Source organism: Melopsittacus undulatus, chromosome 1 (genome assembly GCF_012275295.1).
Source record: "Melopsittacus undulatus isolate bMelUnd1 chromosome 1, bMelUnd1.mat.Z, whole genome shotgun sequence".
NCBI classification, from domain to species: domain Eukaryota; kingdom Metazoa; phylum Chordata; class Aves; order Psittaciformes; family Psittaculidae; genus Melopsittacus; species Melopsittacus undulatus.
In genome coordinates this window covers 151,617,239-151,735,157 of record NC_047527.1, presented here as the reverse complement: position 1 = coordinate 151,735,157, position 117,919 = coordinate 151,617,239, and the positions used below count along the sequence as shown (strand labels likewise).

Here is a 117,919-nt window from a genome sequence, read left to right as displayed (position 1 = left end):
CTTGCCCAGAGGGTGCTCAGGCATTGGAACAGGCTGCCCAGGGCAGGGCTGCAGTCACCGTCCCTGCAAGTGTTCACACAGCTGGAGACGAGGCCTCAGTGCCATGGGTTAGTGGTGGCCTTGGCAGTGCTGGGAATGGTTGGACTGGATGAGCTTAAAGGGCTTTTCCAGCCTGGTTGATTCTATGGCTCTATGCATTTAGGCATGAGAGCAGCTATCAGTTTTGCAGAGGTGAAAGCAGCAGCAAACATTAGAAGTGTATTGACATTACTAAGAGTTTATGACATAGAATAGCAGGATACCTCATAGCAGCACCAAGGTGGATTTCACTTCCCAGACAGGATGATGTGTTGTGTTGGCTGAGGCTGAGAGAGGTCATTTCACCTGAACAAAAGTTCCCCTTTATTCTCTCCTCTCCCTTGCCAAACTCTGTCTACAATTACTGCTGCACTTCGGAGTGATTCTGGGTTATCTGAAGTGTACACTGAAATTAATCTCTTGGAAAGGCAATCAGAACAGTAATCCTTGACTCACTGGGCTGGCTCGGCTGAGCCCTTGGCAGGGGAGAGATTTCTACCTCTCTCCTTCCTTGTGGGGAACACCTGGGGATATTCCTATCTCTGCCTGGATGCCATTGTGATGACCATTCCTCTGCCCAGTATGAAGAGAGACTTAACCTTTCACTGGAAAGCCTTACTGGGCACAATGCCATGCAGCTCATTTCCCTGCCTCTGACATAGGGGAAGGTAAGAACAACCTGTTGGCTTCAAGGTTGCTTTTGAACATCACAGTTGCTGTGGTGCTGGAGACCTCATGGCTTCTGTTTCCAGTGTTTGATCACTTGTTTTCCCTTGTATTAGATGGAAATTTCACCTGTTCCAAACTTGCTGCCTCTTGTCATATCCCAATGCACCATATGCACCTGTCATATCCCAATGCACTTGGGCTCCATCCTCTCCACACCCTCGAGCAAATGGTTAAGGACCATAACAAGATCTTTTTCTTAAGGCTTTGTTTTTCCCCAGTGTTGTACCTTGGTTGCTCTCTTTCTGGCCTGTAAATACACTGAATTTAGGTGAAACACAGAGAATCAGTTTCCCTTCTCATCTCTTTACTCCCACATCTGCCTACCCACTAGAGGAGGGGAGTGTGGATGTACACAGCTACCCACAGCAGGTAAAACTGCCTGGTCAGAGGCAGAGGGTGAGGCAAACCCCATCCCATGGTTAGCCATAATAGAAGGTTGATTACTCAGAGGACTATGGGGTTGGTTGTCCCTCTTCTTCCTCTTCATGGGGTTTGCCAGAGGGGTGATGGGAAAGCAAAGTGCTTCACTGATAGGAATCCTCTTGGATCATTTACCCCATTGCCCCAGTAAAGCTGGAGACCTTTGCCACAAGTGGGGCTAAGTGAGGCCAAACTCCTGAACCTCTGTGGCTTCCCACATCCATTTCTGTCTGCTTTGAGGTGGATCCCACTATGGATGGAAAGGTGATGGGTTAGGAAGGTATGATCACTATGGGCTTAGGGAAAACCTGGTTTCCCAACCCTGGGCACTTGTAAGAGTCAAGATGTGCCTGTGATCTCCTCCCTTGGTGTCTTCACATCAAGTATATGGTACATGGGGGCTAGGGAGGTGGCTGCAGCAGCTAAAGCTATGGGTGTGGGGGGAGACAGAATGGTGAAGGCTCTTTAGGCAAAGCTGTGCCCCTTCTTCAGGCTGAGGCTGTTGCATAGCTTGTCCGGTTGTCTAAGGAGGGGGATCTTGAGAACCTCGTCTGGCCTTGGAGGCCCTGGAAGAGACAGTCTTGTTGCTGTTAATGCTGGAACAGAGAGCTCTCAGTGAGTGTGCAGGATCAGGCATGAAGCTCCTCAGCTCTATTGCCTTGCAGAGGACCCCACTCTGTCCTCACTGCAGCACTAAGGTATGTCAGGGTAGGTGCTGAGCACCACAGTGGTATCAGCCCACAGCTGATGGCTCCTGGACCAAACACATCACCAGCATGAGCATCTTCAGTGTTTGTCTCTAGCAGGGCTGAATCTGACCCTTTTCCATAGATCTAGCAATGAGTGAAGGGCATCTCACTGCATTGCTTGTGCACCACATTGTGAGCAGGAGAGCTCTCTGGAGTGTGGCTTCTGGCATGGCACCTGCTGTGTCTTGTTCTGGCACTTCTCAGCTTGTAGTTTGGCTTTGTTTGCTTGGCTTTGTTTGTTTGGCTTTGTTTGTTAGGCTCAGCTGTGTAGTTTGGACATGCCAGGGTCATGCTCTGTTCAGGGCTGTTTCCTCCCTTCTGTTTCCTTCTGTGATTCCACAGAATCATAAAATCCCAGGCTCATTTGGGTGGGAAAGGACCTTACACTCATCCAGTTCCAACCCCTGCCATGGGCAGGGACACCTCACACCAGACCAGGTTGCTCCAAGCCCCTGTGTCCAACCTGGCCTTGAACACTGCCAGGGATGGGGCAGCCACAGCTTCTCTGGGCACCCTGTGCCAGCACCTCAGCACCCTCACAGGGAACAGCTTCTGCCTTAGATCTAACCTGAACTTCCCCTGTTTCACTTTGAACCCATCACCCCTTGTCCTATCACTGCAGTCCCTGATGAAGAGCCCCTCATCTTCACATGGTACCAGCTGTAATTCAGCTTCAAAAGCCCACACTGTTGAGTGCTGCTCCAAAGTGCCCGTGAGCCACTGAGTGTGAATGAGTGCTCAGTGCAATACATGGGGTTTTCCCTTTGGTGCTACAGCTGCTTGTGCTGCTCCACACCAGCTGTGTTGTGTTGCTGTTTGCATGGGCACAGGGATGTGAATGGTCTTTGCTAGAGCCCTGCAGCTTCCCTGCCCATTGGCCACTGCCTCTGTCACTACGAGAGCCTCCAAATTCATCTCTTCCACGAGCAGATCCTTCCCCATGTGCTGAAGCCTGGAGGAGCACAGTGATTATCACTGTACATGTGCCTGACAGGAGGATGGAGTGAGGTGGGGTCGGTCTCTGCTCCCAAGGAACAAGGCACAGGACAAGAGGAAACGGCCTCAAGCTGCCCCAGGGCAGGTTTAGATGGAGCTGAGGAACAATTCCTTGCCCAGAGGGTGCTCAGGCATTGGAACAGGCTGCCCAGGGCAGGGCTGCAGTCACTGTCCCTGCAAGTGTTCACACAGCTGGAGACGAGGCCTCAGTGCCATGGGTTAGTGGTGGCCTTGGCAGTGCTGGGAATGGTTGGACTGGATGAGCTTGAAGGGCTTTTCCAACCTCATTGGTTCTAATGTGATGGTCACAGTGGATGTGAATGGTGGTAGCTCATCCGATGACCCACATCTCCGGCCACAGAGGGAGGGTTACAGGCAGAGCTGAATGATTGTTTCAGGCTTCAGCTGCTCTGACTGTTCACGTCAGAGGCTGTGGGACTTCCCTGGGTGGTGCAGGAGGAAGGGAGCTGCTGCCCAGGGCTGTGCCTTGCACAGTCTATTGAGCTTCTCTAACTGACAGTGAGACCGGAGCTGGGAGCTTTGCTTTGCTTTGTCTTTGTCACCTGTGACAAGGCAAAGCCGCCCTGGCTGGGTGTGAAGATGCACCACCTGTGCTGACAGCAGAGCAGCCATCCGAGACCTACAGGGAAATTAAAGGGGCTTTTGACGAGGGCATGCAATGATGGACAAGGGGGAATGGCTTTAAGGTGAATGGACATTTAGATTTGACCTTTTTAGGTGCCCAGAGAAGCTGTGGCTGCCCCATCCCTGGCAGTGTTCAAGGCCAGGTTGGACACAGGGGCTTGGAGCAACCTGGTCTGGTGTGAGGTGTCCCTGCCCATAGCAGGGGTTGGAACTGGATGAGCTTTAAGGTCCTTTCCAACCCAAACCATTCCATGGTTCTATGATTTTCCTAGAGCAGGGCAATGATGCTCTGCTGCATGTGGCTGTGCTCTGGCTGGTACAGCACCCAATGGAGTGATGGCTGTTGGAGGGGACATGGTGCTGTGCTGTGCCACCCTCACCAGCCTGCTCATGACCACATTCCCAGCTAATTCCATACGCTCCATACATGGACCTGCTAACACTTATTCGCTTGCTGACTTGCCAAGTCACACTGGTGGCATCTTTCCTGGCACATGGGCTATGGTGTGGTGGCACTGACAGCCTCGGAGGGAGCTGCTCTGAGTCAGTATTGGTGGTAATCACAGCCATGGGCTTATCAGCCGCTGTTCCCCTTCACACCCTGTGGCTGTGGAGCTTTCCCAGTTCAGGGAATGCTGAAAGTAAACTGTGGAAGGTGCCTGTGCATCAGTAGTTTTCCATAAGAGGAGTCATCCCGAAATAGAAAAGCAATCAGACACAGAAGGCAGCTGATGTTTCTGCTCTGCTGTTCCTGGTTTTCCTCTTGACATGGCTCCATGCCTGCCCTATAGGGCTGTGGAGCCCTCCATCAGTTTCCCATCAGTTGCATAAACCTTTTAACTTGCTGTTTGTACCTGAGGCCTGTAATTCCCAGTTAAACCTGATGTTATGCACTGTAAGGTCACTGTGCTTTCCTTTAAACTCCTCACCACGATGGGGTTTTGATCACCATTCCTGCTGTGTGTAGGACCAACTCCAACTGTATCCATATTCAAACACATCCCTCTCCCCACTTCACTTGTGAATTGCTTTTAATGGTTGGTAAATGGAGTTTCTCAAGCAACGTTTTTCTTCACAGCTGTAGGTGATGCTGACTCCCATCTGTGCTGTGTAATGGACCAGATCATGGGTACCCACACATCAGTTCGGGCTGAATGCGTCTATGTTTGTGTGCTGACACAGTGCCTGTGTCAGGCATCACCATGTCTAAGGTACTGACTTCTTCTCTCTGGCCACACATCTTGTTTTGCTTGGACGTTTTAGTCACAATCCTCATTGAGAAGCATTCTAACGATGCCTGTAAATGTGTGCATCACACTGGTGATATCACTTGTTTGCTCTGGGCTTGCCAGGTTGTCTTCTTGTAACCACAGAGAGTGAGTCACTGTTGTGGCATGTGCAGAGAACCTAGGGACGCATTTCTGACAGCCTCTGTATCAGAACCTGTCAGGTTTATCAGGACTGGCAGACCTGTGCTGTGTCCAGCAGGAGCGTAAGCATAGATGTGGGGTGGAAATGCCACTGCAGTTGGGTTTGTGCCTTTTCCTTTGCATCAGAAAGATCCTGATCAGAAGGTCACTGTCCCTGGAAGAGCCCAGGAGCTGTTTGCTCCGTGTCTCCTGCTTCAGGAGACCATCCTAGCTCATCACATCCAGCAGCCATGTACCAAGAGGTACATGGCACAAAGCCTTTGCCTCTCTGCTCCATGTGTTCATAGTCTTCTCCTCCAAAGAGAGGAGCTGCAGGTGTGGTGGGGAAGAGGGCAGAGAGCTTTTGTCCTTACCAACATGGGTCTTTGCACTTGGGAGCTTTTTGGGTAGCAGCAGTAATAGAGCAGGACATCTCTCTGCTCCCAAGGAACAAGGGACAGGACAAGAGGAAACAGCCTCAAGCTGCCCCAGGGCAGGTTTAGATGGAGCTGAGGACATCAGATCTCCTTAGGCCATTGTATATGATGGAGAAATAATGGAGGCTGCAAGCCTGATTTGTTTGCTCTTGTTATTAACTCTCAGCCAGCAGTAAGCTGTGGTTGCCTTCATATGAACAGCAGGAAAATGACCCAGACTCCCCTTTCTGGTTAACTTGGCTATTGCTCTTCCTCCTCCTCCTCCCAAGCCTTTTGGAAAGGTTTTTAACATGGGCTCTCTCAACACTGCTATTTATTACAGTCATTGCTGGAGATCAAGGTCTAGGAGATGTCTGCACACATGCAAGAAGTGTTGGCAGCTGTTTACTCTGTGATGCTCACTTTGAAGGTGGAAGAACCTACTCTGGTGCTGTAAATACACTGTTGTAGATACTGGAAGGTGGGAATGGGATTGAGTTTCCTCCAAGTCCTCCTGGAGGAAAAGATTGCCAAGCAGAGTGTGGGTTTTGGCAGCATCTCTCTCCTGTATGTGTGTACACACAGGGTTCTAGCACATCTGTCAGTGTTGCTTGTCAGCAAGAAGGTAGTGATTGCTGTATGGCTGTGTGGCATGCTTCATGGGTTTGTGTGTGGCCATCCCAAACACAGCTGGAGGTGATCTCATAAAGGGGTGATAGCATTTACAAAACACCCTTTTGCCTGCACACCTCTTGGGTGCTGGTTGTAAGGAACCTTTCCTGCACCATCCCCTTCTTCTGAAACACAACCCTAATGTCTCACCATCTTGTTCAGCCTGGAGAAGAGAAGCTGCATGGAGACCTCAGAGCAGCTTCCAGTGTCTGAAGGGGGCTACAAGGATGCTGGAGAGGGACTCTTCATCAGGGACTGCAGTGATAGGACAAGGGGTGATGGGTTCAAAGTGAAACAGGGGAAGTTCAGGTTAGATCTAAGGCAGAAGCTCTTCCCTGTGAGGGTGCTGAGGCGCTGGCACAGGGTGCCCAGAGAAGCTGTGGCTGCCCCATCCCTGGCAGTGTTCAAGGCCAGGTTGGACACAGGGGCTTGGAGCAACCTGGTCTGGTGTGAGGTGTCCCTGCCTGTGGCAGGGGTTGGAACTGGATGAGCTTTAAGGTCCTTTCCAACCCAATTCCATGGTTCTATGATTTTCCTTGAGCAGAGCTATCCCCTGTCACACTTCAAGCAGTACAAGAGCAGCCCTGTTCAGTGCAGGTTAACACCAACACTCACAATGTCACTCATGGTGTATTCTTGAATTAATGGTGGGAAACATTTGACATATCTGTTGCATAAACAAGGCCCAAGAGCATTATATTCTAAGGTAAATAATACCTTGGATGCCTTTACAAAGAACAAAGCCGAATGAAACGGGAGTTGCAGTTGAACCTTAAAGCTCAGTTTGATTAGATAAGGAACTGTGCATAAAACGTGAGAAATGCCCCTGCTGTCAGTGACAAGGGGCAACTGAAACCTGGAGGATTGGCCACACCAGACATCAATATAACTTGAAGGCTGATGTGTTTGCTTGGGTGTTAAATAGTAGAAGTAGATGCAATAGATAAGATCAGTGGCTTGTTCTGCCAAGCTTGGTTATTTGCAGCTTTCAAGGCATTTGATTCAGTGCCCTGTGTTGACCCTTCAGAGACCTTAAATACTGATCCTATTGCAAGGGTGTCACACACTTAATTCCACTAAAACATTGCAAGTGGTGGGGTGTTTCTGAAGAAGGAAGTCATTCGTGGTGACTCAACACACCAAATGTGTGGTACTGTGGCCCTGACCTTGGCTGGCACAATAACAACACGAAGTTATGAGCAAATGGACTAATCCTGATGTGTTCATAGTACCAGCACTCCTTTTCACTCTGTTTCATCAGAGAAAACTCTGCAGTGACCTCAAGTCAGTGGTAAAAGCCTTTCCAGGAAAGCCATGAGTTTGCCCCTAGAGAACCCATCATGTTTGAAAGGAAAGGGTTGCAAGAACACAGTGTTTCTGAAACTGTGGTCCTGAGGAAGGAATGAAGTGTTTCAGACTGTAAAGCATCAGGCGGAAGATGGTTGTTGGGTTAGGTGTTTCTTTGCCCTCTCTGAGACAAGGCTGGTTCTCAGTACTTGAACACCCAAAAGGAGTTTAGTGACTTGCCTCTAGTATCTGAAATGGGGTCTTGGTTCATGGGCAGAGTGGAGAGTGTGTCCATATGGGTTGGCAGGGGCAGTCCTGGTGATGTCCTCAGGGACCTGATGTAGTCAGTGTAGTACCTAGGGTGTTGTTTCCAGTGCTGGACCCCACTTTCCAGTTCAGAAGGGGTGTTGGGAATGGATACCAAGTAGGAGCATACAAGGAGAGGCTGAGGGATGTGGACTTGTTGGAGATGGGGAGGTTCAGGCTAACATGATAGTAATCCAGAAAGGAGATGTAGTGTGACCATCACATTAGAACCAACCAGGTTGGAAAACCCCTTCAAGCCCCTCCAGTCCAACCATTCCCAGCACTGCCAAGGCCACCACTAACCCATGGCACTGAGGCCTCGTCTCCAGCTGTGTGAGCACTTGCAGGGACGGTGCCTGCAGCCCTGCCCTGGGCAGCCTGTTCCAATGCCTGAGCACCCTCTGGGCAAGGAATTGTTCCTCAGCTCCATCTAAACCTGCCCTGGGGCAGCTTGAGGCCATTTCCTCTTGTCCTGTGCCTTGTTCCTTGGGAGCAGAGACCGACCCCACCTCACTCCATCCTCCTGTCAGGCACTTGTAGGGAGCATTTTGTGCAGCACAGGTTCCCAGCAGAGCTATGCCTGTTGTTGCCTAACTTGGGAGTGTCCTGAGGAGTCATTCAACATACCTCCTCTCTGGATGAGGAAGCAGTGCTTGGCAGCAGCACATGTGCCATTTGTAAGGTCTGATCCTTCCCTGGGGCAGTGCTCATTGCTCCCTGAGCGTTGCTTTAACTCACCAAAAACCATTAGGTTCAAAGCCCTGGCTGATGTTCCTGCCCTGCACATGTATGGAGAGCAGGCCAGGTGCCAGGCTGGCAGCACTGTTTGGCTCTGAGCTCTCACTGCAGAAGCAGAGATGACAGAGGTTGGTACTGGGTGATCTTAAGGTCCTTTCCCATACAAACCCTTCTATGAGTCTATACTCGCTGTGCCAGGGGAGGACATGAGCTGTTCCCATGGCCCAGCACCATCCCCAGCTCATAGTGAACTGAGCCGAGTGAGGTTAAGTGATGGGTTCAAATCATGTCCTTCCCAAAAGTGATGGCACCATCTCCCCCCCCCCACTTACCACTGCCCTTCCCTCCCACTTGTATCCTTTGTCATGGCTTTATCCCTGCAGCATGAGATGGAGCCTCAGCACCATGCAAGACCATGAGCAGCGTGTGCAATCATCTCCCTACAGCAAATGGAGGCACTAAGCCAGCAAGCCCTAAGGACTTCAAGGGAATGCAATAGCCTGAGGAGCTTCTTAGGAAGTCTTGGCAATGACTGGAGTATTCACAAGCACACAATGCCTTAAACCCTGAGGGGAAATTGGAACAGGTAAGACTGTTATTGAGCAGTCAGGAACCAATAAGTGTCCTTAGAGAGCAAGCAGAGTGGTTGGTTGTTTGCTCAGCAGGGCAAAAAGTGGCCTGTGTATGCCAAGTGCTGCTGCTGGGCATGGGTTGCTTCAGTGCTGCTTGCAGCTATGGGATGGAGCACTGCAAGGTCCATGTTTCCCAGTGCTTTGGTTGGAGATGCAGCTGGGCTGTGTTAACCTCCTCTACCAGCACAGGTTCAAATGGGCAAATCAGTTCCTAGAACCATAGAATCCCAGCCTGGTTTGGGTTGGAAAGGACCTTAAAGCCCATCCAAAGCCCTTGCACCCTCTGTGCCTTGGGTCTGGTCCCATACAGTGCAATGGTCGTATCCCCAGTCCTGTGTGGGACCAGCTTCTTCCTGCAATTCCTCCTGGTTCTCCCCACCATGCAATGACTTCAGCCGTGCTCTGGATGCTGGGATGTGACAAGGCATGTCCTGACCTGTATGCTGTGTATATGGGTACATGTATAAACATGCAGACCCCTATGGGCAGATGGGTGAAGCTGTTCTACCACCCCTGCAGAACAAAGTGTTACTGAAGACACTGGCAAGTGAGCTTCTGTTTTCTCACTTAGACATGTGCAACCAAATACATATCCTGGAGGTGGGAAAGTATTCTGTCAGTATTTTCCTTGTTCTCGGAGGCTGCTTTTTAATACACGGATAAACTGTTTTATCCCTGATTCAATATTTGCACTATTGATTTCCTTGCCCTTACCATTTAGCTCTTTTTGCAGCCCTCTTCTGCTTTATTTTTCCCCGTACCTTCTCATATTGTTTGCTTTAGGTGTAGTCTATGGCTATGTGTTCACACTGCAGTCAGTGTGGTCAGACATGCACACTCCAAGCTAGTGCATGGGTCAGTGGCAGGAGGGTGGATACAGCCCTGGAGTAACTGCACCCACTGGAGCCTTTCCAAGCACACACACTGCAGGCTATGGGATTGCACAGCCGATGGAAGGTCCTTCTCCCCATCTCGGGTCTCTCAGTGGGGTGGGAGGCTCACACACAAAGGAGATGGTGGTGTTTTGTAATGGGAAAACCATGGGTTGCATGGAGAAAGTTCAGCTGTGATGGCTGTTGGTGGCTTCAAAGCCAGAGGAGCTTCCTCCTCCCCACAGTGTGTCATTGAGCTGGGGCACTCCTACCCACAGGAAGCAGCAGAAGTGGTGCCTTGCTCGGGTTCAGAAAGGGAGCAAGTGCATGAAAACCCGGAGCTGATAACAGGAAGCAGTGACACGATGGAGATCTCTCTTTCGTTATTTCCAGTACGAAACATGCTGAAAAGCAGAAGTGTCTTATCCTGAGTCATAGATTCATAGAGCAGTTTGGAAGTGACCTTTTGATGCTCGTCTAGTCCATGACCCCTGCAATGAGCAGGAACATCTTCAACTACATCACTGTAGTTCAATGCCTGACTTAATCCTCTCAGCACTGGAACATGCTTATATTGGTGTTTCCAGTGCCACAGTTATACCAAAGTTGAGGGCCATAGTGTCTGCTTCATTGATAGAATCCCAAGTTCAGCCTCCACACATGGTTGCTCCCTATATTTAGGTTGATTTTGCAGTTTTGCCTTTTGTACCTCAGCCAAGGAAGAGGAAAGGAATATTGAAAAACAACCAGAAAAGGTATTTTAACATGATAGCTTTTTGATTTACTGTTATCTTTCCTACGTGGTTTGGCCTAAAACCTCAGTTTCCTCTGATGGCCAAAGGACTTCTCTTCCAGTGCTACACTAGTGCTTTGCCTGAGTAGCCACAAGTCTATCTATGGTATATGTGTAGTTGTGGTCTCTGTCTTATCTCTGCCTTCTTTGGGAGCAGACTGCCTGCATGGCACTGGGTTAGGCACAGATGATCCAGTATTCATTCCTTATAGAGGTAAATGCCCAAATCTAGTCACCTACATCCTGAACTTCAGGTCCAAATTCCCTCTTTCAAGACTCAGTGAGAAGGAAACAATGGAATTTCCGTGATAGTTTTGTTGGCACCAATCACTTCTCTGGTATGTTCCTATGAGAAACTCATTACCAGGTTTTGGTCAGAGGACATGGAATCAGTTAAGATCTGGGCTTGGCCATCTTGCATCAATCCCTGACATCCAACTGCCTGCCACAAGTTGGCTCATGTAAGATGAGAAGAGAATCTGCCTGCTGGTAACATGGGATGCCCTTGGGGTGTAGCTGACAGGTCACTGTCATGGCCCATAGATGGTGATCATGGGTGAGAAGTGATCGAATCAACTCTCCTTTGAGAGTAACAGCAGCACGAGCATGTCAGGATCATTACGTAGGTGAGATGTGTCTCACTACTGGGAAATTCCTAAGGACTGAGGTGCAAGCCTTGTTGGAGCAAGTCCAGAGGAGGCCACGAGGATGCTCAGGGGCTGGAGCACCTCCTGTATGGAGACAGGCTGAGAACATTGGGGCTGTTCAGCCTGGAGAAGAGAAGCTGTGTGGAGACCTCAGAGCAGCTTCCAGTGTCTGAAGGGGCTACAAGGATGCTGGAGAGGGGCTCTTCATCAGGGACTGTAGCAGTAGGACAAGGGGTGATGGGTTCAAACTGAAACAGGGGAAGTTCAGGTTAGATATAAGAAAGAAGTTGTTCCCTGTGAGGGTGCTGAGGCGCTGGCACAGGGTGCCCAGAGAAGCTGTGGCTGCCCCATCCCTGGCAGTGTTCAAGGCCAGGTTGGACACAGGGGCTTGGAGCAACCTGGTCTAGTGTGAGGTGTCCCTGCCCATTGCAGGGGGTTGGAACTGGATGATCTTAAGGTCCTTTCCCACCCAAACCAGTCTGGGATTCTATGATCCTAAACCTAATGAAATGGGGAGGGGAAACCTTCAGAGCACCTCAAATAAGGTCCAGCTCAAAAGAAAGGGACCAGATCCTCAGCTGTTCTCCATCTGTGTGGATTTTTGCTCTTTTTATCCCCCACAACATTCCTCATCACTTATCATTTCCCAGGCTGTGACTCAGGAAGGACTTAACACATACTGGATGTGGGACACAGGCCTGCTGTGGTCAATGGAAGGCACCTTCTTGCTTTAGTGCCCCTAAGGACCCATTCATGGGCTGTATGCATGTAAGTCAGCAGATGCACCTCAGGGTAACTCCATGGGGAGGACGGGAGGATGAGTTCACCTTTCCAGAATGCCCATAAGGAAAACTGTGGTGCTTTTGATCTGTGTCCTATTTTGACTGTAAACTCTGACTGGACAAAGGGGAAAAGAAGACAAAACAGAAGCAACCTGAAACCTCAGATAGCGATAAAACATGTAATCCTATACACGGCTGTTACAAAAGGCATGACTAGACATGGGATTGCAAGTGAATAAAACCATAAAGCTAAGGATTGGGTTACAATTAATATCCTTCCCACCTGGCATTGATACCTGTAGTCATGCTGTGGTAGTTTGACTTGTTCTTGTCATTTTTGATACACAGGCTAAACAGAACCTGAGACAAAGGGCAAGCTTGTAAACAGGGGAGCAGCCACTGATCTTATTTGTGTTTTAATACCAGCTAATAAGGTGACTTGCTTTGCAACAGATAGGTGCAGATAAGGCTGATAGCCTCTGGGGTTTGATTTTGCAAGCTGGGAAGTGAGCTGCTGAAGTTCCTGGTAATAGGCTGGAGATTGCTTGTGAAAAGGATCTGGTCTCCTGCTTGTGTTCAGTGGGATAATATACTTTTGTGGGATAGATGGAAGTGATTGACTGGTGGAAATGGGGGGGAAGTGCCAAAGTGCTGCTGTTTCTCCTATCTTCACCAAGGAGAAGGAAACAAAGCCATGCTGCTGAACCACAGCCAGCAGCTCACAGCAGCAGCAGTGATAGTAGGAGATTTGCCTATGGGAAGGACAGGCTGCAAACATGAAGTGAGCTGCAACCATGGCTTTGAAAGGAGTTCCTGCAGGTTCAGTTGATACCCTTGTTCTCAGAGCTTGCCAACAGCTGCCTCGGAGGGTATCACAGTTCAATGGCCTTTCTTGACAGGGCAAGCTTGTACGAGCCAGGGGAGGAATCTCATGTAGGAGCGTTGTGTTGTATGCCAAGTGTAGTGCTGTAGCATTGAGATGCTGCCAGGCTGAAGAAGATAATGGGAGCAGGCAAGACCAGCAGCTGCACAACGTGCAAGGAGAACTGAAGACTCAGTGTTGTCCAATGGCATAACCCAAGGGGTCTTGTAGACAGTGGAAAGGCCACAACCACTCTCCAAGGTGCAGTAAGTTCATGGCAGGGCAGAACCCACACACATTGCACTTGTACATCTTTCCTCGAACTCTGAGGTTCAGGTCGTGGGTCAGAACATGCACACTGTTGAAATCAGCCTTTTGCAATATCCTATAGTGCTGGAAATGGGATTGTCCTGGGTGAACACATGCCCTGACCCCACCACTGACCCTCCACCACACACCTAACAGAGCGATCTTAGGAGGGGGGTGTTGCCAACATGAACCAGTTCCTGTTGGCAGAAATACATGGGTTTTGCTGTAGGGCTACTGTGTCAACACTGTTTAAGCTGCCTTCAAACAAGCATGGAGTTATATAGATTTATTTATACCTATAACAAGTTGAGACTGGGGTAGAAAGCTACTGTCAGTGTTGAGATGAAGTGGATTACACTGTTGCTACAACTAAGTGGAATCCAGAACATCATAAACGTTCAGATTACATATACTACTGGTTGTTATTGTACTGACATTCCATGTATGCTTTACCTCATCCCATGCTGTTTCTAAACAGAACTCTTTCACCTTGCAGGAGGAGACAAAAGCAGAGTAAAAGCAACGCTGAGAGGTGAATTGGGGCTGTAGTGGGTATTTGCAATAGTGAACTATGTGATTGCCAGCACATTGTCTGGTGCTGAATGGTGAGTGATGCTTTGTCTCCTGAGAACGCAGCAGTTCAGATGCCCATGGAGATGTCCTGTGAGATTGCATCTGTGTACTGATCCCCGGATGCCCTGTGATGCACTAGTCATGCTCTCAGGTAAGGACACCCAACATACACCCAATGTACAGTCGCCAGCAAGCACTGACATGCTCCAAGGGTGGGATGTGCTAACTCAGCACCCCGCTTGCACTGACATCAAGGCACCAAATGGAACAGTCAAAGTAAACACCTGAACTGATGGAGAAATGTTGGTGCCTTTGAAGGCTTCCACAGTGAGGTCTTGGTTAGGAAGATCCTACATTTAGATGCATGAGCCTCACAGACTGATCCTACCTTGGTGGACCAGACTGAGCATCTGCTGCCATGGAGAGAGGCATCAGGGGACTGAGGCTGCTCCCATGGCTGAGACAGCTCTACACTTTAGTGTATTTGGGGTGTATTTGGTCCTGTGTGCCACCAGCTCTCCCCTCTGTGGGGCAGACTCATCTCTCCATCATCGACCATCCTGAGGACCATTGGCACATGGGATACAGCCCCCTCCTGGGCAGAGACCTTTGGTGCAGCTGTAGCAAAGAGCAGCCAGGAAACAGCTCCTGATCCACCACATTTCTTGCTCCTCCTGCACATGGTCTGTTTCTCCTCTTTCCCATCCAGTGGGCAATCTCCCTTGGTGTCTGTTTGACCCCAGGATGTGGTGGCCAGTGCCAGGATCCTTGGGCTTTCCATCTCACACATGTAAATGCTGCCTTCCAGTGTCTGAAGGGGGCTACAAGGATGCTGGAGAGGGGCTCTTCATCAGGGACTGTAGTGATAGGACAAGGGGTGATGGGTTCAAAGTGAAACAGGGGAAGTTCAGGTTAGATCTAAGGCAGAAGCTGTTCCCTGTGAGGGTGCTGAGGCGCTGGCACAGGGTGCCCAGAGAAGCTGTGGCTGCCCCATCCCTGGCAGTGTTCAAGGCCAGGTTGGACACAGGTCTTGGAGCAACCTGGTCTGGTGTGAGGTGTCCCTGCCCATGGCAGGGGGTTGGAAGTGGATGATGTTAAGGTCCTTTCCAACCCAAACCATTCTGTGCCTTTAACCCACAGCTTCAAGTGTTTGTGTCCTAAATGCAATGAAAAAAGTCTCACTATCATCAAAGAATTAAGACTGGTCCCAATGGGGAGCTTTGTTTTCCTATGGATTAAGTGTTTGTGGGCTTCCTTGTAAAGTTAGCCCTCCTGTTGCAGCCCCAGTAACCTGGATGCTGGGGCATAGGTGTATTCCTGTTACTCATCTAGCCCATGCTTTTACACTTTGTCAGGGAAGGGTCTGTCCACTTGTCATCTGATTGTGCAAACCAGCCTTCCATGTGAGTCGGGATTTGGGTTTCACTGTTTTCCAGGCTCTGACTATGTGCACAGGGAGTTGCAGTCATGGTTTTTTTTCCATAGGCACTTCCTTTCTCTAAACACCTCCCCTTGGCAGTGGCCCTGCTGACACCTCAGAGCAAGACACTGATAAAAGGGCAGCCTGCCTTCCTCCTCCACACTCAGCAGCCAGTGGCACAGGCTACTCAGGAGCTCAGGAGCAGCATCACAGGCATCTCGGGTCGGAACACTGACAAGAACCATGAACAGCAACGGTGAGTTTCACTGCTCCATACCCCTGTGTTAGATGTGCTCTTTGGCAGGTCTCCATTGGGCAGTCCCAGTGGAGGTGGAGAGTTCTCACCCCTCTGACTGCCATGGGGAACACGTTATCAGTGGTATTCCATAGTGCAGGAAGTTGTTTCAATGCCACCGCTGCTCAAAGGGGGTGGGTTTGCTGTGGCTGTGCCAGTTCTGATTTTAGAGCTATAGAATCCACTAGGCTGGAACAGAGCTTTGCACCTGGACAGGTCAGTAAACCAGCTGTGAAGTGCAGCTCACATCTTAACATCTGGTTCTATCAGTGGTAATGGACAATTAATGCAGCTTCTTTCAACTTGTCCTGTGTCAAAGTGAAAGGAACTCCTTTTATTCAGGCTACTTAAACGTGGAGATTATTACTCTTCAGTGATGACTGATACCATCTAACAGATGTTTTAGAGTAACTGGAAAGAGGATCTATTTGGATGTGAGCCTATTGTCAGCACATCCCACACCTACCTAGAGAGGTGCCTGAGTCACTCCTTTAGCACTGCAGAGCTACCACCACTGGCTGTGCTCCTGGAGCCAGACCCAGGATGCTCAGAACCCCACATGTGGGGAGCCAGGAGCAGGTCTCTGCAGCATCAGTAGGGGAATGATGTCCTGGCACTGCTCTGATCCCCTCTGGTTCATGCTTTAGTACTCTGGGTGTGAATGAGCTGAAGTTCCCTAGGAACTCTTGGGCAGCAGCATCTCTGGGATGTGATTTCATATCACTGGGATTTGTGAGAGGGTTTGTTCTCATCCCACTTCCATCCTGTTCTCCCTTATTCCCACTGAATCCAGCTGTAAGTGCTCTGCTCCACATTACTTTTTCTAAACCACATCACCTCATCCTCATGTTAAAAAGGCTTCAGGTTCTTACCAGTGCAAAGTCCTCATGTTTTGTCCTGGGTGATCACTCTTATTGCTTGTAGCTCTGAACTTCTTCCCAAGCAGGTAGCAATGCGATGGGGCCAGTAGGGCAGTGCAGAAAGGAGCTCCATAAGGGTAAATTATGGAATGAGGAGATGACAATAAAATCACTGCCTTGGAATTCCTGCTTCAAGAAAGGAAACAAAACCATGTGAGAACCCCTGAGGTTTGGGTTTGCTTCTGGCTTGTCCTAGAAGTGAGAACAGCCTCTTTCAACATGAAGCTCAGCACCATGAGCGTGTTCCAGGCAGGAGGCAGGGCAGGAAGGGGCACACAGGGGTTGCTTGGGGAGCTTGGCTGCTGCCCAGCCCCTTGGATCACCGGGTACCACGTGCGTGTTTGTGCAGGAATCAGTGCAGTGTGAATGGGGACAGGTCTTTGGCACTGCCTCTGTGCTCTCAGGGCATGGAAGCATAGAATGGAATCATAGCATCAGCCAGGTTGGAAAAGACCTTGGAGATCAAGCCCAGTCATTACTCCAGGACTGCTATATCACCACTACACCATAGAATGATTCGAGTTGGAAAGGATCTTAATGTTCCTTGTGTTCCTTGTGTCTCTGTTGTTAATCTGTGCATCCTCAACACTGGGAATGTCCAGAAACAGGGGATGGAAATGAAGTCCCTAAGTTAGGAAATGCTGTAAGGACAGATTCCCCAGAGCCCTTTCCCACAGCCACCCTATGCATTCAGCTCCCACATTCCTCCATAGCCCTTTCCCATCACCAGAGCTGGTTTTGGTAGCTTCTCATCCTGGCACCAGTGTTTCCATAGAGAGCACTCTTGAGCAGCTTTAATGCTGAGGAAGAGGCACTTCCCCTTCATCCTTCTCAAGAAGGTTAAGCAATTATTTCAGTCTATATTCTTGACATTAATACAGATATAGATGCCCCCGCACACTTTGTCTTGCACAACATCAGCCAGAGGTTGGCATCTGGCAGGCAGCAAGCACTCAGAAATGAAATCACTTACAAGGTGATGGCCAGTTTTCAGTCTGTATTTGCTGTACCACTGATAACTGTTAAGTAATGGAGAGAAATCCGGTTTATATAGTTCCTAAGAAGAAATACACTGAGGTAGTCATCTAGTGGGGGTCCATTGGTTTGCTTTACCCAAGGCTGCTGCCTTCCAGGTGTCAGTGGCTTCCCTATGGATGGCTCTGGTTGAGCTCAGCCTAGCAGGGCTGCCTGATGCCGTGTGAATCTGCCAAGGCATTTGTTGAATTAATCCCTTCCACCATTATGCCTTTGATTTGCTAATTTATGGGTTAACGTAAGTGGGGTTGAATTTCCTGACTCTCCCATATCTGCATCTGAATCACTCCTGAGCCAATTGCTTATGCGGTATTGTTCTGTTCACACGACATTTATCCTTTAAGGGTGTTTGATGGGCAGGTACAAGACAGGTCAGACACTCCCGAAGAAATACGGTTCAGCCACGTTCCGGCATGCTCCGGCTTTCCCTGTCACACCTCCCAAAGCCTGAGGCACTGCCCCACATCCCATCGGCACTGAAAGCTTTCTCTGTGCTCCAGTATAGCACCAGGTTGTGCCTCTCGCAGCCCCACTCCTATGACACAGCCCTGAGCCCTGGGCATGAGAGGTTGGAGGAGAAACCAAGTTGCAAAGATCCATGTATTCAGACTTCCATGAGAGGTTGGTCAGTGACTGTTGTTATATGACTTGGGGCTAATTTTGGGGTGGAAATGTAAAACATCAGCCTCAGTGTCTTGAAGAGACCCATTCTCCAGCCCTTTGGCATCCTGAGACATTGGGGATCTCAGCAGTTGAGGGCAGCTGAATTTTGGAACCTTCAGTTTACTCCCAGCTTGAGTCTATGATGTGCTGTGTTTTGTAAGGAGCAACTAAAGCTACCGTTAGCTATTATTTGATAATCATAAATGATACATTCAGCACTGCCATAAGGATTACACTGAGATCAAAGTCCCAACAGTGAGGTTTAATTTTTAAGCTGCCCTCTGCTAACTGAGGGCTGCTTGGGAGCATCACCTCTGAATGTGCGTTGGCAAGCAGTGCTTTCTCCATATCTCTCTACTACTATTACTACTACAACTACTACTACTTGTTTTAGTACCTGCAATAGCAAAGAATCACTTGTAACACTCAGAAACCTGATGCTCCATGCGTTCAGCACAGCACAGACATGCAGCAAACAGAAGTTGTTGTCACAGTCCTGACTTTGACAAGGTGCCACCAGCAAAGCAGCTGAATAGGTGAAGGAGAGAGCTCAGGGACGTGTCAGGACCATGGGCACAGGACCTTTGGTGGTGTGAGATGCTGGGGGATGCAGCTGCAGTGGTGGGATGCAGATGTGCCTTCCCTGCTCTGGTTTTGAGGGAGAAGCAAGACTTTGACAGCAGCAAGACTTCCAGTATCACAACAGAATGAGCTGTCATGCGTCTGGCTGCAGGCAGTGTGCAAGGGTAGGCAGTGGGACAGCAGACATGGGATGCCAAACTAGCGCAGAGGTCAGGCATCCCTCAATCCAGGCAGATTGCTGCAGGACTCTCTCCACTGCCTGCCTCTGTAAGCAGTCCCAGCAACACAACTGTCTCTGTGTTGAAGTATGTTGGTTATGAAGTACTTGGTTATGTTATGTTATGTGTTATATATTATGTTATCAGTTATACAAAATGATATGATGGCAAGAGAATCATATCATTTGGGTTGGAAAGGACCTTAATGATCATCTAGTCTTACTCCTCACCTGCCATGGGCAGGGACACCTCCCACTAAGCCAGGCTATTCAAAGCCTTATATTACAATGTATTATATTACATGGTATGTTACATATATGTACACATCATATTACATCATAGATTACATATATGTAATACATCATGTTACATCGTAGATTACATACATGTAATACATCATGTTACATTGTAGATTACATATATGTAATACATCATATTATATCATATATTACATTTTATTTTATCTTACCACATTAGATCCTATCATATTAGTACAGTGTAGCATAGCATTGCATAGTATAGTACATTGTGATGTAGTATAGTACATCAGAGCATAGCATACAATATCATACTATACTCTTTATGTATATATATATATAAACAGTTGTACCATTTAAATGTCCCTTGACACTTAGATGTTTTGGCACCTCATGGGGCTCCATTGAGGAGAAGAAAACTGTCTTTGCTGAGCAATTCACCATCAGTCTCTTTCCTTTCCCCTCTCCCTTCCTGCTGAAGGCTTCCCAGGGAGCGACCTGAATGTCACTGGGCTTGACTTCGTCAAGAGCCAGAACTGCCGCCTGCACCACACGGATGGTTACACCATCAGCAACCTGGTGGTGCGGCGTGGGCAGCCCTTCCAGCTGCTGCTCACCTTCAGCAGGGACCTGCAGGCTTCCGACAAGCTCTCGCTGCACTTCAGCATCGGTGAGTGCTCCTCTGTGGCCATCAGGATGATGTAGCCATCACTGCAGACCTGTGCAGCCCTCCTGCATCCTGCATTGGGTTTGTTTCCAGGTGAAAACCCCATGAGATCCAGGGGCACACTGATGTCGCTGAACCCAAGGAGAGAGGAGGATCTCAGCAGGTGGCAGATCTCCATCATCAAGAGCAGTGGCAAAGAGGTAGAGTCCATGGGATGCTTGTAATGCCAAGCCTGCTGGGAGCTACAGAGCAAACCCTCCTCTCCCTGCCCTGCTTTCCCTTACCCTTATCACTGTGGGTGGGCAGCAGCTTTGCCTTGTTTAATCCTGTATAACCCATTGCTCCTACACTGCACATGCAGGATGCACCCATCCCATCCTTCCCCTCTCTCCTTGCCCAGGTGCCCTTGGCTGCCAGCTTTGTCCCTTCTGCTGATCCTGTAGCATGGTGCTTGTGCCTGTGGCTGTGATGGAGGGTCCATCATGCTGTCTCTTTTGTTGCCTCCCCAGTGCCTAATGTCTGTCACCAGCTCACCATTGGCCCCAGTGGGAAAATACACCCTGACAGTAAAGACTGCAAATAACATTTACAAGCCCCAGAACGGTGAAATCTACCTTTTGTTCAATCCTTGGTGTGCAGGTGAGTGGTCCTGCAACCACAGTGATAATCACTGCTCCCTAAGGAGCTTTTCCTCATGTTTTTTCCTGTTCTCTTTCCCAAATACACTCCTTTTTCCCCATAAAACACCACAAGCAGCATCCTCATGGAGCCAGCAGGAAGCTGGGTGATAGCAATGACACAGCTCCTCACTGGGGAGTCCTCAGGGCTGGATTAAAGGACATCTCTGTCAGCCCTGTCTCTTTCCCTGGGTCAGCACTATGGTTAACTGGGATTCTTTGAGCCTGGAGAAGAGAAGGCTCCTGAAGGGGAGACCTGAGAGCAGCTCCAGTGCCTGAAGGGGCTGCAGGAAACCTGGAGAGGGGCTTGGGACAAGGGCCTGTAGGGGCAGGACAAGGGGAATGGCTTGAACCTGCCCGAGGGGAGACTGAGCTGAGCTCTTAGGCAGAAGCTGTTCCCTGTGAGGGTGCTGAGGCGCTGGCACAGGGTGCCCAGAGAAGCTGTGGCTGCCCCATCCCTGGCAGTGCTCAAGGCCAGGTTGGACACAGGGGCTTGGAGCAGCTGCTCCAGTGGAAGGAGTCCCTGCCTGTGGGAGGGGTTGGAGCTGGATGGGCTTTAAGGTCCCTTCTAACCCAAACCAGGCTGGGATTCCATGATTCTATGATTGCATTGGCTTAAAATCCAGATGATAAAGTAATGGGACAAAAATGTGTGCTGCTGATTGACATCAGCCCCCAAGGTCTCTGCTGCCAGCAGGAAAGCTTTGACTACTGCATGCAAACCACCTAACACTGAGGCTTCTTTTGCTCCAGATGATGTTGTTTTCATGGCTGATGAGGCACAGAGGAAGGAGTACGTGCTCAATGACACAGGCTACATCTATGTTGGGTCTGCATACAAGATTTACAATAAACCATGGAACTTCGGGCAGGTAAAGCAGCACTTGTTGGTGTTATTATCCTTATATGCGCTTTCTGCCTTAGGCATTTAGTTCAATGAATCAGAGCTATAAACAGTTTAATCCCATTAGTAGCTCAAAGTGTTTGAAGAGCCCTGCCAGCTTCACCTGCTTGGAGTAACCTGTGTGCTCCAGTGTTTTCCCCATCCACAGCTGGAGAACGGGATTCAATGGCATGGTAATAATCAGAACAGAGGATGTGCAAACAGAGCATTTCTGGTTGAAACGATTCCCAGAAGGAGTCCTCCCCTCTCCCATGCAACACAGGAGCTGTTGGGAACCAGCTCATGAGACACAATGAGGGGAAACAAATCTGGTTATTTACTTGTTGCATCATGATGGGGAAAGACCAGGGGGAAAAGCAGTGGCAGAGGTTGTCATCCTTCAAATGCTGCCTTCCCACACCTCAAGGTGAGCAGTTGGATGCAGGACACAAGCATCCTGCCCTCCCAGGAAGGGTGTTCCTCAGGCTGCCTCTGAGATAACTCCATTGAGTACAATGGCAAATGCAGGTAGAGATAAGAGGGAGATGCCAGAGCAGGTTTATTTGCACGCCATAGGAAACACACAGGCACCCAAAGGGAGCATCCTACATTCTATCCACACAGAATTCCCACCCCACAACGTTGGGATCTGTTTGCTCGTGATTTGTATATGTTTGTAGTTATTTTACACTGTTTTGTAAGTCTGATTTCAAGCTGCAGGATACAGACAGCCCAGCAAAAGTGCTCACATTGCCTTTTCCACCAAGGGCCAAAGGGCACTGGCCACACTGCACTTCCTATCCCAATATTTATTCTGCTGTTAAGCAATGGGAATTAATATGGATACAGAGACTGATATCCTGCTGAGCTTCATTGGATTAGATGTTTGACATCTCTATGACTTGAACCTCAAGGAGCTTTATCAGCAATTGCTAGTTAGGAATCTTTTGCTATAATAATCTCAATTTCTGTATCTGTTTCTCCTCTCCCTGGGTTCATTGCATACCTGTGTCAATAGGCTGAAAATACATAGTGCTCTTTAAACTTCCATTACTCTTGTGAGTAAGCTGCAGGGAGATGACGTTGGTGACATAGGGCTGCTCACAGGAGTAAGGATTGCTGGGTCAGGCTCCAACTGTGTTTGCAAGACACATGAGGCTTTTGTCTTCTGGGGCATGAGTGGGTCATTTAAGCTCCCCTTTGGAGAGAGGACCTTTTGGGAGCCCTATAGGCTTGGGAATTCCATACCATAAAGGACGTTTAGAACTGGTCAATTCAATCCAAGTGCTTGAATAAACTTGAGCAAATCCTGGTTTAGAGCAGTGTATAAACATGTCTCTGTTTTCTCTCCAAAACAGTTTGAGGAGTTCGTCTTGGATGCCTGCATGTATCTGCTGGACAAAAGCAAGCTCAAGATGAGCAATAGAAGAGATCCTATATTGGTGTCCAGAGCCATGTCTGCTTTGGTAAGCCTCTCTTGTGCTTTGCCCCTCCAGCTTTCCCTCCTACTTCTCTCTTGCTCTTCTTCCCCTGGAGCCTTGAACACCATCTGGGATGGGTTCCTTTGGGAAACTGCAATGAGAAAGCCATTTTGGGTGAGGGGAAGAGGTGAGTGATATACAGCATCTCCCCATGACCACAGATACAGCTTGCTGCTGCCCCAAGTGGTTATCCCTCCTCAGGGAGGGCCAATACAAAGGGTGGGTTTTGGGGGGTTACTGCTCTCTATGGGGGGACCCTTCTTGGAGCTTTAGGGTTTCAGATGCAAGACATAGAGTTCATTTTGGCTTCCCTGAGCAGTGGTGGCACCTCTCCCTATATAATCCAGTTGGAGGGTTTCCAACCAGCCCTGCTGCCTGTCACAGGGCTGTGGAGACAGAGACCCTGGGTTTAAGCCTCATTCAGCATCATTCTCTTTTGCACAGGTTAATGCCAATGATGACAACGGTGTCCTGCTGGGGAACTGGTCAGGGAATTACAACAAAGGGACATCCCCTCTGGACTGGATCGGGAGTGTCTCTATCCTGCAGCAGTATTACAAAACAAAGCAGCCGGTCCTTTATGGTCAATGTTGGGTCTTCGCAGGAGTCCTCACTACAGGTAAATGGTGACCTGTCTCCCTTCTCTAACCACTGTCCCTCTGAACACCAGGGGTGCAAGAGTCACCATAGAATCCCAGTGTGATTTGTGTTGGAAAGGACCTTAAGGCTCATCCAGTTCCAACCCATGCCATGGGCATGGACACCTCACACCAGCCTGGGTGATTTGGTGACGCTGTGTTCTGTCTGTGCTGCAGTGATGCGCTGCTTGGGGATCCCATCCCGCTGCGTGAGTAACTTCAACTCGGCACACGACACGGAGGAGAACCTGAGAGTGGACATTTACCTGAATGAACTGGGAGAAAAGCTGAACGGGATGTCCCTCGACTCTGTCTGGTACTGACTAAAGGGGCTGATGCTTAACACCCCCCCCCCCAGCACCACCATCCCAAAGCACCTCATTCCCCAGCCTTAGCAACTCCTTCAGGAACACATAGATCCCCATTAAACCCGCTCTTACTTAAGACTTAAGGGAGAAGACTGTGGGTTTTCCATCTCACTCCTTTCCTTTCCACCCCAAATGCACACAGGAACTTCCACGTGTGGAACGATGTCTGGATGAAGCGGACAGACCTGCCAGCAGGGTTTGATGGCTGGCAGGCAATCGATGCAACCCCTCAGGAGCAAAGCCAAGGTAGGATTTGCATAGAAAGGCTCGTCAGTAACTCACAGAGGAGGCAGGGACAGGAAAACCATGGCTCACAGGTAGCAAAGCACGTGCTCACCATGCACATCCTCATGTATTAGGGCAGCAACATCCTAAAGCTGGAGGTCTCACTCCTCTTGTTCAGCCTGGCACAGGAGGAGCAGCGTCTCAATAGGCAGAAAAGCAACCTTGTAGGAAGCTGGAGAATGTAGGAGCTGTAGGAGAATGTTAATTCAGAAGTGAGAGCACACACATACAGAGCTAACAGAGGTTAGCTGGATAATCAGAGCTGATGTCTCTTTCCATCATCCTCTGATGGGTGAAGTCGAGGACTCAAAGCGATCTGTAGTAGGAGGTGACACAGCTTTCCCCATTAAAGATGCTTTCTGTAGAGCTCTCCTGTGGAAGTCATGAGTTACTTCATTGGTAAATGAAAGGGGCCAGTGCCAAAATCAGTGACTACCCTCCCTGCACAGACAGAGGGAATTTGGAGGTGGGAAGGAAAACATGAATCCTCAAGGCTGTGCAGAAAGGGGTATTGCCAGATCAAACACAAGTGGCTAGACTCAATGGACTCATCGCCAAGCCATGACTTTCAAACCTTAAACTTGCTTATTTAAGTGGGGGGAAACATATAAAAGCTCTTACTAGACCTTGGTCACCTATAAAAAAGCCCAAAGAGCTAAGGGATACATGGGGGCTTTTGGAGCTCATGACTGAATTGGAGGAGTATTTACTACTAAGAGCCATGGCCAAAGATTCCAGTTTGAGTGGGTCTGATGGTTGGGACAAGAACTGGAGGCTTTGCTCGTATTTGGAAGAGTAAGTGTTGTTGAATGTGCTTTCCAGGCATTTTCCAGTGTGGTCCCTGCCCGCTGAAGGCTATCCGAGAAGGGGATGTCTATCTGCCCTTCGACAGCAAGTTTGTGTATGCAGAAGTGAATGCTGACAAAGTCTACTGGGTGGTCAGGAAGGTGAACGGCAAGAATAAGTACATCAGGATTAACACAGAGACCCAAGGCATCGGCATGAACATCAGCACAAAAGCTGTGGGGCAGGACAAGCGGGAAGACATCACCTGGCAGTACAAGTTCCCTGAAGGTAACTGCCCCATCACCTAAAATAGAACCATAGAACCAACCAGGCTGGAAAAGCCCTTTAAGCCCATCCAGTCCAACCATTCCCAGCCCTGCCAAGGCCACCACTAACCCATGGCACTGAGGCCTCGTCTCCAGCTGTGTGAACACTTGCAGGGACGGTGCCTGCAGCCCTGCCCTGGGCAGCCTGTTCCAATGCCTGAGCACCCTCTGGGCAAGGAATTGTTCCTGAGTGACCACCCTAGTGGTTGGACTCACCTCTGCTTCATTTCTTCATTCTTCTTGTCTTTCCATTCCCCAGACCATACTGGAAACACAAAACCACACATTCCCTCCCCATGGTTCTCAGATCCAGCCATGTTGGGTTAGACTGTTAAACCCTTCCTAGTGAGAAGCAGGAAAACCCTAGGCTGAAAAGTTTAAGAGCATCCATCCTTGAAAAGCATCTCCTTTAGGACACTCTTCCATTCCAAAATGCTACAGTTAGATCTGGTGGTACCATAAATCAAGAGGGTCTTTGAGCAGGAGATGCCTTGACATCCTCCCTGCTCAGAAGCAGAAGCATAAGTAAAGAGAAGGTGGTTTTGTATTAGGAGACTGAGATATAGAAATCCACTCTGGTTTGGGTTGGAAAGGACCTTAAGCTCACCCAGTTCCAACCCCCTGCCATGGGCAGGGACACCTCACACCAGACCAGGTTGCTCCAAGCCCCTGTGTCCAACCTGGCCTTGAGCACTGCCAGGGATGGGGCAGCCACAGCTTCTCTGGGCACCCTGTGCCAGTGCCTCAGCACCCTCACAGGGAACAGCTTCTCCCTTAGATCTAACCTGAACTTCCCCTGTTTCACTTTGAACCCATCACCCCTTGTCCTATCACTACATCCCCTGATGGAGTCCCTCTTTGGCACCCAAATATAGCTGTTACCCATCTTTTTTCTTCATCCAGGCTCTGAAGACGAGAGGAAATCCATGCAGAAAGCTTCCTCCTTCATCCGCCCTTCAGGAATGGTACCTCGTGCACGCTTCGCTTCGTCTGGGGGCCATGTGAACCCCAAGCCTGCAGTCCTGCAGGAGACAGTCTCTGAGTCTGGGCTCCAGCTTGAGATAAGCAGTAAAGCACCTCTGTATCCTGGCAATCCCTTTGAACTGGTCATCCTTGTGAAGACCTCGACTCCTGGTAGCCGGACCATCAACCTCGCCAGCTCCTGCCAGCTGCAGTCCTATACTGGGAAAGTCGAGGCCAGCCTTGGACATGTCAAGGAGACCGTCAAGCTTGAAGGCAAATCTGGTAGGCACAGAGAGCTTGCTGTGTTCTATGGACCCTTTACTGTGGCAGGCTGGGGTTCCACTCGAGCTCATTCATAATAGCTTCACTATTTGAGCAGAGCAGGGCACAAAGAGCAGGAATTGCCACCTAGGTCTCTTATTCCTGCATTTAGGAGCCTCAGTTATAGCCTGGGATCCCACCATAGCAGGCACCAAACCATGAAGGCCCTGTCTGAATCCTTCACCCAGGAAAATGTCAACCTCCTGGCTGATCCCAAGGGCTGTTTGCTGTTCCTTGTGGATCTTTGAGTGACCTCTGTTGTATTCCTGATTCCCAGCACTGCGATTAAGATCTGCTAAACAGGAGGCTAATGAGTGGGAATAGTTAAAAGCAGTTGGTCATTTCAAGTGTGAGTCACTCATAAAAAGAAGTCTTTGCTACTGGTGGCTGCTGAGTGTTCTCATGCATACATAGGACAAGGAGTAATGGGCTTAAACTTAAAACAGGGGAGATTTAGAATCATAGAATCAGCCAGGCTGGAAAAGACCTTTAAGATCAAGTCCAACCATTACACCAGGACTAGTGTGAGGTGTCCCTGCCCATGGCAGGGGCTTGGAACTGGATGATCTTAAGGTCCTTTCCAACCCAACCCAGTCTATGATTCTATGAATACATCTCATTCCATACCCACACCAGAGCTGACTTTGCCACTCGATCCCTGTGTGTGATGAAGCCACTGAGTTGTGTTTTCTTCTCTGCAGAGGTGCAGGTCCCTCTGAACATTGCAGCTGACGCATACATGAAGACACTGGCATCAGTGGAAGATGAAGTCCTCATCCACGTCACTGCCATTGCTGAGGTCCAAGGGACAGATGACAAACTCACCAAGGAGATGACAATGAACTTTGAGTACCCCCCCATCACTGTCCAGGTGAGGCAGAACCCCACAGCCATTAGGGTTGGAAGGGATCTCTGAAGATCATATAGGGTCTAAGCCCCTGACAGGGCAGGTCACATAGGAATGGGTCCAGGTGGGTTTGGAATGTCTCCAGAGGGGAGCAGCCACCAGTGAGTGGTTGTCCTCCACCATGCTGGTGGTGAGGAGCAATCCTACATCAGCTCCAGCATCCTTATTACCCCTCTCATCCCTGGTATTTGGGGTTGTTTATTTCCTCCTCTGCCAGATGCCAGAAACAGCCAAACTGAACAAGGAATTCACCTGTGCCTTCATCTTCAAGAACAAGCTGAACGTGCCCTTGGACAACTGCAAGCTGCTGGTGGAGGGCTTGGGCATATTTAAGATGGCAACGTTTGATCAGGGGTAAGGAGATGACTCTGGTATGAAATGAGCATGGCAGGACTCTGTTTCTTCTTCCTTTTACATCTCCTTTGAAGAAGCAGTTGGGGGATTTGGAGTAACCAGCCCCTTTGCAACCTGCATTTGAATCTGAACCACATTTGGGTGCAGTAGAAAGACCCACACATGGGTTGATGTGCTCAGTGCATTTGGGTACAATGGGGCTCACCCTGTGTTCCTGCTGTGATGCTGGGTGCTGCCCAGCCACTGGGAACACAGCTGCTTCCTTCAGAAGCCCTAAATTGGGTCTCTGGGAGCTCTGGGGAAGATCCCCAGCATCACTGGGACCAACAGGCAGCACCACTGTGCTGAGAGCCTCTTGCTGCACCTTGGTGCTGGGAGAAGGGAAACAGCTTGAACACAGGCAGCAGCTGGTTCTTTAAGAGAAATGATTTGAAAGCAGTAAATAAGAACCATAACTCATAGAGACACAGAATCCCAGAGTGGTTTGGGTTGGAGAGGACCTTAAGAGCACCAATTTCCAACCCCCTGCCATGACCAGGGATGTATCACACCAGGCCAGGTTGCTCCAAGCCCCTGTGTCCAACCTGGCCTTGAACACTGCCAGGGATGGGGCAGCCACAGCTTCTCTGGGCACCCTGTGCCAGCGCCTCAGCACCCTCACAGGGAACAGCTTCTGCCTTAGATCTAACCTGAACTTCCCCTGTTTCACTTTGAACCCATCACCCCTTGTCCTGTCGCTGCAGTCCCTGATGAAGAACCCTCTCCAGCATCCTTGTAGCCCCCTTCAGACACGTTGGGATGACTTATTTCTCTCTGTCCTTAGGGATGTGAAGCCTGGCAGGATCATTAAGTCTGAAGTAATCTGCACTCCAACCAGACTAGGAGAGAAGAAAATAGTAGCCAAGCTCACCTCCAACCAGATCAAAGAGATCTCCACAGAGAAAGCCATCACCATTGTCGAGTAGGATGGGTACATCAGTGGGGCAGCCTCACTAAAGGCCTTTTGTAACCAAGTTGCATGTATCAGACACTTCCTGCCTCCTTCCTTGCTGGATAGTACTGTTAAAGTAAAAAGCACAAATCCCATGAAGAGAACTAAACTGATTGAAAGGGCACAGTTGTGTTGATTGCAGTTGTGATTCAATAAAGATGTTAAAATCAATGGCGTGATTGGGTCCTATGGTTCCCACTTCAGGCCAGGGATTGGAGCTCATGGAGGTGCCAGCTTCAGCCCAGGGGTGTTCTATAGCCACTTGGCTGTGGTCCTACATGGGGACCAGGGACCTCACTGCACCATGGGCAGCTCAAATAGGCTTTAAGCAGATCCCTCCTGTGTGATTCCCTCTCACTGCCAGCTGGGCACGCACTGGCATGCACCTCTTCTGTCTTTAGATAACAAAAAGAACAAACCTGGCACAGTCTCTCCAAAGCCCATTTCTTGTTTATCCTCTTCCTGTCCCACCCATTTCCTTTGGGGGGGGGAGTTGGAGCATGTTTTGGAAGCAGTAGGATCTGCAGCAGCATTCCCAGTACTAGAAATGTGTCATCAGAGAAACACAGAATCAAGCTCATCCAGTCCAACCATTGCCCAGCACTGCCAAGGCCACCATTAACCCATGGCACTGAGGCCTCGTCTACACAGTGTGTGAACACTTGCAGGGATGCTCAGTCATTTTATGTGCCAGCTCATACAAAGGGAGGAGGAGAAGAAAAAGGAGGAGGAAAGAGGCAAAAGAAGGGATTTGACCCTCTCTTGTGTTTCAAAGACTTGGGAAGCCCCCAGAGGAAGGTGGTCAGGCTGCCTCGGCCCCCATACCCATGGCATCCTTGGTCCCTGCAGGGCCACCTCCTGCAGTGGCATGTTGGTGAGTGGTGCAGGGCTCATGTGTGTGGTGCCTGTGGGAAAGGGAAGAGCAGCAGGCCCTTGGCAGTTGAAGTATTAGATCTTTAATCAGTACAAGAGCGACCGGAGGCATAAAAAGGAGTTACAAACATCAATGCATCTCTATTTTCAAGAGATGTAAATTCTTTACTTGCACAGAAAACCCCTGTAGAAGACACCAGATAAAAAGCACAAGGTCTGCCACAACCCTGTCCATCACCTATTAACATCTCACACCAGAACAGGGATCTCCAGCAGATGATGTTACACTGAGCAGCATGGGGAGCATCCTCTCCTGCTCCCCACATTGGTGGCACTGCCAGCATGATCTCAAGGAATACCTTCCCCAGGGCTCAGTGAGCCTGCCAGGACCACAGCAGCATGGCCAGAAGAACTGACTTGGTGGATGTAGGAAGTCACCCCTTCAGGTCTGGGTACCAGAGTCAGGGCTGCCCATGGCTCTGCAATAAGGCACATGGCTATGTCTCCATCTCAGACTATAGCTATGATGTTGGAGGAGGGAAAAGAGTTCTTGTGGCTTTCACCCTCATCTTCACACTGCTTTTCTCTTTGAGCTATTAAGAATCCAAACCCTGAAATGCCAGCACCTGAGGAAGAACATGAGAGATGGGAAACAGAAGTGAAGGAACCCTGGTCTCCTGAGGAGGTGAAGCCGGTTTGAAAGTGGAGGAGGAAATGTGCTGCCTTCATCCATGCCTACCCAAAGCCACGTAAGTGGGATCTGCATCCTGAGAAGCATCACCAAAATACACACCCCAACAAGAGAACAGTAGCCAAGCTGACCTAGAACCAGATCAAAGGGGTCTCCACAGAGAAGGCCATCACCATCATCAAGCTGATGTCCCCATGTGCCTGCCTCAAGGTGAGCATCAGTCATTCCCCAGTTTCTCTCCCCAGGACCCTGAGGCACCATTCCCACTGCAGACACACACTGGAGGCAGGGAAGTTAACTGGATGCAAAGCCAGAATTAGAAAACATGAGCTAAAAAGGATACTCTTCCTTTTTCCTCCTTCAACATCCTTATTGCTCTGTGTAGGAAATTCCTTAAAGATCTATGTCCCTGATGTCCCTTTCCTGTGGGATGCTGACAGGGAGGAAGAAGTAGGTGCAGAAGTAGGAGAGCATCTTCCCTCACTATCATACTGCTGCACAGAGCAAAGACATTCAAGACCTCAGGTCCGAACAACACCTCAGTTCCCCCCAGATGCAGTGTTTCCCTTTATAAAGGTTTTTATAAATACACAATTCCTAATGACTTTTTCTAAGTCTATTTTGCATTGACAAAGAGGAGACATCCAGAGGGGACAGGGAATGGGACAACTGGAAACACCCCTTGGGTTTTCGCCAAGCTGTGATGCTAACAGTCACAGCATCCTGCTTGTTCTCAGTTCCTTTGCTAGAAGGAAGGGATGGATTGCTGTGGCAGATGACAAAGCCAGGAATGAATCTCACCCCTGAACAGTAGCCTTGAATGATATAGAACCACAGAATGGTTTGGGTTGGAAAGGACCTTAAGAACATCCAGTTCCAACCCCCTGCTATGGGCAGGGACACCTCACACTAAACCATGTCACCCAAGGCCCTGTCCAACCCATCCATTAATAGATTTTAAGATGCTTTTTGGAAAGGGAGAAAGGGATTAGAAAAGAATCTTGCACAGATCCCATTTGGTGTGGCTTTGGTTAGTAGTAAGACCTTCATGTAGGTACCAAGCCCTCATCCCCCTGACTCCATTCCCTTACGTTCAAGAGGAAGAATTATCTTTGGTCCACGTTGCAGGGGAGGGGGAGATGGATGTCCTGTGGGGGGAAAACCAGGATCACATTTCTAATACCCTGCAGACTGTACTGACAATGATGCTAAGGGAGACAGCAAACTGAAAGTGAAGAACAGTCTCAATTAAAGCTGCATTGACACCTGGAGCACACCAAGTGCTTGTAGCTTGGTTTGGATGCTGAGGCTGGTGTCACCTCTGCATGATTCTGCTGCAAATATTGCCACCTTCCTTGAGCAACACATGTTCAGTCCATGGGTTTACCAATGGTCACCAGGAGCTGACTGTAAAATTAGTGTTAAGGAAACCCTGCTGGCAAATACCAACAGGACAAGGTTAAACACCAGTAAGGTTAAGAGGCAATATTCAATCTCAACTAAGTGGCTACCAAGAAATGAAACAAACTAAATTAGACAAGTCAAATGGAGAGAGCCAGTACCCCCAGCAGCAGGATGCCCACATCTCCCTCTTCTCTTTGACCATAGAAATGGTCCTGGTGCATGGCCTAGACCATCTGCTTGCCTTCTGGTCTGATCCCATTCCATGTATCCCATGTGCTAATGAACCACAGCCCTAGGATGGAAGCTTCCCCCCCACCAGCACCTAAATAACTCAGCCAGTATTTGCCCACTCTTGGCTGCATGGGCAAACATTCCTGCTTCCCTGGACCACCACCACTGACTGCTCAGGCATCACCAACCAGCCTTGGGCAGCCCACAAGCACAGAGGGTTAGAATTCATCCCTGGAGATATTCCAGAGCCCAAAGGAATTATACCCAGTGAGAGGTCACCATCTGCTGCAACCACAATCCCATATCCCACCTCTGCTAAAACCTGAGCACCAGCGGTTTTCATAATCCAGAGGCAGCATCCATGGGATGAGCTAAAAAGGATGTGTTTTTCAGGAAAACCTTTGGAGCTGCATTAATCTGGCCATTGAGAATGTGGCTAATCCTGGCAAATGATAAACAGAGCTTATCATTTAGCTGTCCAAAAGGCTGTGAGAACAAAGATTAACCAGACTCCTCTGGGAGCTGGGACCAACAATGACACACTTCCCTTACAGGCCAAGTAAGAAAAGATCAGTAAGGGAGCTGATGCAGGTCTGGGAAGGAGCTCACTGCGAATGCTGTACCTGGCTTCCAGAGAAATACCCTGACCTTAATGCACCAAAAGTCCATTAAAAACCCCAAACCTTTGAATCTCCATCACAAGCAGTTACTGAACCAGAAACCACCCAGAAGCTGCTCCTGACACAGTGGAGGATGCTTTGCTTATTCATGTAACACCTGGATGGCAACGTCCCGAGCCAGAAACTGCTCGATTTCTTCTTGGGTCATTATTGCAGATGCAGGAGCTGCTGCCACTGCTTCAGCTGGTGCTGGGCTCTTGCAGTTCATGCTTGAAAAGGGGTTGAACCAACCCAAGGAGAAGGCACCACCGAACGCCAGCTTCATCCCTTCCCAGCCGCTGGTCCTCTCCCAGGTTGGCTTCTGGTTCTTGAGACGCTCAATACCCTGCAAGAAGAGAAGAGGTTTTGGGTTGTTTCACATTTATAGCAGGTATTTGGGCATCAACTGCTGTAGCAGGTGTAAAAATGTCTATATGTGTATATTCCTAACTATCTTATCTCTAGCCAGGATGTCATTCTAGTTAACAGTGAAGACACACATCCTATGTAACTGAGTTTCATCATAGAATCCCAGAGTGCTTTGGGTTGGAAAGGAACTTAAAGCTCATCCAGTTCCAATCCCTGCCACAGGCAGGGACACCTCACACCAGACCAGGTTGCTCCAAGCCCCTGTGTCCAACCTGGCCTTGAACACTGCCAGGGATGGGGCAGCCACAGCTTCTCTGGGCACCCTGTGCCAGCGCCTCAGCACCCTCACAGGGAAGAGCTTCTGCCTTAGATCTAACCTGAACTTCCCCTGTTTCACTTTGAACCCATCACCTCTTGTCCTATCACTACAGTCCCTGATGAAGAGCCCCTCTCCAGCATCCTTGTAGGCCCCAACTTTAACAACAAAACCCCAAACCGAGACCAGATTCATGGACAATCTGAATCACGGTGACCTTGGTATCAGTGGCTATTGATTTTTATGGTAAAGAGATAGCTTCTTAAAAGCCATCCTTCTAGGAGAATGGATTTTGTATTCCTCCAAGGAGTAATAAAATACAATTATAACTCAACATTTCACCTTCTCTGGGTATTTTTACAATGGTTCAGATACAGGCAAAACCCTGGGATATTTTCCAGTATTCAGGGATTTATCACAGCCATATCTAAGCCTGTCCCTAGAAGCTGCCATAGGAACAAGTGATGCAGTGTGCCAATTCAGAGCCAGTATTTAAGAACACGATTTCCACTTAAATTGTCAAAGACAAATCACAACAGAGGCTGGACACCCTCTGGTAGGTGAGCAAGTCTGTATGGGGGGAAGTGGAGCTGTCAAACTGAGAGCAGAGCCTTGAACAGTCAATATTCTGACTCATTCTCCCTCCAAGAACATCACTTTCAGTACAGCAAACACTGTGATTGTGTTTAAGTAACAGGCCCATCAAATTTGGGCAGTGACAGGTTTTTCTGGTTGCTTTCTCCATGTAGAAATAAGGAACTAAGAAATTGTCTCTATTTTTTAAGGCAACTGCTATGGGCAGTATGCCCATCATCTGTATCATGTAAGAGGGGAGTCAAATCTACATAAGTTATGATGATATGCAAATGATCACATAGAAACACTGTTCTTAGAGAAGCAAGAACACTGGATCCAAGTCTTGAGACACTCAAGGAAAGTTAAAAAGGAGGAAAATCAGTTAAAACCATTTAAAGGAGCAGCTTTAGAAGAGCTGGATGAGAAATACACTTCCGATGTTCTATTTCTGCCTTTTTTCCCCAACAACCCACAGAACATTCCAAAGCTTCACAGAGACGGGATATGAATACATGCAGCAGCTCAGTGGCATCACAGCAGGCCTTAGAAATAACACATTTCAAGGGAGCAGCAGCTTGGGTTTGCAAAAACATGGAGTCAGCATGAGCAGCCCTGGGAGGAAACACAGCATCAATGTAAGGACTTGCATGCAAAGCCTTTGTGAGCTCCATTCATGCCCCATGTGCTGACTTAGGAGAACTTTAGAATCCCAGACTGGTTTGGGTTGGAAAGGAACTTAAAGCTCATCCAGTTCCAACCCCTGCCATGGGCAGGGACACCTCACTCCAGACCAGGTTGCTCCAAGTCCCTGTGTCCAACCTGGCCATCCCAAAGGACAAACATGCATCTTGCACCAGTAAGCATAGGCACGTGTCTGTGCTTGGCTTGGCTCTGCTCCCAAGCTCACAAATGTGCAGTTCCCACTGGGAACATCTCTTGCAGCCCTTCAGGATGCAATGCTTGGTGCACAGCAGAGCCTTGACAAAGGGTTTTAGCACTACCATGTGTTTTCCCTTCAGGATACTCCGCCTCCAGCACCCTGCAGCTTTGCAACCAGGAGGGAGATGCTTTTGCAGCTCGAAGCAGGAGACCACCTTTGGCTGTCAGCTGTTCCTTAGTGAACTGCAGAGGTTTCTAATGGGTTAGTAACAACCCGGCACGGCGGCTGCAGCCTTTATGGTGTGAGTATCTATAGAGAGAAGGAAAACAAGCAGCACAGGGCAGGAGGAGAAACAGACACCAACCACTTCAACCCTTCCCCAGCAGCACAAGCTTTAACTCTGCTGTCAGTCAGGTGTGTAACCCATTTCAATGCACGCTGGTGTCTAGATTGGGAATAAGGATTTTAGGGACTTCTGGACAGCAATCCCATTCTTCCCTCCCAACACAACCATCATTCACCTGCTCCAAAGAGCATTTACTAGGTCAGGCTAAGGTTACACTAATGCAGGATTAGGCAGGGACATACTTTCTCTCTCCCAGCCTGACCTCACTAATCCCTTCACAGCACACATTAAAACCAAGCAGAAGTATTCAAAGTTGCTTCCTGATCTCGTTTCGGCTGCTTGCCCCACGGTCAGTAGGGCGTGAGGTTTTGCCTTAAATATAAGTCAAAGGGGGGGTGGAAGGAAGGCACAACCGCTGCAGGCATTTCGTGACTGTTTAATGGAAGCCTTTTTTCTTTCTTAAAATACATATACACAAAATCTCTCACCATTATTTTAGAAAGTGAGAATTTTGTGTTTCAAATGAAAGTGACACTTTTTTTCTGCTTTCCATGATGCAGCTTTTCATTTAAAAAAGCTCAGAAATCACAGAATCATAGAATGGTTTAGGTTGGAAAGGACCTTAAGATCATCCAGTTCCAACCCCTGCCATGAGCAGGGATGTATCACATCAGACCAGGTTGCTCCAAGCCCCTGTGTCCAACCTGGCCTTGAACACTGCCAGGGATGGGGCAGCCACAGCTTCTCTGGGCACCCTGTGCCAGCGCCTCAGCACCCTCACAGGGAAGAGCTTCTGCCTTAGATCTAACCTGAACTTCCCCTGTTTCAGTTTGAACCCATCACCCCTTGTCCTATCATCTTTCACTCTTCCCAATTACATATTTTTGAACAAATACTAAAAACAGAAGACATACATCAAGAAATATAAAACACTAAACACTCCCATTTCAGTAACAGACACATCATTGCAACCATGGGGACAGTAGGACAAGATTGACCTGTTACCAGTGATGCTGTTGTATAGACCCTGCTTCTCCCACTAGTGCCCTCTGTATCAGCTCCTGCAGTGGCAGAGGAGGAAGCTGGGCTGCACGGCCTGCCCCGAAGCGATCTGCAGAACAGCTCTTGCATGTTAGAAGAGATGTGTTATCTTGTTTTAAGAGAAAAATCAACAGGAAAGAGCAAACAGAAAAGGCAAAGCACAGTAACAATCTGTTAAGGGGAAGAAACAAGCAGCATTGCTAGCAGGAATCATGGTTAAGGCAGACTGTTCCTACAGCAGTTCCCTGTACTCTCTTCTGCTTGAAGCATCACTTAGCTTTGCAAAACAAGTGCCTTGCCTCTGATTGAGTTTGTCCTTCAATTTTTAGCCATGTTAAATCAGAACTAGCACCTGAAATTAGGGAGCCCTGCCCAAGGAAAAGCTTTCCATGAGCAGATGTGTAAGTCTGCCTTGCTCATAGTAATACTTGCACTTAGTATCATTCAAATTCCATCAGCTTGTACCACCAAGTCATACAGTGCAAGCAAAACTGAGGACCCCCAGTCACTCACACACACACCAGTTACCAATGGACATTTCTGCAAGCTGGGATGATGCTTCACTTAAAATGAAAGCAGTTTGACTGCAAATATCCATACTATAGAATGCTGTTTAAGAATCTGCAGCTGTTTGAAGCAAGAAAAACTGAGTAATTACATACTTTTTCACAAGTCAAAATGCCAGAACAACCAATCTTCCCCTGGACTACACAGTGAATGAGGGTGATTAAAACAAACCAAAACTGGAATGTGCACCAGTGGAATTCATAATCAAAACAAGATTTAAAGCAATGATCTGTACAGAGATGCAGTCACTTGTAATGGCCTGGGTGATTAAAGCCTTGATTTTACGTCAAGACAGCTTTAGGGCTGGACTCTATCAGTTCAAGCTGCCACCTGCATGTCTTTCAGTCAACAAGATTAAACTTAAACTCTTCCTGAACTTCTCTTTGTGAAGGGAACATGTATGAGAAGCCACATTTCCTTCACGTGGCTCTTCCCACCAAGGTGCAGCCTGTGGTTCCTTCCATGCAGTCCTTCAGCAGACATGACAACCTATTCCTGATGCCGTACCCTGAGCAAGCAGGACTGTAGGAACAGCCCTCTTACACAGCAGAGCAGTTGCTAACAGCCTCTTCCAAGTGCTGAAATAAAGCCACCGATTAATAGATCAATGTACTATTGATGAACCCATATTTAAACATAAAAGTTACTACTCAGTTAACCTTTACGTGCCTGCTTGTGTACAGAAGTGAAAGCTCAGAGGATCACAACAGACTTTTGCCAACACCTGAAGTGAAGAAAAAGTAAGAACAAGCAAACAAGTTTTTGGAAAAGTTTTATTGCATTTGTTTTCCATATGGAAGCATTGACAGATTGAAAAGATGCAGCATTCACATTACTTCCAAAATGAGACATCCATTCCATTCCTCCTTCCCTGATTTCCCTCCCTTCCCCCATGGCTTTGAAGCAGTCTAAAACAAAAATCCCATTTCATCTTAAACCAAGGAAAAGCAAAGATTCCTTGGAAGTCATGGACACAGCTGAGTTGGTTTTCCTTTGCTTGCAATGCATTTGATGAGCCCACAGGAATCACGATCCAAAAACATAATAAAGCTCCTGCCTGAACACAAACTGTCAGTTGTAGTTAAGAATGGGTTAGTTCTGCCTGGTTTTGGAATGCCTTCTGTCCCTCCCACTTCCATCACCACACAGCTCATAAGGATATACATGCTCCTTACCATAACTATTTCCCAATTTAAAAGGCTCACACATACATGTGTGTGTTTACACACCTACACATGTATGCACAAGTATGAGAAAAGGTTTATAAAGCTCTAAACCAGGGCAATGCTGAGAATATAGAATCCATCACCCCAGCACACCTACACATCCCATCAGTATCAGTCTTTATAGTAATCTGGGCATTCAGGTCAGTTTTTCACGTTAACACTGTTTAGCAGGCATTGCTCTAACAAGTCATTACCAAGACAAACACACACAAACAAGATGATTCTGCTATTCTAAACACTTGAAAATTAGATTTCTTTCTTTCCTGCAAAGTGTAAGGCATTTAATAATCCAAAGAGTCTTCTAAATCTGCCACCATTATCCTAAGAGGGCAACAATTTCCTGCACACCAGGGAGGGAACAGACAAAACAATGCAGAAAGATGGAATCAGTTCTGTGCCTGGAAGGAAAAAGGAGGGTGGGGTAGGAACTGGTGTTGGCAACATGTAAGTACTGTATGTGATCACCAGGTCAACTGGCCCTCTTGCAGTGCTGAGTTCTTGTCTTGCACCTTTTGGTAAGTGAAGTGTCTGCTGCCCCGATCAAGTTCAGTTATGAAAGAGCAATGTGCTCCTTCAAGAAGTCCAAAGGTATCTGTGAAGGGCTGTTGGCACTCATATGTCTTCCAAAGAGCTCATCACAGTCAGGAGGACAGCATGAGAATCGACTCAGAAGAGGTGGGGCACAACAGAGAAAGAGGATCCCCTTCACATTAGTTATGCCATACAGAAAGCAGAGAGAAACAAATGCCAGGGAAGTTAACAAAATTATAATATTAAAAAAATAAAGAAATAAGGGAAAAAAAAGAGAGAAAGAAAAAGAAAGGTGGAGGGGAATAAGAAAAGCAGCAGCACTTTCAGCCAGAGATCTCGAATTGATATTGTGAAATACAGGGCCTTTTCTTTTTGACTCTGCAATTATCAGCCATTGAATAGACATAAAAAAGTTTGTTTTGCTTTCTGTTTGAAACATTCATGGAAAATTTGTAGCAGTAGTGCTGTAATATGTTTCTATTTTAGTGGAAATGCTGGTCAGGAATTCCTCAGACCACATACTGGTACGGGTCTGCTTTTCCTTGGTCTGGTGTTGCGAATGGGCTAAGCCATGCTATAGAGAACGGATGGCCAAATACTGCTTTCATGTTCATCCATTTTGTTTTTTTAGCCCATCTTCTCTCTTCCTTTTTCAACTGTTCTATTCCCTGAAAACAGAAATATCACATTTTCAGTCAAACACTCAGATTTTGGTAGTTCTGGATTTGGGGAAAGGTCTATTCTCAGTTACCCCTTATCCAAAGGCTGGAGTAAGTAAAAGAAAACATCTATCCTGCGTTTCCTTTTCTTCTCATTGTTTTATACTAAAAAATTGTAAGGATAGAAAGTATTCCTCAGAAATAAAATTACTTCCATCTTGTTCAGGCTTAGCTATTTCATAAACCTTTCAAGACCTGCCATCCAATTGCCCCTCATGTCAATTTAAAAGACCCCACCACCTAAACTCAACCAGAAAGTGTGTGCTTTAATGGCTGAACATCGTGTACTAACCAGATGGAAAGGTTTGAGAGGAAACCATCATAAGCTTGCAGACAAAAAATACCAAACCCAAAGATGATCTTTGTAATGCTCCCAGATTCACCAAGCAAGTTCAGGAAGTGCCCATGGCTCAGTGTAGCTGAATCTGCCTGGTGCCTCTTAATGCTTCATTAGAGCCACTGCGACAACATGCATGGGCTGACAGCCGGGAGAAGAGGTTAAATAAGATACTGATTTGAGAGAAATCATTGGCATTGTTTAGTAAAGGTTAGAGGGAGAACAAAAACCATGAAGCAGCCAGCTGAAACATATAAGAGTTACCTGTATTGTGTCTAAAAACCATAACCGAGGTTGGTCTTTCAGAGAAGCTATGCCTGGCTGCCACAGAAGCACAATGAATGCAGTCACTGAAGAGCATTACTCTTCCACGGACAGCAGCACCAGGCAGGTCACTCTGTTCCTTAACTGCAGATCTTTTGCAAGGTAAGCTTCTCCTGACCTATGTGTCTCTCCCCTGCTACAGATTAATGCACTGTAATACATCTGTGCGTCTCAAATTACTGATTCCGGGAGCTCTGTGGAATACAACAAGGGTCAACTGCAAGTTGTGCTCATCCCTGGTAAATGTCACCTCTAGAGACAGCAGGGAAATAGGTGGTTCTGGGTCCTTTCAGGCAGAAAGGAACCATCCCTGTGGGTAAGCATACATAAGATGGGGAAAATAAAGGTGAGGAAGGGCAAGACACAGCACTGGCTCTAAAATGTGAAGCAAAACACTGCAAGAGACAACACCAAAAAGAATTTCACCTGGAAATAGTCCTCTGCTTAAAACAGATTGCTTGCCAGACACAGCTAGCTCAATGCTAGCAAATTGACAATAACACATTCCACAGAGCAAAATCGCTGGCATATACTGAAACCAAAATTGAAACCCCACAACCCAACGGGGGCAGACCATTTTCATTTCTATTTTAGAATGTGGTGGTGCTCCTTTAACATCTGTGAGTTCCAGGATTTGAGGGGAAGGTGAAAAATCAAGGGACTTCCTGCCCAGCTGTAGGAAGCAGCTTCTGAAAGTTGTCAAGAGGTTTCAAAGGCTAAGAAAATCCAATGATGATTTCACAGGCAGCATTGCTCATTTACACACTTATTGATAAACTCAAGCTTGGTAGATCTTGTTGTTCTGTATGACACTACACTTCTTCCTGGGGCTCTCCCCAGTCTTTCTTGTTCTGAAGTCTTCCTCTGAACACACAAAAGCCACAGTGTGAACATCAGCCTCTTGCAGAAGCCAAGCATTAAGAAAAGCACTGCAAAAAAGACTTGGGAGTGATGGGTTCCTGCAGTCTATAATGCCAGTCATATCTCTCCACTGGCAGCAAAAATACCTATCCTAGCTTCAACTGGCCATGGGCAACCAAGTGAAGGGGAAAGAACACTGAAGGAGGCAGGGGAGGAAGAGTTGTCACTCTTTTAACCACTTCTCTTCAACCACTGCAGGTGCCTGAGCATGCTTGGTGAAGGCTGGCAGTATCCACAAGAGCAGGCGCATCTCCAGGAGTCACCAGCTCCATCTTTATGGAAGTGGGCAAATGCAGGGATATACAATGGACTGCAACACTGCTATGTCACCTCTACTGTGCCACCTCAGGACTGGGAATGACAGCAAACCGTACTCACCAGGCTTCCATGAGCCTACTCCACTCCCCTTCTTCTTCACTCTGGTAAGTGTTTTTCAACTGCTTAACATGGAAAGAAATGGTACCCTTCTGGACTAAAAGAAGTGTGTGTATGGGGGTGTGTGTGTGCATATATGTGTGTGTGTATTTATATATATATGTATATACACACACACATACCCATATATATATATATATATCACTCTCCCACCTACTTATCTTGGCTTTCCAGCACATAAAGCTGTAAATAGTGACACCAGTGAAAACACAGCTGAATTTCAGACAACACCAATGGAAAAGAGTGTATTTAAAGGAAAAAGGTTCTTGAATCCACAGGGACAAATACTATCTACAGAGTAATCCCAGCTACCAGTGCTGGCCTTGTCAGAGGTAGTGTCAACACAGCATCCCAGCCAGTACACAGGTGTACACTGCTTCTCACAGCAACCTTTACAGAGCATGATCCAGCAGTATGCCAGCTCAGTTTATTACACTGGATCTTTCCTCAAAGGGTACACATCCATTAACTCCTTGTGCAACAAAGTAGAATCATAACATCATTAAGGTTGGAAAAGACCTTTAAGATCATCAAATCCAACAGTTGCTCAGCACTGCCAAGTCCACCACTAAACCATGTCACTGAGGGCCTCATCTACATGTTTTAGCCCTTCACTGTTTCTACAAATTGTGAGAGATAGGGTAAAGGAGTGTGTGAGACACCCACCGTTTCATCAGTGCAGATGGAGTGTACTTGGGTCCCAAACATAACCGAGGTGAAGATGAGGAACAGGAGAGCCTCAAAACACAAGAGGATGAGAAGAATCACTGTAGTTGGTGGAGAGAAGGAACTGCATTCTGTGAAGACAAAGCAACAGAGTTGGAAGGGAAGAGGTCAGGTAATGCAGCAGCTTCAAAACACATGCTAAATCATGAGTTTTCCATACTCAAACTGTCAAAATGAATGATATGACCACTACTCTCAGAAAGGTGCATGGGAAAGCTCTGATATTCTTCAGGATATTCAACACTGAAATCATCACTCCTGCAAGTTCAGAAAGAAAACAAAACCAACAAAACAACCTTGCAGCACTTTCAAGAATGCAGCTTCTTTTCCCTTCAAGTGTTTGCCCCAGCACACTTGCCAGGACTCAAGCCTACTCCATTTCACATGTAGCTTCTCTCTTAAAAACCTTAATCTTCATGGATTTTCCATGGTGATAAAGTCCATTAAAAATTTCCAGCTGGTGGTCAGGACACAAGGGTAATTATTTCTGTTAGCACCAACATAAACCCAGAGCGCACTTCCTTCTGTAACTGCTCTGTCGTAGCCTAAAGAAGGGCAAACTAAGGCAAATTCTTATTTTTCTTCATTCTCTATAGTGCAAACTAAAGTAAGAGATGCAAAAATATCTGAGAAAGTGGCTATAAAAGAGGAACAGAAGAGAGGAAGGGGAAGGAATGTCAGAACATCTCTGAAATCCAAGAATGAGTATCACCAAACTCCCCTGTTTTTCTCATGTTAAGCTTTAACAGATACACCAGAATCAGGGGCCAATATAACCAGCACAAATCCAAGGCAGCTGGAACAGCAGATCCATCTCTCATAACAGCTTTGTTCTGCCCCCTAAACTTGGACCAGGTGGGAAAGTGCTTCCCTCATAGATACAAGCTCTGGGAAAGCAGGCAAAGGCAATTATCCTTTGATGTATCCTTCCCCTGCAGCCACTGTAGTCAAATCCAGATGTTCTCAGTGACAGCTGGCAGCTGTTTTACCAAGTTCTGAACTACAGAACCACCTTGTCACATTCAGTTCCTGTGTGTAAATGTACCCATCCTCTCCAGTATGATAAACCAAAAGCAGTCATTAGTCTGAATGACACAACTGAAATTCCAAGAAAAACAAAGCTAATGCTTTTCCAAACCAATCCACAATACAGCTGCACACATATTCTTTGACAGCCTCCTGTTTCATTCAGCATTACCTAGATGATTTCCTACATCCATTTGTGTTTTTCAACACACATCTTAACTGGCTTTGTGAACATTTACTCACTGCCTGCTCCAGAGAGAGGGTTGGGATTTTTGTTTGTCTGTGCCATTTTTATTCAGTTGTTTTGTTTGTTCTTTTAATTCTCCTTTTTCTTACGGAAAGGAATTGTTTGTTCTTACAAGCATGGATTTTGGATCTGAGCTAGCATGTTTTTCTGGCAGTCTTGTAAGAATGATTCATATTCCCCTTGCAAAAAAGCAGACACATTCTTCTTATCTTCTGCTAGCATTCATAAAATCAGTGCTGAGTTCATGACATGGGTGATTTTTGGACATTGTCAGGAACTGACACAGGTTGCCCAAAGAAGTGGGAAATGCCCCATTCCAGGCAGTGTTCAAGGCCAGGTTGGATGGGGCTTGGAGCAACCTGCTCTAGTGGAAGGTGTCCCTGCCCGTGGCAGGGGGTTGGAACTGGATGATCTTAAGGTCCTTTCCAACCCAAACCATTCTTCTGAAACCAGCATAAAAAGGGGTTGCCTTACAAGCAAACTCCATTGTAAGGTCTTATTCATGGGCTAATCTGGTATTTTGATGAGGTGTTTTGTTAGTACTCACTTGTCCAGTCTTCTTCAAAGCAATACAAGAAGTGAAATCCCACCATGATTAGAGCATGCAGGGAAATCAGTGCTATATACATCTGAAAAACAAAGGATGTAATACAGGCATCAGGTAAGTTTAAAGACTAAAATGCTAAATCTTGCAAACACTTTAAACAAAAGTGTTACTATTTTAAAACACCCCAAACCCCACCAAGCCCTCCCATCTCCCCTAAACATCCTGAAGCTGGCCAAGACTACAGACTCATTCTGTCTTTACTAACAGCCTTAAAACAGTAACAGGAGGGAGACTGCTTAACTCCAAGCCAGCTGGACACAAACCCAGTTCCTGCACCCCAGCACAGCCTCTGCACAGGTAACTTGTCTTTATCTCTGCTGAGCACAGCTTTTAGAAGAAAGCAACACTGACATCAAGGCATCATGCTGTCAGAGCTTACATCTTTATCCTTGAGAGCACTATAGTTGCCCAGAGAAACAACAGCTAATCTGTTTTAACCACAAAATGCCACTTTAAGCACTTTATCTATTTTCCAGCATGAGTTTCAGAATTTTGCCTCTTTATTTTAGTATCTTCCCCTGAGGCAGACACTGGCATGAAGAGTTTCTTTCAAGCTTTAATACTTTGCATTTAACCCTTTCTGGTTTAAATTAGGTCTTAGCTTTGTAACAAAAAAGATTTAAACTATATTCAGTGCTAAACATACACTATAATTTACCAAGACAGGGCTAAAAAGGTGACTCTCCTGAACCTACAGACTCAGACAAAGGCCACCAGATATTAGATGTGAGGGAGATCTTGTTACAAGAAACCCCTGAGGAAGCAGTAAAAGGTGCTAGGAAAGCATTTTGTTTTACCTTGCAGATTGAATATGCTGCCATTCTTTCACCTCCTCAGGTCTCACAAACAAGAACAAAACCAGCAACCTTTGTTTTGTTTCTCTCAACTACATGAAGTGTTTAATACAGCCTGCTTAAAAGTAGATGTCAGTTTTAGCAGGAACTGGAATCCTTTTGATAGGACTGAAACACCTAGCTGATTCCTCAGGGTGAGAAAAGGCTTTGTTCAAGGGAAAGAAACAGGATTTGTTTTGTTCTGCAACTCACATCCTAACAAAGCACACCACAGAACAGTAAACCTTTCCATTTAACTGTAAATCTTCCCCTAGTACTTGGTAATACAAAACACTCCTCCTCAAACCTACAGATGTCTCAAAAGACTTATTAATATAGCAGAGCATCACTGAAACCCAGACTTGTAATGTTCACACTACACCCACAGGGTATCTGCAGTTCACTTTGATGAAACAGATTTCAACCCCTCCAGATATATGTAGTACTCAAGTCTGCACTCCTCTCTTTTTACTCGTGATGCCACAGATATAGTACAAAAAGTCAAACATGTCCTTGGTTTTCAAGTATTAAAATAAATCACTTGCAAGTAAAAGGTGGATAATTCTTGCCAAGGAGATTGCAGACTTCCCACTCCTTGCTTAAGATGTGGCAACAGCTCTTATTGTATGATCCCACACAGGTACTCATCCAGCTACAACAGTTAGGAACTCTGCCTATGGCCTGGGACCCTACCAGGCACAACACATTTTACAAGCAGAGCCCACACCTCAAAGAGCTCAAGGCCACAATAAGCTACTCACGTTCAAAAGAGGTGCTGAACAACTGTCAACAAACACCTTGCAACACCCTGGCAAGTATTTCCTGTGATGCCTTTTTCCCCTTGTTGTGTATGTTCCCTTGTTACTGAAGCCAAAGTCTGCAGCAGATCCCTGTAAGTCCAACCTTGGGGGAAGAAATCCAACCCTGGGAGCTGCTTCAGAGACCACACACAGCCTTTCAGCACTGCCCACTGGCCAACCACAAACACCACTGGCAAAATACTTACTGTAAACAGTACAAAGTACTTCTGGTTATTCTCTCCTACACAGTTATTGACCCACGGGCAGTGATGGTCCATTTTCCGAATACACCTCTTGCAAACACTGAAAGAATACAGGTCTTTAGTTATAGCACATTTCATTCCAGGAACACAAGATTTCACAGGGCTTTGGGGCACACAGAGATTAAAGGAAAGAATCAGAGGTGAAATCTGAACTTTAATCACATTCATCTTTCTGGTTTGCTCACTTGACTATGTCTGTTTAAAATGAACCATACAATACCAAGTTACCACATAAATGCCAAGTAAACCACCTTAACATAATATTCACATCAGTACTTCTGCCACAACATGCTTTCAACAATGCATTCAGGCAGAGGGAAGAAAAAATACCTGTGATTTAGTTTAGTTTTAACCTATTTGGTCTGTGAATAGGTGCATAGATTAAAACCAAAACAAGAACCAGAAAGACAGGACAAGCCATAACAAATAGAGATCTTTTTCAGGGTTGCTAATAACACACTAAGGTTTATTTACCAACATTAGCCCTTTGCAGGAACTTGCCAAAAGGAAAGTTAAATAAAGAATTAGGAAAGATTCTTGACACCAAGGTAAGCCACATACTAGCAACAAACAGCTGTGGCAGCTAGTCAGGAAGCCAGTATCACAATATACATTCAAGGTAAAATGTGGTGTTAAAGCCCTTGACAAAACCAGGCTAATAACATCTAAATTCAAACTCTTGCCAAAATGCACACTGTGGCTCCAAATCAAAGAGTTCAAAGGTTATGACTCTGAACATCATCCCCTTGCTTAGTCAGTAACTGCTTTAACTCCTGTAATAAAGGAAGTCTTTTTCTCTGCTGCTTTCTCATATGATAGGAGACAAAAGGCAGTCTCCTGATACCACATTGCACAAACAGGCACAGAAATCAAATATGAAAACACCACAAAACCCCAAACCAAGAAAGGAAACAGCCATTCCAGAACAATTCTGGCAGCACTCAAACAGTCTCAGCATTAAGCTCTGCTAATGTTGGTTTTATTCTTATAACAAAAAATATTTTGATCTTAATATAACCAATAAACTTCAACAGCCAAAAGCTTAAGGGAAACAGACAAAAACATAAACATGTTCTTATGAGTGCATATGAATAAATAATAAAAAGCTCTCTGAACAGCTCTGCACTTGCAGCCTTGCACTTGCTCTGTGAGGCAGGAGGGCTAATCCCCAAGGATACAGCCATGCCTGACAAACAAATGAGTTGCTATAGCCCTTATAAAAGAAAAGGCTGGAGAGGCAGATCCCAGCCTCCCAGTGTAGGGCCAGGTCAGGAGCTGCTTCTCCTCAGGCAGACTGGATACCCTACTACCTTCCAGCCTCAGGTGAGGTGGAAAACAGGACAAGCCTGGTTTTGCTAGGATAAGAAGCCTGGAATTATTTTCAAGCTACGTGGGGACTGAAATCATCTGGCACAGTAAAAACAATTCATCTGTCAGATAATGTCATACTTCATAAGACAAAGATCAATTCCTCATTTAAAAACACAAAAAGAAGGAAGGACAGGGCAGGTGCTATAAAGCAGGAAGATGCAGAAGGAAGCAGGAGGATGCCTCCCTGTGGTCTAATTTACTGTGTGCAGATGTGCAGACTCTTCCCATGAGTTCTGAACCATGGAAATACCCAAACAACCCCTTCAATTGCTCCTAGTTCCCCACTGGGACAACCTGAAGCAGTGGAGGCAAAGAAGACCTCCATGAAGGAGGTAGCTAAGGCTGAGAGGTTTTATTCCATCTGTCCATACCAACAGCAGTTGGATGACAGACAAAATATGAAAGTAACTGGGTGAAAAGGAGACACAGAAACAAAGACTGAAAATTATAAGCAACTAAAACTATACTCAAGACACTCTCCCCCAACACAACCAGCCAGCTTCCAAATGCTGTCAGGAGTAGTCAGAGGGACTCAGTACAGCACATGGATCAAAAAGCACCCTGGCCCCTGAGGCATACAGCTAGCAGGATCTCCTGCGGATGTATATGCACAACTCTGATGTGTGAAAAAACAATAAACCCCCCTACTCCACAAAGAAAATGTCTGATTCTCAACAGCACCAGAGCTCAGTGGATCAGTTTCTCAAATCTTAATGTCTACAAAGTTCTCTTAAAACATATTAAAAAGGACCATGGAGATGAGGTTTTGTGCTTGTGTTAGGCTGCAAGGCGTCAGCAAGCCAGCATTTTAGATGCAAAGTTTCATTCATAATTGAACAAGTGGCAGAGGGGATTTTACAGCAGCATTAATAAGTGATAGGCACGATTGTATTGCTCCTGCTGAAGAACCAACTCCTGATTTCGACTAAAAAATAACCACCAAAAAAAACCCCATTCGCAAGCTAAAGCTCTGAAAATAAACATGACAAATGCAAACAGTATTACATGTTTGTTCAGCTCAGTACCATGTATTCGCCTCCTCAGAGGACACCTGCACAAATGAGCAGTAAACCTGATAGCTCTGTCAGCATGTATTGGGTTTGGAGGAGGCAAGGAAAAGACATCAGTGCAAACTCACTGACTGCTTACTGGAACGCAGGTTCACTGGCTTTAAAAGCAGAAGAGAATTCTAGGAAGTAGTTCTTTTTGTTCGCTGCCTTTACTAGTAAAAAGCTTATTACCAGTTACTCTCTTCAGGGAAGTTTATCCTACCAGTAAAAGAAAGGACATGATACATCAGTAGCTACTAATCTATTCCAAAGCACAATGTAACAGTACTCAATAGAAATGTGTAAGTCAGAACACTTAAGAGATACACCATTACATGAACTTTAGTTTAGTTACCTGAACTTTAACTTCACTCCTAAACAGAATCTACAGTTAAATAGGTGAATAAAAACAAACATAGAAAGGACACTGACCTTAAGAGACATTACATTTTATGAGTTTCTATGCATTCTGGTATAGAATATCTCTTTTTAAGTCACCTTTACATGTAAATGTATGGAATGTCAATTACAGGTCTGGAGTCAAGGCAGCATTTGAGTGCTTCTCACTTTGCAAGAACTGGCCCCAGGCTGCTCTAGATGAAAACTTGTCAGAGAAGGCCTGAGAATTCTTCCAGTGTCTGGCATTATAGGCAACAGAATCTGGATGCCAATCCCTCAATTCAGTAACTGCAGTCTCAGACTCCAAAAACAATTAAGATCAAGGCCCACGGGATAATTCCTGAGGTTTTGATAAATGAGCAGTCCTCAGAAAAGCCTTTACCTGCAATGATGTGCTCTGTCAGGTTTGATGCTACAACACTTTGGGCACTTGTAAACCACCTGTCCTGGCTTTAGCTGTAAACTCTCAATGAACTCCTTTGTGGCATTACCTTTGGGTACAGCACCCTGCAGAACAAAAAGAAACAGAACAAACCAGAAGATTAGCCTGTGGCCATTGTAAGTGCTGTGAACAAAAGGATAACTTAAAACTATGGGAGGAGACAGAAAAGGAAGGAAAAAACCTTCCCTAAGATCAACAGAGCTTCAAGAAGAGCAAGAATATTCAGAAAAGAAATTAAAATGAGGTCCTAATTCATGAAACCACATAATTCAATATAGCTTTGGTTTAAACATCAGTAAATCCTCACTTAAGCAATTAGTCTTTTGCAACCCTTAAAATATTTAAGCATCCTTATGCCTCTCTTCACATCCATCAATAAATCCATCATGCCAGTGCTTCATATCACAAATTGGAAACTGCAGGTATTTTATTCCAGTAGAAACAGCTACTTCTGAAGTATCATTACATACACTAAGAGTTGCTGGTAAACATCTTATGTATTTATAGCTATGCTTCCATGGGGTATTTGTTATTTAAATGAGGGTTTAACATTCAAGCAGTGAACATTAAGAACCCTCCCACCTGAATAAGACTAGGTAAAACATTCTCAGGCTGTGCAATTCCCACTTTAAATATCTGTGTCTTTTAACAGGTTATGCATTGCTGTTGCTAGAGTCTGGCTTCAAGAGTTTCCAGAGTCTCTAGGACTGTATATTTGCTAAAGAAACACCCCAAAACCACACATGCACACCCCAAAGCCACAAACCCAACCACCCCTGCATCCAAACCCTCCAAAAAGTCCCCTGAAAGTCATGAAATGTGCTGTATGAGATCAGTGCTGGTACATTGGCACAAATGCACCTCTGTGGATGCAGGGTTTTTATACTGAAGCAAAGAAGGGATGTAATGTTTTAACAGGTTTCTGATGTCTTTCTTTAACACATCTGTATGACCTAACAGCAACAACAGGAATAATACACAGCAATGAAAGAACTGCACATTAAACTGGTACCATAAAGCTTTCTTGAGCAGTCTCTGGGCTTTGCCACAAAAACCTCCCAACAGGCCCAGCCAATTTAAAATTACCAAGACCCATTTCCACAAAATGCTACAATTCAGATGCACTGTTTTTAGTACAGAACCACAGAATGAACCAGGTGAGAAAAGGCCTTTCAGATCAAGTCCAAGTGCTCCCCAGCACTGCCAAGGCCACCACTAACCCATGGCACTGAGGGCCTCATCTACACAGTTTGCGAACACTTGAAGGGACAGTGACTCCAACACTGCCCTGGGCAGCCTGTTCCAATGTTTGACCACCCTCTGGGGAAGGAATCCTTCCCAATCTCCAGTCTAAACCTCTCCTGTCACAGCTTGAGACTGTTTCCTCTTGTCCTATTGTTTGTTACTTGGGACATCAGCCACCTCCTTTCTCCATCCTCCTGTCAGGTACCTGTATGCAGCAAAACTCAGAACCTTAGGAGTGTTTTAGCAAGACATCACAGGAAGCAGCTCCTGAAAAGCATGCCACAGGCTATCAATTGTGAAGGATTAAGGTGTTCACTTATTTGTAATTAGAATTGTATTTGTTTGCCTTAGCAGTGCTTTCTGTTTCATTTTGATCCTAGACATGCCCCTGGCTCCCCATGTCCCGCCAGCATCCTTCATCCCTGACTCACACTGTCTGATAGATGTTGCTGCACCCCCTCACTTTATCTTCCCTCCTCTGTATTTTTTAGCTGACTGCCTCATTAAAAAAATTAGAATCCCACTCTTCTCACCATCCACACACAAATTCCACCACACATTAGGAATTCACATATCTTTTCCCAACTACTCTGCATAGAGATTGTATCTGCTGTTCCAACACTGCTTGCCCACCCTGCTTCAGAATACAGCTTTTGTTTCAGCAGAGTTCCTGCTAACTGTGGAATAACTCCAGGGACTTAAAGGTCCCCAGACATTAAAGCTACTCAATATACAATAATTAACAACAAGAAAGAACCCCCAGGGTACAAACTATATAACAAATTGCTGCAACCCTCTATACTAAAGTCTGACAACCAGCACTTTCAGAGCCTCAACTCCTGCTTACAGTTCTGCCCAGCAGCAGTGATGTGCAAGTCATCAGTCTAACATAAACTGTGAAATTACCCGAAAGCAAGCCATTTCTGCAGTGCTGTGGCTTCTGGGATTGCTGGAAACTAAGAAACAATGATGACACTGAAGTTTAAATGGCATCTAACAAAGTTGCAAGTAGCAAATGATGTTCAGAAGGAATAATTAAGAGTATCAGAGGCACACGCCATTCACAATAGCATCGAGAACACTCAGGAGGAAGGGGCCAAGAAGAGTCTAAGCTTGGTTTTCCTATTGACTTGCAGAGACGGAGTTTTGAGCTGAACCTACTCACCAGTGGTTATTAAGCAACCGTACCATCACAAGCCAGTCAGAGTAAATGTTGTGATACTAAACTCTATCTTCCCACTAGCTGAAAGACAAGAAAGGAGCAGAACAGCTCTCTCAAAAAGCAGTGTCCTACAGAGACATCTGAGAGGGTCTTAGAACTTGTATGCTTCCCACTCACCTAGAACTGTCAGCTCTTTAGCATGCTCACACAGCATTTATTTCAGCATGGTACAATACACTCAACTAAAACACTAGTATGAGAGATGGTAACATGGCTTTTCAAACTGATACACATCCTGCTCCTGTCTGGTGAAGCAATACTTGCCAAGCCAGACAACCAAAACCAGCTTTTCCAGCTTGCCTGTTTGTCAAGACAGGACAAGCCATACACATGCACACATACACACACACACACATCAGATCTGCTACTGGAGAAAAAGAAAACAGTGTCAGAGAGAAACACTCTCCTTCCCAGGGCAGAAAGAGAGGAGCTGCTTGCACAATGAGAATCTAAAGCTGAGTCCTTTGCATCTGACTTGAGTGGGAGGAGAAATTAGCATACCACATCAGCAGCCTCAATCTGTAGGGTGACACACAGAAGTTATTTAAATCTGCCACTCACTCAAGCAACTGAGTTCCCCAACATGTAGCAGACAAGAAAAACATTGCCTGCTTTCTCCCGAGACATTACAGAGAGAGATATACTTACTGGATCTGTCAGCATAGCACGAAAATGTGAAGCCAAAGCGAGGAAAGCCAAGGTGTTGAACAGTGTGCCATTGATGACACTATAAACATAATCTCTCGATGGAACTAGCATGACAAGGAGGACTACAAAGTCGGCATAGAACACCAGCATCCAGGTAACGACAGCACATGCAATACCACAGCCATCTCGAATAAACCACATTGTTCCCAGGGAAGCGTGGCTAGGAGGTGGGACACACTTTTCTGGCTGGAGGTATTCAGGTTTCCTTTCAATATCTCGGAAACGGTGGACTGGAGTAAGCATCATAGGCTATTATGTCCATACTTGCATCTGAAAGAGAGTCAGAAACAGTGGTCATGGCTTTGCAAGACATGCAGACCTCTGCTCTCATAATGGCACAGGGATCACGTGGGAAATGCCACACTGCAGAAAGAGCAAATAAGGTAAATAAATGAAGCACAAAATAAGGTATTTGGAAACCAGACTCCTGTGTGCTTATCAGAACACTTCTTACTCAAGACTTTCTAAGTGCTTTTAAGAAAGTCACTTTTTTTAATTAAGTGCTTGATTAATTACACAAGAAGTCCACCCATGTGCCACCTCCACCCCCCCAGAGGAAACACAAGTGTTTTAATGAAGAGAAAGTGATCAGGTAGGTGCCAACAGGAGCTGCCTGTTCAGCTGCAGGAACTGAAGCAAGACCTGGACACTTATGCGAGAGAAAAAGGAAAGACCTGGCACAGCTGGCAGGGTCCCTTTTTGCTCCCTCAGACCTGGGGAAGAGAAAACTCTCTCCTACAGATACTGGGAAGCTTAGCAAGTGGAAGGAATTTCCTTTTTCCTTATGCAATAACCCAGCTTTGGGGTAAAAGTGCAAAACCAAACCACTGCAAAGTTACAGTGGCAGGAACTGCTGAAGAAGCAACACAAGCTAAGATCTTGACATGATTTTCTAGGCTTGGGTGGAGGATGCTCTTCCCAAGCAACAGCTATCTCTCGCTCTGACCTCCTCTTTTGACCTTACGTCCCTTGTAAGTCTTCTGTTTTGCCGTGCTTCTCCCATTACCTTTGCTCCATCACAGAATGGTCTGGGTTGGAAAGGACCTTAAAGATCATCCCGTTCCAACTCCCTGCCATAGGCAGGGACACCTTGCACTAGAGCAGGTTGCTCCAAGCCCCCATCCAACCTGGCCTTGAATGGCATCCCCTAACAGCATTTGTTTTATCTCCCCTTTGGCACTTCTAGCTAACCCCACTCTACTGTAATAAGGGCATTAACATGACATTTGCAGCCATTGCTCTGTCCTCATCATCTCTGTGAGAGGATGTGTCAATCCAGAAGGTAAGGTCCAAACTAGCTGATTCTATCACCCTATGATCTTGGAGCCAGAAACTGCAGTACTCCAGGTATGCATGTGTCTTTCAACGCCTACCAAAAGTAGGCATTTGAGAAAACAAGAGAAGTACTTGCAAGATTTTGGCAAGGGATTAATCAAGTTGCCCTGTGAATGTACACCACTCAATGTAACAGCACACCCAGAATGCTATGCCTTGAAAGTGGCTCTTTATACACCCAGTAAGTTATTCCAAAGACACTTCTTTATGGAGTATTTGCACAGTGCTCTAAACCACTACAACCTCTACGTATAAAGACTCACCTTCTACACAAAACAGCTACAATAGCTTTACTACCAAATACACCAAATTACATACGCCTGAACAGAAGGATTCAGCCTCCTCCCATTTCAATCCATGAGGATTATTCTGCTTTGCAAAAAAGTGTATTTTCCTGTTTTACTTCAGAGAAAGGGAAACAGTGTTCACCATTAATTCTGCTTTCTGCCCCAACAGTTCCACTGAAGCTATTTTTATGCTCAATTGTTAAAAAAGTTACACTGTTGCCTATAGAAAAGGGGCAAATCTTGCAGCAAACATAGTGAGAGGATTGTAAAAGTATCTATGACCTCAAACATCTCTCAATCTCTTTTATGGCAAAGTTCTGTCAAGTACAAGGGGAAAGCTCTATTCGGCTAACACCAACCTAAACAGAGGTGCTACTGCCACTACCTAGAAAGGGAAGATCACAGAATAGTTTTGGAAGGGACTTTCAAAGGTCACCTAGTCCAACCCCCTGCAATGAGCAGGGACATCTTATTTGCCTTCTAGTTATTTCAAGAAGACCAAATTAATAAGAGGACAATTAGTTTTTCCCAGCCAAAAAGGAAGGTCATGAATGGGCAGGATGATTAACTACATCAAAGCACAGAAGTGATAAGGCTCACGTGTGTTAGCATGAGTGACATGGAATAGAGGTGACTGGAGCTGTTGTTGCAGAGTGAGAGGCAAAAGCCAGGACCACAAAGTTTCTAGGTGCACAGAAGTGGGTGAGCCAGACCACTTATAGCATTTGTTTTCTAGCTAAAACTTGGAGAGTTAGGTAGTTTCTTATATTCCTGCTCTGATCATTTAGGATGCTGACAAGTGAGAGAATTTAAGTATTTGATGAATGTGAAGAAAGTCACATGGATAATGTTAAAGCACAGTCATATGTATAAATACATCAACACAGAACAGAAAAATCAAGATGAAAATGAGCTCATTTACTTTGGTGAGAAAACCAAAACAAACCCAAGTCACCCAACCTCTTCTCCTCATTCACAAAATTCATATACCACATTGCAATTACTTTGTATTTTAACCACAGCTATAATTTAGCCTCATAACTCCTGATATTTATGGAGAAGCAGTGATGACCTAAACAATCTGGTGGTCTAAGTTCAGATAAATCTATCCCTACTAGCAAATCCATACCTTTTCCCCAGTTTGCCACAATTTCTGTGAGGACACTTGCGTATTCCTGCATTCACAGCATATCTTAAAGCCTCAATCCCTCCTCCATAAACACAGGTTAACCTTCCCTGCATTATTTAATAATCACATTAAAATTGTTACACTGGTTTGCCAACTCAGTATAAAGCTGACTTAATTAAAGAATTGTAAAAATCACATAATAGTTAGGGTTAGAAAGGACCTTAAGATCATCCAGTTCCAACTCCCTGGCATGGGCACGGACACCTCACACTAAACCATGTCACCCAAGGCTCTGTCCTTGAACACTGCCAGGAATGGGGCATGCACCACTTCTTCAGGCAACCTGTGGCAATGCCTCACCACCCACCTCACAACAATGTTCAGTTGACAGTAATATCCTACTGCATTAAAAAACATTAGAAAACAGTAATTTAGGTGGTCAGTTTTCCAACAGAAGTCTTAGAATTGACACATCAGGTGCAGTAATATCTTGGCTAGTCCTGAACACAGACTTTGGGATCTTTTGCCTAGACTCAGACTTTTTCTTTCCCTACACCCTGAGGTCTGTTTCCCAAAGTAAAGTAATGAAAAAGTCACAGGGAAAGCAAGCTCCTATTTAACAGAGGGATTAGTTCGACAAGTTACTTTAAAGTCAGTGTTAGTAGAAACTGACTGAAGACAGATACATAGTGATTAAAACTGTGGGTTAAGTCTTAAACAGCACACTTGAGCAGTCAACTAAAAATCTATTGCTCTTGCAAATGAATGCAGGAAGTGATTTAACTCCAGTAAGAGTTTTACAGCTGTCTCTCAGAAAGAGCATTGAGCTGAACTGGGGGACAGGGAGAAGCTATTGCTGTGTAACTAAGGAGAAACTGGAAGGAGCCTTGAGGCACCTCAGTGTGAGAGTCTGGGGATTCATTTCTGCAGTGCACTGAGGAAGCAGTTAAGAGGATAGAGCAACAGCTTTCAATTCTGCCTTCTGGCTGGAGGATGAATTTGTTATTTAATGTTCTTCTGTTATTTAATGCTTGTTTTAGAGGCATCATAAGGCTTCAAGATAAAAAAAATCACTAATCAGTACATAAACACCATGCATTAGTTGAGAAATATATGTGTTCTAGTGTACACTATCTTAAGAGTCAAGTTATAGGAGCTTAAGAGTCTCAACTTCTCTTCTACATGACCCAGTTGTGTTCTCTTCTTACATACACAAACATCTGTTTGTTTTTATGTTGGCAACCTCGTATTTTCATATAAATAATACTAATTAAAACAAAGATTGGAGGGGAATGGGGAAGAGAAAACAGCAGGTCGCCCTAATCATGCTGCACATGAACTTAATTCATAACACACAGATGGAATATGCCAGTCCCTCCTGCTCTGGAGCAAAAGTTAATGATGAAGGCGAAGGGTTTAAGGGCTGAATGATGGTGTCAGGCTACAAGAGGGGCCAGAAGATAGGTGTGAGGTACAGTGACAATGCACACATCAATTTAGTTTAAGGACATGTCAGAGGAAAGACCTTTTCTTCTTTTTTATCTGGAAGGCATTTGGCATTATGGGAGTAATCGAGAAACCACGTAATGTACAAACGAGAAATGTAAATGAAACAAATTAAAATCCACTTCCTGCTACAAAAACACTTAAAATATGCTATTACACCCTACATAAATTAAGTAACTGTCTTTTGACATAAGTGATACAAAAAAACTGTTTTTTAATAGCCTGCAGCCAACGAATGTGTTTAGAATGAACTAAGGAATGATGCGGGCCTTCAACCAATACATACGTGAAAGCTACCTGAGGTTCTGATGTTCTAAAACTTACACCAAGCTTAACGGCATCATTGTGATAATCTCGCTGACTTTCATGGAATTACTCATGCTAGTGAAGTCAAGCACATGGGTATGACTTGCAAAACTACAGTATTACTCTGTAGAATCATTCCCACTATTAGAATCATGGACTTAAAGAATGGTTTGGGTTAAAAGGGACCTCAAAAGTCATCTAGTTCCTTAACACTGAACTTTGGAAAGGTTACGTTTTGTCATATGAACTAAGTAAAGCTCCAAGTTCTGCCAATTACATGAAAGCAATTATGAAACATAAAAAATAAAAACCCAAGAAATGCAACCAGGGCCTATCATGGGCATTTTGTTGAGGTTTTCAGTTTGGGTTTTTATGTATTTTAAAGAGATATTTAAGAACAGATTTTATGACACACACAGAGTACACTGAGAGTATGTTGAAAGCTGACAAATAACATTAACCTTTTATTGTCACCAAAAGGAATCATACATACATTACCAGTCAGGTTATATTCATGACAGCTGAACTAAGTGATCTAGATCCACAGGACAGGATGTCCATTTAAACAAAGCCAATATACTCTGGCTAGAAACTTCAAGAGATGTAATTTTGAAGTGTATAGCATCTTTCTGTACATAAAACTGCATCAATTAAACACTGGATATTTAATCTTTCTTTGCAACAGCAAGTAGAGAAAGCATTTTCTAACTAACAGGATATTTACCTTCTCGTGCCATACTTTCATACAGCTCAAATGAACAAAAAGCCTGCAAGGACTTGTCAAGCAATTTCTAGCAAGGGTAATAAGGAAATATCAGTATTCACGTATGTTTTCCTAATAGCTCCTGCAAGGCCTAAAAAGCTTTAACTGATCTGCAGGAGTGGAACAAGCAGCCTAGCTATGCTGAGAATTTTTGGCTGAGTGCAGATTCATCCAGATATCCATCAGCATGGCAGCTTCCAACCCCTGGTTTACAAAACCCTGGAGGGCCCATAGGACATATCTCACAGGTCTGTGAAAGGCAGCTAAAAAAAGCAAGCCTATTATTAGCAGGCTTAATTTGCCAGAGAGCTGTACTTCCATTGGAAGTACACATGTGTGGAATCCCAAACAAGCAATGAAATAAACCCAACCCCAATCCAAAACAGGCCAAAACCTACTACTTTTGGGTTAAAATGGCAAAAACAATGGGAAAGGATCAGGCACAGAGCTTAATGTTACACCAACAGGACACCCTATGACTCAAATCAAAGTGTCCCAAGGCAAAGCCACTGCTAGTCCTACTCCAGCCACCCCAAGAGCAGGTAATGAGATTATGCCTAGCACAACTAATTTGTCATGTTTCCTCTGGAATTTCAGGCCATATTATAAGGAGTTTCAGCCTAAGTACTACATTACCAACTATGTGTTTGCTTTTAGCAAGAAGCTCAAACATCCCCGATTCCCCTGAAGCCTTTGGCTACTGAAGTCATGCCATTTCAACAGTTTCAGTTCCCATACTGACGACAAATGGCATAAAGAAATCAGAATGCGAATTACAGTAAATACATTAAAAATAATCTGAAGAAATTACAAAGCATAAAACAAATCTGTATTTTCTGAGGCTAATTACACAGGCTTGGATTACTTTGCCTTGGAAAGGAGGAAAGAGAGCACACAAAACCAGATGGTAACCCAGTTATAACATTTTTCTATATATGAAGGGAGGAAGTGGCTGTATTTCAATGCTGCTTTATAGTAATGGTTTAGAAACTGTTTATCTCACTATTTTGATGAATCTTACTATTTTTTTATTTAGGAATGTTTTTGAAGAGGCCATGTGTGAACCAGACTGTAGTAAAAATGGATCATACTTCCATTATTTTTGTTAGAAGCACTTCATTAGAGAGGAAGATTTAACTGAAGTCATTCATTTCTGAAGAATACATTTGAACAGGGGTATGAAAACACAGAGGGGAAGTTCTCCCTAAGAAAGAAGGGGAAGGGACTACCTTGAAGACATCTGTCAGATCTAGGAACTCCATCCTGAGGGCCAGGATCAGTTTGAGAGTGACAGGCTCAAAAGAGACACAGCCACATAAGGCAGAAACCTCACAGTTTTGTTCTCATTTACATCAGTGTAAACAAGAACAGTGCCAGAGGAATTCCATGAGTAGAAGCATAAGGAAAATAAGACCACGTTTTCTCAATTAAAAACATGGAGGGTTTCCTATCTTAATGTTTGTGGTATGTAATCTCTCAGGACAGATGGTAACAGCTTCCTGGTTAATGTCTATATCATTTCTGTTTAACTAATGGATATGTATCATATAAATAAGTTATAACATGATAAAGACTGACCTAAGAGTCTAAGTTATCCTGCAAGTGACTGCACCCCCACCTACAGGGCCCGTCAGCTGCTGGTCTGAGCCAAGGAGAGGAGACCAAGACAATGTAGTTACTGTCCAAGGTACATCAACACTGCAGTACTATGGAGAAGTGACAAAATTGGGGCAACATCTAGGCACAGGACACAAGTCCCAAGGGCAACAGAGACCAAGTTCAGGCTTAATCTGATGGCAACATTACTGATCTCGGTAAGCTTTTCATCAGAAATGGAAGGGGCTTTCTAAAACTGCCACTAAGTATGGGCCATTACAAAATAACTTGGGATAACAGAGAGATTCTGTCACTTCAATCTTACAGTTTCCTCACAGACTGAATACACACAAGCTACCTAACTCACATAAAGAGAAGTATTCATCCTGAACATACAAATCACTTTTGTCTCATCGCCACCTATTTGGAGCAATTATAGGAAGGAAAGAGCAGTCATGCAAGAAGGAAACAACACAAAAAATTGGGTGTCCTGCTTTCCTACAGCACTGCAGCTATCCTGAATAGACAGCCTTATGACAGGACAGAACAGAAGAACCTGTCCTGGTCTTCTAGACAGCTGTGGAATTTTGATGCTGACTCAGGACTCAAAACAACAAGCTGCTGGATTGAGGGAATTTAAATTCTCAATTTGCCCTATGTCAACTTCTAACAGAAGAGAAACAAAAAGGAAAGACAAAGTATTAAAGAGGGGAGGTTTGTCTATACAACTGGTACTATTTGTAGCACCTATTTGAAAAACCACACTGCTTTCATGGCATAAGGAATACATTTTGAACAGCAGCAGGAGATAGTTTCAGCTTTAAAGTCTGAATCATAGTAAGAAGCTGGCAGAACCATCCTAGTCTAAAATACATTCTGCATATTATCTTTCCAGGCAGAAAGTGCACTTTACCAGACATATCCTTTCACACAGACTGTCTAACCCAGGATTTGGCTCTCACCTGCACCTGCTACAACTTCCCTTCACAAGTGTGAATAAGTCACTCAACCTCTCTGTGTTTTATTCCCCCACTTGTAGTCTACACTTCTTCCCTACCATACACGGTAGAGAAGATACCAGTATGAAGGCTAGAAGGCATTTAGATTTTAATCTAAATACTACACCTAAGCAGGTAACTAAAGCACATACAGAAAACACATAGGGCATACATTAAAAAATAGCAAATTAATGACACAGGGATAAAAGAATTATCACCTCTATCCTGAAAAGGCCTGAAGTTAAAATCACAACTGTTATGATCCACCTTTGTGATGTTAAGTGTTGGCCTAGAAGAAACATATGATGCTACCTCAGAGAACTGGAAAAACCTGCAGGTTCAAAGTGGCTGTACGTTAAAGCTTTTGAAATATAGTCAAGAACTCCTGAGTTGGCAAACTGAGTGGTTTTTGGTTTTCTCACTGTTGCTTTCACATCCACAAGGGATCCCTATCTCCATTAAAAATCCCCATACAATTTCTGTATGGAAACATTAATTTTGTTGTTCTTTGAAACACAGAGCTGGAGCCCAGGCTAACCGTGACTCACAGAACATTGCTTATATATTCTATGCTGTATTGGACATCAGTAATTCAAATAGTCAGTGTAAAGAACGAAGATGTGCACCACATGACTATCTCCCTTTATCACTTGCTATAGTCCTCTCTGTATCTATGCTATGATACAGCTGCCTTGCCACCAGGCTTGTATATGCTTTGCAGTCTTTTTTTATCTGTTTGGTTTTAATAGCATAGTTCTTGATGCTACCTTTATTCACTCTTAATGTTCCAGCTTGACCCCCTTTGGTTTAACTTTTGATGTTGCTCCATGTTTAAGATTGGTCACCCCTGTCAGTCGTGCAGTATTGCAAAACTCCCAGCTGAACTTCACAAACATGCCATCCACCACCAGCCTGGCAGCAAACACACCAACACAGGCCTTGCATTTCCTCCCATTCAACATTCCTCTGTGGTCCAAGGGCATTAACACTGTGTTTTCTGTGTTCTTATTTTACTTGCTATTATAGCTCCTGGAACAGTGTTTCCCAACATTTTTCCAGCTTAAGTCTGCTGCTGTAGCCTTCCTTCTCATTTCCTTACTTTCCCATCCCAGTCAGCTGCTTTTATGCCCTGCTCCACCTCCCCCCCGCCTTTCTTCCTTGCACTCTACTCCTCCCATAACAGTACCAGCTCTCTATGGTCACCTTGTAACTTGGTGGGGTGAAGAGACACCAGGCTATAAGCCTAGACAGATCTCCCTCCAGTTTCCAGAAGCATTTCCAAGCAATCCCCCTCCCTGGAGGCACAGCCAGAAACAAGCAAAAGAAGTTAACATACCAGTGCTCCTGCAGATAAGACCAGTACCTAGCTGCACCTTGCCTGTAACACGTTACACCTCACTTGCTGGGAACTGCTGTATGATGAGGTGTTTGGCACCCAGAGCCTGCAGAGGCAAGCTGGCTCACTCTTTTAGATTCCCTCTCTAAAGGACAATGTATAAAGTGTTACTGGCAGCCTTGCTGCACTGCAGTTCCAGTCAAGTTACAGGATATGTTTTTTTCTTATTGCCTGTACAACCCAGGAAATATGCAGCTCTAATGAGAAAGGCTTTAACTTCTCATTTTATCTCTAATGCAACCTTAAGATTCAGATTAGTTACATGCATAAGTCAAATGTGATGTTCTGGATACCATCAATCCCATCTGGTTTCCTCCAACCAGCGCAGGGAAAATTCAGACTGACAACAAGCCTCTCTACCTTGTCATACTTTACATTACCTGCTGTCTTCTTCCAGAGAGGCAGAAAAACTATTCCAGGGTATCACTCTAAGAAAAAGGTCATGTTTACACTGCAGAGGGAGCAGAGGAAGTCATAAGCTCAGTCAGTATCTGTAGAGACTGGCTGAGCTACAGCAAGCCATTTTCACCACTGTGGATGCCCATCACCTATACTACGATCTCATCTACATCAGGGGTTTCCTATAACAGATATATGCAAACTGTCTGCACAAGCTTAATGGCTCCACAAGCAAGATTTCATGAAATAATGCAACACACAGGTTTAACTTGCATTGACTGCACATGCTGCCAGCTCCTGTTCTGTTGGAGATGCACACCATCCCACCCACCAAGAAATGTAAGTTAGTATTAGATATGGGAAAAAGACACTCACCAAAGCAGAGTTGCCATTGCCCAGGTTACACACACACTGCTCTCCTTTGCAGACACAAAGGAAACCACCCCAAAAAGACATATAAATACTTGGACACAGCAGACCATCATATCCTGAAGAATTAAGCATTCATCTTCTTGCAACCTGCTCCAAATAGTTGGATTGAATTACATTTTCATCTACTACTAAACAAGAAATTTCAAACCAAAATACACACTCTGTAATTATGCCACCCAAAATGAAAACTAACAAGAAAACAGAAACAAATACAAAAATACCCAATAGGTGTTAAATGTTGCAACAAACACTTCAGCTTTTAGGCAGGCCTTTTACAAACCTACAACTGCACAAAGCTGCTGGGTCACACCTTCTAATTCTCAATGAGCATTCAGTCAGACACACTTACTACTGAGCAGCTTCCACTGGCATGACAAATACTGTTTTGCATCAGTGAGACAGCACTAAGAGCTACGCTGACAGAGTCCTCATGTTTGAAGGACTGAATTTTTATTGTATGTGGGGCTGCATTTTTAAAGGCATATGAATTAACATGTGGCTCACCTTATAACAACTCTTATCACCAAAACACCCTGCAACACTAAGCAGAAGACTTACTTGTTGGTTTCATTAAGTGAAGAACCACATTACTTGCTCAAGCAAGTACTGGCTACACCACCAGACATTGGAGGCAGTCACTCAGGGCAGGCCTCCAGCCTTCCTCTGTGATTCCATTGTATCAGAGCAAGTTTGAATCTAGGTTCCTTTCCTACACATCTGACACTGTGCACCTTTGCTGCCTCAGGAGGCTGGCACACAGTCTCTCTTTCACATGCTGGAAAAACATAGGTTATCTTTTCAACATTGGGACCAAAGAGAAGAAATCTAAATGAGCTCTGGTGTCCAGAGCATCCCTCACTGGTACCCAGGCAGCAGGAGAGCTCAGCAGAAACCAGAGTGCTGCCTCCTCCTCACCTGAGCACACATTTTCTTGAAGATTATTTCCTAATGAGCCATCACGAGTTCTTGCTTCTTCTTAAAAACTACTTTCCTGAAGTACTCCAGTAATACTTAGAAGCTGCTGCTTAAAAGCAGCCCAGATTACTTCCTATTAACATGTAACTCACCACCCATCTCAACTAACCCCACCACAGCACTGCACCATGGTCTCAATATAGATTACTCCTGTTCCTGAAGTCACAGCTGCCCTACAGTACCCTCAGACAGCCGCAGCTAGACACCAACTGACCATAGCCACCTCTGAAGCAGATCAGCAACACTGTCCAGTTGCTCACCAGCAGGCCCACTTCATCCCTGCAATGCACTGACAAGTTACAGGACCCCATTCCACCACTGCACCCCAGTAACACACCATAGGGCCCCGACGAAATTGCTGGAGACTCCCAGTTTAAATTTCAGGCCATGGAGACGTTACGCTGCTCTAAGGGCCCCCGGAGCAGACCAGCCCGGTATTATTTAACGCATTCAGCCTCCCAGTGTTTGCAGCCCAGCACTGGAAGCCGCCGTACCAAAGGGGTGAGCAGTATCCCACCTCCTGGCTTCCAACCGATGCCAAAAGCTCCAGGAGACGCCGCTGCGGGACAGGACGCGACCCTCCCGTGCCCGGGGCCCCACTGGACGGAAGAGGGTGCACAGAGCGGCCCTTAGGTGGGCTCCTGCTCCCCGGTTACGGTGCAGGCAGCGGGCGCTGCACCCTCCCCAGCCCCGGAGCGGGGTGGCCGCTCGCTGCCGCTCTCCCCCCGCTCCCTTCCCTCTGTCACCTACCCCACAGGCCTCCGCCAACGCCGCCGAGCAGCGCCTCGCCCCATCCGCCCCGCGGAGCACCGGCACGGCCCCGCCGCCGCCGCCGCCCCTTACGCTGGGCTCGGCGGGGAGGTGGGGCCGACGGGAACCAGGAAGTGAGCGGAGCCCCGCGTGTTTACGTGCAGGGGGTGGTGGTGGTGGAATGCGGGTTTTGGGATGAGAAATGAAGCTTTTGGGGGTGTTTGTTTTCCATAGGGAACGGCTCCGGGCTGGTTGGGTACCTGGTTGGCAGGTATCCGCACACAAGCGGTGTGCTCACCTTTGCTTGAGGCTCCCGCTGTCGAGCCGTGGCTTCCAGGCTGGACATCCTCAGCAGGGGTTAGTTAATGACGCAGTGGGAATTCTGACATTCCAGGTGGTTCCCTCAGGCTGGCTTTACTTCAGCTTGTCATCCGTTTACAAGGTTAGAGGAAAACGCGTTGCTTTGCCCTTGCAGAAACCAACACAGCTGACACTGGTTTTGACTGATAGCCTCCACTGGTGCAGCACATTGAAGGGAACACCAATGTCCTTGGAAGTGCTCTTCAGGGCAAGGGGACGACTTCCACCCTCCGAGACAAAAAGCAAGCCAGGCCTAGGCTTTTTGCACCTCTGGAAAACAGCTGTCTGCAGCTGTAATCGATATGTGGTAGCTGAGCCTCTGGGCTGTGCAAGAAATCCACTTGCATTAGGTAGGCTCCAAGCTGGGGTGGCAAAAGGGGGAATACAGAAGTAATGATAAATAATAAAACACTTATTCCTTGCAGCTGGAAGTGCCAGCTAAGCCATGAGACAGACAGGACTGGGAGGGAGCCCCTTCTCCACATGCTCTCAGTGGGAATCACACAGTGCACCTGCATGGATGCTTTACTTTGGATCAGGAATTCACTCCTGCAAGGGAGTTTTTCATTTCTCCTTACAGTAGTTTGGTTCATGCCGGGGAATGTGAGGACACAAAACCTGCTCTGTGGGGCAGACAAAGGGTCCAGCACAGATGGAGCACTGGGAGATGCTGCTCAAGGACACACAGACCAGGCCCCTTTCCCACAGGGGCAGTGCCTTTGCCTGGTGCTTCCCAAGGAGGAGTATGAGCTACCCAGCTTGGTCAGGTTCCACCGCTGCACTCCCATTGAGCAGTCATGAGCAACCCCCAGATAACCCCAGTGTTTAGAAACTTGACTCCTTTTACAAGCAGGAAAACCACAGAATGCATCCACTCTGATCTGACTGGTAGCAGATGCATAGCTTGTTAACAGGACCAGAGCTAACCCAAACTAAAACCTCCAAAACTGCTTGTTCCAGGCTTGTTCTGCCTGGAGAAGGCTCCTGAAGGGGAGACCTTAGAGCAGCTCCAGTGCCTAAAGAGGCTGTAGGAAACCTGGAGAGGGGCTTAGGACAAGGGCCTGTAGGGACAGGCCAAGGGGAATGGCTTTAACCTGACAAAACAGGGGAGACTGAGATGAGCTCTTAGGCAGAAGCTGTTCCCTGTGAGGGTGCTGAGGCGCTGGCACAGGGTGCCCAGAGAAGCTGTGGCTGCCCCATCCCTGGCAGTGTTCAAGGCCAGGTTGGACACAGGGGCTTGGAGCAACCTGGTCTGGTGTGAGGTGTCCCTGCCCGTGATCCTGTGTGCTTAAGGAGTCTCAAGAGAGCTAGAAATGCCTGGATAAACTCCAGCAACCCATTGTGCAATCCTCATGAGCCATGGATCATTCACACCCAAGCACGCATCAGCATCAAGTCAGATAGGAACTTTTACAGTTATACACAAGAGCCATGTAAAACAAAAAAGTGTTAAACTTCCATTAACCACTCACTGCTCTGAAACTTCCAATTAACGCTGTCAAAAAAGATACAACAAAAAAACTGCCTTAATTATTGTTTTAATGTATGTGTTATTAATTACACTTCCCATACTCCTTTACCCAGGGATGCGTAGCACAGCATCAACAGCGCTCTCCTAACAGAGGTACTCGGTCTCTTCTCTGCTCCCAGCACCAACCCTCCTCACTCCCTCCTTCCCAGCTACAAACCTCCCCATTTCCCCATTTCTCTCTCGGGGTTCATCCCTACGCGAGCCCTTTCCACGCAGGAAGGTACTTCCGCAGCCTCCTTCAGCAGGTTTACCTCAGCACAGGGCAGGCAGCGAGCGGGCGCTGCCCCTTTGGTTTATCAGGAGTGTCAGCTCCTCTGCAAGCACTGCGTTCAAGGATGGTTGGTCTGATCCCTATGAAAGCCTTACTAAGGGGGATCTATGAGCTGCAGGCTCTATTTTGCCCATAAGAAGAGGAGAGCCCTCACTGCGAGCTAAGGGGCAGTAATGGTGACTCAGTGCTTTATAGTCTGCGGGCGGGCGCAGACCCCTGAGGGGGATACCGGAAAGCGGCTGCGCACGGGCGCCGGAAGCGGAAGGGCGTGAGCGCTGTGGCGGCGGGAGGAAGCCGGCAGTATGGCGGCTGTGGTGCTGAGCGAGCCGGAGAAGCTGTATATCGTGCATGGTGTGCAGGTAGTGATGGTGGTGGTAGTGGGAGGTTGTGGAGGCTGCAGCCTGAGTTCGTCCGAGTGGGGTAACCTTTGGATTGTGCCCATTGGTATTGTTGCTGTGGGAGGTGTGGGGCAAGGCCCATGTCCTCCTTGTGCTTGCACCTTGTGTGGAATGAGAAGCAGGGAGGGAGCTCTCCTGGGGCTAGTCTGGGGAATCTCTACGGTGGTAATTATGGAATGGTTTGGGTTTGAAGGGACCCGAAAGCTCATCCGGTTTCAACCCTCTGCCGTGAGCAGGGGCCCCTCACGCTAGACCAGGTTGCTTCAAGCCCCTGTGTCCAACCTGGCCTTGAACACTGCCAGGGATGGGGCAGCCACAGCTTCTCTGGGCACCCTGTGCCAGCGCCTCAGCGCCCTCACAGGGAAGAGTTTCTGCCTAAGAGCTCATCTCAGTCTCCCCTGGGGCAGGTTAAAGTCATTCCCCTTGTTTGGTAACTCTGGGCCTTGTAAAAAGGTGTAGAATTACCCACGCACACTGAGAATGGGGCATCGGGACGGGAAGCAGGCTGGGAGCAGGATGGGGGTTTGTTTTTTCATGTCGTGTTCTCCACCCCCATTTGCTGTGCTCTTTCTCAAGTTTTTTGCTGTTGTGTAGCTGTTTAGCCTGTCATTGAACTAAGGAGTAGTGTGTGGACTGAGGAGGAAAAGTGAAGGACACGGGGGGGAGCAATACTAAAGATGTTAAGATACTAAAATGACTTTTTGCAAAGGACAGAAACTGTATTTTGCTGCAGGTAAAACTGTTTTAATGAGAATGAGCTATATAGTTTCTGAGGGTGAAAATACCTAGTTTTGAAATACAAACAGATGAAAGCATTTGGAAGGCTGATAGGTTATTTTTGTTTGCTGGGTCCCAATTACAGATATAGAAGTACAGAACTTGGTGATCTGGGAAAAATACATGTAGTATTAGGTAAAGTATGTTTTAAACTGAAGACCTTTATAGTTTTGTAGTCTGAAGCTTTCTTTTGGTATTAAAGTGACTTAGTGTATGAGTTCATGTTCGTCTACAGAGAACGTGTTGCAAGCTCTGGATAAATGAGATTCAAATGGAAACATGCAGTTGGTTCTGGTATGTTCCTAAGTGAGAAGCTAGAACTGTTGCTTTTATATAGTTTTTACTGCTGTGTTTGGCATAGGAAAAAGAAACTTTAAACGCCCGGGTTCTTTCTCTTGTTTCTTTTCATTGTTTCTCTTGTTTGTTTTCATTACTGATTCCCTTAAGCACAATGTATTGTCATATGTAGGAGGATCTTCGTGTAGATGGTCGTGGCTGTGAAGACTACAGATGTGCAGAAGTAGAAACAGATGTTGTATCAAACACAAGCGGATCTGCAAGAGTAAAGCTGGTAGGTAAATTCCTTAGAGGTTATGTACTTTGCTAATGAAATTTCTGGTTTATGTGACTAGTTTTAAGGTGAGATGAGGCTATTTGTAGGTGGGTTTATGTATGTGTGTGTATAATGCTAACTGAAACTCTTGGGTTAAGGAAATAATGCCAGGCTATGTAATTTGAGCTACCATGGCTATGAAGTAGCTGGACAGTGTTCAGTCTGAACTAATCTAGCATTTAATCTTGAAAACTGAAATTGCTATTGAGCCTTATCCTTGCGAAAAAAACCTGTTCATTTAGAGTGAAGCAAAACTACTTCTGGCATGTGTTGAATGTGAAGAAGATAAATACACTGTGCAATATTATAAAGGTTATGCAGAAATAGCTGTTTCCAGAACAAGTAAGAGTGTCTTTTTAACCTAGAGAAAGCTAATATTAGAAGAATCTTCTTAGGCTTAACATTGTCCTTCTAAAGCCTCTTCCTTTTTCAAAACCTAAATTTATTTTTAGTTCATTCTGTTGGAATTATCAGTGTAGATTACTAAACGGTAGAAATATCAGTTTAGACATTTAAATTGAGTAGTTCTGCGACTGTAATTCCAGTTGTGCAATGTGTTGTGTGTTTTTTTTTTTAAACAGGAAAACACCGATATTTTGGTAGGAGTGAAAGCTGAAATGGGGACACCAAAGATAGAGAAGCCAGATGAAGGCTACCTGGAATTCTGTGTTGACTGGTTAGTATACTAAAAGAGAGGAAATAGATCTAATATTTGGAATAAATGAGTAATTCCATTCTGAAGTTTATACCTTCATTCCACCAACCTTCTGTATGATCTGAGTAATAGAAACAAGTTAATTTAATGTTTCAACAATGGTGAATGCTCAGAAACTTTCTGCTGGTTCTGCAAACCCAAAATAAGCAAAGCAGTAGGAGTTAAAGAGTAAAAAAGGTTAAAGAAAATTAAAAGTACCTTGCAGAACATCACTGCAGTTGGAAAGGAGTAATGGTTCAATTATGCATGTATTTAACATGACTTCATTAGTACAGTGGCAATTATCTTTTTACAGTGATAGTGTATAGAAAATCTCCTTTGAAAGTGAAGTATTCCAGAAGGGAAGAATTGAGTGTTAGAGACTGTACTTAAAGGTTTACTTTGTGAAAGCAGCAGAAAAATTTTGAAGTGTGTTTTTTACAGATCCATTTGTTTTAAAAGATGAAAAACTCTCACTATAAACTTCAGGTATAAAATGAATTAGAAAATTTGGTTATAATATTTATTGGTGAATCAGTATTTCCTTAACTAAAATTGAATTAGTTCTAAATCGTGTTTGTGGTTTTGTGATACATGATGACTGTTATTTAGCTGTACAGTCTTCATAGTGCACAAATCATAAAGGAAACTAGAAGAAAACTGAGTTCTTGTTTTCAGGTTGCTCCGAGTTAGCATAGTGACATCTTGATGTTATTCCAGACAATTCAGCTGTCTGAAACTATGGTATGCATGTCTTGCAGACTTCCTAGAACTGTTTTTCATGAAACAAGGGGTTTTGGGAACCTCTCATAAAAGCTTTGGCACTGACAAGTTAGCCCATTGCATGTGATGTTTTGGAGTTATTTTATTAAAACTAAAAAATGTTGCTACTCTGACATTAAACCAATACACCATTAATAAAGCTAAGGTATGAGAGCTACTAAGTGATGGTATATCTGTTAGTCTCTCTGACCTAACTAGCTATATCTGCCTTGACATTTGTATCTCTTGCATAATGCAGCCATACCTAAGACTGCTTCCATACATCACGAGGTCCTAGCTAGCTGTGGAAACTTGTAGCTAGCCTATGAGTTAACTGTTTGTCTGTGATTACTATTTAAAAAATAACAGACAGGAAAATTATCTTCTCAAATGTAGTCCTGCTGTTAAAGGAGATCTGAGCTTGACTGCTTTGTAACACTCGTGTATGAAATATCCTAAGCAGCACTGGCTTTCTTCTGATGGTTTCTACATGAAGAAAGTCCACTGACTTTCAACAGGGACATCTCCTTACTAAAACAGGTGATCCGTGGGGATGTTGCAATTCTGTGACCCATTTCATACATAAATAAATGTTAGAAAAACTTTAACTCAGTAGATTAATGTTAAGTTGTATTTTCTGTTAATCTCTGCTCCATGAGAAGATGGGATGGGGATGTGCAGCAATATTGTGCAAGATGGATCTTGTCAGTTCTAGAAATAGGTAATCCTTACTTCTTGTGACAACACAGACCAAAAGCCTATATTTTAGAGAAGGGTAGTCACTTCTTTCATACTTACTTCGTCAGGGAAAAGTGACCTCTAACCTCCAGAAAGATCCAAAAGACATAATATGAAGTGGCAGCAGCTTGTTCTCTCTAAAGGGGAATGGATGCTATCAGTACTCCGATGCTTTTCCAGGCTGCCACTGGGTGGTAGTAACTGAGCACAGTTTGATACACTGCATCTCCTGGTGAGATTCCTTTACATTCTGCTTGGCTTTTATATTGTTGGAATTAATAACAAAAACTTGGACTGCAATGTTTGCTATCTTAAAATGCTTCTTTCCTGAAACTTTCAGTTTCTTGTAGTGCTGAAAATAATCACTTGCTGGATCATGTATATAATTCTCTGCCCCAAATTACCATTTCTCTTGATTCTGCTCTGAGTCCTTAACCTAGAATCGCATTTACTCTCATTTTGAGACAGACTTTAATGCAAGTCTCTGGAAGAGGTGATTTTTGGGGTACTGATTTGTGATACTAGAAACTAACTGTCATAGAACAAGTAGTCCTTGTCCTGTGGGATGTCCTTGCCGCCCTGGAGAAGGCGGTTATCCTGGCTGTTGATGTTGAAAGCCTCCTGTGCCTGCTTTTGTCATGTTAAGAGTTTTGGGGCTCTTCTAATACTGACTGTTTTTGATTGAGGCAAAGATTTATTTCAAAGTGTGAGAAATACCAGCAACAGAAATAAAAACCAGACCTCAGAATTCCTTGAGAGTATTAGCTATTGTTTGTGGAATTAGGACAACAAGGAATTTATTTGTCCAAGTGTGGTCAACTGTTTCTCCACTCTGAAGGCCAGCAATGCTTTTGTTGAAGCTGGGAGCGTGGGCCTATTTGGGTTAGTCTAGAGAGGAGCAGACTGAGAGGGGACCCCATCAATGCAGATCAGTATCTCAGAGGTGGGTGCCAGGAGGATGGTGCCAGACTTTCCAGTATTGCTCAGTAACAGGACAAGAAGCAGTGGCCATAAACTGAAACACAAGTTCCACTTCAACATGAGGAAGAACTTTTTTACACTCAGGATGGCAGAGCCCTGGAGCAGGCTGCCTGGTGGGGTTGTGGAGCCTCTGTCTCTGGAGACATTCCAAGCCCTTCTGGATATGTTCCTCTGTAACCTGCCTTGGTGGAGGTTGGACTAGGTAATCTCCAGTGATCCCTTCCAGCCCTGATGATTGATCCTGTGACTCTCTAATGTCCTGAGCAACAATTGGGAAGTACTTAACTACTGTAAGAAGAAGGTTTTGGCTGTAACAGCATTAGTTTTAAAATTCAGTAGAGATCTGTGATAGAAGCATCATTATGCTTGAAGAACTTAATTGTTATGCAGTGTGACACTGAAATGGTTTTGAAAGTATTTAAAATTACATTCTGTGTGGGAGCAGAAATTCTGTGCTCTGTCTGGCCACTATCAGGTTCTTTCTGTGCTCCATAAAACAAATGTTTTGTCTTTTTCTCTTACTAGTGTGCTAGACTTATCCAGTGTAAATTACTGCAAGAGTCTGTCAGCATTAGGTGGCAGTATTTACCATATAGGTAATATAATAGTACCCTCCTCTTTTATTTCACTTGGATTTCAAGAAACTGAAGTGTTAAAAGGATAATGGAATTAAGATGCATTTGCAGTGATATTCCAATTGAGTCTTATGTTCTTCCTTCTAACTGTCAAAGAAATAATCTCTTTATAATTAAAAAATATAACTTTTGATATAACTTCGCTTAGAAATAATAGTGAGGTACAGCTTGAGGTTTGTATAAATCTTTTCAGCTTATAGGAATCATGATGCTTATGTAAGTGTACTTCAAACAGAATAGTTAAATAGAATAACTTGCATAAAAACTACTTCTGTGGGTAAGTGCTTGTTTAATGTAACCTGAAGAACTGACTGGGCATGCTTCCAGAATTAAGTTATACTGAGATATGGTCCTGTCTTATAAAATTGGTGTCTGATAATGTGTGTCACACTTGTAATGCCTATTTGAATTGCAAGTGCTGTCTGGAAGCACAGATCAGTGGTTGATTGGCAGTAATTTATTGTTTAAAAAGCATGTATAGTGCTGTTCATAGTAGCAGCATATATTTTCTGTAAAATCCAGTAGCTCTTCTTGGCATTCTGAGTTTTCATCAATTCTGCAAAACAGCAAGTTGGGAGAAATACTCTGAGGTAATTCTTGGAGGTAAGAATTATAATAGGTAACTATATAGGTAAGTTTATAGGCTCTGTGGACATAGACTCATAGGATGGTTTGGGTTGGAAAGGACCATAAGATCATCCAGTTCCAAACCCCTGCCATAGGCAGGGACACCTCACACCAGAGCAGGTTGCTCCAGGCCCCTGTGTCCAACCTGGCCTTGAACGCTGCCAGGGATGGGGCAGCCACAGCTTCTCTGGGCAACCTGTGCCAGCACCCTCATGGAAGAACTTCTTCCTTATATCTAACCTGAACTTCCCCTGTTTAAATTTAAACCCAGTCTTGTTGATACAGTTCGCATGATGGTTTAAGTCATACCTAGGTAATGTGGATCTTTAGTTCCTGGGTTTTTTTAAGGGATTATATTCTGAGACTTTGCTTTATGCTGTATGTGTGTGTTCCTGCAGCGTGCCTGTTGGAAGAGCTAAAATTGTGTATCATCATGTATACAGAAAATGTACATGAGAAATTGGCACTGGGAGGTGCCCAGCCAGGAGAATACAAGGCTTTGCTATTCTATATTTTGAACCTATCATAACTACTCCTATGGAATAACCACCTTTCCTATGTTCTGTAATGAGAAATTGATTTGGGGGGTGTCTGACCCGTTTATTTAAAACCAGGATCTGCCTTGTGTGTCATGGATCCACTGCTTGAGAATGCTTTTGCCCTTGCTATAAATCAGAGGTTGAGTTCAGAATATTTGTTAATTTGCTATATATGCACGCACATTTCTGCTCTATTGCACTGTGACTTGGTGATGGGAACTTTGTTTTATAGGCCTGATATCTTTTATTGTTAATTGTTCTATTTTGCCCTTAGCTATGTACAAGGCCCAGCACTGAAGGACTTTCTTGCGTGACTGCTTATAAACAAAGTTTGTTATTTTGTTGGAATCAGGGAAGCGAAAAGCACTCACTTTTGCCAGATCCCTTCTGGAAAAAATGGGTTTTAGTTGCTGTTCTTCCTAAGCTGCAGTTGCTGAAAATAATGAGCTTGATAGCAGAGAGTACACTCAGTAAAGAAATTACCATTTAAGGTCAGGCAGTCACAGAGCTTGGAAAATAAAGCATATCCTACTTGTCACATCATCACATCTTTCTCCTCTTAGCCACCCTCTTATTAATTTAACATTCAGCTCTAACAGGCTGTCTTGTTAGTTGTTCTGAACTTCATCCAGATTTCTCTCACTTTAGTTTTGAAAGGGCTGAGGTGATAGAAGATGACAGTGCTTAAGAAATAATCCTGAGAGGATTCACCAACTTCAGTATTGTAACCTAAACTGAAGATAGTGGAATTTAATAAGCATCAGAGTTTGTAGCAAAATGTAGGTGTATTATCTGCCTCAAGACATTTTCTTATGGAAAATAGAAACAGTTTCTTCACAGATATGGTGCTTATTGTACAAAGAAATCCTTAGATATGTCTAATGCTTTATATTTAAGGAATGTTCTTTGCGTATTGGCTGCTTTAGAAGTGAAAGTATGTTTTCTTTCTTTATCTAGTTCTGCAAATGCTACTCCTGAATTTGAAGGCCGGGGAGGAGAAGAACTTGGCGCAGAGATAGCAAGTGCATTCTACACAGTATTTAGCAGCGAGAACAGTATAGACTTGAAATCACTTTGTATTAATCCCAGAGAGCACTGCTGGGTTCTCTACGTTGATGTGTTGGTAAGTAAGGGAATGAAAACTAAGACTGAAGGAGGTTTTTCAAGGCACTGATTGACTTATCATAACCATGTCTATTTTCATATAAAAAGTAATAATATAATGATTCACAGCATGGATGGCCATTTTCTTGTGATTCTAGATACAATCACTACTTCCAGGTTGTGCTTTTTTCTATTTTTAATGCTGCTGCTCCAGTGCAGAGCTAATAAACTACTGAATACTCCAGATCTGTCTCATAAAAATCAGTAAGCTTAAACTGACAAGGAAATTGCCACTAAAGAAAACCAAACTGTTTTCCAAGCTGGATAGAACAGCAAATGTAGTGTTCCAATGGGTGTAATGTAGCATGGGTTAGCCCTAACATAAATTAAGTTAGGACTAACTCTGTTAGCCCTAATATAAATTGTCCATCTTCTCTACTTCCTTGCACTACTACCAGTACTAATTCCATGAAGTGCAGTAGAAACCTTTTGGCAAAAGTTAGCATTGGTCTAGGCACCTTCTGGTGGAAGTTGTATACATGTATTGAATGTAGAACAGAAACTGAGTATTTGTTCTCATTTAAAAAATGGAACCTGAATGTTATGCATATAAATATTGTGCACGCAGCAGCTTAATTTCCAAACTATGCTGCATCTAAAGCACTGTCATGGGAATTTAATACAAGTCTGCAAGTCAGACTCTCCTGAGCATTTTTGCCAAGTCTTACTGGTCCAAAGTTGAGTTTCTATTTCTCAAATTTGTAACTGAAAATATGTTGAGCGATTTTATTCACAGTAATCCATTAACATCTGTGCAGTGATTTTCAGAATGCGAAGCTGTACTGGAAAAACAAATACCGGGTTTTGTTTAACAAAACAGGAACATTTAGACTAAGACCTAAATCAACGTGAAAACTAGTCCATTAGCTGTTTAGGAAGCAGTAGTATTTGCCTAATTACAGTAGATATGGTACAGACCACCTTGTGTGACTTAATGCACATACTGAGTGATCAAATACGTACCACTGCTGAGTGCTTTAACAGTCCTAGTCACGAGCTTATTGGGAGCTTGGCATAGTTTAATAGAGAATGAAGTGTTAGTTCTGGGAAATCACACTGTGGCCTTTAGTTACTAGGTAATTACAAGCAGAGGTACAGAATATGAAATGCTGTGCTTATTTAAGCAACACATTGCTTGACTTTGCATAAACCCTGCATAAACAAAGACTTCCATAAAGCTGACTGCTGCAGAAGTAGTTCTGGTATAACTGTATAACTGGTCAGTATTTGATTCTTCCTGGGCAAATTTGTTGATCATCCACAGAGAAAAAAAGTCTTGGTATTTTTATGCTACCAGTTGCATCGTAGAATGGTTTGGGTTGGAAAGGACCTTAAGATCATTCAGTTCCAACCCCCTGCCATGGGCAGGGATGCCTCACACTATACCTTGTTGCCCAAAGCTCTGTCTAACTTGGCCGTGAACATCAAGACCTAATTTATGTGATGAATTTTACATTTAGCTTTGTTGACAGTGTCAATAAAGAAACTTTGTAGGTTCATAATTAGGACTCCAAACACTGAGTCTTTTTAATGTCATATTCTGCAGGGATTTTGTGTGTGAGCCATCAAGGAGCTGCTGGTACAGTTAGAAGGAGATACTGTTAACATTGTCTCTTACTCTTTGTGGTGTGTCTCTCTTGTTTTTTTCTACCCTAGGCCTCTGTATTTTCACATTTTTGAGGTTTCTGCACTATTTCATTTTTTAAGGGAATATATATCAGCTGTGATATGGTTGATGCAATTGCTTGATACCTATAGAGAAGTTGCCATTGCTGAATTATTCCTATAGAATTCTATTTTAATAGTACGTGGTGAAAGTATGACACGCTGATATAAGACACGAATCATTCAGCATTGAAGGGAGGCAGATTCTAAATGTTACCATGCTTATTGAATCCTTTCAATGATGTTTTCCCTCAGAATTCCTTGAAATTCTTCACATTGATGTTTGTGTTGCATACTTAAGTCAGGGTTTAAGGAGTTTAAGCCTTAAATCTGTCATAAGCCTGAAAATCCTGGTACTTTGTGGTCAGGTGGGAAGGTACTTGGTTTTAGGTCTCTTATTCCAAAGGGCAAAACCACAGAAAGAATGTAGCTTGAGATATGCAGCCTCAGAAAAGAGTGTCTTTTGCACTGTCTTACCAGTTAAAAGCATCTCTCAAATATTGTCTGGCTGTCAGTGTACTTGGGAGGTACTATGACTGTGTACAGTCAAACTGGAAAGAAAATAACTTCAACTATAGACACCCCAAAGATGCAGACATAAGGACACACATATTAAAGGTCAAGAATATATACCTTGACCTTTCAAAATGCCTTCATTCTTAATAATAGAAGGCATTCCACTTCCAAAGAGCAGCTCATGAATGTGGAGATACACAGCACTGCAAAACTCTTAAGTGTGTTTTCCCTCTCTCTGTCTTTCCTTCAATTTCTTTTCCCTTCTAAGCAACTGATGTCAGAGATAAGCTTTTAGGCATCTTTGATGGTGTGATATATATAATTATATATATATAATATATATAAAGATATTATATATGTAGCCTTCTCCACGTAGTTTGCTCCAGCAGCTTGCTGTGCTGCACAAGGAAAAATCAAAGTGTGCAGTCTCTCCAATCTCTTCATTCCATACCCAATCACAGTACATTGTGTGTTGAGGGGGTGCCTTAGGCACTGCTTTAGCAGTTCATTACTGAGCATCCCTTAGAGCATTTCCTCATCTTTTCTATTTCCTCCCAGTTGGGAAAAAACCTATTAGAAATCTGTCCTTTTGGAGGAAAAACTTCTTTGAATAAGGCAAGATTTATGTTTCTTTTGCTTCCCATAACTCACAGTTCTGCAGATTTTCTTAGTTCTTACAAAGAATAAATTAAAGAAGTGTGGGTTCTCAGTACAAGATGCTTCAGCTGAGAAAAGTGTTCACTTCTTGGTCATACCATGCTTGATACAGGCTGTGTTCTTAGCCTCTAGGTGCCACTGTAATACAAATGAGGCTTTAGAACAGCAGCCTGAACATAAGCCTAGCAACAGTGCAGGCACATCCCATGATTGTGTTTTATTAACAAAGATACTGTGGGGCTTATTGTGTTAGCCAGTAAAATCCAATAATAACTGAAAGTGGCAAGTTAACCTCTCTATATCCTGCAGCTGTTTGCAGGGAAATAATCTGATCACCTTTGTATTTAGTTTTCTGTCCAACTTTTTGTCATTCTTTTCACACAATTCAGTCTGTTTTCATAAAAAATAAACTGTCTTTCTCAGAACATCTGATTTGTGATATGCTCCCAGCACAGGAGCTTATCTCATTCTTAAGTAGATTTTGAAGATCAGTCAATGCAATCAATGTTGCAAAGCTGGTTTTGCTCTCATACAACATAGTTTGATGTAATGTAGAAGCACCTGTATCTTCTTGCTGAAGTAGTCTCAAATGCTTGGTGTGTGTGTGTTTGTAGAATAGTACTGGCAGCTGAGAGCAGAGCTTTGCAGAGATCTAACACTAGGCTATGGCCACATACATCTTTGGGGTATCTGTCAGCCTAGAGGTGGTATCAGTGGTTATAGGAGCCCTGCATTCTTATCTAGTGTGCAGTGCTGCTGTTTTCTTTGTTCTTTCCCTGATCTTCATGAGAAGAAGCTGGCCTCCACACACTTTGATTCAAATGACAGTGTTACCAGCAAGTAGAATGTGACATCAGGATTTCATTAGATCTTTTTCAGCTGCAAGGCAAACCTGCTGGTGACTCAATTTCCATAAAGAATAGAGGATAAATCATGTTGTGCCATCCTGAGTAGACCTTTGGCATCTATTTTTTTATGCCATGTTGTGGGTGACAATTTGCATTGCTTCTTCAGAAACAATTCTACCAATTGGGTTTGTCCAGTTGATATTTTAAAACTGTTTATCTTTGAAATAAAGGACAGAAAATGGATTGGTTTGATTTAACATTAAAGAATGAATGTGGTGAATTGATAACAAGTATTCTGGTCATAGTCTAGTTCAGAGCCTTAGCACAAGAAGAGTAAGAACAGCAGTGGTTTCATTTCAGCTTCTATTATTAAATGTTATCATGAATTTTATTATGAAGTGCATTAACTCTTCTATTTTGCATGTGTAATACAGTTAGCTGGAATCTTAATTTCCTATCTGTTTCTTTTCATAGACAGGCTTTAAGGACAACTTTGTGTATTCAAAATCTGCCCTGGTTCTTAATTTTGTGCCTTTTCAAGTAGGTTGAAGTAAAATAAAGACTTGGTTTAAAGGCACTAGCCTGATTTTCTTTTAAAGAGACTCTTTTTTTTCTTCCCCAGTTATTGGTTTGTGGTGGGAACCTCTATGATGCAATCTCTATCGCAGTGAAGGCAGCTCTCTTTAACACAAGGTAAAGCACAGATCTCCTTTCATGTGAATGGAAGTGTCATGGGAAGAGCTAATCATTTTTGATGCTTAAGTATTTAAATAAGAAATACACAAGGCAACTTGCATTCAGATACAAGGCAGTCCATTTGCATGCAAGTAGCAGGAACTAATGTTATTAGAAACTGAATCAAGTGTTATATTGCATTATATGCACAATTAGGCTCACAGGATAACTGTATATATCTGTAGCCAGATCCACCAAAAATCCACCAAGTATGGTTTGGTTGCAAGTCATTGGAGGCCTTTGTGTGGATACCTTGTAGGTTTAAAACAAGAAGGATTTACTAATGCGCAATGCTCCTGAGTAAGAAGCCCTCTGTCAGGGCGACTTCTTGTTTGTAACTAAAAAAAGGTGTGATTTGTAGCTATAAAAAGTCTGATTTCTCAGTTCTGATGTTCTTTCTCATTAATTGTTAGTCTAGAGTTCTTTTAAAGCTAAGAGTTAAAAATGGTAGTGAGAGATTCTGAGGAGAGACAAATGATTTGTCTTTAAAAGAACTGTACCCCATGCATTTTAATTTGGAGAATGAAGGAACAAAATCTGGTAGAATGAATGATGCAAGTGCTCTCTGTGTGTGTTAATGAAAACATTCAGTAACATTTTTAATATATATATATTGAGAACCTTCAATAATACAATATTCAATAACATATATTGGTTTGAAAGTGTTTTCAAATGGTTCTTCAGCTGTAAATTAGAGATTTTCTAAAGTCACTGGTGTAGTTTTGGCTTATTCATCAGGGACTCAGCACACAGTACTAGAGCTGGAAAAGTACATGCAAGAAGACGGAAAGGCACCTTTGAAGGCAGGCAGTATATCAGGTTAGAAACGCTTTAAAAGGGAATAAGGGAGAATCCATCTGAGACTACAGCTTGTGTATATAGCTGAGAAATTTCCCATGTTAATCAAGTTCTCAACAGTAACTTTTCACTGTCAGCAACACGGTTGACAATGAACTGAAAGGAAGAAATGCCTGTGTCTGTGTGAGCTGCCAGGATGCAAAAGTCATACAGTAAAAATGGTTGTTCCTATGTGAGTTGTTTTGAAGATCCAAGGCATGTGCTTTATTTACAAGATAAATAGGTCTTTTTTTCCTTATGTCAGCCAGAATCCTAGTTCTGAGTAAAGAGAGGGTTTCATATAAAAGTAATTAAATAAATAAAGAAAATCTGTTGCCTTGGGAACATGGGCAGCATGTTCCTAGAAATTATTTTCATGATTCTCTGTTATTTTCATTCTTCTGACAACTGTAGCCTTCATATCATCCAGTCTATGGGCAAGCATCCAATGTCTTTTGGAAGGTATCAAATCAGAATGTGGTACAATATGACACAATGCAGAGCCTGTTGATTTTTCACCTGTATAAATCCTGTCTGTTGGTGATGAGCAGGGAATGCTAGTACATCTTACCTCATATGACCTCAGAAAGTCAAGGGGTGAAATTCAAAGTGAAAACCTGTTGTCCTCATTCACTGTCATGCTCTCTTTCCCTTGGATTGATACAAGGTTGCTTCAAGTAGCTGCCCACTCTCCATGAAATATTACTGTCCAAGCAAGACAAGATGTCAGTTTGAAGATCACTTCGGATTAAGTGTTCTGGATTTCACATGTGTTTGCTTCTGAGACTTACTTGCCTTTCATAATCTGTCTACAACAGATATGACTGTTTTGGGGGGAACATTTACTCCTCAAAGTTTTGTATTGTTCATTGTGTTCTAACAAATACATATCAGGATCACATGCAGAAGGTAGCAGATATCAAGCTTTCTTCTTTTCTGTGCTTCCAAGGTGCTTGAGGCTAGATTTATCTGCCAGATATTGCAAAATGTGCATGTAGCTAAGTTAGGATTTAGCATTAATCTTGATCCTGTGGAATGTGCCTACTTGCAACCAAGGCAACAGAAAGCAAGCAAGTTACGAAAGCTAGAGTTTCTAAAACAATAGCTTCGCAGATGTCATGGTTTTTTGCCAGGCAGCATGGTAGAAGCAGAACTGATGCCTACTTCCAAGAGGAGAACTGGTTTTGTAGTTGTGAAACCTGGGTCTGCAGTGTTTATTATGTGACTTAAGTCCTGCTGTACAGATTTCTGCCCTGATTCGTTGTAGGAATCAAAATGGAAAAGTAAACAGAATCAACATCAACCAGGTTGGAAAAGCCCTTCAAGCCCTTCCAGTCCAACCATTCCCAGCACTGCCAAGGCCACCACTAACCCATGGCACTGAGGCCTTGTCTCCAGCTGTGTGAACACTTGCAGGGACGGTGCCTGCAGCCCTGCCCTGGGCAGCCTGTTCCAATGCCTGAGCACCCTCTGGGCAAGGAATTGTTCCTCAGCTCCATCTAAACCTGCCCTGGGGCAGCTTGAGGCCGTTTCCTCTTGTCCTGTCCCTTGTTCCTTGGGAGCAGAGACCGACCCCACCTCACTCCATCCTCCTGTCAGGCACTTGTAGGGAGCCATCAGGTCCCCCCTGAGCCTTCTCTTCTCCATCTGACCCCCCCCAGGTCCCTCAGCTGTTCCCCATCTCTTGTGCTCCAGGCCCTGCACCAGCTCCATTACCATCTTTTGCAAAGTAAATGCGTACAGCTGGTTCTTAAGGGAAATCTTCAGAAGCTGGGAGAGAAAATGTGACTTCTGGAAGTGCTTTGTGCTGCACTTTCTACGCTTAGTTTTCATGTGTATATCTACACCCCCTTTTTATGTAACTGTGATACTTGTGTTGGATCATTTGGCTTTTTGCTTCTGTGGTAGTTCAGATTTGTACTTCTTTCATCTGTTCTTGGCCAAACAGCTGCTTGCAGGCTTTTTTCAGGTATGGCAACTTGCACACTGAGCATTGCTCTGGTTTCACAGCTGGTTTAGGATGGAGTTAAAAATTGCTTGATCTCAGAGGCTTTCCTGAAATATTCCTTCTTTTTTAAACACTGCTCTGGCATCTCCACATCTTGTCTAGGCTGTTGTCCAGTGTTGTCCATTGTTTTGGGCAGCTTGAGGGTTAGTCAACCTGTGACTTTATTTCACCAGGTTTTAATGGGGTAATTTAAACTTGAAAATAGGCTTTGATGCGTTTTCAATGAGCTTCAAAGCACTTTGAGTTTCATTACAGGAAAAAGAACACATTAGAGTTGTTCTGCTTACTCAAAGTTATAGTTTTAGCTTGGCTCAGGCTTGTAGGCAATTTGTTCTCACTGAGGCAGGCTTAGCTGTTATGAAGTACTTGCCTCTAGGACTTTGAGCAACAAATAGCTAAAATACTCTTCCAGGGAACAGCAGAAAACCACTTTGTGTTGAGGGAGGAATGTTCACTAAATCAGTCCCTTCCTCCTCCTTTAAAAGAGAGTTGATACAGAATGCGTAAACCAATGTAACCTCCAGAGTGTAGTTATAAAACACAGCACGACTGTAAAAGTACTAATATGAAACCACATTGTGGTTACATTCCATGTGGTTACTGAAGTTAGCTTCCTAGGGATGGCTTGAAATACATTCTGTTTTCAAGTGCAAATGTGTAAGATTGAGAGTATCATGGTGTGTAGGTTTTACTGGCTGCTACAGCCAAGTCTCTCAGTCAGTACTACATCCAAGTGAGCACCTGGATAAATGAGAGTATATGAGATGCTGACATTCTTGGCTACTTGAGATACCATCTTGTAGTAAATTGGTTTAAATTACTTTACTCATTAAGCTAAGAAAGCTGCATTAAATCATCCTATAAAGCTCCCATTAAATGGCTATCACCAATACGTGTACCACTGGTAAGAAGCCTGACAAGCTCATTTGCACAAGAGCTCATCACTCATAGTTGAAAGGAAAGCATCTCTTGGATTTCTGCTTGGGTTTTTAGCCCTGGTTATTGCCTGTGTGTATCTGTGCTTAGAACAGTAGAGTCTATGCCTCTTCAAGAATGAGAATATCAAGCAAATCTTCCTATCTCACTAAAGAAATAGGATATTACTAATGTCATCTTTTCCCTTTAGCCCAAGTCTCCTTAGTTAGTGTCATTCTTTCCTGAACAGCTTCACTAGTTGTATTTGCTATTGATGTCACAGCTTTGGCAAGCAGGGCAATTGCTGTAATTCTGACAGCTTTACTGCTGTCTGCAAGGTTGGGAAACACAGTATGAAAGGAGTCAATCTTGGTAATTTCTCTCTTGTACATCCAGGTAAATGGATAAAGAACTGTTCAGAATTGATTTGTGCACCATATATTAGCATAAAAACCACTTCATATTCCAAAGGTTTGACTGATGTAAATCTGGTGCTCTTATCCTAGATACCTTCCCACTTCCAATGTTTTCTTCCTAGTCTCAGGGTTTGAGTTGTTAATACTTGATAACTTTCTGGATTTTTTCCTAAACATTTAGCCTCATTCAGAGGAAAGGGCACTTCCTGGAGTTGAGATGCATGACAGCCATATTCCTTACCTGTTCTGGCAATGATTGTGCATGTTTTGTTTCCACAGAATCCCCAAAGTGCGTGTTCTGGAGGATGAAGAAGGCTCCAAAGAGATTGAGCTGTCTGATGACCCTTACGATTGCATTCGCCTTAACATGGAGAATGTGCCCTTAATTGTCACATTAAGCAAAGTAAGCCTAACAAATTCCTGACCTACAGTTTCTGTTAACTTCACCTGCTGTTTATTTCTCCTCTGGAGATAAAGCTTGTATTACAGATACAGTGTCCACTGTGTATGCATTTGTTCATCTTGTAATTAAGAAGAACCGAATAAGGTTTTATTTTTCCCCAGCTCTGACTTGCAGTCAGTGAATTGCAATTTTCATTTGATGCATCTTCTTGCATGCAGAAGAATTGTTTATTATTTTTTATCTGATTCTTGCTCAATACCCAGAGCAGCAGATCCTCTAGTACAGTAAAACAAATGGTCATTGTTGTGAGGGGCAGAGGTTGTGTGGTCTGCCTGGAGTTACACGACGAGTGTTTGTTTCTGGGAGAGAACTCCATTTTCATGGGTGCAATACTATCCTTTGAAATGGGTTTTTGTTTTCCTTCTCCATACATAGCACGCAGCTAATACCAGCTTTTGCTGGTCACTGCATTTTCCATTGCAGGAGTGAGCCATTTGCTTAGTTACCTGAAAGTTTGTCTGATGTTTCTTTTAAGCAAGCTGCATAAGTAGTAGGAAAGCAATCAATGAAGTGAGGGCTGACCTGGATGTTAGGACTTACAGTTTTCACTTGAAGGGGAGGTAAGTCTGCGCTTGGAGTTGGGGGAGATAAGGAATAAATGAAAGAACAGATGAAAGGATGGTCAGATTGAAAACCAGTGTGAAATAGTGACATGCTTATCTCACCTCTCTTATGTACGTACACATCAGAGGCTGTTTAAATACTCTGCTGTCAAGTCAGTCTCTGACAGCTACTAGAGTCCACATGATATTAGGATGGGAGGCTATAGATAACAGAGCTGCCACTCACAGTTTAACATCTTAATAAAGAGCTTAGACAATTGCAAACTAATATGTCATCTATGTTGTCTTGTCATTAACTTACAGATTGGCTATAGGCATGTGGTGGATGCTACCCTTGAGGAAGAAGCCTGTTCTTTGGCCAGCCTGCTTGTCTCTGTGACCAGTAAAGGTGCCCTGACTTCTATAAAGAAAATGGGGAGGGGCAGCCTGGATCCTGAGAGTATCTTTGAAATGATGGAGGTAAGTTTTGAGCAGTTACTGTCTTGGATGAAATAGAACTTGTGTATATGAAAGGCTGCAGCAAGGACTTAAAAGAGCAGAGATCTTTAAGCTTTGATTAAGTGCACAAGAGACTAGCTGAAGGTCACAGACTCTGTGAAACAGAATCTACTATGAATGGGTGTTAGCCAGAACTTTTAGATACCTGAAATTTATGGTGCTCACATTTGTTTCAGGTAAGTATTTCACAGCTCTAAGACTGTAAAGCTTAAAATTATAAACTTTGAGAGTATTCTTAAAGAACATGTTCCCTCATTGTTTCCCTTAAGACAGAAAGAGCAAAACTCCTAACATGGTGAAGTCTTTATAGAAGTAGTCTCTACAGAGTAGAATGGTACTTTGAATTGCCAGTGCATGGTGTTCTCTTCTAGCACAACTCAGGTGTTTTTTGTGATAAACTTACTGTTCTCATTTTACTGTTTTTCTTTGCTCCTTTACTGGGTTTCTAATCTGCTCCCACTCCATGAAAATATTAGTACCTGGATGTTGTTTGCATCTACATAAGAATTCCATTTTAAACCTTTTTTCTGTCTCTTTTTGAATCTCTTCTCCAGTATAAATTCTCATGTTTGGCCTTGAACATGAGACAGAAGTGGGGTTTGGACTTGGAGTAAGAATGAAAGCTAAGCACTTCAAACTGGCTTTGTTTCTTAAAGATGCAGAACTAGTTTCAGCATGGTTGTATTGAGGGATGCAGAAATTTGAGCCAAGTTTGAAAACAGTTGGTCTCAAGTAGAAATTACGTTCTGAGTATATGTGGCATTTCAACTGTTTCATGAGATCAGAGTGCTAATCTTGGTTGTACCAGTGGGCTTTTTATTTGCATTCAGAGACGTCACCCCGTTAGCTTGGTGTTGTTATCACTAATCTGGCATCCTAAAGAAACCAAACTTCCCATGGACATCTGATTTCTCTTTCTTAATGGATTTCAAACCCAATTCTAACTCAGTGTCATAGAAGACTTGAGGTTTCAGGTCTAGGGCTCTTAAAAAGAGATGTCTGCTTTGATCAGAGCCAACTGGTTATTAATTTCACCCTGTATTAAGCCCTGAATAGGAAATAAACTTGTGCAGTTGCCTTGTGTAACCTGCTCCAAAAGGCTGTGCTTGGGATTCTGTAATGCTCATCTAAACACTGATCAGATGCACACAGAAGGTAACCATGGGAAATCTTGAAACTGCCCTACTCTGCTGTAGAGCTTTAGTGAACTTGTGCCTACCTCTAGTGCAAGGAGTTAGAAGCTTAAGCTGAGTTGTGGTGTCTCTCACTTGCCTTGGAAGAAGCCTTCCCTCTTGAGTGGTTAGCAGCTTGAAGGAGTGAGGGATGAAACAAGATGCTTTCTGGGAGGTCAAACATTATCTGTTTGGTCCTGCCTCAAACTCAGCATCCTGGTTAGGATACCAAGAAACAAAAAGGCCTGGGAATGTCCAGTGGAGGAGCTGTGTAACCCTTGCTTGACACCTCCATTCCATAAGGATTTGGCTGCATGTCAGAGGGTGTTCAGCCCTCCCTGCCTGGTGGTGAACAGATGTTCTAGGACGAGTCTTTTAGGAAGGCAGCTTCATGGGAAAGTTTGGGAAGCTGGCAGCATTACTGAGTTCATGATCCAAGCCATAAGGGAGGCAAGCAGGAATAAGATGGCAACAGCCAGTACCAAAGCTCTGCACAGTTCCCATTCACTTTGACCTGGGATGAGTGATGTTGTCTTGCATGTGAGGGGAAGAGTGCACAAAGTGTATCACCTCTCAGGACTCCAGACTGCTGTTGTGATCATTGTCCCAGTGCAGAGCTGGAGCAGTGCTTTCATGTTCTCCCCTTTCTTTAGCGTGACTCAGAGTGTCTAGGATAAGCAGCTACCCAGGTGCATCAAAGCTCTTGTCATATTTCCTTTGGCCATAATCTGTCCAAGTCTGGGCTATATTCTGGGCTGTATTCTGTCACCTGATTCTTCTATGAGAAAAGTACCTTACCTTAAGGTCTGTGTGCTCATGGTGTTGGCAGTTGTCATCAAGAGGTCACACAGAGCTTTGTGGTCATTTGTATGGCAGGCACAGGCTTTGTTGCATACATCAGGAGCTAATAAACACAGATTTAATCTGTGGCCCTCTAGAGAGAGCTTGGCTCTCTTCATCTCCGTATGGAGTCACTGTTTCAGGTCATTCAGGGAAACTCTTGGAAAGGCCTAATAGGCACTGCCATAAGTTCTTTATTTCTGCATTGCCCAATGGTTCCTTATTCTGTAGCTTCCACAGTACATGTATGTGGCAAGAGGCTGGTATTGGAACTAATCCTCATCACCATCACAGGGAAGAACTTCTTCCTCATATCTAACCTGAGCTTCCCCTGTTTCAGTTTGAACCCATCACGCCTTGTCCTATCGCTACAGCCCCTGATGAAGAGCCCCTCTCCAGCATCCTTGGAGCCCCCTTCAGACACTGGAAGCTGCTCTGAGGTCTCCACGCAGCTTCTCTTCTCCAGGCTGAACAGCCCCAATGTTCTCAGCCTGTCTCCATACAGGAGGTGCTGCAGCCCCTGAGCATCCTCGTGGCCTCCTCTGGACTCGCTCCAACAGCTCCATGTCCTTCTTATGCTGAGGACACCAGAGCTGCACTCAGGGCTGCAAGTGGAGTCTCGTGAGAGCAGAGCAGAGGGGCAGGATCACCTCCCTTGACCTGGTGCTCACACTGCTTTTGATGCAGCCCAGCACACAGGGTTTTCTGGGCTCAGGTGCACACTGAAGTGGCTCATGTTCAGTTTCTCATTGATCAGCACCCCCAAGTCCTTCTCCACATGTGCTGCCTAGTTTGAATGTGTGCTTGTGCTTGATGTGAATTTAGCTTGCATTCCTGGGTGATCAGGCACTGCACAGATCTGGTATTAATGATCAGGGCACGCTTTTCTGATCACTGTGAGCACTGCCTTTATGTGTAGATTTTTCTCAATCTGAATCAAATTAAAATGAAATTTCCACTGCCATTATTTTTCTTAATTAAAAGCATATTTTTGTTACACCAGCTGGTGCGTATGAATCATTAAAGGGAAACTATTTGTCAAAAGGAAGTGTTCTGTGAGAGTTGTCTTCCTGTTAATAAGCATATGTCTCAGATTCGGTTTGCTGCTTTTGCATTGCAGACGGGGAAGAAAGTAGGCAAGGCGTTGCACGTGGCCCTTCAGAAGGTTCTGGATGAAGAAGAGAGTCTGGGGACGTCACGGCAGAAAGTTGGATTTCTAGGATGAGTTTTTATTAAATGACCAAAACTGGTTTTAACTGATGGTCCCATCTTGTCAGTTTGTATATAGAAAAAGGCTATTTTTTGCTCCAGTACCTTTATCCTTCTGGCAAAGAGACTTCTAAAACATTCCAAGAAAAGAAGGCTACAGTTCAGTGTGAATAAGCAAATCGGAGATGGTTTTTGTGTGGGTAACTGTCTGCACATAGAAAATGCACTACCAGCAATTGATGCTATTGCCTGGGAAGTGCTGGAGTCTGTTTTCAAGAGTGACTGATGGAGGTTCCACTTAATTCTGTTTCCATGTGTTCCACTTCTGCAGGCCAACTCCTGTGTTCTCGAGTGTGTATGGGGTTATCCTTGGTATAGCACAAGCCAGGTTTGGGGCCTTCTGACTTTGTGTTTTCTGTTCACCAGCCAGCTGAGAGCAGCATTTGGTGGAATTCTTTCATCAAGTTATCTTACTTTGAATAAAATGTGGTTAAATTTTACTATAAATACAACATGGTTCCAAGTTTCCAATTTGTATTTTAAACCAAGGTTTCTTTACTCACTAGAACTCTGCTTATCCCTTTTGCCAACAGGTATAACAGTAATCTAGCCAAAACCTCTCATGGTGGCTAAAGAGAAGGGAAAAATAAGTGAATTTGTAAGAGCTGGATAATTCAGCTGGAAAAGCATAGTGGCTGTCAGTAATAATCCTTTCCAGGGAAAGACAGAAGATGGCAAATAAGGTAGGCAATCAGATTGTATCTCCAGGTCTTCAAAGCAGTGCATTGTCTCCTTACATCAATTGGCTGGCCCAGCAAAGACTAAGAATGTTTATTTGGCAGAATAGAAAGAGACAATGGATGGAAGAAGTCAAAGGAAAAAGTTGATTTTCAAGAAGTTGGTATTTTAGCTGTGTTAGAAGGATTGTTTTGAACAAACATTATGGTAAAATTTACTACCATAACCCAGGAATCATTTAGATCTTGCTCAGGCAGTGATTTCTGTTTTAATTCCCTAATACCAGAATAAGAACATTCCCTTGACTGGAACTGTCTAGTTAGAAGAAAGGGAAGGCTTTTGTGAGGAAGAGCTGTAGATATAAGACAAAACTCAAATGAATAGTCATGATCACATTAAAATGTATAGTGTACTTAAGGTCCCCAGGTGGCTTCAGCCCTCTGCCTGGAGCTCACTCTCATAACCATTCAAGGTACAATACTACTGTGTATTTCAGGTATGTGTAGTTACTACTACAAGGAGCAGGCAAGTTCAAATAAAATGCATTAAAAAGGTCCTACAAAATTTGCTCAAGGTGCCTATTTTGGAGAGGTGGGATTTTTTCAGTACCTTAAGTAAAGGGTTAGGTAGGTTGTGATAGTGCCTTGTAGTAACACACCAAGAAGTGCCAATCGTTACACATAGCTTTATATACGTATCTTTAAGCACTCCAGTAGAGTTATTCTATGTAAGGCAAAAACTAACCTGCCATCAGCTTGCAGCAGCTGTGATCCACATTCCTTGCTGCGATCCAAAGTCCTTGCTGCCCAGAGCTAGGTGAAAAAGTGTAGGAAGAAGACTGAAGGGAGAATAAACATTTGCACTATCTTAGACTTAACCACAGGCAGCATTTGTTTGGTCATGTGTTGTTTAACGTTTCAGAACATGCTTAATCCAAATGAGGATTGCAAGTCAGACCACAGCTGAATAATTGTTGCTTGTTTTATTACAGATTAGTGGTTGGATACCAAAGGGCTGCCCAGAATTACTTCCAGGGTGAATTTTATAACATGGTAATAACAGTGTTATGTCTGCATAGCCTTCTAGCTGAAGGATCTCCAAGTGTTTTGCAAGTTACATCATTTAAGATGCTGCTTGTCCCCACTCCAGAGCCTTTTAGTAGTAAATTGATTGCTATGGGAGCTGGCAATGGGAGAGAAACTTGTGTTGCAAGCATGTTAAGTGACTCCTTTGTGGAGGTGAATGTATGCTCATTCCCTTTCCACCTTTTACTAAGGATAGAAGATATTTAGCCCATCTGAGATTTAGGCTATGCACTCAAGATACCTAAAAAGCAAACTCTTGGTACCTGAGCATCTCTGTGTACAGAACTGGCTAACTTGATCACAAAATACTTGGCTCCAGGGACTTTGAGAGTGTCACTGTAAGTTAATATAGTGCAAGTATCTGCAGTGCCTCTTCTAACTGTGCATGTCCTCCCTCCAGGTCTTCTGTAGCTATGTAACTAGGCATGGCATGATTTGGGGGTCTTCAAGGAGTCCTATTCCTTCCACACTTGCTACGTCCCATCTGTTGGCATGGCAAAGCAGTGGGGTGGAGTGGGACCCCAGTTCAACTGGGGCTGCTTCTACCCCTGAAATACAAGTAACAAGCCTGGCCAGAAGTATTATACAGCTGCTAGTTGATCTCAGCTGCCCCTGGAGGTTTGTTGCTACCAGCTCACATCCCAGATGGATAAACAAAGCTCTGAGAGGGGTAAAAGGGCCTGCAGCTCTCCCAGCTGATGGAGCATCTGCTAAGGAATCTTTGAGATGTGTGGTTCTCATGCATGCTAAGGGCTATGCTGCCCATTTCTGTTTTCTTAACTCTCTTTAACCCCTCCCTTCCATTCCAAGCAAAAATAGCAGTTAGATTTTTAACAGAGGCTTCAACTGAGCCTGCTCCTGTTCCCATCTGGGCTGGTGGAAAGTTCCATGTGTTGCTGTGCAGATATTGCCACGTTTTCATTGACTCGAGTCCAGTGCAACTAAGAGGAAACATCTGCGGAGCAGGATAGCTCTCTGTTTGTCCCAGAAATTAATTGCTTCTGCTGGGAGTGTCGAGAGGCTGAAAGCTGTGTACTAGAGATGCAAAACCTACCAGCTCCTGTTAGGCTTTTGCTTGTGTTGCCTAAAAAGCACCCAGCTGCAATTTACCTATTTGGGTATTTGTCTTCCCTTGTGTATCCCAGCTGAAAGGTCTGTTTGACAGGGGCACATCCCTTGGACCAGGGCTGGATCTGGCTGGTTTGTACTCATGTTCCTCCAGATCTGTGTTTACACTCAGGGTGATGTACAGCAGATTGACCAAGTGCAAGGAACCCATCAGCCAGTGTTTTGCATCTACAGTAGTGGTTCAGCCTTGCAGCTGTGTGGTTTGGGGAAGAGAAGGGAGCTTGTTCTGCCCTGGGGTGGGAGTGGAGGCAATGGGGAGGAGATACTAAGCCACATGCAGTCAGGCTTTATGAAAACCTGCTTCAGCACAGCCTGTTGTAAAGATAAGTTAGTGTGAGCCAGAGCTTGCTCATAGAATCATAGAATGGTTTGGGTTGGAAAGGACCTTAAAGCTCATCCATCCAGTTCCAGCCCCTGCTAGAGGCAGGGACACCTCACACTAGACCAGATTGCTCCAAGCCCCTGTGTCCAACCTGGCCTTGAACACTGCCAGGGATGGGGCAGCCACAGCTTCTCTGGGCACCCTGTGCCAGTGCCTCAGCACCCTCACAGGGAACAGCTTCTGCCTTAGATCTAACCTGAACTTCCCCTGTTTAATCTTAAACCCACTGGGAGTGTGCAAGCCTTTAGGGGGCTTAGCACCTTGATTCAACATAGGCAATACAGAGTTTCTGCATTTTCTCTCTAAACAGAAATTAACTGGGACTTACCACCTTCTGTTACGATTGCCTCCAGCTTTGCTTTTAAACTCCAGCAGGTGCCACTTCCCTCCTCAGCAGCAGGATATTCTTCAGCCCTGCTTTAGCACTGATTTACTTTGCCTGCCACTGACCCCCAGAGGGAGGAAGAAGTGACTGTGACTGGTGAGAACTGAGTGCTCCAGTCCTCACCCCAGAGCCCTGTTCCCTCCTTCCCCATGCTTGAGCAAAGTGCAAGAGCAGGTCTGCAACTGGGACTAAAGCTCTTCAGCCTCTGTGCTGTTCCCCCCTGCTCTCTAACCTCTTGTCTCCTAGGACACTGCTGCCTGTTTGCACTCCCTGCAGCTATACCTTCCAAGGCCAAATGTGGGTGCAGTTGACAGGGGTTGTTTTCAGGCTGGCACTTTAAATGCCTGCTCCTTCATTCCTTTCTCTTTGCTGGAGTCCCTGAGTCCCAGTGATACTGCTTGGCCATAGCAGGGCACTTTGGTACCCATCTCCCCACAGAGATACAGGGGTGCCTCTGTTACTGCATAGCCAGAAATGCAGCTGATCCAAGTTAAAACTAAGACCTTTTTAGGATCTCAAACATGCTGCTGTTAATGACTCCTTGGTGATGGTTTCAACCTCAATTTCATCGACTGGAACACTTTAATAAGGCTGTGGTTATTTTCCAAGCTCTTTGAACGTCTCTTGCTTTCCTGTTCTGAAGATGAGAATAAGGACAGCAGCACAGGCACACCTGAGTTTTCACATCACACCGTCTCTAGGTGAGATTTGATCTCCCTGATTCAGACTGAGAAGATCCTAGTTACTGTGGCCCCAAACTAATACCTTCAGAGAGGAGAAAGGAAATGAAGCCTCATCTGTTTGCTGATGTACAGAGGTGCTGTGCACCAAGGCAGCATGGAGGAGACTGCAGCCAAGCCAGTTGTGCTTGAGTGTTGGAGCCACCAGCCTGCAGGACCTCCCTTCCAGAGGAGCTCTCTCACTACGTGTTCCTGCTGTGTTTTGGTAAGTTTTGATATTTCCATAGAAACCTATGGGTTGAAAAGTCATGATTTAAGCCCTACCTCTCTTCTTTCCCCCTAGAGAGAGACCAACTTTAATCTGACAAGGCTTTTCAAGGCATGAATTGCTTTCTTTCTGCTGTCTGATCATGCAAATGTTTCTCTAAATTCCAAAAATGAAGGAATTCATGAGGTTGACATTGAAATTCTTTCACAATCCCTAATTCAGCATCTGCAGCCCTATGAAAGCAAACCAGTCACTCAGAGGTGACAACAACATGCAACGCTTATCAACTGGCAAAACCACCATCTGTTTGTCTAAAATACTGACTTTAATTTCAACCATGACTTCCCTTGAGCTGATGCCAGGATGGATTTTGTGCAGCCTGCTCCACGAACCTGCACAATTAGGATTTTCTCCAGAGTTTTGGTGTTAGATTTAGATGCTTGACTCCTGTTTTCCTTTGGCTGGTTGGGTTTTGGGACTTGGATGATGGGCAGAAAAGCAAAGCACTGAAGACAGATGGATATACCCCTAACCCACACGCATGCTGTGAACAGAAGGGAGGGGTGAGTCCTTCAGTGCAGCTCCTTTTGGAAACGGGAGGATTTTGAGCAGCTGATAGCACTTGAACTCAAGTTCTCTACTTTTGGGTCAGGTTTAAGGCCTGAGGGTCTCTGATAGCACAGATCCTTCTGTGCTGGGACCCTGAGTGAATGTGGGGTAGGGATGTGAGCCGTGCTTGCAGTGGGATGTGATTGGAATGCTCCTTCCTTAGGCTCAGAGCCAGTTTCCTGGTGTTGGTGCTGAGGATAACGTTTTGGCAAAGTGCTGACTCTTTGGTTTTCCCTATCATTGTGCTTAAGAAAACCACCCTTTCCTGAACTATTATTGCATTTCTTCTCCATTGGTCTCAAAAACAATGATCCACAGATTTGCCTTTTTCCATTTTAACCTGTTGTGATGTTGTTTATGCTGGTGGAAAGCAGAAACGATGCCAGCAGGAGTTTGGGCAGCAGCTAATTAATATCAGAGGTTTTCTTCTGCTCACCCCACTTCCTCACAGCATGTATTTTATTGTACACCCCATTTCTCTCCTGTTCCTCTTTGAAGTTACTGTGATATGGCTGAGAGACAGATCCTCCTCCTGCAGAGCAGATTTGGTCAACGCAGCAGAGGAATGAAACCCAGATTGCTGCCCCAGCCATGGGTCAAACCACCAAGCTGCACAGTCCCACATGGAAAGAGGTTTAGATGGAGCTGAGGAACAATTCCTTGCCCAGAGGGTGCTCAGGCATTGGAACAGGCTGCCCAGGGCAGGGCTGCAGGCACCGTCCCTGCAAGTGTTCACACAGCTGGAGACGAGGCCTCAGTGCCATGGGTTAGTGGTGGCCTTGGCAGTGCTGGGAATGGTTGGACTGGATGGGCTTGAAGGGCTTTTCCAACCTGGTTGGTTCTATGAGTCTGTGGTTTTGGGTCTCCCCTTTGTTCTCCTGCTGTTGTTACCGGTGAGGAAGGCTGGAGCCTCCCTAGAGGAGGGGGGCTGCAGGCAAAGACCAGTCACCATTCACCATTGTGGTGGCCTGCCTTTGAACTAGTAACTGAGCCTTGAAAAGCCAGCTCTTGCAACTGCTGATCTTGATAATAACTGTGTGAATGCTGTTTTCTAGCCCACCCTTCCACTTTCCAGCCATTGTGCAGTGGCACTGCCTCATTTCTTGGCTTGGCGATACCTGCTTATTTCCTAGGAGCTGAATCAAAACAGCCTCTGATCTCCCTGCCCATTTCCTTGCCTGGCTGGGCATGAAATCACAGGTCTGCATTACTGCCAGGAGCATCCAGCTCCCTTCTGTGGGCTATTCCAGCCACTGTTTTGCTAGCTGACAGCCTTCCAAATTCAGCATCACAGCCTACTTATGGGTTTCCCAAAGCCACGTAAACTTTTCTGGCTGCGGCCATGGGGCAGTTTCCATAAGCATAAGTTATTCTGCCCTCTTCATCTTGAATTAGTTTCTTTACAGCTAGCAGGAGCTACTATCTCTCTGAGCAGGAGACCAGGCTTGAAACCAGGGAGTAAAGTGCTTTTATGGGAAAGCAGAATCTGTAATTGGCCAGATTTAAAACAATCATGGACAAAACCCTGGTTGCTTGGTGTAATTACAGTCTTTCTGCTTGCCATTAACCCTTATATGAGTTAGCTGTTGCTCTCTTTCCCCCTGTGCCTGCTGTTTCTCTCTGATGGGCTGTGTGTGCCTAATGAGCCCTCCAGCCGTGAATCAAGAAGTGTGAATCATCAGGACCTCAAAAGCATGATGTCTGCTCCAAGAGTCACATTACAGAGGACCTTTGAGACCCTATTACTTAACTGAAACTGCAGCCTCAGGCTTCAGCAGGAGCCCAGGCAGGGGATGGGCTGGGTATGGATAATGGGTTCAAAGTGAAACAGGGGAAGTTCACGTTAGATCTAAGGCAGAAGTTCTGCCCTGTGAGGGTGCTGAGGTGCTGGCACAGGGTGCCCAGAGAAGCTGTGGCTGCCCCATCCCTGGCAGTGTTCAAGGCTGGAGCCTGGAGCAAGCTGTTCTAGTGGAAGGTGTCCCTGCCCATGGCAGGGGTTGGAACTGGGTGAGCTTGAAGGTGCCTTCCAATACAAACCAGTCAGGGATGCACCTTTCTGCCTTTAGGTGGCCATTCCCTGTAACATCCCTGTTCGGGGCTGATTGCAGCAACACTTTAGCTTGCTCCTGTTGTGTGCAATTGCAGGGGTTTATGCACTTTTATAATGTGAAGGATTTCTTTTCAATCTACATAGGGCAGAACTGGAGCAAAGCCCCATGTGAATAGGGGTTACAGCCAGAGACAGGTGTTCTGGGTCTGCTTCTTTCCATTTTTCTCCTTTTCAGGAAAAGTGGTGGTGTTTAGCACAGGACCTGCTGGCTGGTACAGAGGCCCCTTGGTTGCAGACCTGTCCTAAGGTGTTAATGGAAAGCTGCCCTCCTCATTTCAGCTGAGGAACTGGAGAAATGCAATGTTCTGGAGGATCCCAGCTACCCAGAAACCTGTGGTTAGGGATTGCTGTCAGACTCCATGCCAGATCCATCCGTTTCACACACAGCAGCAAAAGGAGCTTTTTGGTTTTGTCCCCAGTGTGGCAGGACATGAATCAAAGCAAAGGCAGGCGAGCAAATCCTGAGCCAAGGAAAACTGGGAGGTGCTGAGTTACCAAAAGCACTTTGGATAGGTAAATGCTACTTAAATGTCAGGAGAAGGGAACATGTAAGTAGGTGTTGGGCATGTCTTTGAGCTCCGTCCCATTTGGGGATAGTCCAGGCAGGAGAACAGTAAATCCCCAAAATATATATCCTCTGGCCTAAGTCTTAATGGGTTTGGGTGTGTGTGGTAAAGGGGAGTGAAAATCAAACCCATTCCTCCTTGGATTCAAACATTTGGGCTGCGAATGCAAGGGAGCTCTATTCAGATAGGATATAAGGGCAAGGTTTTCCTTATTCAGCAGAAGTGCAAGGCTGGGTAACGCAGTTGTGGCCAAACTAAATCAGCAGTTCTCTTTCCAGCTACACCCCTGTTTATCTCAGACCTTTTATGCTCCTAGGACCTCAGTGGTTCACCTTGTGCTGGGTGGCATCTTGCCATAGTTCTTCAGGAAAGATTTAAAGTCAATAGCCAATATCCAGAGCACTTTGTTCTCCCAAATGGCCATTCCCCCTCCTGTCCTTTCTCTGCGTGATTATCCTCCACTTGTTCAGGTTGTTCCTATTCCCCCTGCAGGAAAGACTCCCTTGCTTGTGCTGTAGCACAAGAAACCATCAGGCAGAGGTCTTGGTTTAGGCTGCAGTGCTGCTCAGCACAGCCCAACTGCTTCAGGAAGTCATGCTGGGACCCTGCAAGGTGACCTCTGGGATAGTGGCTTTTTGTGGAGCACATTCTCCCCATTCTGCTCTCCCTGTGGCTGCACACTGGCTGTGGGGACCACAGCAGCCCTTTGCAGTGGGGATAAACCAGGAATCTCCATGCAGGGCCTTGCATCCTCCCATGTGCTGCCTCTGCTCCTGTTGTACTGGCAGCATCCCTTGTGGACAGCATCCCTTGCAGGCAGCATCCCTTGCAGGGCTGCCTGGGCCCCTCTCTGCTCCTTGGCCACTCAAACACCATTTCACACTTCATGTTGTGACACATAGAATCATAGAATCAACCAGGTCAGAAAAGACCCTTAAGATCATGAAGTCCAACCCTTGCCCCAGCACTGCCAAGGCCACCACTAACCCATGTCACTGAGGGCCTCATTTATATAGTTTGTGAACACTTCCAGGGATGGTGATTCCACCAATTCCCAAACTCATGCTATTTCACTCAAAAGCCATAGGAAATCATTCCAGCTCTACTCCCAACCTTTTTTTATGTTCAGCTTAGCAGACTCTCAGCATATTCATTCCCTTTTATTTCTAAGCAAACCCAAGCAATGTGCTAAGCAACACAACCCCTTTGGGATGTTCCCAGCCTTGGCTGGAGCCGCTGAGCCCCCCCCCCCAGGGCCAGGAGGCTGCCTCTGGCTGGAGCTCAGCGGGCGGCTCTTTGGGACAGTGCTTTGGGATCCAAGCCTGCTGTGTGAGGGCAGAGCAGAGCCACTGCAGCCCTCCTCGGCATGGCGCTGCGGGGAGCCTGCCTGCTCCTCTGTCTCCTCTCCCTCGCCCACATCTCCAGCCAGCAAAATGGGAAGGTCCGGCAGAAACCAGCACCTTCCAAGAAAGGTAAAGGAAACCTGGTGGGGCTTGGGGGGATGCTGTTGCCTCCGGTGTTTGGGGATTTAACAGTGTGTTAATGAAGCTGTCAAATAAGCAGCTAAAACCCTAACAGTTATTTTTCCCCCTGTCAAATGATTGCAAAGCCCTTTTGTAACTGCAATATTTTGGGTGGGTTCTTACCTTATAAGAGAGATGGGATGGCGTGGTCTGAATTTCAGAGGGCAACACCTTTTCCGTGTTATCTGTGCTTCTCCTCAAACCTGTCCTCTAAAACTCCCCATTTCTACACCCCCTACCCCTCATTCATTTGTTTTCAGAGCCAAGTGGCAGATGACAGAAAACTGGTGTAGATTTGGAGACAGGAGTAGGTAGATCATACAGAATCCCTTAAACAGCAACATGGATCTTGGATTTTAAACACTTACCCTGGTGCATGTCAAGCTGTACACAAGCTCCGACCTCTCAAGCCTACCAGAGGGCAACAGACATGAAAAGATGCTGAAGTTTTCTTTTCCCTTGTGTTTTCCCTTCTCTTTTGCCACTGTCCCACCCTTCCTCCCTCCAGCTCAATGCATATTAATCCTAGAAGGCAAGTAAGGAAGCAGCTTGCATCCATCCCAGTGGCGTGAGAACCTGCCTGATGTGTCTGACTTGGACCACTTCTCTGCTTGGAATGAAGCAGGGAGCAAGGGAGAAGCATCCCAGGAATTTGTTTGGCCTGGCTGCTCTCTGCTCACCCAGTGGCTGTTTTCATCATACATCTTGGATCCTTGAGTTTTTCCTTTCTCTCCCACTAGATTTCTTTATGGAATGATGGAATAGCTGCTTATTCTAGATCTTTAGTCTGTGGTTGTTCTCTAGAGCAAAAAATACCCCTGTGGGTTCATACTGGGCACAAAAGTGCATGAAACTCACAGGAGGCACCAGTAGAGAGATTTACTTAGAGAAATCCTGGTTTTCTCCCTGTACCACTGCAACTGCAGTTTGTAACCCACTGGTGACAGGAAGGTGGGAGAAAAATCACCTTTTTGACAGGAAAATCAGGCTCTGATTTAAAACCATTTGTGGGGGCTGTCCTGAAAATCCAATCCTCTGCTGGCAGCTTTTACTGAGTGCTTAAGAGCTCCTTTCCAAAGTCAAGTTGTCTGTGGGGAAAAGGAAAACACCCAACAACTTGGCATGTTTTGGGCAGCCACATCAGCTGCACTGCCTTTACTGGAAACTTCCAGTGTCTCTTGGCTAACATTCCTCTGGCTTTCACCCATGCCAGGGGGTGGGAAAAGGAGGAAAGGGCTAAACCCCCCCTGTGGGGCTCCTCTTTGTCCCCAACCCCTTGCCACATCCAAACATGCAGGGGCCAGGATGGCCCCATCCCATCCCCAGCCTCCAGTGCCCCATCCCAGCTCACCCTTTGCTCTTTCCCAGGGAGGTTCAAGCAGGGTGAAGCCCCTGGAGGGTCGGGGTTTTCTGGCTGGTTTTCTTGCTTTTCAATCTGTGCAGCCAAACCACAAATGTTAGAAAAGAAAACGCTGATTGGAGCCAAGCTTTTCATTTCTTTATCTGCATTTTTCCCTTTTTCTTCTTCTTTTCTTTTTTGGTAATTATTGCTTACATTTGGATCTGCTTTGGGATGAAAATGCTGCTGTTTCAACATGAAAAAGCTAAACTATAGCATGTAGAAAACGCTGAGACAGCACATTCACTTGGCCTCTTTGGGGGGGGTTCCCCCTCAAATTGCTCCCTAGTGATTTTTCCAGGTGCAGTGATTCAGGAAACAATCCCTTAACCCCAGTGTCTTGGGGGACAAGTGGGACTTGCCCACAACGGTGCCCGGGGGAGGTGGGCAATGGAACCCTTCCACATGGGGACACAGGCCTTGGTTGGAGCTGCAGTGAGGTTGCTGGGGTCACAAGGAGGAAACATCTCTGTGTAGGTCTCACATGTGTTTTGAAGGTAAATGGAGATGGAAATTGGAGTCTGAATGCTTAAACCAGTGGATAGGGACCGATTTGGGGTCCACTCCTGATGCTGCCCAGAATGTTGGTGTAACCTTCTTGTCTGGGTGCTCTTCCCTGGAAATTGTGGAATCCTGGACTGGTTTGGGTTGAAAGGACCTTAAAGCTCATCCAGTTCCAACCCCCTGCCAATGACAGGGACCCCTTCCACAGACCCCAGCCATAAATAGCCTTGCTTCAGGGTTTAGGTAGTTATCAAGATGTGTCACTTTGATGGGAACCCACCAGCAAACCCAGCTGGAACAACATAAAGAGCAAAATTCTTTGGCAGTGTCCTGCTGAGGCCCTTGGATGTTACTTAAACCTGAAAGTGACATTTGTTCAGCTTCAAGACAGGTTTGCATGAGAAAAAACACAGCAAGTGGCTTTAATCAGCTGTTTCCCACAGTGTCTTCATTAAAGGCTGAAGAATAATAACTAGTGTCTCAGTGTTAAGTGAACCTATTAAAGTTAATGAAGCAATAAGTAAAGCAGCTCAATGCCCTCCTCCTGATGGGTCTGGCTTTTCATACCCATGGCACCATGTTGTCTTTGACCTGGTAGGTTTGGTCACCATCCAAGCTGCTTCCCCACTTGCCTGGCTTGGTGCCTCTGCCTCAACATCTGATGACCCACCACCTTTTGCTCCTAGACAGGAAAATATCCAAGTAGAGGTTAATAGCTGCTTAGATCCATTGCAGAGGCAACATAGCAAGACATGGGCTTTAGCAGGCTGCAACTGGCCAAGAAGCTGTTCATCATCAGCTTTAAGGTCTCTTAAAAGCAGCAGCCTAAGGAACACCTCTGTGGTAGGAAGCTCCATGGGGTACAAAGCCCTGAAACCCAAACTGGGAAGACTGGGTTGGTGGTGCAACCAGGCTAGAGAGCACATGATGATACCTGTGATGGATGTGCAAGGGGACCTGGGTGTTGACACTGTGGATTCCTTTTGTTTGTCATTGTCTGCAGGCAGAGAAAGTGTTGATGATAGGAACAGCTTTAGTCCTCCCCTGGGCATGCAACCAATATTTATGTTCCTCCCTTGATTTCCCCACCAGATGTTGTGAGCCTCAAAATGATTGAAGACCTGAAGGCCATGATTGACAACATCTCTCAGGAGGTTGCTCTACTGAAGGAAAAGCAAGCTCTCCAGACAGGTAAAAGACTTGCTTGAAGAAGGCATGGCTTCTGCTTTGAGAGAGGAGCTGCTTATAAAGGTGGCTACAATTGCTCCACACATTTTGACATGAGATGACCAGATGGACATGGAGTCCATCATAGGGAGATGTTGGGGTATCAAAATGCAGTTCCTCCAGGCAGATGAAACCCCTCAGGCAGTTAATGGCACGTAGTCCCCTTCTTGATGTGCTAGAGCTTACCATTTGTAAAGCTGTGGCACTCTGATGACACTAAGCTAGATGTTCATTTTCCTATATGAGTTAGAGGGATGAGTAATGGATTAGCCTGTGCTTTAGTCAAATACAGCTTGCTTTTTGTCTGACCCCAGTGAAATGGTGACCTGGTCTCTTACATATACCAAGGTATTGCTCACTGGAGGTCAATCCCACTGTGCTTCATTGAATATGTACAGAGGACAGTCCCAGAATGTCCATCTCCCAGCCATGCTCCACAGTTACTTTCCACAAATGCCACTGACATCAATAGGAGAAGGACTTGCAGAACACGAAACAGAAATGAGATGAAAAGGCAAGTTAAGGAGAAATTTCTCCTTCAAAGAAAAGCAGCACAAGCAAAATCAAGGCTTTAGTTCCAAGCTCATATTCATTAAGATGAAGTCGGTTTGGATATTAATGCGTGGCTCTGATTAGTTCTTGTTTGGCCACAGTACCCTGCACTGCCAAGGTTTAGAGCTTAAAAAGAAAAGCAAAACAAATTGCTATCCTAACAATAAAGTCAGAGGCAAATAGAAATTCCTTCTGAAGGCCTCAGGCAATGCAAGCACAAGCTGCTGAACAAAGCTTATTGAAAAAGACACTTTCTTCATCTTGCCTACTTAAGGTGATGTAAAACTGCCATTGCAGACTTGTTCCCCAAACCCTCAGCAGCACCCATCACACACCATGCCTCCAACAAATGCATCACAGTAAAGCTGGGGAAGAGCATGGCCAGGGCAGGAGGACCAGGCTGTGGCTCTGCTCTGGCAGAGCCCAGGAAGGTGGAATGGGCACCTCAAGATCTATTTATCCCAGTGGTCTGCAGACAGGGAGGGCACATCCCCGCAGTTCATAGAATCACAGAATCCCAGACTGGTTTGGGTTGGAAAGGACCTTGAGATCACCCAGTTCCAACCCCCTGCCATGGGCAGGGACACCTCACACCAAAGCAGCTTGCTCCAAACCCCATCCAACTTGACCTTGAACACTGCCAGGGATGGGGAAGCCACAGCTCTGGGCACCCTGTGCCAGCGCCTCAGCACCCTCACAGGGAAGAACTTCTGCCTTAGATCTAACCTGAACTTCCCCTGTTTCAGTTTTAACGCATCACCCCTTGTCCTATCACTACAGTCCCTGATGAAGAGTCTCATCTCTGGTAGCAATGTCCTGCAAAGGAGCAATAGGGCCCTGGTACTCCTGTGCTGCTGAGGGTCACTGTACAGCCTAAGAAATGAACTCTGTAGTTTGGCCACTGCTTTTGCTGCTGCTGCCTCATTCCATGCGCTGCTTTTAACCCTAATTCCCCTTTCTATCCTCTTTTTTGTTCTGTTTGTGCCGTGTCCTCTCAGTTTGCCTGAAAGGCACCAAAATCCACCTAAAATGCTTCCTTGCGTTCCTGGAGGCCAAGACCTACCACGAGGCCAGTGAGAACTGCATCTCTCAGGGCGGCACACTCAGCACCCCGCAGGGCGGCGAGGAGAACGATGCTCTCTACGACTACATGCGCAAGAGCATCGGCTCCGAGGCAGAGATCTGGCTGGGCCTCAATGACATGGCTGTGGAGGGCAGGTGGGTCGACATGACGGGTGGCCCCATCCGCTACAAGAACTGGGAGACTGAAATCACCACCCAGCCTGACGGTGGCAAGCTGGAAAACTGCGCGGCCCTGTCGGGAGCTGCCATTGGGAAGTGGTTCGACAAGAGGTGCAGAGAGCAGCTGCCCTATGTCTGCCAGTTCATGATCGTGTAGTGGTGGGGGTCCCCCCCACAGCCCAGGTCTTCCCCCTGGGATTATAAAGCTGTAGGTATGTGTGTGTGTGCGTGTGTACATGTATGTTTGCACGCACACATGTTTGAGTAGAGCCACTCTTTGTAAAGAGAGTTGTCACAGCTCCATGTGGAATTAGAGAGCGTTAGAGCATTTCATTTGGCCACATCCAGCCCCGTTAGCAGCTGCAGCGTTCTTCCTAAGGCACCATCTATAGATATATTTTTTTACACAGGGAATTTATTAGGACTATATAGGTTCGGTTGTTTAGCAAAGAACCAACGCAGCAGTCCAGCAACCAGCCAAGGCTGTCACTCTGCAATGTCCTTTCCCATCTTGCTGAGCTTTGCTGGGACACCAGCATGGCTAGTTCCTGACTTCTTCTCTTGTTTTGCTTCCCCATAAACCATGACAAAAACCTGTGGGAGCTCCATGTTCCTCACAGTGCCACAGTTCAGGCTCCTGGGGATGGAGGTCCTGTCTCAGCAAGCAGAGGGAGTTACTCCTGCTTTGCACTGAGAGATACAATTGGGTTTATTGGCTGAGTAGCAGCTGCTCAATGGGTTGTCCAACTAGTCCAGTTGTGTGCATGAATGAAATAGCAAGTACTATTGTAGTAATATGTATGTAGTACATATTAGAAAGTACATGGTACTTACTAATTCATTCATTCCTTACCAGACATTGACTTACTGAGAAGGTGGGTGTCCTTTCCAGAAGCATTCCCTGCTTTCCTGGTCCTTTTCTGATCAGCCAGAAGCCAGTTTCACTGATTCCTGTGGGAGAGTGAGACCCATTGCCAGATCCTTAAAAAGAAACCCATTGGAAGCTTTATTTATGCTCCAGCATCATGGGGGAAGCAGTGATGACTTGCAGCATAGTCAGTCAAATGTATTAATGGAAATAAGAGATGAAAGCATTACGTAAATAACAGAAACTTAATGCTATTAGGGAATACTCTGCCTTATGAAAAACAACTGTGTATTGAAAACAAACTCCAGGACAACTTGCTTTCCCAGCTTTAGGAATCATCTGACCCCTTTAAGGATGGAAACCCAGCTGAAATATTCCAGTCTTTGTTGGGCCACGCACAGTCCTTAGCAAATATAAATCTGAAGGCAATTCTTTGCTGAGAAGAAGGTTACAGACAATGAAAACCAAAGAACGAGCAATGATGGGAAAGAAGTGAAGGCTACCCCAGCAGTGTAATGAAGCTTTGCTGGCTGTTGGCTGGAAGGCAGCAGTGGTTCTTTGCAGTCCAGTGCTTGGTATTAACCCTCCAGTCCAGGTTGGGAGTGTTGAGACATGATGCTTTTGGGAAGTCCATGGGAGAGGTATTTCCATTTGCTGCTTTGTGTAAAGCTTTGTGTTCCAAGCCATCAAGTGGGAGCCAGGCTGGAGGGATCAAAACAGACACACATGCAGAGTGCACACTTCCAAGGCTGTCACTATTGCCAACCTCTCCGCTGTTCAAATGAGTATAAAATAAAGGTACATATAGAGCTTGCTGAAGGAATGGAGTTGAGTCAGTGTGGTTGGAGTGCTTTTTTCTCCTTGCATTTCAGAGCAGCTCCAGGGATCTGTCAGGAGGTCAGAGACATCAAAGGCAGAGGGGGAAAGCAGAAAGTGAGAGCCTCCTCCCCTGTGAGATGGTTTGTAGGATGACCCCACTTCCCTGTTATCATCCTTGTCCCATGCCATACATATGGGATACACAGGAAAATAAGATTCCCTTCCTCCCCATCCCTCGCTGTTGGGGAATTTCATACTGAAATACAAGCCACCCCATAAGAAAGGTCCTTCCCTCACCCCTGCTTGGCAGTGGTAGCAGTGCTGGGGGCGGTGGCATCTTGGGTCCCAGGCTGCCTCCCACCTCCTCCACAGCAAGCAGAGCATCCCACTCCTTCCCTCACTGAGGTGGTGATGGCTTCCACCTCCTCATCCTTCTCAGCATCCTGCAGGGAAGAGAAGACCATACATAAGGAGGACAGAGCTCCACACCAGGCTGGGAGGGTTCAAGTGCTACAGAACTGCACATGGAATTTAGGTCTCTTTTGCACAAGAGGTCAGCCCTTTGCCAAGCTTTACTCTGGACCCTGATCCAGGTTTCCAAGGCTCTTTGCTGTAGGTCATGGTTACACCCTACAAGCCAGCTTGTCTCAATATACACCCTCCAGCTGATCCCTCCATGTGTTGAGAAGCTGGAAGCGTTGCTGCTCATAAACCACAAAGCCTTAAAACACAAATGTGTGGTCAGAGAAATAAGAGGGCTTTTATGGGAGCCCAAGAACTAAAGAGGGATGATGTGAAAGCCATGGCTCCTGATGATGCTGAGCCTTGGGGAAGATGTGGGTGCTGTAGCTGGGCCATCTCTACATGGAATGTGAACCTGGAAAACAGCCGGGGAGATGAAAGCCAAAGGATATTCTCAGATAGGACATTAAAGAGTCAATCTGTTGAAATCTAGAGAATAACAAGGTGCTCTCAGCAGACTTCTTACTTGTATCTCTCTTGCTCCCTATTTCCACCCAGCCACCCTCCTGCCAGCACCACCCTTCATAGCTGTTTTGCTCTTCTGGAGCTGGGAGGAGCACAGGGAAAGGGTGGCTTTGTTCCCACTGTAGTTGTTAGATCCAGGATGCCAAAACTGACCTTGCACTTCCATGGTTGCATTTAGGAGTTTAATATTATTCAACATGCTGCTTCCTGCACTATGTTGTAACTACAAACTCCCTTTTAAAAGCCAAAGAAGAAGCTCAAGAAGATTCCCCATCCTTGCTCACCACAGCACTCTGTCTGTGGCTGCCCCTACTCCAGAGGGAACTGGTCCATCCAGCTGTGGGATGTGGTCCACCTGCTGTGGGCTGGCACAAGCATCACTTTTTGGATCCTCCATTAAATCTTCTTGGCACTCAAGCCAGAGAGGAGCATCTGCTGCCTGCATAGTGCAGTCCCAACCGAAGGTACACAGGATAATGGGAAGAAATCTCAGCTTTTCCCCCCCAAAAAAGGAACGTGGAAGTGATCAGGCCTGAACCAATGTATTGTGACACCTGCAATAGCAAATGAACCCCATGCTATTGGAACAGGAGATGCTGTGTAAGATCCTGGTGCCACTGCTGGTGCTGCCTGCAGCTCTGTAATGCAGCAGGAGAAAGGTGAGGCATGAAATGTGCATCTGTTTATATAAATGAAAGAAGGAAAGTTTCTGGGTGAGCCCACTGAAGGAGTCACCCCAGCACTACCCCATCCATAGCTGGCTTCAATAGAGCTAGGCTAATGCACTCACCTCCCTGTCCACCAAGTACAGACCAAATGGCTAGAAGTGATTTACCATAGATAATACCTTTCTGGAGCATCCCTCAGAGCAAGGGCCACAGCAGCACACTGTTAACACACCTCAGCACGCAGCTTGCTTTGGGCTTCAGTAAAAGGGCCAGATAGGCAGGAGTGGGTAAGAATTTGGGACTCATGAGCCAAAAAGCTTGGTTTGAGTCTTTCATTCACTGGGAAGGAAGGACACTGAATTGTCTTCAGGGATATCAGACATAGGCATGAAATTATCTACATTGCCAGCTGGTTTAAGATATTTAGAAACTTATTCTCTGTTAATCCAAAGAAAAGAAATTAGGGAAGAAGATCTAAGGCTTGCTGCCTTTTCTTTGCTCTGCAAGAATAAGCCATAAAATGTTCACCAAACAACCATACTAGAAGGTTTCATTATGCCTTTGCTTACATTTTAGGGTTTAACACTTATTAAATAAACCCTCATTAACTTAAGGAAATGAATAAAAGGAAAACATACTTTCATGGTTTAACCCCAGCTGGTAACTAAGTACCACGCAGCTACTGGCTTACACGTATCTTCACACCCACCCCTTGGTGGGATGAGAACTGGAAAAGATAAAACACATGGGTTAGGAACAGTGTAATAACTGAAATATAGGGAATAATTAAATAGGAAATAAAGGAAATAAGGAAAGCTAGAGAGAGGAATAAAACCCAAGGCAGACAAGTGATGCACAACACAATTGCTCATGACCCACTGACTGATACTCAGCCCATCCCAAGCAGCTCCTGGACAACCTCCGTCCAGTTTCTATGCTGGGCACAATGTGCTGTGGTATGAACAAAAAAAGGGCTTCACGTGTTCTCATAAGGGTCTCTCTTGGACTGATCATAAAATGTGCTTTTATGCTATTATCCCTGAAAGGAAATGAATTTGGAATTCAATTGTGTGTGTCAGTTGAATGAATTACCAGCAGTGTGACCCTGCCAAAAAGCCACTGAACCATTTATCTTTAAATGAAAGCTTCAAATATCTTAAACCCCTTCTCCCCAGTGATCTAAACACATGCCTCTAAAAACAGCAATTAATAGCAGGTTACTGGCTATGGGAGAAAAAGGACACACATGGTCAGCAGTATCTTCCATTGTCAATGGTGCAGCTACTGACAGTCGAGCATCAAAATACCCAAGGCTGAGTACACACACACACACACACGAGACATGCACTACTTATTCCAGCTGGCAGTATCATTGTGTTTTATGTATTTATTAAAAATAAACCCAAGTCACAACTTAAGGAAAAGCAAAGTGGGATTTGTGCCTGAACTCTTACTCTAACCATACCAAAAATGAGCACAGTGAAAGTCAACCTTAGACTGGAAGCAACCGTAAACTAAGGTTCATACTGCCATACCGGACAATGAGTTAAAATACAACAAATAAAAGCACCAGCCAACAAGCATCATGTTCTTCCTTCAGAGATGATGCTGTGAACACAAACCTGACCTCCATTACGTTTTCTTCTGTTGGTTAGAAGGAGAATGTCCATCTAAGCAACTGCAGAAACCGAGCCAGAGGGATAAGACAGCCCTGAATTGCTCTTACACTTACTCCTTTTCAATACAAGTGAGAAGCATTGAGCAGACAAAGGCACAACTGGACTACTCGGATCAAAATGCACTGTGGCAATTCAGTTACCTGAGAAAAACAGATACCAGTATTGCAGAAATCTCTTTTTCAGTTCTCAAATGGCATTAAAATGACCCAGTACACTTTGAAATGTGTGGTTCCCAGTGACTTGCCAGAGATTTAGGAATACATATTTCTCTGTTAAAAATGATAAGCATGAAAATACATGAAACAAAAGGCACTTTTAGCTGGCACGTGGTTTGCTATATGCTACAGAAAACTGAGCCAGATACAACATTATAGTGACTCTTATAGCGGTCCAAGCAGTATAGTAGTACACACTTAAAATACACACACTTGACCAAATAAATAGGCAATCTGCAATGCCAGCATAGTTAACACAGGAAGAAATCCACATTGTGAAACATGTAAACAATAAGGCATCTAGTAAGGACGTTCTCATTTTAGACATCATTATATGTTGAACGTTATTGCATGCAACACTAACAGTTTTATGGCACCTCTGTGTATCACTAGGCAAGAAACAGTCATAAGAAGTCAGCTGGAGAGAAATTCTTGGGTGTAGTGCTGCATGCAGAATGGCAAACATCCTCAGGAGCTGCACAGCTGGACAAGCCAGGTATCTCTATGTAAAAGGCAACTTTATTCATGTACCCGTAATCCTATGCACAAAGACCTGACCCTCAAGTGTTAAAAGGCACAGACACTGAGTGGCATCCTAAGTACAGCACTTGCAAATGAGACCCGTGTTTATGTGAGTTCAAGAGGTGCTTGTCAAAGGCAGTCAGACACCCTAAGTGTAAGTCCCACTAGAAATCAAGAGCTGTTCTCACCATCATTTCAGCACAGTTGTTAAATCCAGACTGATTAAACAAAACCCTAATTAAACAATCAAGGCTTTCCTTATGGATTCACTCTCATTCTTTGCACTTCAGAGAAACCCTGTACTGCAAACAGGCTTTGGTGTAGGCTAACCCAGTATAACAAAGTCAGCTGTAGATGAGAGAAAACCCATAACTCTACTTCTGAACTAGAAGAGCCCAAGCTCAAACTTCACTTACTTACACACATGGAGCTCTTCTAAGTGGCATACACAGCCTTTCACTACACATTCATAATCACCTGCACACTAAACATGATGAATTTTCAAGCAGCAAGAGGTGGAAATGACAGTGTCACCTCCTTTGCTTAGATGCATGCAACCAGGAGCTGCCCTGAGACAGGGATGTAGCCTATGACTTCCAAGAGTCACTCAGGAACAAATGCCTTGTGAGAGAAGGAAAATACTGGACAAAACACTCCCCCCCACTTTATTAATTGCCAAAGCTTTAAGCTGGCAGTTAGGGATTCATTTGCTTTGTAAGGAAAAGCAGGAGCATACCTTTGCCACCCGTTTCACAACCAGAAGCGCATGCAGTCCTGGAGTATCTCAACTGGTTTGGAGTTTGATAGATGTTCCCTTTAGAACTGAAAGCTATCAACAGCTGATGTTTAAAACCAACCAACCACCAAACACACACACACAAACTGAAACAACATCAACACACCTTTAAAAACAACACTCCTCTTCAGTTTTTGTCCCTAGACCCCTGTGCTTACACCTGGATTTCCACAGGAAACTGCTACACCTGGTGTAAAATTACTCCACTGAACCATCCTGTTCCTTATCTTCCAGCAAGGATGTGCTTGTATTCTTCTCTTCGCTTGTATCTCCACTGTCCTCTGATTGTCCTGATTTCTGATGAGCGAAGGTGTAAGTGTCATGGTCCATGTCTGTCAGAGCTGGAGGGTCCTCGGTGTTAGGAGAGCATTTAATGTCTTTTCTGAAGGAGAATGGAGGTGGAGAGGGTGGCAAGCTACCAACGGGTCCATCAAAAGGCCGGTACACATCAACTTCTGGACTGACTAAGCCATTGGATTCCTTCAGCAAGTGCCCATAGACCATAGCATCATCAATAACTGCATAGACATGAGATTCGTTGGTTTTCCTCCCTTTTGTGAATAAGCCTTGTTTCCCAGGCATCTGGGTATTCACATTAGGATTGTACACTCCCACCATGGGGTCCTGGCTTTTCTTCTTCCTGTCAGAGAGTTAAAATGTGAACAGGTCACCAACAACACGTGGCTGGTGAGTTTGAACTCAGTGAACAACAGCTTCTATTTATGCATCCCAGCCACCCAAGTCTACCTGGATTGAAGGCTTTACTTGCAATCTTAGGAAGAATAACTCTTGAGCTTTTTTAACAGAGCAGAAAATAACTTTACTGTTAATAGTAACTATTACTGCATTTAATAACTTCTGCTGTTTGGTTACCTAACTGCTGCTTTGCTGACACTGACAGTTGTAAGATGAACTCCCAAGCATGGGGGTCCTAGCAGTGCCATGTAAAGAGTCTCCCAATGTCCACAGAAAGGATCTAGATCCTCACAAAACAAGACTGAGCATTACTGACGATGAGTAGGACAGTGTATCAGGAACCCCAAGCTATCAATGACTTCAGGCTCTGCTTGCATGAGTAACGCTACGCATGCTTGCTTTGCACAGCCTAGCTCTCTCCCCAAGGGCTTATCTCATACAGAAATGTTCCCACTTGATGTGCAAACTCCAGGAGAAGCTGCTGGAGGTTGTGTAGATGAAAGATAGCTCCTGGTTTGTCACAGCTTGTTTGAAGTCTTGTCTAAAGTCGCATGTACAGCAGCCACATTCATTACAGGAAGTGCTCATGAAGTCTAACCAATGCCTCACATTACAGCCAGAAGCCTGTGCTAAGGCCAAGATAGGCAATGCACTGGGTGTTGATGTGACTCCAGGGTTGCTGCTCTACTCCAAGTCAGTCAATTTAGAGCAAAGCAGCATTCCTGGAGTTGCACTGCTTCCACTGCTGTTGTCTACATCATGCTTCAGACCCTTGTTCAAGGGATCTGTACACGTGGAATAGATAACCAGCAGCAACACCAAAACACCTTGAAGTGCTGAGTGACCCATGCCAAGGTCTGAACTTACTTCTTCTTAACACAGCACACAGTCAGTCCAATAGCAGTGAGAACTCCAGCCCCGGCCACCACCGCAAGGATCACTCCTAAGTCTGCAAACAGACAAGGTACAAGGACACTGAGAAAGAGAGGGAGAACATCCAGCTTTCTCCTAAAGGCTGTGTGGGTTGGAAGCTCCTTGGGAGTTCAGCTGGAAGCAGAGCAGGAATCTCCTTGCCATGGGGCACCCCAAGCCATTTCCAAGAGGTTGGAGGCTAAGCAATGCCAAAACTCCTGCTGCAAGCCCCAAAACCCCAACCAACCCACCCCAGCTCCAGAGTTCAACACAGCTCGTGTGCTGCTAAACTTACCTCGTGTGCCTCTGGCTGAATAAGGCAAGAGAAGAAAGTGCAGAGAGACAGAGGGATTCAACAGAGGGAAGAGGGACATTTCATCAAGCTCCCCTCAATGCCATCCCTTCCTCTGCAATACACAAGTTGTGTGGACCTGGGGTTTTCCAGGAGTCACAAAACTGGCCAGGGAAGTCCATGTGTGAGCAAAGAAAAATGCTGTGTGTTTTACATGTAGTATGTATTACCAAGGAGGGAAAATAACACATTCATTTCATCCTGGTTCAGTTCTAGCCCCTGTAGCCAATACTACAGACAGCAGTCTCCCATAGGCAAAGAGGAAGTACAAATGTGAAGCAATTTACACAGGCAAAACCTACCCTAAAAATGCACCCAACACCCCCTTTTTTATAAAGCTATTGATGCTTTGGGGACATGAAAGACATCAAGAATGCAGATTTTGCTGATAGCAGTCAGGATACTCTCCACTAAATAGACCTGTCCCAGGGCTGGTTTCTTCCTCATGTGAACACTGATGTTAACTGAACTGCTATCATGAAGACCACTTGCATGAATAAGTCTGCATAAGCAAACCTCAAGTTATTAGCCAGGTCTGTGATGCTGGGAGAGAAAAATATCACTTGATCTTACACGTTTTGGCTGTGATCTCCAATTAAAAAAGCTAAATTAAATAAAATCAAACTTAGCCTTACTCCCCCAAGCTCTGCAATACCCCAGCTCCTAAAACCAAGCCGAAAACCACCCCAAACCCCACAGAAAGGGACACAAAACTCTTCCTTCCTCTCCAGCTTATTGAAGTACCCAGCTGTAACTCAGGTTTCGGAAGGACAGGGATGTCCAAAGGCAGGGCTCCCATAAACCCCACACCCAGGGAGTACCAGCATCCATTACCTTCCCCAAGGGAAAGCCAGGAAACAAGCAGGAAGAAACCATCCCAGCCTCAAGGACTCACCTATCTGCTTCTCAGTAGAAGTCACCTGGAACTGCAAGGTGAGCTGTGTCCTCTCCACAGGTTTACAGTTGGAGACATTGACCCAGAAGTTGTGATACATACTTCGGGGCTGGGGCAGCAGCTCATCCTCACGGCGCACGGTCTCCTCTGCCCCCGGTGTCTCTTCCTTGATGTTGACATAGGCACGGCCTGTCTCACACACGATGCCCATGCGGTCCTTGGAGAACCCCAGGCGGGCAACTTGCTTGCTGGGCACAAGGATGTACCAGGATATGGAGACATAAGGAGGGAGACCATAAGGCCAGTTGGGAGTCTGCAAGTAAGCTTTGGCTTTTGGCTCTGGACTCACAGTGAAAGTGCACTCATCTGTAGTGAAGGAAAAGGATAAAGGAATGAAAACTTCGTTCTGGTGTCCTCAACATGAGGGACTTGGAGCTGTTGGAGCAAATCAGGGGCTGCAGCACCTCCTGTATGGAGACAGGCTGAGAACATTGGGGCTGTTCAGCCTGGAGAAGAGAAGCTGCGTGGAGACCTCAGAGCAGCTTCCAGTGTCTGAAGGGGGCTACAAAGATGCTGGAGAGGGGCTCTTCATCAGGGACTGCAGTGATAGGACAAGGGGTGATGGGTTCAGACTGAAACAGGGGAAGTTCAGGTTAGATCTAAGGCAGAAGCTCTTCCCTGTGAGGGTGCTGAGGCGCTGGCACAGGGTGCCCAGAGAAGCTGTGGCTGCCCCATCCCTGGCAGTGTTCAAGGCCAGGTTGGACACAGGGGCTTGGAGCAACCTGGTCTGGTGTAAAGTGTCCCTGCCCATGGCAGAGGGATGGAACAGGATGATCTTAAGGTCCTTTCCAACACAAACCATTCTGGGATTCTATGCAGTCAATTGCACCTCAGTACCAGCAATACAACTCTCTTATTGTCCCCTCCCACATGAGTCATTAACACAATTAGCACAGCTATATCCACAGAATATCCTACAACCAACTATCCACCTGGAGTACAAAGTTCTTTCCTTCTTCCAGGAATAAACCACCTCACTGATTCAGATAAAGACTGATCCCAGCAATGGCTCCAGGACTTATCTATAAAGAATTAAAACTCCTATTTCTATTTATCTATACATGCCCTAGTAAGTGTATCGAGACATCCAACCCTGTGCAACCAAGTAGTACAAAACACTACCTTACCTTTAATATGAGGCACGAAAGACATTTTCAGATCCTGATGGTTAGACTCATTGAGGAATCCTTTACCAAATGTTTTTAAGGATACGGTGATATTATTCCTCATCTGAATCTTCTCAATGGACCCACCAGGACAGAATACACCAACGTTGAGCTCGGTCTCTGGGGTAGCACTGACAATGCTGTAGCTGTAGCTCGTGTTGCACCTCTGCTCTGGGACGTGTTGCTGAAGCTTCAAGGACGGAGATGTAATTTCTATGCTGTTCAGATCGGGAGCCAAGAGCTTCCAAATGAACTTATGTAGTCGAATCGGCAGCTGGGTGATAGCACTGGGCACTGAAAGGGAATAGATCTTCCTCTGACACCACCGGAGATCCACACAGCCTGCAATCACAAAGATTCTGCAATCACTCAAGATGCCACTTTTGCTGACTGGGACACTGCTGCAGCCAACCCAAAGCCCAGGTATCTATTAGAAAACTCTTTCCCTAATGGTAATTGAAAGCATTTGGGGAATCCTACATAAAGTGGACATGCAAGTGGCACAAGATGCATTCCTGATGGCCACCTTGGACCTGCATTTTTGGGGGCAGATTTATGGCTCTCATGCTCTGTTTTCATATTCTGCAGTTTCCTAAGAAGATTCTTAGGTGCCTTCTGTCCTTTTCCATCTAGGAATGGCCACACAGTTTCTATTCTTAAAGGTAAAATGATGTAGTGAACAACAAATCATCTCCAGATTCATTATCTCCATCTCCCAACTGGCCAATACCTGGTTTCCAGCCACGCTCTTATTTAAAACCCAAGCAAGAGAGGTTTGGGCAACCCCTAGGGGAAAATGCTTCTGCAGGAAACAACATGAAGCCACTTCTGTCATACTTATGCCTTTTTCAGCTGTGATCCTCAGCCGGGACAAGTCCTTGCACAGAAAGGAGATCTTGTAGATGGCACCAGACACTAAAGTCAATGCGCGGTCACAGTTGCGAGGATCCTTACAGATGAGGCATATTGGTTCAGACATGAGCGGAGTGCGGATGGGCCACCCTTCAAAGTGAATGGTCACAGTCGTGTTCCACTCCTTGCTCAGGTCGACCAAATGGGTGACATCTGCATAGGAAAACATCCCAGAACTATGAGTGGCAAGAAGCATGGTGCAGAGCAGGATGTCCTCCAGCTCTTCTCCCCCTGTTAGACAAGCAGCTGTTTCTGTACCAGCTAATAAAACATTCTTCTTTCCATCAGTGTCATGCGAACTCAGGCAGCATCCAATCACACTTCAAATTTAAAGCTTTGAGCTTTTCCACACACAAATCCCATTTTCCCACAACTTTCCAGCTACAACAGTAACACATATGCTATCCCCTTTTGAATCATAGAATGGTTTGGGTTGGAAGGGACCTTAACATCATCCAGTTCCAACCCCTGCCATGGGCAGGGACACCTCACACCAGACCAGGTTGCTCCAAGCCCCTGTGTCCAACCTGGCCTTGAACACTGCCAGGGATGGGGCAGCCACAGCTTCTCTGGGCACCCTGGGCCAGCGCCTCAGCACCCTCACAGGGAAGAGCTTCTGCCTTAGATCTAATCTAAATCTACCCTCTTTTGAAGAGGTTAGGCAAGAGGCCAGGATCCTTCAAGTCACTGGCACACACAAGCACAGAACCTAGGGATTTCCACCACAAGGTTTCTGATTCTTCATCATAGCAGCCAAACACAGACAGGGTTAGATCAAGAAGTTATTTCAACTGGAGAGAGCTGTATCTTCCCCCTATTTAATGCCAAGCACCAGACAGCTGTGTAATACTCAGATGTTTGGGAAGCTTTGAGAATATGCAGATACCAATGCATTTTTAATAAGAGCCATGTTTAACTTGCACACTGCAGATGGCTTATTTTAATCAAAGTTTCAGTACTGTCCTGAGGGTTGAATGTGAGTCTTTGATGGAACTTATATGACTACCAAATCACAGATGAAATCCTACCAAATCCCTAGAGAAACCACTGTTGTCTCTTAAATACAAGTGCTTTATTACCTGCATTTCCAATTTGTCACTTCAATAAATGACAACCTGCTTTTTATTTTTTAGGTTATTATAATCTTGTCTGCTGGTTGTAAATGTATTAAAATGCCTCTTTGCTTTCCAGAAGTAGAAGGGAGATAAAGCTGATTAACTGAATGCAGTGTTTTCATTCTGCCAAGCTTCCAAGCTGCAGCACACAATAAATGTGAGTGAATATGATTTGGTTAACACCAATTTTAGGAGTGTTTGCTGTTCATGAATGCAGGTGGACCTGACAGAGACAGAACTGAGGGTTACAGTGGTGAGATGCTACAGACCCTTTCTGCATCTGTGACTTCAACATAAAAGCCATTTAAACTTTATTCCCTTTATAATTCCCTAGAAAGCCTCTGAGTAGCTCCTGCTGCAGTGAGTCCAGAGTGTGGGCTTTCCTCTATCTGCTCCTCTACAGCAAGTGTACCTTCACTGTTAACCTCCACCATGAGCTGAGGTCAAAGCTAAGAAGCCAGATGGTACATCACTAACTCCATAGCCTACTTCCACTATCTCCAATACCTCGCCAGGCCTTTTATTTCAGGTTTTAGGTGAGTGTTCTGGTATTACAAGTCATTGTGTTAAGGCTGTCTGAATTTGGAGCAAGAAAACAGGGAAAAAGTAAAATTCTTAATGTAAGAACAAGCAGCAAAAAACTAAAGAACATTTGATACCTAGGAGATATTATTAGTGGAGTATCCTACAACTTCCATATCCAGTGTGATTTCTTCACACTGGATAATGTTCAGGCTTCTCTAGGAACTAAAACTCAGAGGAAGAAAGGAAGGAAGGAAGGAAACACATATTGATGCCATTAGCAGTATGGAGACAATCTCACATTTCTCTTTTCATGCTACAGATCTTGCTACCTACCATAACAGCAGGGTTCCCTTTGCTAAGTACAACTGCTTAAATCCAGAGCAGAAACCTGGGCTCACATTGTAAGTATGGTCTTTAAAATGCTGAATCTTATGGCTGATAAACTGCTGAAGAAGCTTGAATTTGGTTTCTCTGTGGAGAACAGGCAGCACATGTGATTCTGGACAACTCCTGTCAAGCAGTTATGGTCCTTGCCCAAACAGCTAGATCAGACCCTCAGAAGGAACATAATCACAGGGAAAAGCTAGCCAGTGCTTAGCTCTGTCTATACAACATGCAAGACCTGACACCCTGGGTGTTATAGGCATCCTTCAGTTACATGTTGCATGTGCTGGAAAAGGAATCTCCTTTGCAAGCTATAGTGTCAGCAAATGTCAGCATCACTGTTTGCTTTGCTGTAACAACAGCCGGTGGTACCCAGGGTGGTAAACACCTCAGCATCACTCAGCAACCCACCTCCTTAAACTCAAGGACGGTCCCAAATTCAAGGAAAACTACCCCAAAACCCCAGTATTTCTCTTTCTTGTGGTGCTATAGGCAAAAGCAATGGAAGAGGCAGGCCAGGTACTTACTCTCATCAACCTGGGGGTGCTGAACAACAACTTGGAAGAGCAAGCGGAGGATGCCTGGGTTCTGTGCATCCTGATCACAGCCCTGCAGGGACAGGTTGAAGCTGCCAGCGATATTGGCAGGCTGGCTGTCGCTCAGCTTGAACACCTCTGGGTTGCTGGGGGAGCCAGGGATGTAATACTCCACTCTCTCCTCCTTCCTTTCACAATTGGAGAGGCTGTAGTTGTGGAAAAACACACTTGCTCTCATGTTGGAAGGAAGCACAAACTGCCACGTCATGAGCTCATCTTCTGGAAAGCCCAGTGGGTAGTTTGGGGACATCAGGGTGATTGAAGACTCCTCCTTCAAAATGGATTCAATAATGCATAACCCTGAAACGGGGTAGGGGAAACCATACAAAACAAGTTCCAGTTAATGAAGACACACTGGCATATCTAGCAGCAGAGTATTTTGACAGTGAGATCAGCCACTGCAGCTACAGGTTAGGTTATTACAAAACCTTCAGACTAAAACATATACTCCAGTCAATGCATCTGTCTTTAATTACAGGAAAGGGAAGGGATATATTAATGCTCTGTTTTCAGCTTAGTGGGTTCACCTTTCATGCACGTGGACAGACAAGCCTGTATTCTTTGGAAAGATCCCAGTTCCTTCTTCTGCTCCTGGCTTTGCAAGATCAAACGTGCAACCTGACAACTGCTCCACTGGGTTTGGGAAACAAAAGATGTCATCTTCTATATCAGCACGGAGCTCCCTGGCCAGAAGCCTCCCAGATCTAACAGGAGCACACCAGTGAAGAGCCTCAACTGTGCATGATAAAACACAAATGTGAACCATGGAGGCTGTGTAAGACACTTTATGCATGGATGACTCTTGGCAGTGTGAAGCTGGGTACACAGAGATCATGGTCCTGCTCTAAGACTCCAATGATGATGTGCAACTGTGAGCAATGCAAGGAGTTACAAAAACTCATGTTCTAGAAGCTCAAACCTGGACCAGGCTCCTTCTATAACTGATAGTGCATAACTCAAGCACAGAGCAAGAACACCTCCCAAAGAGGGCTTGTCATGCGATCACAAAGTAACCCAGTGATTGATTGCTATATAATATTCTAGGTATTTTAAGAAGATTATTACACAATGTTTTCTGTTGCTGTGCAGGTTGGAACAGATAGCTGCATTTAAGCAGCCTCATGTGCCTTCCAGGCACTGCTTCCCCTTTTCCCACCTTCATCTCCTTTAGAAAGGCATTGGTTTGGAGCTCAAGAAGTTATGTAGCTTCATTTAAATACAATCAAACCCAACTACACACTGCAACTAACAGATAACTCTGTTGGCTCATTCTAATTATGCTATCTAGTCTCACCTAGCTGCAAACACAAACCAACAGAGCAGGTACATTGAAGTTTTAGGAAGTTTAAAGAGATACAATGTGCACAGCAAGGAAACATCCCTCTCTACTCACGTTTGATGGAAGCCCTGTTAGCTATGTTGAAGCCTGAGGTGTTGACAGGTGAGTTCCATGGGAGCTGCAGAGCCATGAGAACACCTCCCAGCAGCTTGACACGAGACACGGACCCGTTCCTGCAGAAGGTGCCAATGTTAACCGTGGCCTGATCAATACAGCTATTGATGTTGTAGCTGAGGGAATCCGGACACGTCTCTCCTGGTTCAATCTGCTTCAGCCAAGGGGTGAATTTCAGTTCCAGTCCAGCCTTGGTGCTCGCCTTAACGTCCCAGATGAAAGTCCTGTTAAGGCGAGGTAGCCCCGGTGGGTAAAGATGAA

At 45.3% G+C, this 117,919-nt stretch overlaps 5 protein-coding genes across 7 annotated transcripts in view; 3 read left to right on the top strand and 2 right to left on the bottom strand.

The window, feature by feature from the left end:
* The first annotated feature begins 15,510 nt into the window (after positions 1-15,510).
* On the top strand, positions 15,511-29,123 carry TGM4 (transglutaminase 4). The gene is made up of 14 exons (XM_034068189.1): positions 15,511-15,591; positions 19,787-19,975; positions 20,066-20,172; positions 20,482-20,611; positions 21,403-21,521; positions 22,891-22,998; positions 23,458-23,632; positions 23,829-23,967; positions 24,162-24,265; positions 25,127-25,378; positions 26,320-26,661; positions 27,402-27,571; positions 27,825-27,961; positions 28,785-29,123. The coding sequence occupies exons 1-14, from the start codon at positions 15,579-15,581 to the stop codon at positions 28,924-28,926; spliced, it is 2,127 nt and encodes a 708-aa protein (XP_033924080.1). The 5' UTR covers positions 15,511-15,578; the 3' UTR covers positions 28,927-29,123.
* Positions 29,124-30,921: 1,798 nt separating this feature from the next.
* ZDHHC3 (zinc finger DHHC-type palmitoyltransferase 3) lies at positions 30,922-64,638 on the bottom strand. 3 transcript variants are annotated; one of them, XM_031045170.2, is made up of 7 exons: positions 64,507-64,638; positions 52,277-52,606; positions 49,102-49,226; positions 45,844-45,940; positions 43,945-44,026; positions 42,065-42,195; positions 30,922-33,156 (listed from the first exon to the last, which is right to left on the bottom strand). In XM_031045170.2, the coding sequence occupies exons 2-7, from the start codon at positions 52,580-52,582 to the stop codon at positions 32,914-32,916; spliced, it is 984 nt and encodes a 327-aa protein (XP_030901030.2). In that variant the 5' UTR covers positions 52,583-52,606; positions 64,507-64,638; the 3' UTR covers positions 30,922-32,913. The 3 variants fall into 3 exon arrangements, with proteins under 3 accessions (XP_030901030.2, XP_012983377.2, XP_005144779.1); XM_013127923.3 differs by lacking the exon at positions 64,507-64,638 and adding an exon at positions 64,209-64,330; XM_005144722.3 differs by lacking the exons at positions 30,922-33,156; positions 64,507-64,638 and adding exons at positions 37,661-39,330; positions 64,209-64,330.
* Positions 64,639-66,653: 2,015 nt separating this feature from the next.
* EXOSC7 (exosome component 7) lies at positions 66,654-88,152 on the top strand. The gene is made up of 8 exons (XM_031045169.2): positions 66,654-66,729; positions 68,015-68,116; positions 68,740-68,834; positions 74,092-74,257; positions 78,607-78,677; positions 83,175-83,298; positions 84,225-84,380; positions 87,552-88,152. The coding sequence occupies exons 1-8, from the start codon at positions 66,673-66,675 to the stop codon at positions 87,654-87,656; spliced, it is 876 nt and encodes a 291-aa protein (XP_030901029.1). The 5' UTR covers positions 66,654-66,672; the 3' UTR covers positions 87,657-88,152.
* Positions 88,153-96,861: 8,709 nt separating this feature from the next.
* On the top strand, positions 96,862-103,738 carry CLEC3B (C-type lectin domain family 3 member B). Its single transcript, XM_005140779.3, has 3 exons — positions 96,862-97,063; positions 100,110-100,208; positions 101,795-103,738. The coding sequence occupies exons 1-3, from the start codon at positions 96,958-96,960 to the stop codon at positions 102,193-102,195; spliced, it is 606 nt and encodes a 201-aa protein (XP_005140836.1). The 5' UTR covers positions 96,862-96,957; the 3' UTR covers positions 102,196-103,738.
* A 2,996-nt stretch (positions 103,739-106,734) lies between these two features.
* CDCP1 (CUB domain containing protein 1) overlaps positions 106,735-117,919 on the bottom strand; it is a 22,829-nt gene continuing 11,644 nt past the window's right edge. Inside the window, exons 3-9 of the mRNA XM_034064241.1 lie at positions 117,599-117,919; positions 116,137-116,505; positions 113,511-113,738; positions 112,635-113,015; positions 111,448-111,813; positions 110,156-110,237; positions 106,735-109,232 (exon numbers count right to left, since the gene is read on the bottom strand). The exon at positions 117,599-117,919 is cut by the window's right edge and continues 33 nt beyond it. Of these exons, the coding sequence (XP_033920132.1) occupies positions 108,791-109,232; positions 110,156-110,237; positions 111,448-111,813; positions 112,635-113,015; positions 113,511-113,738; positions 116,137-116,505; positions 117,599-117,919 (2,189 nt within the window). The 3' untranslated portion in view covers positions 106,735-108,790. The remainder of the gene's footprint in view (positions 109,233-110,155; positions 110,238-111,447; positions 111,814-112,634; positions 113,016-113,510; positions 113,739-116,136; positions 116,506-117,598) is intronic.

Coding starts and splice junctions, on each gene's coding strand:
- TGM4 (XM_034068189.1), top strand. Junction 24,266..25,126: donor CCCTCAGGAGCAAAGCCAAG/GTAGGATTTGCA, acceptor TGTGCTTTCCAG/GCATTTTCCAGTGTGGTCCC. Junction 25,379..26,319: donor GCAGTACAAGTTCCCTGAAG/GTAACTGCCCCA, acceptor TTCTTCATCCAG/GCTCTGAAGACGAGAGGAAA.
- ZDHHC3 (XM_031045170.2), bottom strand. CDS start 52,582: ATGATGCTTACTCCAGTCCACCGTTTCCGAGATATTGAAAGGAAACCT. Junction 49,227..52,276: donor GTGCTATGCTGACAGATCCA/GTAAGTATATCT, acceptor TTTGTTCTGCAG/GGTGCTGTACCCAAAGGTAA. Junction 33,157..42,064: donor CCATCTGCACTGATGAAACG/GTGGGTGTCTCA, acceptor CTCTTCTTGCAG/GGTATTGAGCGTCTCAAGAA.
- EXOSC7 (XM_031045169.2), top strand. CDS start 66,673: ATGGCGGCTGTGGTGCTGAGCGAGCCGGAGAAGCTGTATATCGTGCAT. Junction 66,730..68,014: donor ATATCGTGCATGGTGTGCAG/GTAGTGATGGTG, acceptor TGTCATATGTAG/GAGGATCTTCGTGTAGATGG. Junction 84,381..87,551: donor GTATCTTTGAAATGATGGAG/GTAAGTTTTGAG, acceptor TTTGCATTGCAG/ACGGGGAAGAAAGTAGGCAA.
- CLEC3B (XM_005140779.3), top strand. CDS start 96,958: ATGGCGCTGCGGGGAGCCTGCCTGCTCCTCTGTCTCCTCTCCCTCGCC. Junction 97,064..100,109: donor ACCAGCACCTTCCAAGAAAG/GTAAAGGAAACC, acceptor TTTCCCCACCAG/ATGTTGTGAGCCTCAAAATG. Junction 100,209..101,794: donor AAAGCAAGCTCTCCAGACAG/GTAAAAGACTTG, acceptor GTGTCCTCTCAG/TTTGCCTGAAAGGCACCAAA.